We start from the raw sequence: 144,179 nt of genomic DNA on the forward strand, positions 1-144,179 counted from the left end.
CATATAAACGGCTTAAATAAAACGATAATTAAGTTTGAGTTGTCATATCGTTTATTAATATTGAAGACACTGATAAATGCTATTACTAAATTATATGCATAGGTACCTAAGTTATTTTGTGTAGTAGGTGTACACTGTACATAGGTCATAGAACTGCGTGTAAACACAATGCTACCCTATGGCTCTCCAATCATAAATTATTTGAGCTATTGTAATGGTAATAAGAAAATTGAAATGTTTTCCATTTATAATAAAACCATTAACCAATCCCACAAAACATAAGGCTCTGAAAACTACTCCAACTGTGAACCATTAAAAGTACGAGTCCATTTAACGGGTATACATTTAAATTTTATACTAGGTACACACCTATATCACATAATATATTATATACGATCTAGAGAAATTTTTTTTTCCGCAATAAAAATTATTATTATTATTGTTATTATACCAATATATTATACAACTAATACAACTAATATTATAACTTATAAGTTAAAAGTAATATAACCTGTACCGCTAATCATAAAATCCCATTGGCCACTAGATACCTTGTCTACACACTTCTTATTAAACTTATATATACCTACACTGGCTGGCCGTTGAAAAACGGTTCCTTTAGTGAGTGCACAATTAATATGAATCTTAACCTCCTCCCCGAACCGTCTTATAAATTAATAGTCAAGTAAGTATATAATATAATGTAGTCACTTCGTGAAACCGATCTTTTCATGAAAAGTTAACCATTTCATAAAATTAAATACTAAAATATTTGATGTCGCATTAAATCGTCACACTAATAATTATTCGACATCGTGTAATATTTTTTTCACAACATGGTCGTTCATTTTGTTTACTTACTTTGTACTGATAAAAAAATTACTGCACACATAAATTTCGATTATTATAAAATAATACTTTTAATTAGGTAGTTATAGGTAATATTTATCACTTATAATTTATAAACAATATCTAATTATTATTGTCTTGATGTATTTATCGAGTACCTATTATATACCTACTTATTTTATGGTATGATTATACCAATCAAGATTTTATTGACACAAGTTATTTACATAGTAATATTTATAGCTATTTAATTCATATTACATCTATAAAGTAAAAAAGGTGGACAAGTGGGCACCGCTCTTCACACTGTTGTACAGACGTACAGTAGTTGTGGAGTATGTCATTGTAATATTTTGTAATGCATGTGTTATATCTTATATATAGGTACTTTAGTACTTATATTTGAATTCAATTTTAATAGCAATTGCATACGAAAAATGATTCTGAGGGGAGGCGTTGTGTCATCCTAGCACACTTGTATAAATAATCAAATTTAATAAAATATTTCATGGCTATAAATAGCGTAACTTTCCAGTAAACTTTTTTTGATTGTTAAATGTATAGAAGAATTTGTAGGGAACCTTCTAATGTTAGCTATGAGTAAAAAAACTTTTATGAATCTGTAACTGAAAAATAGTTTGAAATTTTTCGATGCATATAACTTTAAATGCATACCTATACAAAAAAAAATCATGCCTATGTATCTTTTATATTTTTGAACTTACATTAATGAAACTTATAAGGAACTTTGTATTGAATTTCCAAGCTTTTTTACACAGTGAAAAAGTTTATATCAATAATAATTTTAAAAAAATTTACAAATGTCTAACAATTTCTCGAGGCTATAAGTTTATAACTAGCTCAAAAAGATTCAAAATATTTTTAAATTGTAACCATTCATTGAAAATGCTAATATAAATATTTGGTGAACATTTCATAAGTCTAAATAATTAATTTTTTGGTTACGCCAAAAAAAAAATCGAATTATTCAAAAATTTGTTTTTTATAAAAATTAACATTTTTTCTTGACGCTTTCTAAAATTATTTGAAATTTTCTATTTTGACCTCCCGAAAGTACCAACTAGATTCACTTTTCTATCAGAAAAGATGCTGATATCAAAAATCGGAACATTTTTACTATCCAAAATGTTGCTGACATGCAGAAAAAAGATACACACATCATTGAAAAATTAATACATTGTTTTACTCCGCTCAGAATCTAAAATGTACAAAATTCGAATAATTTCTGAAGGCTATACATTTTTCAAAAATAGTCAAAATTGAAAATATTCCGAAAATGCTACCCCATATAATATGATGTATGCCAGTACAAATATTTTGGTAAACATTTCAAGTGTGCGGTTATTATAATTAATAGTTTTTGAGTTCCACCAAAAAAATAAAATACATTTTTCTAAATTTTTGTTTGCTTAAAAATTACCTTTTATTATGGCTTTCCTGACTAGTATTATTAGTTACAATACATTCATTAGCTACACTTAGAGTCTAAAAATAGTTTTAATATTTAAAAAAAGAAAAAAATAAGTTTATATAAGTACTAGAGACCTGCAAGGGCCGGCCCGACCCGGCCCTCAAAAACCCCGGCTCCTAGTGACATTGGACCAGGCCGGACTTTTGAAATAAGATAAAGGGTTGGACCGGGCTTTTTAAGTCTTGGAATTTTATTCCAGACCGGGCCTGGGCTTTTTTTTTGTACAATTTTTCGGGCCGGGCCGGGCTGGACTTCGAATAATAAATCAAGGGTTGGACCGGGCTATTTAAGGACTTTTCTTCGACAGTAAATAATTATAATTTAAAATGATAAATAATAATGATAAAACCGTCTTTGGTACAGATGATAGATACATATAGAGTATACCACGGTTTAAGATATACGGGCCGGACTTGAGGATAAAATTGATGGACCGGACCGGGTTTTTTACGAGCTTAGCATTATTTTCGGACCGGGCCAGAGCTTTTTCTCACAATATTTTTTGGACCGGGCCTGAGGATAAAACTGATGGACCGGACTGGGCCGAAAATTTACTGCCCTTTCAGGTCTATAATAAGTACACAATAATTTGTTGTAGGTAATTTTTTTTATTTGATTATGAACAATTAAAATGTGTTGTGAAAACCGCTGTTAAAATTTTATGCTACCTTTATAACAAGCATATTTTTTAGTTTTACAAGTATAACCTACTACTTAGGAATCTCTGACCTTTCAGATTTCAGATACAACTTGGACAGTTTCACGCAATGTTAATTATTATCTGGTCGAATGTATAAGTTTCTACATGAGACCTAGGAGGTAAAAGAAATATGTTTGTTAGTTCCTACACGGTAGAAAAATTGAGATATGTAAGTTCTTACACTGTAAAAAAAGGTACTTATGTACCTATGTTAGTTCCTACCTAGCGGAAAAGGTGGTATGTATATGAACATACTTCCTGTATGTAAGTTCCCCCAAGGCCGAATAATATATTATTATAAGTTATTAAACTTATGATACTGCAGTCTTAAAAAAATTAAAAATCATAAAAGGTAGGTTGTAGGAAAATATAATTTTCATATACTTTATTATACTATGAGTTATCAAATTAATGATACCTACTATCTTAAAAAAATAAAAATATAATATAGGTAGGTAGGTACATTATATACATTTTATAATTCAATCGATTTCGTACTATTATATTCCAATAACAACAAATAAATTATCCGTGCAACTGTGTAAGATTAGGTAGTGTACGATTGGTATGTAAGAAGTAAGAACTAACGTAATTGTTTTGTCGCGTAGGAACTTACATATACCTGTAATATTTTTTTGGTGGATTTTTCTTGACCTACATAATATCCTAATACTTAATGTTCTTGATGTATATTTTCTTATTTGTTTTACACAAATCACAAACATCATTTGTGGATTCGATTTTACACATTTTGAAATATTTAATTAGATTTCCTTGTTCTAAATTTTTTTTTCATATTGTTTCTAAATTTATTTAAATTCTCTTTAGCTGTTAATTTTTCTAAAGCTTCTGTTGGTAAATAAGATATTGTTAATTCAATTTTAGAATCACAACCAAATAATGCTTTATAAATTTACCCATCGTTATTATTAGGTGAAGAATTTTTCGGGAAATAGATAAACTTCCATCACATGGACAAATTTTTGAATTTATTGTCTTTCATCCATACAGCACGAAGCGTATTTTAGACATCCTGGTTGCTATAGGAGCGATGCGCCAGCCAATGCTTCATTGATTCTGAAAATGTCTTGGTCTTCCATGTACAATAATGGATTCAGTCCAAAGTTCCTTGATTTCATTTTACTATGGAATTTACAAATTCTCTGCCATTGTCACTGTGATTGGTGAATTAAAAGTTAGAAATGCTACTTCAACTGCTCGTTTACATTCAAGAGGTAATAAAGATATAAGTACATTTTGTATGATGATCCTAGTAGTTCAAAATCCATTTATATTTTCCACCAGGAAATTACATGAATTCCTGAAATCAACCAAGGCAACTTGACCTCTCTCGTTGAAGACATCTTTGCTAACAATTGGTTTGATTACCAATTTACGATTCACACCTTTATTAATATTACAAGTTGTACCTATACAGGATGATTCATTAAGCGTAAAACACTCATTAACTCAAAAAGTATTAATGTTTTTGAAAACATTTTTTTTTCACATTTTCAAGTTGTTAAAAAACAACGTTTTTGCTAAAAAATCAATTTTTTTAATATTTTTTATTCTTATATTTATTTAAATTTTTACTTTTTTTATTCTTATATTTATTTAAATTTTTACTTTTTTGAATGACAACGTAGAGTTTTAATTTCATTTTCCAAAGCAGAATATTTAAGTATTTTCATACATAAAAATCGAATTTAGGACGAGTAGTTTATGAGTTTTATGTATTTTAAGTTTAGACAAGCGGAGTAGTGGACAAACATTTTGAGGGGTAACCCCTACCACTCCACTCCGCCCATCTAAACTTTAAATACTTATAACTCATTAACTACTCGCCATAAATTCCATTTTTATGTATCAAAATACTTAGAAAAATATTCTGCTGTGGAAAATGAAATTAAAACTCTGTTATTATTCAAAAAAATAAAAAACTTACAAATATAGGTAAGGATAAAAAATATTAAAAAATATAATTTTTTAATAAAAACATTGTTTTTAACAACTTGAAACTATGTAAAAAAATATTTTCATAAAAATTAATACTTTTTGAGATAATGAGTGTTTTACGCTCAATGAATCACCCTGCGTATATAACTAGAAAAGTTTCAATAGCAGCACCGAACGCATTTTCCCCATATCCGGCACACCCCCATATCTAGTACGTTTATGGTAATCACTTAGTCTTTCATACAAGTATTAGTATGCCTCGCAATATACCTAAAAACTAATATACCTAATCAACAATAATATATTATTATGTTATCTTAAATTTATTTTAGAGTACCTAATTTATATATTTTTTATATTTTGTTTTTTTAATGGAATTAAATACTTTTTCTCGGCCTCTGTTATTTGTTAATACCTACATCATATTTTTATAGAACATAGTAATCGTGTCTTTTCTTATCGCACCTGTTAAAAATGTATTATGAATTTATTAAATTTAAATATAAATAACAATATGTCATGTGTATAATATGGACATATAATATGGTGGCCTGTGGGTAAATATCCAGGTGGAACTTTGAGTCATCACATTTTCGATGTTAGGTATCTATTAATAGTTAATTAGTACCTAGGTAATTATATTAACTAAAAATATTTTGAATGTATGTACTAGCTATATTATGTATAGGTAATAGATGAAACTCGCACCATAAAAATTAAAAAAAAAAATCCATCATTAGCGCTCTTTGTATATTATGTAAATAATATATATTTGGAGCTTAGATTTCAAGAATAATTGGAATAATTGTAATTATTATGTTAACGTAAATTTTAAAAATAAAATTCGTACAATTAAGTTATTTGAACTTAACAACTACGAGAAATAACTAAAGGACACCTGTAGAATTTACCCGAAACCGGAAACAGTTTACTATAAAACTTTAGGGACTGTATAGAAACCTACTAGTTTTGAGAACAGAACACCCCCTTGTAAGAAAGGCGAATAACTTTATTCTTGAGTAAAGCGATAGCGATGGATCAAAGAGTTAAAACAAGCACTAATAAAATTGAAACTAATGTGACTGATTTGGGCCAACAATTCATGTCAGAATGTATTTACAACCACCAAATTAAATTTGAGAAAACTTAAGAAGTAATTCGAAAAACGTTAAACGTCGAAAAAATGGTACAGAATATCAGTGCAAAATATCTAACTTGATTTCGAATAGTTCCAAAATTTTGAGTTGGGGTTGCGTTATGGCTTTATACGATCTCCACTAAAGATTCCATGTAGTTCATTAAGGTCTGTAGTAGGTACAAACGATAAAATTCAAGCACAAACCAGCAAAAACAAAATGATTTGGCTTAAATCCAAAATTCAGTGTAGTGGGGGGGGGGGGGGGGGTGCTAGGGAAATATAACTACTTAGTAGGTAGGTACTTTTGTGTTTAATTTATCGTCAGTTATTTCTATAAAGATTGATTAGATTTTTTCAGCCGTTATGGGGGCTCTGGGTGCTCTGACAGGTTTATCTATATAAAATATTTTCTCATTTTTCTATAAAACTCACTTTTTGAATCAGCCATATTTTATAAAATATGTACTAACTACTAGGTTTATACTATGTATAGTTTGTAATCGTATATATACAGATAGTCACAATCCACAGATATACAGAAAGTGAAATGTTTCAATATAGAATAGAATATGTGATCCACATTCCAAACTGCCAACTGGAACTATACACTTGAAATGTATCATCAACATGATACCTACGGCATTTATCACAATTCACAACCAATAGAATATAATATAGTATCTACAATTATACACGTTTCAAATAGTTAGGTAATTGTACATAGAATCAGTGGCGTATTTACGGCGGGTGGAGGGGATAGATCCCCCTTGACCTTTTTTTTTGTAAGGTTCAGTTTTCTCATTTTCTGTATTTCTCAATATAATATTACTTTTAAGTATATCTGTTTTATAAATGTTCTAGCCGTGGTAATTGTACCACTCTGACTTACTTACTAATTGTCACTAATATTAGTATAACGACATCGTTCGCGGCATATACGACATCGGACAACAAAAATATTATATGCCTCTATGGTAATATGGTGTACTGTATTTTTACTTTTCTGCGAATTATTTTTCATGCATGACTGTGTATGAGTGTTTATAACAAACCCGATGTACCTGTCGGTAAATAAAACAAAATTACCACGAAGACCGTGGATTTACCACAGGGTTATTTTTAGTGAATGAAGACGTTGTTATAAGTGACTGAAAAAAAATTGTATTCACCTTTGGGTTAGATGTATATGTGATAAAGAGTTTTATCCAAACATTCATGAACTCTCCAAAATATTTTATACTTTGTCTGCAGTATCAACTGCTACACCTGAACGATGTTTTTCAAGTTTGAAGAGGATTAAGTCTTACCTAATAAATAGTATGACAGAAGTAAATATTTTATCAATTTTCCAATGCAAATATGTAATATCGAAATATAATAAATTATAAATTTTTATTTTGGTTTTTTTAAGTTTTTATTCGATTTGTTACAAAAAAGAGAACAATAAGAACAATCGATGGTAAATATAGGTTAAAATAAAAATAAAAAGGCTGATTAAACAGACTGTAGAGGCCTCCCAGCGGAAGTACTACGACATGAGTAAATTATAAATTAGTAATTATAATATACTTTGTTTATTAGAACAGACTTATTAATGTGTTGGCTTTATTGGCATGTCACCGGCCACGGGTCAATACAATAATCATGTCAGATGAGGTTATCGATGAACTGAGCATCAAAAAAAAATATAAAACTGGATTTTGTATTATAACTATTTTTTTTTTGTTTATCGTATTAAACACGGGATTCACGCTAGTATGAGTTTATAATAAATGGTAGTATAGAATTTGTGTTAATTCTTATTTCGCATTTATCCACACTATAACCTCAATAGATAACAAGTTAGGAGATTTTAAAAATGTGTATTATGTACGTATTTATGAGTGTATAATAATAATTTATTATATATTTCATCCCCTCCCCCCTAGAAAATTCAAAAATACACAACTGCATGGAATATAGATATTATTGTATAATTTGACGTGAACTTGTGGTCATAATCGAAGTTTATGTGAGCCGTGATAAATGTGTTATTTGAGTACACCAAGTGAACGACCACATTGTGAAACAAATTACACTATGTCAAATTAGTGTGACTATTTCATAAAATATTTTTGTATTTCACAAAGTGTGACAAAACTTAAAGCCGTTTCCATTTCATGAAAATATCGATTTCACAAATAGTGTCTACGACATATTTCATGTACAATGTAGGTAGATAATATTATTATACTTGACCGAAATAAGAATATTAATTATTATAACATCGATATTCTTTTTTTTTTTATAATTACTGCTAAAATTTGGTTTTCGAAGTAAACCCTCGCTTCTCCTCCCACCCTTTCATCAATCGTGCCCGACACCATATTTATTATTTTCAGAATATTATGATATTTTGCCGTACACACGCGCGATTCCCGCTGTCCGAACGCCTCCTCGAAATCATGGTAGTCGGCCACGGTGTGCGCGCGCGCGCAGCAAGTGATCGTTGACAATCGTTATGGAGGATAAATGCGCGTGGCGGCGGCTGGCGGCTTATACGCGCGGGAAGGGCCCTTGCGTCGGCTGCGAGTGTACGTTCGGTGTAAGGCGCGGGCGGTGTAGGCGGACGCGGAGTGGGTCGGAACAGGATGCGAGCGGATCTCCGCGGTGACGACGATGACGACGACTACACGGGTGCGTGCGTGTGCGAACTCGTCAAGTACCCATTCATGCGGAGTGTTACGGTCGGCCGGGGAGACGTCGTCGTTCGGCGGTCGGACAGCATCGATTCCCCGACGACTGTCTATATATCGCATTGTCATATTATACTGTACAGCGCTCACAATGTTGCATACATGATACACAATAATACTGTTATAGTGACGTGACAGCGGTCGGGCCGACGGGGAACGGTCGCGCGCGATGTCGGGCGCGCGCCGTTTGTGTCGTCGCCGCAGCAGCCGGACCGGCGCTTGGGGGCGACTGGCAAACGAGACCGAACGAACGTGGTCGTTGTCGAGTCGACGCCGGTGGCCGCGGCACTAGTAGTAGTCGCGCTCGTAATCGTCGTCGTCGTCGTCGTCGTCGTCGTCGTACGGTCGTACTGTCGTTGTACCGTAGTACCGGCGGTAGTGGCGGCCGTTTCGGTTGTGCTGCTGGTCGTGGTAGTGGCGGTGGTGGTTTGTTGTCGTTGCTGCAGTTCTCTCGTCATCGTCGTCGTGGCGATAATCTGCGCCGACCGCAGCAGCCGACTTTGCGCGCAGGTAAGTCGGACTTTTTGTGCGTCTCTACAATCCGTTTTTTCTCCATCCCCAAAGCACTCGTTCACGCTCGCCGCTCCATCGACGGCGTCCCGGTGCCGGACCGGTACAATAACATTATAACATAGTTACTGGCCGTGTCGATGTGTTGTTATTAATCATTTTGCCCGGGGTGGCCACGGCCACCAGTGGGCAAATTTAAATTTAAAAAAAATTGCGATCGCTACTCTAACGGTAATTTTTTCCCTTAAATTAGATATTTAAAAAGCTTATTTAAATAACAACTTTTAAAATTATAATTATATTTGTAACGCGTGTTGTGCTTGCAGTACATACAATACACATTATACAATGATAATACTAAAAAAAAATTCCTATAATTATTGAAGTTCTCGCATTTGTAACTTTATTTTATGTCATATATTTTATAGACAGTTCACAATATTGACATATTATATAACTATCCTTTCTGGTGGGTTTTCAAAAGTTTTGACGCTTGAAAATTCATAAAAGTTTTAAAATTAAAAAATATAGTAAGGATTCGGTTTTAAAGTAGGTAATTAAGAGAACGCTACACTCGCAATTGTTGTCTCCGTCTTACAAACGTAGGTAGCAAACATATAAATTAGTAAATTTGCGTTGAGAAGAATCCATTTTGTCTTGTTAGTTCAATAATAGAATGATTTGAGAGCTATTATCAAATTTAAAGGTCAGAATATTATCTAGGGTATTAATGTTAATATTAAACCGGCTTTTATTGATATTTTAATTTTAAAGCGGGTTAACTAAGTTTGATGTTAAAATTTTAAAACGCGGAGCTGACGTAAACCAACTTCTAACAGCAGAAAAACGCGCGCGCAAATCATTGTGTAGTACACTAATACCTACACCAATAACTATATAATTAATTAGTTATTTATAGAATACAATTGGTTTAGCTGTTAAATATACATATTTGATATTATTATATGTTTAAATTTGACATAATATACTAAAATCATACAAATTGTAGTGCGTCATATTATATAGTGTATTGTTGGTTGATTATAGTTTTCGGTTAAGTTACTGTATCAGTGCAGCAGTTATGAGGGTGGATTCAGGGTCTTATCGTTGTCTTTGATTACTTGTAATCATATCTCAAATTTAAAATAATTTAACATTAGTATATATAGATGCAAAACCAAAATAATTGAACTGGCTATACCTATATATGATGCGCTTTACCTATTTATATATATCATATAGTTTATCCTGCATGAATGATACAACTTCATTACGTCCGTTAATTTATTGAAACTCTAAAAAAAAAAAAAATAAAATGTCGGCTATTACCTACTAACGCGTTGAAGTTAAAATAAAATATGCATACGGTGTGCACCATGTACCGCGCATTATTATAGCATAATAAATTACAATGCTCAATACTGCAGAAACGAAAAAAACCGTAGGCTCCTCTATACGCGGTCACGTACATATAATAATATCGTGAACGATTTAAAACGGATTGCATTGAAATTTACGTTTATATACCTACCCACATTTGTGATCAACAAACAATGTTCTTGTTACACCGCAGCGCGTGTTTCGTCGCCGTGCAGGGTACACTGTGCACAGATAGGTATACAGTACCCATCATAGTGTATCTTTTTTTTCGCGTTAGAATTCGATTGATTTGCCGAGCGGAGATTTATATATTTATGTTAATGTTGTTGTTACGCATGTTTGGCCGTAGATGAATGATAATATTATGTGCATCGCGTGATAGCATCCACGACTTGTCGTAAAAGCCATGATAGCACGTCCCCTGCAGTTGTCATCGTGGTACGAAGTCGGCGGCCGTACTCATAAACCGTAGACCAGTTGCTTGCGTCACCTCACGCGATAAAGTGCTCTGGTGTACTGCCATCGCCCATTGAACGCATCAGCCGTTCTCAAATATATACGCTTGCGCCATCATGCGCCTATGAGCGATCAGTTTTGTGCCGTCATCTCCACATAATTATCATCTGGATGTTTGATTGATGCACCCGTCCGCCGATTCATCCAGCAACTCCGCCAGGTTATCTCTCCCATACCTGGTTACGCGAGTCGGCTATACGTCTGAATTACATTTTTGTTTTGTTTATTGTCAACATTAGTTGTCATATATTGTTATTATTACCACATTACTGTTACCATAATATTATACTACTAACACTAAAATATATAAGCGTTCTGTTTATCCTCGTTAAAGTGTTAGTATGAATTGAAAATATCAACTATTATTACCGCATACACGAGTGTCAGAATTTATTTTATGTATTTTTACTTCTCAGTCCTATCATAAGGTTCATCACACCATTATTATATATACGTAACGTGGCCAAAAACCTCTTTAATTTTATTGAGATTTGGTACGTAACACTTGGTCCTTCGAACCGGATGGTGATCCTTGTGAGGGTATAATTACCTACTTGTGATTTACTTAAGTTGTACTTTTTATGCAAAAACCATGAGAAGTTGGGTGTTTTTTTTTTTTTTGTTAATATTTCACTTACTCTGTATACTCCCATAATTCTTCCGCATCTTTTGGCCATAATATTTCGGTCTAAATGATAATATCGGCTTTGCGTTAAAATCAGGTGCAAAGTACAATCTTGCACCGATTCCTGAACGTAATGATTTTATCATTACGAGCCATAAAATAATTGGGCAAAATTCAGATTTAATTGCTTGTCTCGATAAAAAGACCGTTGCGTGTCGTCGTCGCCGCCGCCGCCGCCGCCGTCACAGTGCGAATATTTGGACTTTGGACTAACCATCGTTAACTTTTCGGTCATTACGCATGTGTGCAACTTTAATCGTCCATAATCGCTACCGGTCTTCATCTAATTAGTCGCGTATTTGTAACAAGTGTTATCGACGTCAACTACGGCAATCAATAATAATATAAGGTTCAGGTAACGGTCATTATTACTGATAACCTAACCTGTATAAAACAAAGCTCAACGCTAAAATATAAGAATGCGAACTACGCGTACAGTTCAGCATTATCGGTATATTAATGGCGTCAGACGTGCTCGTACAGTAGTGTATATTATGCGGTGTGTTGTGCGTGCACGTATAGCTCGTGCACAGTATATAATATTAATAAAATAATTTGGCCCGCGACGTTGTAATTTTTTTTCCGCGCCTTCCCTCCCCGCGGCGGACTCGCCCCCGCGCAATGCCGGAAAGCGACGACGGCAGAATTAACGAAAACGATCGCGTTTCTCGGAAGTGATTTGAATACCGCGGAATTCCTCATTTTTCCACCATTCTTTTTTTTTTCCACCGATTTTTTTATACCGCAAACGCGACGATGATACAATATACTACCGGTTCACAATAACGGGTAGGTATATACAATATAATATACGCTTTCGGTGTAAATGAATTTCGAATATTTCGTACGGTCAGCTGGTGTATTATACGTATAATTATTATTACACATAACACCTAAATGTGACATGTACGCACATGTAGGTACATCATGTCTACGGTACCTAATATAGCTTACATAATGGCGGCGCCAATAAGTGCTCCGTCCGATATCCATGTACCGACATTGTCGTGTACGAGAGATTTATCTTTATTTGTGTGTTTTCCCCTGCCCTATACTCACAGCACCACCGCGATAACATTAAAATCTCTCGAGCCTTTACCATCGTCTTGTAACGTCTATAGGCCTAGTATTTTTTCGCATTCGATGTTATTGCGTCATACGACTAAATTTAACCCATTCAAGACTTCGACAGTTATAATATATATATATACCTACACATAGTATTTACATTATAAAACCGTGTACAATAAAATATTATTTTTACATTTTTTTCCTGGCCATGATTTAAAAATAGGTAGGTTCTCCATTTTTCATATTAATAATGATATAGGTATGCCTAGTGGATTTAAATAAATATTTTTAAAAGTTAATTCATTTTATGCAAGTTGACTTCTAGAGTTCTGGGCAATAATATTAATTATGAAGTAGGTACATCTTGGTGTGGCCAATTGCTAGTGTTTTTATTTTAATTTACATTTTGAATACAAGTAGGTTTTTTTTAAAATACAAATTATCTCGTTTTGTAATGTCTGATATACATCCCGTCGGATTTATGTTACTAAATTATTTATAAAAAGTAAATTCTATTTGTGTAACCATATTTTATTTTATTTTTGTTTTTTTATTTTTTTTATTAATTAACCCGCGACAACTTAGGCCATTGGGGGTGGTTTTTAACTGTGGCGGAGGGTACTGTAGGTTTAAACACGTGTGTTTGTTAGTTTGGCAGATTTTTTAGTGGGCACATGTAGCCCGTAGGTATCTTCCTGGGGGATGGCGGCACTTCTCTACGGACACCGTGACTTGCCCGTAGAAAAATGCTGCCCGCCATCCGCGGCTGAGGTTTTGAACCGACGTCGGTGCGCGTCGCAACCGACGCCTTGGTCCGCTCGGCCACTTCGTCCCCCAATATATTATTATTTAATACACAATTTATTAGTTAAGTGTTTTTCAAAATCAGAGATAGAAAGTAATTAGTACGTGCAGACATCAAATCTTTAGAAGTTCAAGAAACACGCAAGAGTAAGCCTGTGTATTAGTCTAGATAAATAAACCCAAGTTAGATAAAGAAAAGCATAGAACTAATAAATTGTTTATGACTCTCGAAAATTTTAAATCTCGTTTATAAAAAATACGCAATTCATTTAAATTCTCATCTAATTGGTAAAACAGTTAAAACTCTACTTGTACCGGTATTTTTTAATTTTAATAGATTACCCAAACATTTAGTTAGAATACATTTAAACATATTTTAATCAACTGTACATAGGTAATTTAAACGTCTCAATTTTTGGTGGATGATTTCACAAGCAAATGAATGAGGAGCGACATTTTATGTTTGCCGTGGAAAATTTTATTGCAATCGGTTGTTATGATTTTTAACTTAAACGTGTTCTGAAAGTTTTTGAAAAGAAATATTACATTCCATAACATTTTACAAAAGTATAAGAAAAAAATAGTTTGATCAAATACTGTAGTTTTAGAGAAAATTTCAATTTAAGCGGGTGTAGATGGATGATAATAATAGTTAGTGTATCTCGACCGAAAAGTTTAGGCAAAATAGTTTTCAAAGTTCAACGTATCTGAGTGTTTTGATTTGATCAAATAAACCATGAGAAGTTATCTATTATACAAACAATGGTCAATGGCTGTATATTATATTCTGTATTGCTGCTTCATCAAATTGTTCTATGTATTGATACACAGTATATAGTTAGGTACATATTATATATTAGGGATATAATAAGAAACTTATGGTGGCCGGGTGTGGCGCGGTGGTTGTCCTCAGTCACAAAACGTGTTCTGAGTGCAAGCACCGGCCGGTGTCTTGATTTCTCAGATGGGTGACCACCCGGATCTAAGTGGAAAATCCTAGCCACATATATACGTGATTAAATCAACCGTACCCTCCCCAAAGTAAAAAAACCAACATAAAGTAACCTTTACCCTATGGCCCATGATACCGCGGGTTATATCTACTAATTATAGGTAGGACAGGTAGGTATTTTGTTTGTTGAAATCTGATTTCAAAAAATATGTAGAAATATGTATGATATTTTATTGAAATTTTGAATATATTAATTTAAAGATTGAACTACTTTTCACTGATTATTTAAATTAATTTTATCCTAAGAAGTTCACAATTTAATAGTGTTAAATGCAGGATATTTTGGAAAAAAGTTGAACAAATTAGTTATGATTGAATACATTTTTGATACTAAACAATTAATTGATTTTAAGAACGTTGGGTTTTCAAAAGTAGTTTAACGTCAAAGCTATGAGTAAAAAGTTAGAAGTCTGAAGTTTAGAAATAAATTACGACGCAAAACTTAAAAAGTAGGAATAGAACATTTTTTTTATAGAGAAATGTATTATTTATTCTTTGAGTAGCTAACCTATGAAAAAAATCAAATAAACTTGATTATGGACATCGTTACATTACTGAAATGTAAGATCCCATTCCCAAGAGATGAGAAAACGAGTCAATATAAAAATAAAAATGGGAAATTCTTGAACTTATAAATTTAAAACAATAAATTTTTATATATTAAGATTTTGAGATCTAAAATCAAACATTTATTTAGTTATTATTTATGAATGATTAGGTAATTATTTTTATTTAAAAAATCGGGTACTAATAATTATAATAAGTAATACTGCCACCAAGTTCTGGACGCACTATAATATTCTCTCGCATTGCTGATTCTGGCTTACACTTAAATTATATTATTTTTAATGAATATGAATTAGCATTTCAGCTTATTTATGAATTAAGCAAAAAGTTTTATTTAAAATGCTTGTTAAAAAAAATAAGACATTTATATTTTAAAGTTGACAAATATGTTGTAAAACATTATGTTTTTGTCTATTAATGTTAATGAAGTAAATATACTCGTATTACATTTTTTTTTATTTACGCTGAATAATAATCGTAAAAGTTAATTTTATTCCGAAAATTAAATCTTTAAGAATTCCAATTTAAATTTGATGAAGTTTAGTTTTGTGGTAATACTATCATGAAGTTTCTCACAAACAAATAATAATAATAATAATAATAATAATTTAAAATAAATATTTTTTAAGACAATGATGTTTACATGGCAAACGATTAAATATTTTATGTATAAAATAATTAAAAATTCAGTTATGTATAGAAGGTGTATAGGTATGTGGAATGTTATATGAGGTAATTATGTTAGAAGTGCCTTGTAATTTTATAATACAAATAAAGAAATTTTAATTTATAAACATAGGTGCCTATGTATACACTTATTTTTGAAAATCGTAAAAATCAAGATCAATATTATAAACTAGGTATTATAATATGAAAACTATTATATACAGTTATCAGGTAAAATATAATATTTACAGACATTTTATAAATGAAAAATAATAATTTTTAAGTGTTCATGAATAATATTGATGACTGATGGGTAAAGATTTTCAAAAATGATTTACTATAAACATATAATAAAACTATTTTTATACTTAATCCATATAGCTTAAATTATAGATTTATCAAAATAAATGCCAATAACATTATTAATGTAAATTAATAGCAAGGCAAAATAAAAACTCTTTATTAAAAAACCATTACATTAATCTCTTAACTATATTTACTGCGTTGCCTACAAAATATTATCGTCATATATTAATAGATGTGTCAGTAATGGGTCTATCATTATTTTTTAGAAATTAAATTGAGAATTGGCACTTACTATATGTATGTATTTTTGCACAATTTAATATTATTAATGCCATGGCATTTGAAAAAGTTTTCAAGTACGGATACATTTCAATATTTGTACCCAACAACTACTCATCCATCTGTAAATTACTACCATAAGCAATAGGTATATCCTTAAAAATTCTATAAATATGATTTTATTCATATCATTTATTATTTATACACACATTCACTCACCCCATCAAAAAACCCAGAGGCAACCGCTTCTCAAATATACTTCCTTCGCCGCGTCATTAGGTATAGTGTAGTGATGTAAAGGGGTGACATGAACTTTCCTCATTTTCAAAGTGAATGTGCAATTTTTTATAAGTATCTAGTTGGTTATTTATATAATATAGGTCTGGACCTTTTTATTCAACTTTTTGAAATATGAAATAGTAAATAACTGAAAATATTTTTAAAATAAATGTGCAGGTAGCCCCAATAGAAAAATTATTTATATTTTTTAACATGTCAAGAGAATCATCCGTACACCTTCGGATCCGTCTTCTTACTTATTTTCATCATGAGCAAGTACTTTCAACTATCTTTTATGTACCTATAAATATAAATAAATATAGTCTTTCGTGGATTTATAATATTAATTATTATACTTACGAAATGATACCAATTTTCATATTTATAAAAAAAATAAATTAAAAGTTTTATGAAACAAATAAGTACACAATTTAAATTGAAGTAATTTCACAAGTTTTATGATTTTTTAAATATGTAAACATTTAAAGTACATTATTAGAACTATCAATAGTTATTTTTAAAATAGGTAGGTTACCCATACTTGATATACTTTATGTTTTTATTTAAAACATTTTAACCATCATTATTAATTTAGTATATAATTTGTACGTTGTAAAAATATTAAGGATTTAGTTTTAAAATTGTGGATTTTTTTCCCAGATACTAACTATGGAAATATTTTTATTATTCTCGATTATTGTATATATATATATATATATATATTGATTCGTATTTTGAAACAAAAACAAAGGTTGCAGCACCACCATTGCCACCTCAGCCTTCCTGTACCCACTATTGTCTTACATTACCTTAGGTTTTTGAAAACTTAATTTTGTTAACTACCTATATGTTTTATATTATGTGCAAGATAATAAACTTCGATGAGGGGTCATCTCTATAAATTAAAGCAAGTACCTATATATCATTAAATTCAATGATTTAAATAAAAACAATTCATGTAGCCAGTAGTTTAGAAAAATAAGAGGCTTTAATAGTATCTACCTATATATATATATTTTTTTTTTATTTTTACAAGAAACTTACAAGCTATTCTTGACTAGAACAATAAGCAAATGTGAAAGAGTAATTACATGTGAACATTTTGAGGGAAGAAGCCGCCCATTAGTGACAGTAACCGCTATTATAAATTAATAATATAATATGATCGAAAGAATTTGGTATTTTTAAAATGTTATCACATTTATATTAAATAAACCATTGCGCAAGTTATTGAAATATATTTGAATATAATACCTAATTTATTTATTCAAGCGTGATCATTGTACAAAGCTGATATAAGTACGGTAATCTATGATTAAAACCTCTTATTTATACAATTTAAAATTACGACCCTCCCTGCAAGTACTTAGGATTCACAGTTATGAAAGTTTTTGCTACAATAAAAAAGAGAATTAAAAATGTATTGTTATAATATAAGTACCTAACTCTAAATAATAATAAAAATATATATACGGAGTGATTCACTAAGTATGCACCGCCCTTTTTTCAATAATGTAGTTATTCAAAATCTGATTTTTTAAATTTTGAAATATACTTAAAGATCATATTTTGAAATTCTTGAGATTTTTTGTACTACTTAAGAAGTGTTCTGTGGTGATACAAACTTCTGTTTTTCAAATGTGATCCCCCCTTTTCAACAATAAATTATTCGTTAACAATTCTAAAAATCAGAATTTGAATAGATTAATTATTAAAGGCGAGCATGCCTGGTGAATCACCCTGTATACATAATATTTATATAATATTTTTGCTAGTCATCTTTTTCTCTTTATGCCCTAATAGCGCGACTATATACCTACCCATAATTACAACAAAAGTCTTAAATAAAAACGTTATTATAAAATTATGAAATACAGTATAAAAAAATAAGGAAACAATAAGGCCAATAAGCTATAATTTTTTTTTTCAAGATTTGAGATTATTAATCACTAACTTTATAAAGTCAATTTTAATATCATAAAAAAACATTTAATATTTTCAATAACTATATATAATACTGCAGTTTTTAACTAAATAAAATAAATTGACTTTTCCAAAAACGAAGAGTTTTTTAATATAAATCCTCCGTCCATTGTACATACACTGTATAGGTATACTGTATAGTTTACCTATATTTTTATATACGGTGATTAACCAAATATATTCATTATTCACTCCCCTTTTATCCTTTAAATATGATTTTATTCAAATTCTGAATTTTGGAATAATTTTGAATTATCAAAGACCATATTTTCAAATACATAGGTTTTATATCTGTAATATACAAACAAAAAAATGTGATTTAATCGTAGAAAATACATTTTTTTTTTAATTTGCATAGGTACATAATATTTTATGTTGCACCTTTGCCACCTTTCATAATATAAAGGAAGCATTTGGAATCGTAGGTAATATTTTTATTATCTGTGCGCTTGATGTGTGAAAATTAATGTGAAATAGTGATCTATAATTTTCATGGCGTACCTTTTACCTCTTAAATTTGAATAATCTAAACTATATAAATAAATAATTATTTGTTAGTTGTAAATCAAAATGTTTTAGAAAAGTATTCTACCTATTTTAAGTTAAAACACTATTTGTATTTGCACTGTCAAATACGATTAAATATAATTTATTTGTCTGAACATTTATATTTATAAAATGTGGGTTTTCAATACATGAATTGACTAAGCAGATAATATTTCATTTGTATTTTGCATATATTTTTATGTTTACCAAGCTAATGGCGTGTACGAAAAATCTCTTCTCATTATCTACCTTAAAACATGTATTTAGTGCATTCCATTCTTTTCATGTGTATTCATTAAAAATTCCGTGTAAACCATTGTCGACCACTTTCAGAATACTTGGGAGTATTACTCCACGATGCCACTAAGGGTGGATAAAGGATCACTTTTGTTCGTTCCGTCGGTTTTTGTTATGCCGAAGAAGACTTTTATAGTTTTAAAAATTTAAAAATGGATCATAAATTTACACAAATTATTTTTATTTATTACGATTCCCGTGAATTCATTGATTGTACAATATTATTATTTATAGATAGACACTAATTTATAATTAAACTAAGATCATGTTAAATAATTTTTTTTTATTAAAGCATCATCAATATATGATGTACATTCTGTATGCTCCTTGAAATGTGCACTTATAATAACGTAATGAAATATTCCTGAGTGAATATGTGAGTGCCTAAATGTATAACATTTAAGGATTTTGTACCAAGTAATATTTTATTGATTTATGTATTTTATTATATTAACTTAGTAAAAGTTGAAGGACAGTTTAATAAGAAAGTATATAATGTAATAATAATTAATATGTATTGATTAATTTAATCTATTTAATAACATTAATTATTAGGATAAACTAAGGTAAACTGAGATTAACAATAATATAATATTTTGGATGAAATCATTCTATAACAAACTTTATTATGTAATATGAAACATCAAACATCTATAAAAAATAATACAATATAGGCATATAGCCATGTAAATACTAGATACTATAGATATAGTAGACAATAAACATTGATAAGTATATTTACATACTGAAATTGATTAATTGTATTTAAATTTTTTCAATAATTTTCTAATCTTTGAATAATAGTTAATAACATGTAAGTATTTTAAAATTCTTAAAAATTATTTTATAACTCCTATTATAATAGTATCAGATATTAATTTTTAAGTGTTAACTTAACTATAAAAAGTACTATTATAGTATGAAGGTTTATTTATTTATTTCATCCTACTTGATCTAATTGTTTCATGGTTGATAAAGCACACTTTCAAAGTTTAATTTGCCAACGTACAAATACATTTGGGTACACAATGTAAATACACATTTATATAATATATATATATTAGAGTTAGAAGAGATTTGGAGAGTAAACATTGGTCAAATATTAATGTATTTTAATCATATTGCATTTAGCTAGTATTAACAATCAGATGAGTGTGAAATTACTTTAGTATTTCTAGGATCTGCAGTTATAGTACTTCTTTAATAATAATAAAATTAACATTGAATAATTCAAAGAATATAACATTTAGCAACCTACTACCCAGGAAACAATTATTTAAGTACGATTATCATCGAAAATGTGTTACAATTTTAAAATCTAATACTGATGGCATAATAGTGGTGGATTTGAGATTCAATGGATATATCCTATATGACCATTGTCATCTAAAATATACGAACGGTATCGCACAGTGGCGGATACAAGGGGGGGGGGGTGTGGTGGCGAAGTGGCGTTCACCCCTCCCCGAAACTTGTCTTTTTAACGTTATTTTTTATTATAATATTTGGCTAAACAAAAAGATAATTTAATTTTTGAAAATTCGACTTCCCCTTGGGTGGCTTCTGGATCCGCTACTGGTATCGCGAAAAACTTATCCGCGAGCCGTGATGTGCAACATTTGTAGGTAACAAATTTTTACGAAATAGATCACTTTTTAATTTTTATACAACACTCTTATATTACACACATTTTCTGTAACCCGTCTAGAAATCAAAAAACACACTTTTACATAATATCTTCTAACCACAGGAAATAGGTACATATAAGATATAAATACTATTCGCGATTCGTTAGAAAACCGCTACATTGTATGTACAAATTAGTAACTGGTACATTTATTATATTATTATATTTCTATGGTTTGAAAGTTGTTTAAATATAATCGTTCATATAAATTATAATTATGTATGTTATATGTATGTCTATTGTGTGCGTTGATGACGGGACGTTGGTACTTGGTGCACGCATGCGTATTGCGTACGTCTCACTTATTGCGTACACGGAGATTTTCTTCTCAGTTCGTTATGGAGTTCAAACTTCGAACGAATTATAGTTGTATACTTGTGTGCACAGCGTAAAATGCTGGACACTGTTTTTCCTATGCATAGGTACTTTTGCCGCCTAGATACATCAGTCCACGCCCGTGACCTATACTCGAGGATGGCGTCGCAAGTCGAGCCCGAGTCGGGGGATATTTTCGGTTTTTTTTTCGTCCGAGCGCAGCGTGTGGTCACGGCGGATCACTTGTACAATCGTCATAGTTATGACATAGTTATGTATGCGTATAATTGTATTAATTTTATAATATTTATATTAATTGTATTAATCGCGGTACACAGACGTCCTCGTCGTTTTTCCACCCTAAGCCTGACCAAGCGTGAAGGGAAATTATGCGTGTAATAACGTGTGGCACGGAGTGAAAACGTCGTCACCAAAAATATTATACTGTACACCGCAGATGAGACGTATACGCATCTGCCCCGATGACGGATGACCGGTCGGCAGAGTTGTAGGAATTTCCATTATAACAATATTATTATCTCGGTATTGGCACGGAATGGCATTAGAATGCGGTATTGGTATAAGCGTATATTATAGCTGTTGCAGCGGTATATTGTTATAGTTTATGTAACCAATTATTAGCATATTACGACGGATAGATCACGACGCGTGACGCATCAGTGTAAACAAATATCATTTCAACGGTTGGACTGGTGACCGGTGGCGGATCCGGGGCTTAATTTTGGGAGGGGGGGGGGTGAAAATGCCCCCTTTGCCCACCCACTGGATCCGGCACTGCTAGTGACTGCGTATATAAACTATACTTTGTTATTACCAAGGTAATATTATTTTCTACTACTATAGGAGGTAGTAGTCCAATATATTAATGTATTAAAAACAATATGATTGACGTAAAAATCCACAAAAGCTACCTATAAAACGTATCTTACATAGGTATACCTATAAGATAAAAATACATTTTACTGCAATTTAGATGCCCTAGAACAAAATATATAGGTGATGGGGCCGCTTGGCGACCATCGACATTTCTCCATCAAAACGACTGTTAACCCGCGATGGTGATGGGTATCATTGATCATTGTAAAGTTATTTAATGTTTTTACGTAATATTAATTGTATGCAATTTGAACGTCGTCACTGATCAATATTGAAATAACGTTATAAACTAGTTTTGTTTTTTCGTAAGACCCGTGTAAGTGTAACTATAGTGTTTGTACACTTTAATGATATTATAAATTTACACCCACTGCAGTATATATTATACAGTCTAGAAAAAATACTCTAGGGGAATTGTAACTATTGTTGTTATACCTACGCACAACGTACATGAAAAGGGGGAAAAAATTGTTCAATTATCACATAAACAATTTTATTCGTTTCCGACATTTGTATGGCTGTATATAGGACTAAATGCTAAACATAGACGCGTACAATATGAAATAATGATCGCCGGATCAATGGCGTGTGGAGGTGCTCAACAGCTCAACGGGTTCGTGAACACAAAAGGGGTTGAAATGGACAATGCATTGTCATCAGTGTTCCATAATACCGAAGATTTGTCTCGACAATGCCATTGTGAGGTATTATTATTATTTATTTTTTTATTGTGTACGCTGAGCAATTTAGGTTCAATATTTTTTATGTGCTTAACACTTTGTTGAATGGCAGCCACGACTTCCCTAGGAACACGGAAACTTGCAAGTTTCGAATGCGAACAACAAACATAAGTGCATACAAAACAAAATGTAACATTCATATTAACGACCACAAACGGAATTATACTATTCAGTATAATTAACATAATCTTCAGATTATATATTATATATATATATGTTTATACAAGCAAAAAGGGTATATTATTTAGCCATTAACTATGGGATTATCAGTGAAATGTATATGAATTTGCATTTTTAATTAAAAAGCTTCAAAATATTCGTTTCATTATTTTTTTTTTTTCGTATTAAAAGATATAAACGAAATCAAATCCATAATAGGCACAATATTATACGTAATATATGGCATATCATTTTAATTTAGTTTTATAAGCCAGGTATACATTTTTTATGTATTTGAGATTAACATGATAAATAATATATGTATTATATACTAAGTGAAATTATATGTTATTTTTATCTACCGTATTTTTAATTTCAATTTTTCTTATTTAATAATTGCTATCAATAAGGAAGTTAATACAATTTAATTTATTTTGTCGATTGTTATTTTTAATCATATACCTACACATTTATATTCAGTACAGGTAGGTAATTCGTATAATATACTTGTACAATATATTTATGTAGTAGCCAGTAGGTATTAATAGAATAATAATTGTATAGTAAAATACCAAATATTTTACTACCTACAAAATATCCTGTCGTTTGTAATACATAAAAACCGGATTAAACCAGGAAATCCATTTATTTTGTGTATTTTACTCGAGCTTTCAGGACTAAAAGTCCAACAACTGTTGTACCTATACTAAAATGTAATTTTGAATTAATTTGCCTCTACAGGATGGTATTTAAAAACTCGGTGGATTAATTATATTTCAGGCGATACACAAAAATATTTTTGTCGGTTCTCTCGGGGCACTCATTATGTCCGCGAAAGGCAGGATTAAAAAAAAAAGGTGGATAAGTGGATGTCACTCTGCTGTACAGTAGGTTACAAGTGGGTCACTGTAATGGATGGTGTTAAATTTGAATTCAATGATATAATATCATTGTATAAGAAAAACGATTCTGAGCGAAAACGGCCAGTCAGCCTATGATATTACTAAGTAGTTGATGATATTATTGTGAGCAAAGTAGTTTATATAAAACACATAATATTTACATGGAACCTTGTTTTAAATTTTCATTCCTTAGCCATAAAAGTTAAACATTTTATACATTTTTAACTACGAAATAATTAATAAATTATAAATTTTATAAATGTTGTCAACATTTGAACTTTAAATGATTTAAAAAAAAAATTGTGCCTATGTATTTTTAATATTTTTCAACTGCTATTAGAACGATATATCAGGAGCATTATATTAAATTTTCACGCTTTTTTACCCAACAAAAAAAAATTTATTGATATTTATAGAAAAAAAAAAAATAAAAAATTGAAAACTGACAATGTCCGTAAACAGCTCAAAAAGAGTCAAAATATTTTGTAAATTTTATGGTGTATAGAAAATGCTAATATAAACATTCAGTGAAATTTTCAAGTATCTACAGTTATTCATTTTTTAATTACAATAAAATAAGAAAATTGTTACATAAGAAATCGAGTGAATATCAAATGTTAAAAAAATATAAATTTCAGACGCTCATAAAAATTTAATTTAAGTTTCTTGTAGACATTTTTTTTTTTGTTAAAGGTAGACAAACCTATGAGTAATCTTATATTACATTTTCAAATCTTAGATTTAAAAAGAAAAATTTTTATGAATTCTCAACTCAAAATAATTTGCTAATTTTCGTGATTTTTCCGTGTTTTGTCAAAATTTGAACTTTAAATGCTTATAAATAAAACTGTGACTAAGGATTTTTAATTTTTTTCATCTGCCTTTGAAACAATAATTTAGGAGCCATTTATTCAATTTTCAAGCTTTTTTACTCAACAGATAAAATTTTATTGATATTTATAGAAAAAAAAAACTAAACAAATTGAAAACTGACAATGTCCGTAAACAGCTCAAAAAGAGTCAAAATATTTTCAAAATTTTATGATGTATAGAAAATGCTATTATAAACATTTTGTCAAAATTTCATGTTCCTACGGTCATTTGTTGTAGAGTTACACCAAAAACCAAAATCGATTTTCTCGAAAACAGATTTTGTGTAAAAATTCCCGTTTTTCCTTAATTTTTCTTTTGTTTTTCACGTCGCGTTTGAAAATTACTGGGAAATTTTTACTTTTGACTCCCGCAAAGTACCAACTAGATTCACTTTCCTATCAGAAAAGTTACTGTTGAAGAAAATCCAAGCACTTTTACTGTCCTAAAAGGTGATGACACACAAAAATAAAAAAATAAAAAAAAATTTAAAAAAAACACACATCATTGTAAAATCAATACATTCATCGCTTCGCTCAGAATCTAAAATGATCAACTTTGGTCAGTGTGGTGCCAACACAATAGGGGTACATGGTTGAACGATTGTATAGTACTATACGCAGTGCGTTTAGCGTGCACGACGTAAAGTTAAACGTAGCTGGTAAATAAATTGTACAGTAGGTATACGCGTATTATGTTCAACATTCATTTAAGTCATCATAATGTGACGTTTACTAATTTCATGCTTTTTAAACATTGCGTTCGCTTATGTGATGGAGTTGGGACATCAAGTACGGCGCATAAAAGCATTTGATAAATTGATATTTTCGCTAGTCATTAATAAACTGAAACAATCGCGGCGCTCGCATTACCGTTAAAAGATAATATTATGGTTATCTAGTTATACGGGTGGCTCACAATTTGTGAAACTTAAGTATGTCCTTTGTCTTGGCAGTGACGTAGACGAAATCATCCTATAGGGTGGCCGAATAACTCACAGCTCTTATCAGAATATTTTATGGATGTTGTAATTTTTTTGATAGATTGTAAGTAAAAAAGTTTATTACATACCAAAAAAAGTCGTAATATAAAAAGTTTTTTGTCAGCATATTCATTATAATAGTTAATAATATTATATTAAGCTTCACCGAGGACGTAATGCACTTTTACTTAATTAAAACAACAAATGTATTTATTATGTCAGCGATTTAAATAATATTATTATATATCAATTGTTTTTTTTTTAGTGGCTCGTTCGTATAGATTTTACGTTCATCCGTTTTTAGCGAATTGTGAATATGTATAAATTTTAAACAACCTACTTTTTCGATCAAAATATAAAAGCTTACATCGTTCCATGAATAAACGATTGCAGTTTATAGCGCGATCGTGAGTAAATTAAATTGAATAACCAAATAACATTGTTGTGTTTATCGTCGAAACCAATTTCTGAGACAATAATAAAATATATGAGTTTATAATGTGTGTGATGCATGTAGATGATGATTGATGAACGAAGAATTTTAAAGCAGTTTTCGTACATAATTGATGACAGTTTGGCGTTATTGTTGTAATGAGATCGAATTCGTTATGTACATATTAAATCAGACGGTTTTAAGGGATTTTCGCGGTAACCCAATAATAAAGTTCACTCATACACTTTACCTAATTGTGTTTGAATGTTGTTCGTACAATCGTACCTATAGATATATCCACCCGACACACCAATAATACGGTTTTATACTATGCAGCATTTTTAATTTATTGATAATCGTCAATTCAAACAAACGTTTAAAAGCGTATAGGTATAGGGAGTTTGTGTAAATAATCAAAACGAACGCACGGAATATCAAACGCAATAGGAACCGGCAAGATATCTACGTTCTCGGAATTCCGTCCAATTTAACCCTTAAAAGCGATTGCGTATGTGTTGGTATGCAACCCTTAACGGTAAACGGCTTTTTAATACTACCCACGAATGCGGTTGTTGTATGTAATTCGAAACCGGGAAACAAAGAAGGCGGATCGCTCCCCAGAGAGATTTCAGCGGTTAAAAAATCATAAACGTTTGTATACCTTGACGCCACGATACAATGACTTTTTATCGTCGATGTATGCACATTATTGTTATTATTATTATGATTATTTTATAAAAATAATACGACCGAGTGCGTTTCTACATAATTATAATAAACGTGGCATTTATTCATCTTTCGTTTTTCCCGCTTTATTCTAAAACTTAACGAGCCGCGGCGGCTGCGGTTTCCATGATTGAATATTGTAAGCCGACTGTGAAATGTATAAAACATATTGCGTACATATTATAAGCTCTCGGGCATGAAATAATACGGAAAATCCTTAAAAAGCTACTTATAGTATATAATGAAAAATAGCTCAATGGAATCGTTCACCCCGAAATGTCTGAAAACTATTATACGCCAAACCACACCCAATTCATTTAGAGGTTGTGAAAATTGCAACTATATAATATTGTTCGGATTTAATCTGGAGGTGAAAACCGAAGTTTAGTTATTAATTAATAATCATTATAGTTACCTATATTAACGATACAATTACTGTGTTTTGTAAGTGTTATGCATATTTAGTGTACCTATATTCATTTTATATGCGTTTATATTCAATATTTGTATATGATACACCATAATATATTTTATTATATTCTACATGTGCTGGTCTGGTATACACACCTGCATTTATACATCTCGTAATCTGCAGTACAGTAGGTACGTTTGACTTTTTTGTACTGATATTCAGATAAGTGATAAATTATCATGTTAAATATTTTAATTAGCTATACTTAATCTAAGCTATTATGACGTTATAAACTATTTTAATAATTTTCTTTGAAACTTGTTTTAACTTATTTAACCAGAACAATCGTAAAACCAAATTGGTTCATTATTGAGATGTTGATCCAAATCAAAATATATACTAAGAAATGAATATATTTGTTTTTATTCAAAAAAATGTGTTCGTTGAGCTTGTACAGGATTCTCCGAGTATTTAAAATAAATATCAATATGAGTTCAAAGTTTAAACGAATTTAATATTGATTTCTATACAAATAATTACATGTGTAATATGTAGCTTTTTCAAGCTGAAATCGAAGATAAATAATTTATTATTAGCTAGGTACCTTGAACGACTAGTATCAAATATTCGTTATCACTTATCATCAATTAGGTTGGTACCTACCTATGTTGTATGTATTAGGTTTGTGCAGGTAATAACTAATAGGTAGGTATATCTTATATCTTAGGTCCACGTAGGTAATACCTATACACTCTACTGTCATGGCTAAACACACTTTTATGTTCTCAACTTGATCCTGTGCATCTATGCTACGCGTCACGCTGTCTACTTGTTGATACCGTCCAGTACAAAGAGCAGTCAGGCTTAGGTACGTCATAATTAATCATAGTAATAATAAAAACATGTTTAACATATTTTGTCTAAGTTGAGATCATACCAGAGTATTTAGCCCAGGGGCGTCAATTGGGGGAGGGTGTGCATTCGCACTATTGTGCATTATGATTGTTCAACTCCTTTTGGGTTTAACTCACAGCAGTAAGTGCAAATCACGCATACTATTAAGCAGACAATGTACGAAAATTGGATAGCACGCATGCTTGATCTGCCTGATTAACTAATGGCTACCAATATACAAATTAAATACTAATTTATACTACTTATTATTTCTCCTATAATCAATAGCAACTATTTATAAACAAATATGTCTATCGTAAATTTCAAAATCTCTGTTTAAGCACTTCCTCGGTTGGAACCTATCGGTGTAACAGGCGATTTTTACCCCCCCCCCCCCCCCATTGGTAAAAATACCTTAGTATAGTTATACCACGGGTAAAAAAAACCTAGGATATATTTTTTTGGGAGTAAAATAACCTAGGATATTTATACCCCTGGTAAAATTTTAAGGGGGGTAAAATTATCCTAGGTTGAATTTACCCCCGGCAAAAATATAATAGGATATAGTTACGCCCCGGTAAAAATATAGTGTTATAGGAGGGGTATAAAATATATCCTAGGATATAGTTACCCCCCGGTAAAAATGTCGTGTTGGGGGTAGGGGGGAGGGTATCCCTCAGGGGATGTAAAAATATCCTAGTATATATTTACCCTTGGTAACTATACCCTAGGATATATTTACCGGGGGAGGTAAAAATTATTGAGCGTAGTAGAGCTCTATCCACCACAACGGGTCCAATTGTTAATCTAAATCATTTAGGGAACCACTCAAACACACACAATACATTTCATCAAAATCGGTCCAGCCGTTTAGGAATGCTTAAAGGACATACAGACAAACAATCATTTTTATATATAGGTATAATACTTAGTTATTCATTTTGACCACCCAATTAATTTTCCCAAAACAAATTGTATATTAAAACCTTCTCCGTGACTCAACTGGTGTATTAGTAAAACCCGTATTAAAACCAGTTGAATACTTTTCGAGATATGCGCGTACATACAAAAAAAGGGGTATACTAGGGTATACTTATATTGGGTTATATTGGGTATTATTGAAGTTTTAGTAAGGATATACATTTTTTTTCTAGTAATAAATATAGCCTATGTTACTCAGGGATAATGTAGCATTCTGATGGTGAAAGAATTTTTGAAATCGGTCCAGTAGTTTTTGAGTTTATTCGTTACAAACATACAAAAATACAAATCTTTCCTCTTTATAATATTATAGTATAGACGAGGAGGGGTGATTTAGAGGTAGTGAGGTGGCTATGGAAATGCGGTTAGATAGAATAGAGAATGATAAGAAAATAGCTGGAGTGAATAAAGGAGAGGTGGGGAAGAGCACTGTGGATGTGTATAGGACAATAGCAATGGCGGTCGACCACATTCGGCAGAGAAGGCAAAGAACGAGACAGAGGACGTATTTTATGCCCCCATGCCACCCTGAAAAAAGCGGCCCATGATTGTGGCCTGGCAATGACTTTAAATGGCCTGCGAAAATGTTGGTACCTAACCTAACCTAACAATAAAAAAACTGAAATGACGCCCCTGATTTAGCCATGGCTGCATGGCATGCATGTATTTTCTAGACAAACGCATATAATTATTTTTTATATGTATGTCATATGCAGTCACCGTGGGAAAATAAACAATAATAGCCCAAATTGTAGATGGAATAATTTCATCATACGCACAATTATTAGTAGAATGTGCAACGATAATTTTTACAAGTGGGACGGGGGTATATATAATTGGTTTAATTTGACGAAGCTTAGGAACGTTCTTCACAGTACCTACCTACCGTTGTGTTATCACTTGTCTTAATGTTTTTACATGCGATACGTGTAATAATATCCAAACGTGAACAAGACGAGTAAGCGACACCGAGAAAATATAGAGAGTCAATCACAACGGATTTGTGTACCTACCTATTACAAATACCTAATATTATTATATTGTGTCTGTGTCGGCGTGATACTCAAACCTTTTCCCGTGAAAGCGCATAGATATGATTTATGTCTAGCCACGGCGCGTATATTACACGAGATATTGTATGGTTAAGTTCCCCCAAGACGATTTTCCTTCGCTCGCCCGTTTTAAACGACTATATAATAATACCCGGGGCCGCAACCGTACACCCGTCGACACCGCAAGCGCGTAGCTTCCGGTCGGGGTAAGCGAGGATAACGGAAAAAGTAATAATAATAATAATAATAGAGCCCGTAAAACGGGGTTTTTCGCCGTCGGTTATTCGTGCTGCAAGATGCCTTTTGTGTGATTTACGTGCTTCGTCCCGAGAGCGAAGATACTACCAAACGTCGACTGACGTATTTCCTACCTACCTATATAGGCTGGTGAACAATCGCAGCAGTAGTTAATATACCAGGTATACGGCAGTTCTAGAATTCTAAAGCCACTCTTCGCGACTACAGTTATATAAGTGACAGGACTTTTCGACACTGTTATTGCCTACGTGGCGTGAGGGGCTCTGCTAAAATTATTAGATTATTCGGCTGTCGGAAACATCTAATTAATCTAGTAAAAATAAAACTTTTGATTTTTGAAAGCGGTTAATATTTTACGGTTTTTAAACTACGTTAAATTATAATACGGGTTGACAGGTTTTTGTACAGTCTCAAAAAGTAGATTAAAAATTAATAATTTCTCAAAACCCACAATATATTATAATATCTAGGACTTGATGTACCATCGAACGTGCCCACGCCTTCAGCGAACCCCTCTGCGTTTTGGTGCTTCATCGTTCATATACTTCATAGCCTCGTTTACTGCGTGCGTACACGCTCGTATCATAGGCTGTGTACAGCACACAGCGGTTTTGTAACGTTATCATTTTTTTGCTAGTAATTAAATTGTATATAATACTATAGACATTATACACGTATAATATTGCTATTGTTTATGTGTATAACAACAGTAGGAAACCTTGTTCGCTGTGGCTATAGAGGGAAATCGACGTTACATTATTATTATCATCGTTATTATCAATATACGCCGTCCGACTAGGATGATGGTGATAATAATAATAATAATAACAATAATAATGATATCGTCACAGGGGACTTCCGGGAAATTAGGTTATATATATATTATATATTTATGTGTACAGTATGGGGCACACGATATTATGATGTGTTTGCAGTTTGTAATTATTGTTTTCACTCTGCCGGAGACGGAGACCTACCCCGCGGGGCGGCAACGGCATTTGTTTTACACTCGCGGAAAAAATGACGAGTTCGAAAATCGCAAGAGACGGTGCCGGGACCAACGGACATCATCAATCTCCGGGCGATGGGGTTTTTTCCTTGTCGGTGTTCGCCGACGGGACGACTTATACTTAGACACGTGTACTCGTTTGTTATTTCATTTGTCTTCGGCGGTCAATCCACGACACCGGCCACCACCCCATCTGCCCGGCACTGTTGTGTGCACGCGTATATTATTATATGGGCTTAACTTCCGTCCGGAAGAGCTCTATTTTTCTTTCTCCGTCGCGCACAGCAACAGCCGCGGTCTCATTACTTACCGTCGCGAACCGCACCCTCACACACACACACACACACACGCACACACCCACACACACACACACACACACGAGTATATTATATTATTATTTAATATTTTGTGTACAATAATAAACGCGAAGTCGCCGCCGCGACGTTACCGATCTCATATTGTGTAGGTACTCTATATATTACGATTTGCAGATTTCCATCATATTTCGTATATTGTTTTCCCTCTCAAACTTTCTTCTGGCTTTCTTCTTCTCCAAATATGTTTAATAGTGCAGTACTACCGAGCGTTGTAGCTCTTGGGAGTCTTGGCTATATGTACCCACGTTATATAATATATATATATAAATTATGTAAACAGAGTGAATATTACAACAGTGAAACGATAATATTATCTCGAAAAAGTTTTTACATACTTATTTGAAAATATTTTTTTCACATAATTTGAATTTATTACGATCTAAAAATTATATCGATTGCAAAAATGAAATTTTTTTTTTTTAAATGTTGTTTCATATTATCTAATTTCAAATTAAGTAAAAAAAAATGTAAAAATTATGAGTGTTTGTTGTTAAAAGAATCACTAAGTATTAATAATTATACATCAATAATGCTAAAAATCTGCGCGTACACCAAGTGTATCGATTTAAACCATGAGTGTATACTGCAGTCTGTATACATATATTTTTATAAGAATATAAAAAATTTCGAATTTTAAAAAATGTTGTAAGCTATTACTTTTGGAACGATCCTTGTATAATATTTAATCCATACAAAATATATATCTATAAAATATTTCAAACTCAATCAAATTCAAATGATATATTATTAATGATGTTTATTTTTTTTATATTATTCTGTGCTTATTTGCGAATATTGCGATTATTAATTGATATTGGCCCCGGGCGGTAATGAAACAAATAACAAACAAAACCCACTGATACTTGTGTCAGATGGTATTTTTTTTTTTCATTTATAACTTTCTACCGTCCCATTTGTTAAATCGTTTTATTCGACCAACTCCGTATGATATAAAAAGTCGTAACATACAGTAACAATACTACAGACAAATATTTTTACCTGCTTTTGGCGCGCGCTCAGGATATTGTGTTAAACGATGTGAGAAATGTAAATCCATGACTATGGCGTCGGTTCTGTTCAATCGTACAAAATGAATATGGGTAAAAACAACTTTCATATCCATCGACATTTTTCATGTCGAACATTTTCATCATTTCCCGGGAATTATCGATCCGTATTTTAAGTGGACAGTACTAAAAAAATCCGGGGAAACCATTCTGCTCTACAGTAGGTGTCCAGTAAATATTGTCATATTGAGTAGACCTTTGTGATAGATGAGTTAAATTATAAATCAATGTATACGATGGAAAACGATTCTGAGCGATGACGGCCTGTGAGCCTATATTTCTAAGGATATTTCATTATATTGCTTATTAGTAGTTTGTTTTTTTTATTAGTTATGCGGTAGGTTGAATTTATTTTGGTAAAAGACGAATCGCATAATATAATAATGATAATCATGTATATAAATAAAAATAAATCTTTCAGTTTGTAATATATTATGATCTCGGGAACCATTGAACTTGAAATTCAATATAGATATTCCTTTCAACATAGGCGCAACTAGGGTTAAAATTCTGGGGTGGCTAACAAAACTATTTATTTAAAATAACCTATAGGAGGCTTATATCTAAATCAACAAGGGATATTTGTTCCTAAATTTGGATATTTGGGGCTAAATTTTAGACAGGGGGCTAAGCCCACCCCCTAGTTGCGCCAATGCCTTTCAACCCCATGACGTTTCAGTGAAATTTTCAATCCATTTTTTTGGTTCACCAAAATGTACTGAAGCAATTCTTGTGGTTATTTTCAGATTTCATGATGTAATCGTTTTAAATCGTTTATTCATATGAGGATACCTAACCAGGCTGTACAGCAAAGCGGTTACCTACTTAAAAAAAAATATTTTACGACATATGTGAGCACATTACGCAGAAAAACCTCTAGGAAAAATACATCTGTTCGACCAACACATAGGTACATTGCTTCACTCAAAATTTAAAATTTAAAATTAAATTGTAGCAGTTCAAAAAAATTGAACAATTAATGAAATACGAATGACACGACGATGATACTAAACTATATTTTGTCGTTATTTTATAGTTTAACAATAAGTAAAAGGCATAATAACGAATATTTTCAAAACGAACATTTGGCAAATAGCCATTATGTAATGAAATTGTATAATATTATTCAAACATTAATTCTTTAATGGTTTTCAAATGTTGATAAGCTTTTGTTTTGTTTCATATTAGGTATAAGTGATATTTATTATATTATGATATATTATTTATTTGTGTATATACTGTCATGTAATAATGCATTTACATAGATTCAATGTACATATAATATTAAACTCCATCAGTAGATATTAGATTAATTTAGTTTTTATAATAGTATGCATAATATATAGTATAATATATACACTAAACATTTAAGTTGAAGACTAATAAATGAAGAGTGTAGGATTCAATAATATTTTAAAAAATAATAAATAATTGAGTTATTAAGTAATAGTGTCTAATATAATATTTTAAATCTAATTTTTAGTATTAATGTAAATATATAAGCCATTATTTATTTATGCATTGTTTGGTATGAAATATATTATTATAAAGTGTAATAATAAAATAAAATAAACAATTCAAATAAAATCAGATTCTTAAAACGTTTCATAATTTATAGGTACTCTATTATATTAGTGGCTTTTTATTTTTGTAGCAAGTCATGCAACTTTATACTTTTCTATTCGATTTATAGAAAGCTGACATGGGTTAAAAATTTATAAATATGCCCATTTCAATGAGTGGTGGATTTTTAAATCAGTTTTCTTTTACTTATTTACTAATCGTGAAAACTTTAAAGGAACTTTTGATGTTCATATTTTAAGCTGATGACATTATGAGTTGTATAAAACCACTTTTAATCAAGTACCTATAGCTTATATAATATATTATACTGTTATTAAATATTGGTTTTATATGTTTTAAGGCACATTTTTCATTTGATATTTGACATTTGTTCAAATTATAAATGAAATCAGATATTTTTGTTAAATATTGCCAACAATTTTCTGATTCAAAATAATTAAATATTTCGTATCATGTTCTTTGTTCATCATCATATTGTTTGCTGTCAGGTAGTATTTTTTTTTTAATAAAACATAAAAAAAAACCGTAACTAACAAAAATGTTTATATCGACTGAAATAAGGCATTCAGAGGAAATTACTTTTGGGATATAATGCAGTGTAGTTTTATTTATCGCCCCTAGTGTGTTGAAACATAATAACATTTTTCGAATGTACTTTTCACGATAACAGTTTTTACCTACATCGTTTTCCGTCCAAAATAGTTTGGTGTGTTCAAATTTTAAAAATTAAAGACTAGTGTAAGTTTTATTGATGTATTTTAAATTGAAAAATAAAATATGTTCTATAGAATCGTTTTTATAATGTCCAACGTTCGTGGTAAAATACTGCGTAATATATTTTAAATATATGACTTGCAGTTTATCTTCATTAAAAATATACCTAATGTGGTTTAAACATTTGTTCCGAAATGACTAAAAATTATATTATATATATAGTATACCTATATTTTTGTTTTCAAAGTACCTACACAGATACATCAAAAGAAAAAACTATGTTCAGTTGACTTCCTGGAAATATTTAATTACACGTTCAACTAAGTACCTGCCTATGAACATGTAATGATGAGACTGGATGAGATAAGTTTTATTAAAATTATTTTTCTATGTTTTCCGTGTTTAACAGTAATTGCAAAGTATTATAAATTAATAGTTGTGTATTTCATACACAAATATATCATGTTTATTCAAAAGAGTCACGGGAGTGTATACCAATTAGTGTTATTGCAGTAATATTATGTATAAGGGAGCAGGAGTCACGCATGGCGTTTAATGCCATTAAACGGGGATCCGCCAAGTAATCTGATCAGACAGATGTTACGGCCGACTAATGTAATTATCGAATTCACACCGTATGCTGGTTCACGATACAACAGTAAATCAAATGGCCAAATTACAGACTATCTTTCAAATGAAATAGCTTTATACGAGCAATATATATATATTTTTACTTAACTAGGAATTTAAAACAAAAATCGTATGATATGGTTAAGGACGTTAAGGTTTAAAACAAGACGCCATACACTTTATAAACGTCTACGTTACATAATAGTTATTTGTCATACACTGGTGTTGGACAAAATATTTAATTGAAATAAATGTTACCGAAATCCAAGTTTAATATGCGGATATAATAGTCTTTACTATTTTATTACATTTGTAAAACTCGCAAGCTGCGAGTATGCCCGGAAACCTTACCCAAACAATGTATGTTTGAAATTTTTGTTTTAAATCATTCGCTTTATTGTTTGTATATTTAAACTATCAAAATCTGTCGATTTCATAATTAAAATTGTTAGTTGTTTTAAAGTTTTATGATAACTTTTTTGTTTTAATATTTATGTTGTTTTTTAAAAGGCAAAGTAAAATTGTTATTAAATATTATAACGAGAACTAAAATCTAATAAAAACAACACTGATGCAGTATCTAAAGTTTTTAAATTATATAACACATATATATATATTACAATATAGATTATGATATTATTTAGATGTACATAATATAGCTTATAACCTACCTGTGAAATAAATTGATAATTCGATACTATAAGAAGTATTCAGGTATAATATACAAAGATTCAAAATCATGGTTATTAATATTAATATATAATTATAATTTTAAAATAAAAACTATGGTCACGTCTTCATTTGGTAAATATTGGTTACTACACAATTTGCGTGTTATCTATTTTAATGTGCTATTATTATCAGCATTAAAACAAACTTATTTCGTCCAACTCTTAATTAACCGAATAAATTATCTGATAAAATGTTTTTAATTTAATAATATACATAAATTAATATTACATCCCCTCTTATTAAAAATAATAACAATAATAATTAGAAAATAATTTAATGTTGTATATTTATGAGGGTGCCCAAACACTGGAACGTGACCTATCATTTTTTTATACTTTATAATACTTTTGAAAGGTTTTTAATTATTTAACGAATATGACTTTTTACGTATAAAACTTTTTCCTCGTTAGTTTTTAGAGAAGTAAATTTGTGTAGTAAAATCGCATGATGTTTTTTTATCAACGAGCTTTATATTATACGTAACTATATTTTCTACAACTATAATACATGAATAGCGTATACAACTATATACTTGTTTATTATGGTCCTGTTCACTCGAAGTGACACGTGCATGTGTATTGTGTCCAGGAAGTTTTTAAACGATCGGCACCACTTCAATTAGTCATGCTAAAATAAACTGCCTAATACTCGATACCACGTTGTACTCGTAGTATTGATAGTTAACCAACGAATGCGAATCGTCCCTCTTATTCCTACTCATGTGCAAAAAACAAAACTAAAAATAATAATTCTATTTTTTTTTTTTTTTTTATTAAAAGGTAGGTATGCCCTTTTTTTTACAAAAATGAATAATTTGTTGTGCATACAAATACCCATAAAATGGCTTCTTAAAGCTTAATCCGAAATTGTCGAATGTCATTACTAAGCACGTTCGTAACAGTTCACCAAATATGCTTATCAATTGTGTACATAATATACAGTCGTGACAAAATGTAGCAGTTCCTGCTGAGTAAGTAATCCCCGTGTGGCCGTATTGCAGTCATAATTATCATACATTAGGCTATATCCACGAGAATTAGTTACTCTGTGCAAACAATAAGTGTAAAATCGTGTTTTAATCAACAATAATGCCACAGTTTAATCAATAAATGGTACGACGTGAACACATTTATTAATAATTATGTTTAAGCACTTTTTTATTCTTACTCCATGAAAGAATTTAAAAACAATCATTTTTCGATACGTAAAAAGATGATTTGTTTAAAAAATTACTTGAAAAACAAACTGTATAGGTACTTGAAGTACTTGATATATTATTTATGATTAATAAGTGTATATATTATAATACTATAGTATCTATAAAGTGAATAAATAATTTACATACATTATACAATTTATAGGTGTATAGTGTAAGTGAATAATATTAGGAACCTAAACAAAATAATGGTAATATTAAAACTAAGGGTTTCATTAAATATTTTAATTTTGAGTTTGCCGTATACGACATAATATTGTATAAAGTTAAATTATTCATGTGTACCTAATTAACCTACAACCATATAGGCTTTATACCGATTAATAATATTAGAAAATCAAACGGAAAAACAACGAAAATAAATGGTAACTAGCTAGTAATTAAAAACAACAATTTTCTTGTTGTGTAATTTTTAAATATCATTAAAACGATATTGTTTGATTGCATTTTTTCCATCGAACGTAATTTCCAAAAAAATTAATACAATATTTAAAAGCTCTAAATAATATCATTTTATCTGATGCATAATGAACACTCTTAGAAGTACGAATATAGAAATCTTTTTTACACGTATAAAAATCACTAGCATAATAATATATAATAAAAATCATACCATGTTCCTATATTGATGGTATTTATCAATTTTCATTATTATGTAAAATTCTTTTTTTTTTTACACGAGTATATGAAATTATGATTATCAGTACCTACATATATTATTATGATATAAGTCATCTTGCTGAAACGTCTAGTAATAAAAAAGTAAGCAAGTAACATTTATTTTCATTAAATGCGTAACTGTACATACATGTAAGTGCAATTTATACGTTTTTGTAATATCAATATATATTTAAAGGACATATTATAGGCAAGGACGATGATATACATTTTACTAGATTTATTGCAAAACTGCCAGTGTTTTTTTACAAAAATAGGATGATTATAAATAATCGTGCGTAAAAACGTGGCTTTAGATAAATTATGTGTTTATAATTTTTATTTTTGTTGTTTTAAAATGAAATGGTTATAATGACTAAGATTTTTGGTTTTAAAAATTCTTTTTTAAATAAATATTTTATTCATTATTTAAAACTTTTAAATAATTGCATTTCTCACTAACCACTAACCAATCGTTTAATACTATTAAAACATATAATTAATAGTGATAATAAAGTCATGGAGAGACCTTAAACAACAATAACAAACTCATTTAAAGTTATAAAAGACAATGGGTTTTCATAAAAAAGTAAGTATTTTCAGACAAAATGTGATATCATTAACTCAATTTTACGTTTCGTTTATTCCAGTGAAACTAACTAAAGTTTTTACATTTTAATTATAATTGGTTTTCATACTAAATATGTCAGCATAAACGTTATACATATACATTATATATGAATATATGATTATAATATATTACTTAGATATGACGGGAACAATATTGTAAAGAATATTTTAATGGAATAAATTCGTCATGAGCGGCTAACTTTTTGAAACAGTTTCTTATCAAATTATAGTTTAATCAAATAAATAAAAAATGTAATTATTTTTTTTTTATATATTTATTATCTAATAAAGTTTTTTTCCCCAAGAATTAACAAATAAAATCCGTCGAAATGGAAACGGAATATATTTTTTACAATACAATTATTGTTTGTGTGTTAAAATTAATTGCATGCGCCACTGTGTATCACTTATTTAAGAAATATTGATGGAAAAACTGTATTTATAATTTATTAATTATTATTACATTAATGGTGCTAGTATAATATAATATGATAAATGTATTAGGTATACGTTTATAATTGAACGGATAATAATTAGTTAAATGTTGTAGTCCAATATGATTACATATTTACAAATAATTTTGTGGTAAATACTAAATAATAAAGTACATATTATAAGTTGTTGAGGCTGACAACATAAATCGACAAATATATTTACTACTGTCTTGAACCTAATGAATAAATTTATACAATAAAATCACCGAAAAGAAGCTGATTGTATATTTAAAATAGGTATTGAGATTCCAAAACTTTGCCAAAAAGTCATCCAAAAACTCCGTGATTGTTTTTAGTTTTTTATCCTTCTTTTTCCCGCCACCTTCATCTATCTCTCTTTTACTTGTCAGCCTTATACACAGTTTTGTACGTACACGCAACATTTTTAAAACTTATTTATTCCTATCTCTCGTTCAGGAATATCCTAAATTCTCGATCAATATTACCATTTGGCTCGTAAAACCAACGCAATTCTCTCGGTTGAATACTGGCTGGCCAAACTTTTAAACTTTCAGGTAAAAGTAAAAAAAAAAACAATTTGAAGTTTATGACTGTTTTTACGACCTGATGTGTTCTTTCTCTTTTTTAATACGTATACAAAACAAATTTATTTAGCACTAGAAATTAAAATCCGTCCAAAACATGCACAATTATATTGGACATTAATTTAATATATTTGTACGACCAAATTGGACCCTAAGTTTATAGATTTCATTGAATTTAACCATTATTAACTTGGACCATTAGATTATAATTTATAAGTATCATGCAGTTTTAGATATAAGTTTAAATTATAGGTTTTACAATTATGTTTATTTTTTTTATTCTGTAAACAAAATTTCTACCAGAAGGAGTGGATTCGATTTCAACATATAGTATCTTATCTTCTAGAAAATTGTATCGATATGGTACTTTAAAGAGGCCATTTTTCAATTTCCTCAATAATTTTTTAATGCCTCGGGAAGAACCACCAACATTTATTTTTCTAAATATCTAGATATATATTTTGATTCTTCTTTATAATATTGTATATATTATGCACTTATCCTAAACAAAGCATCTACAATAGGTTTCAACTTTCAATAGGTTATGTTTTATAATTATTTTGATGACCCTAAAGCATTATAATCTTTTTACTGTTCTTTTGTTTACTCAGTACTTGATTAAAATTCTGTTATTTGATCTCCATATATATCAGGTCCGGTTGGTACCATTCAAGGAAATCAAAATCGTTATTAAGGTTTTTTGCTTTGATGCTGTGTCCAACGTCAACAACACTCATCCTGCTCACGTCCTATTATCAATATCAAAGAAATTTAGAAACGCTATAAGTCAAAAGTACTATATCAGATAGTTGTATTACTTTTAAAATATTTAATAGTATTATCCAGTAACAATCGCTCAAAGTTATTAGTTAAATTTAACTTTCTAGTACCTGGTTGTCAAACTAGGCAATCAAATACGTTTTATGTACCATTCCGGCAGTATTTAATATTATTGATACCTCACCTTTGATTTGATCAAATAAATAGTAGCTGAATTGTTTTTAAAATACCTCGTATGAATTGGCAGTATACTTTTTTTTTGATAACATGGATGTTGTTTTAGTGTCGTTTCCATAAAAATTAAGAATTTATTAATTGTTGGCTACAATATTTAATATCCATTATAAACCTATCTATATACATCATATTGGTACTAAATTATTATTGTGTAATAATAATGTTATGTGTGAAATGTTCCTCTCCTTGGTGGTTCAAAAATAAATTAAATATAATATTTCAAGCTGATTTTATAAGATTTAAAAATATACCTATATAAATAAATGCATTATTGTACAGCAGAAAAAGAAGAAAATAAAAAAAAATTATGAAAAGTGTTTATTTGTTACCAGTTGTATTTAAATACTGTATAAGGTATACTATGTCAAGTCAGTTATTTAATTTTATTGGTACTTAGACTAGTTATCATTTTGGGGCACAATTATTAAAAAGTTCAGAAAGTGCTCAGAGTTCAGACTGTTGCGGTAAAAAGTTGTTAGTAAATCTTAATTACCTACTTAACATTGTATCAAATAAATTATAAGTGTAGATTACAATCAGTGTGCGGATTAGATAAGTAGTTTTTTATCTGGATAAAGATAAAGATAATGCGATTCTAATGTATCTAGATAGAGATAAAAGATAACTTAACTCATATTTATCTAGATAAAAAAAAATACAATTTTTTTTTAAATGGGTTTTAAATTTAGATATATTTTAGTTGGGCACTAGGAACATAATAATAATAATAATGATGAAATAAATAAAAATAATTACGTTATTTATAAACCATAAACTTGGTTTGAGAATCCGTATAAATATTTAAATGCATTTGTACAATTTTGCGATTTTTATCAATAAAAAATGTATCTAGATGAATTCATTTAGATGAGTAAAAAAATTATCTATGATGAACGTTTAGATACCTTGTAACTATTTATCTAGATAAGATAAAAGATGAACAAATAATTATCTAGATATTCATCTAGATAAATTTATCTAGATAAGTCCGAACACTGATTACAATAGATTTTTATTTACCTATCGTGATATATTGTGTAAACCAATTTAATTTTCATTTTAAATTCTGAGCGGATCGAAGAAGTTAGTGGTTTTACAATTATGTATATTTTTTTTATCCTGTAAACCAAATTTCTACCAGAAAGAGTGATTCGATTTCAACATATCTTATCTTTTAGAAAATTGTATCAATATGGTACTTTAAAGAAGCCATTTTTTGATTTCCTCAATATTTTTTTAACGCCTCGGGATTAAGTAATAACCACCAACATTTATTTTTCTAACCTATTTTTTTTCTAACGCTTTGCTTATCATCATAGAATCGAATACAATTTAAAAACACCTAATGGTATATTATATACAATTAATGGTTACTTATTAATACATATTTATGATTCCTACATTTTCTTTCGTCCGCTCAGAGTCGTTTATTATCGAATGCGCAATCATTGCAATCAAATCGAATACTGTAATAACACACTATCCTGTCCGAGAACCAAAGGGACGATGAACAAACTTCACCTCCGCTTACCTACTCCACCCCGCTACACTTACCCGTTTTCCAATAATTTCAATATTTTTATAGAAAAAAACATATATATATATATATATATATAAATCTAAGAAAATGTTAAATTATTCATAACAAAATGTTACCGGTCTTTACTCCATATATTATATATAATAATATGATTTATATCAGGGGTCGGCAACCTTTTTGATGTCAAGGGCCACAAATTTTAAAAAAAATTTTCAAATTTACACCTTATTTTATTTACATTTTACAGTTTAAATCATAAATTTTAAACAAATTATTTAATTTAATTTATTTAAGTTTAATCGCTGTTTATTATATTAATTTATTATTAAAATTATCAACTGACATAATGTGAAATATTCCATATTTTTATACCAATTATAAATTGTAATCGCGGGTCTCATAAAATCACTACACGGGCAGCGGGGGCAACCCCTGGTTTATATGATTGATCTTGAGTCTACATCTAATTTTAAAAATCTTTGTAAGAGTATATTATGATACTTCAAAAATATAATAAAAGAAACGGCCAATCAGGATTTCGTGTGGAATAAGTTACATTTTGTTGGTCAGTAGTGTACGTTTTTTTTCTTTGACCATGCACTTACTAGGGTGGGTAATAAAAAGGTTCCGGATCATATTCCTACTATATAATATATATATTATAATATACAACAAAAACGTTTAAAAAAATAGTTGAAGATCGAATTTCAATTGTTGAAAAATGCGAAAAACCAATTGAAATATAATAATGGTCTATGGGTCTACAATATAAATTATAATAATATAGCTGTTACAGACGAACCAATTATCGTGAATACAATTTATTGTTGTATAGCTATTTGTTGTTATTCAATAAACCATTTTATTCTAGAGTCTAAAAAGTTAAAATGAATAAGGTATTCGTTTTTGTTGAAAAGATACAAAGACTTTTTATTATTTTCCACGAATATACTATTTGTATTGAAAGTAAAATGTTATACTTGTACAGTTATACTTTAAATGCAAGACTGAATTTTTACAATTATTGTTGTGTCAAGCTAGTAGATTTTTTCTTCATTCCATATTTTTGGAGCTGTTTAGAACTTTGAAATTTACCTTGGAGGTTATTTATCATGTCGTCATATCTAATTTTAACGTTGTATATGAATATTAGTATATTACGCAATAATGTTATATCGTATTATGATATTATATAATTTTCTTAACGTAAGTAGTTTTCCACAAGTTAAACAAAAATATTACTCGGGCAAATTTTATATTTGTAATTAACTGTTATATACCCCATTTTAGATTCTTAGTGGAGCGATGTGTGTATCGATTTTACAATTATGTGTGTATTTTTTTGTGTCTGTCATCATCTTTTGGGGTAGTAAAAATGTTTCGTTTTTCTGCATCAGCATCTTTTCTGGTAGGAAAAAGAACCTAGTTGATACTTTGAGTAGTTTATATTGTAACCAAAAAATCAAAACAACTTATAAACACAGTTTTTTTATTATGGATATTTTAAGTTTAAATTGCGACGAAATTAAATATTTAAACGAGTAATAATGACTTTTGTTATTTTTTCGTAATTTAAAAATACTATTCGTGGGTATTTGAAACTTTAAAGTATATTACTATATTTTACACATACAATGACATTTAAAAATAATAAAATTAATTTCTTTGATAGGTAACAATAATATCAGAAAATAAGTGTAATATTATAAGGCATAAGCTAACACACGCCGTATTCGCTCAGAATAATTGTTATTAGTATATAATGGTTTTATATTATTGAATTAAAATTTAATCCATCCGTTACAGTGATCCCCTCTAGACGCCTACTGTTTCAGCAGAACGGCATCCACATTGTTTTTTATCCATGTAGGTACGTTTAAATATTCTAATTAAATTGTTAAATTTAGTAATAAAAAGAAGAAAACACACGGACCTTCCCAACTCGCTCTGCTGTATAATAGGTTTTGACTGTACATCTCTATATGCACATCGTTATTGAGTAGAAGTGTAGAACCAAGAGATGATTGGTGATAACTGATAAGCTTTTGGCGAGGGAAATATCCATATAAGTGGCGCGCAACAATCTTATTTTAGAGAAAAAAATGTTCTTCGATACTTATATAATTATGCACGATATTAAATTACGCATTTGGTTTTCGACTATGAAGTAACAGCATAACTTCAATTAAAACTTTGCCCGGAAAAAAATGTTAATTAATTAACTCCTTTTAGGTGTTATTTACTGTAGCCGCTGTGCGTATCGAAGAAAAATCATATTATATTTTAATTTTTAGCCATCTCGCGTGGAGTTGCCCGTGAGTCTCACTTATGGTTATGCGAACAGTATATTATCTGTATAGGTAAGCAATATACCTGCGTTAGATTACAGACACAGTGAAGTTGAAGATTAGGCAAATGAATTAGTCAGGGCATCAGTCTATCAATTTTGGCGACACTCGAATTGCCTCCCAAATTTAGGTAGGTGACCTTTTTTTACTCCAAACGGTCTACTCGAATATTGCCTCCCATGACATACCTGGAATATGAACTAATATATCGATAGTTGTACGTGTACTATCGATTATTATATTATTCCGTAATGGTCAAAAATAAAATGTGTAAGGCAGTGTTTCGCAGACAAATTAATTTTTCGAATGCAATAATCTTATCCGCGATTAGTGATTATCAGTTAATGATTAGTCTATCATGACCAGTTCAACACAGTCAGTTTCGTTTTCGCAACCACGATAAATAACATGTTATTATAATAAAGTATACATATACGTACATATATTTTTATAAAAATGAACGTGATCAGCGAGATCAGCGAAAAGGGTAAAACCATTATAATATGTGATGGTTTTAAGTTTGGATACCAAAAATAATTAGTTAATGACATTAAACAGTGGACATGTACGAAAAAAATATGTACAGCTAATTTTTTATTTATTAAAACTATTATTTATTAAAACATTTATTTTAAGTTTTAACAGAATGATATTTCGTCATTATTATTTTTTATATTATTAATTATTACTGATGTGTCAGTCTATTTATTACAACATTTATTTTATACAAACTTAAGTTTTTGACTGTATAACAGAAATCAGAATGATATTTAATCTAAATTATGTTTAATATATATATTTTTTTTTTAATCGATTAATTATAGCTATCTCAGACGATTCCAGTACAAGAGTAGGTAGTGACCCTCTTAGGAGGCAATTCGGGTAATCTTTTGAAAAAAAAATTCACGGGAGGCAATTCGTGAGCGCCCTCAATTTTTTCCATGTTTACCTTTTTTAACCCCCGTAAGGTTGAATTTTTAAAAATCATTTGCATATATATTAATTTGTTAAAATGTAAAGTTTCTAGGAATTGCAACATAAACAAAATCGGTTTTGTTTAAAACTAGTGGTTGAGTAAATATAACCGTTGTTCCTTAATTTTTATTAAGTTTTTCTAGATTATATTTTAGAAAAGTGTTGTGAATTAATTACTTTTGACTCCAAAGTTTTAACTAGATCAAATTTTTACCAGAAATCCCCTTTTATTTTGAAGATTAAAAACATGTTCTGCACTTCTGCTCCAAAGCATCATGTAAGACTCAAAATAACATAGAAATCGTTGTAAAACCAATACGTTATTCTTCGCTCCGCTCAGATTCTTAAACGAATTCTAAAAATAATAAATTTTAAGATAAATCAAACGGTTATACATATATTTTTAAATTTATATACATAGATATCTTAAACAATTACCAATATACATGTTTACATTGAAACTAATTTATTTGATACATAGATAAGTATAAAGTAAGATTATATTGTATTAGGTTTTTATAATGTCATTTCAACTATTAAGATACAATTTAAATGACCCAATATATACAAAAATTGAACACGATTTTACATAGCTTGAAACACAAGATTATCAATGTTGAGCCAAAAACACATTGTGTTCTCGGTAGTCATTTGGAGTGGTGCCCAACATGATCTAATATGCATTTATAGCTCGGAAGTTTAAGATTTCTATCTATTTTGCTGTGTTAGGTCATTATGTAATGCCTATTCATTTAAAATCACGTTTACCTTGTAAAATATTGGAGAATGAGTAAGTGCAATTTACAATATAAACCGTACAGACGTGTATAGTGTGCTGCAGATGTAATGCGTCATTATTCTTCATGTTATACGGATGTTGTGTGAGACAAGATTGATGTCTTTTCGATTAATTTATTTCCTACGGTAAAATAAAACGTAAATGTTCGCCGAATACGCGAACGTCCTATACAATATGTACAACATTCCATCTTGTAAATCCAATCTCGTATTTCAAACGTGTCCAATCATGTCAGCTTTGTTTATACGAAAATAGTATACTCTTATTCTAATATATAATATGTTAGGAAAATAATAATCACAAAACAGGTACATTAATTTATTTAATTTATCCTATACATACAATAGGTAACAAAAAAAAAAAAAAAAAATGGGCAAGTAGGTAACGCTATGGCAGCTATGATGTACATTAGGCGTGTCTAGAGAAGTCGACCACTGTAATGGATATGTTAATTAATGTGAATTCAATGATGTAGAATCATTGTATACGAAAAACGATTCTGAGCGATTGTGGTCTGTCAGCCTATGAATTATTCAATTATGATATATTACCAAGTACGTTCGATGATATTATTGTGAATAAAGTTATTTACTTATTAAGGCATTAGCACTACAGTAGTTTGAATTATTTTTTTCTGAAAAAATTTCATTTGAAAATGCCATTGTGTACATATAATGTACAATTTATTTTAAAAATTTCAAATGCCAATGAATAATATTTTTAAACTTCAAAAAAATAAGTAAAACCATTATTTTTTGTTTAAATATCTAATTTCAATATTTTATCCAAATTTATAGATAAATAACTAAAAATATTGAAAATTTCAAATGTCTGCAAGTAGCCCTTAACGAGTTAAATAATTTTGAGAATGTTGTTACCTACTTATTATGTATAGAAAATAATAAAATAAACATTTTGTGTAAATTTCAAGAATCTATTTGGTTATAGTTTTTGAATTACAACAAAATAAGAAAATTGTTCCATAAAATTTCAGGTGAATACCGTAAAATATAATATCGTAATAAAAATTTAATTTGACTTTGCGGAAGACATTCTGTTTGTAAAAGGTGGAAAAACTTCTGAGGAATCTCGTATTAAATTTTCGAATCTTGTATGTAAAAAAACTCAAAATATTTGAAAATGTTCGTGATTTTGACGAATTTTGTCAAAGTGTTAACTTCAGATGCTCTTGTAAGATTATTGTAGATTTACGCTTAACTTTTTTTTTAAATTTTCACCAACAAAATCTTACAATAATCCCTGTATTAATTTTTTGACTAGCAAACATTTTTTTATCAACATTAATTTTAAAAAAACTAAACCAGATTGAAAATTTCTTATGTCTATAAATAGTTTTTGTCGAAAACTAATTTTGCTAAAAATTAACGTTTTTTCTTAATTTATGTTTTGTTTTTCCCTGCGCTTATGAAAACTACTGGGGATATTAAATGTTGACCTTTCCAATGCACCAACTAGAGTCACTTTCCCATCGAACTACTAGATACTGTTGAAGAAAATCGAAGTAATATTTTAACTATTTATTGTATCTCATTATTATCATAATTATTATCACTATTTGTGTATCACAAAAAAAAAACACACATCATTGTAAAATAAATACATTCATCGCTCCGTTCAAAATCTAAAACGTTTAGACATTTTTTTTCAAGTTATTTAAAAACCGCAAAGCATAAATTCACTGAGAAAAACAACTTTTAAGTGATAAAAAACGGTCATACTGTATAATACTCTGTAGGTACCTATTTGAATACATCACATACAAATATGCATATTATTATATTGTATTATCACAGTTTCTGGACGATTATATGATTATAATAATAATTATTTCTATATTCGTTTTCAAAATATTGTTCGTGACGTTATTAATCTCGAAAAACACAAAAGTTGACTGGTCTGCTGTCGAATAACAATAATATTAATAATACTAATAATAACATTTTCTATAGTCGGTATTTATGAGACAACGGCGCGCGCCGCTACCTTTGTACAAACAGTGCGCGTTTCTCGTATTATATAGGTAATTAAAATATAGTGATGTACACGCGTTTTGATTTCCCACCTTCTGCGGGCTCAACGGTGCATTTGAGAGGACCGTGTCGCAGGCGATAGTATTATTACCATCATTACCGCAATAATAATAATATATCGTACACACTAAGTCACGCGTCAAGTGCGCGATCGCGGCGACCATATAACAATATTATGGTCGATTGGGCCAAAAGACTTGGTCAAATTTTTCTTTCCTTACACGTACCTACTCGGGCCTCGTGCAGGCCGTATTAATATAATTATGTCCGTACGGAGTGAACCACGCGGTGAACCGAGTATTCCCGATCTCCCCGTAAGGCAAACGCATCGAAACAAGAACACTCCGGGGACCGTTCTGTGTATAATAGAATGTGCATATAAGCACGATCCGTCACCTCTGCGTATTATAATACGCAACTGCTGCTGCTGCTGTTGTGTACAAATAATAATAATATTTTAATTGGCGCGGTAGGCACTGCAGTGAGGACGGGAGTTTTTTTTTTCCCCCCATCGTCACTCGTCGTCGTTTGTTTCCTTCATTATTATTATTTATTTTTTTCTTGTTTTTGTTTTTTTTTCCGCCATCGTCTATTAGGCGGCCGTCAGCTCCACTGCACTCGGTGGCAGCGAGCGGCGGCGTCGGCAGTGGCTGCGGTGGCGGTAGAAACTGCGGGGCGGCGTGGCGGTGCACGCTGCATTATTACGCGAAGACTCCTCCGGCGGCGCGCGGCGTTGCGTTGTGTTTATACGTCACCGCGGGGTGAGAGGGTGAACTGAAAAATAAAAAAAATCGAACAAACGTATAAATAAATGAACGAGCCGTGCGCATGTATAATAATGATCGGTGGGCCCGGCGGCCTATTCCGATGCGGGTCGGTTGAAGGGGGGGGGGGGGGGGTGGTGCGGAAGCGGGTGGTGCGTAGTGATGAGGGGGGGGGGGGGGGGGTGGCAGTGGGATGGCGGGCTCGGATGCTGCGTGACAACCACCGCCGGCGCCGCCGACCGTCCCTATTCCAAAGCTATAAGAATCAACCGAGAGTACCCGCGCTAGCTGGCTGCGACGGACTTTTCCCACTTACGCGTCGCAGATAACCTTTCATCCATAAATATTATATAATATAATATCTATAATATATTATATGAGAATGTGTGTGTAGACTGCAGACTCTCGTATATATAATAAAACACGTGCACACGGAACTGTTCAGACCACGGCCATATTGTGACTGTAATTCAAATAATATTACAAACGAATTGTGATACACAGGAGTTATATAAATTATAATAATTCACGTGCAACGTTTTTACAAGAAATTATTGTATATTATATTTTCCGTGCATTTTTTTTTTACTACGTATTTTCTGTGAGTTTTCATGTCACATAATCTCACTCCAGTGTAAAAAATCGTACAGCAACGGCTGCGCCGAAAGGGCATCACATGTCACAACGGCATGCATCACTATCGTATATATATTTCAGCAAAAACTCTATGGTCGACGACGACGCTTCCGTTTCAAAATCATCTCACCGACGACCACCGGACGTCGGATATGCATCTCGCGTATTTTTTGTTCCCTGTCCCTGGCAGCGGTGTGTGAGTGCGCAACGAATAGACATAATATATATATATATATATATTAAACTTTGCTGGTTATTTCCATCCGTCTCTGAATGAGGACGCATCCCACCCCCTACCGAAATCAGGCTATTCGAAAGGTTTTCATTTCCGGTCTCGCTATAATATATACCCGGCCGACGACGACAGAATAATCGTCACGTCGTCGTCGCAGTCGTGCCGTTATATACATATATATTATATCCACAACCGCGGCACACTATTATATTATAGCAGGGCGCCAGTGATTTTCTTATCTCGTCCTACGCCTCTCACAATAGTATATATTGTATATATAATATAAAATATACAATCGGTAAACTTTGTTATAACTTATTTAATAATTATTATTATAATAATGCGACCACGGTGCGAGACGATATTACAGCCTCTGCAGTGGTTGAAGTTTCTCCCGGAACTGACATACAGCGAGTGCACGTATAATATAATTCCGGTGCATTTACGGTGCTCCACGAGTAACTTATATATATATACATTAAATATGTGTGTGTGTGTGTGTGTGATATATCATAATATTATATAACGCATTTTGACGGCGAGTGTAGACGAGCGATAACACGAAACAACGACTAATCGTCTAGCAAGATTACCTAGGCTCTCGGGTGTATTTCACCCCAACCCCTTCTTGTCATCACCCTAAACAAGTTTTGAATTCCAAACCAGAACAAACTGAAGGCTGGCGTATACTAGTGTGGTCACTGGTCCTCCACGTTGGCTCATGGAATAACTTTGAATACCTATAAACAATATGTATATAACCTGCAGCTAACCTCTGGCCTATATTGGTCTTCCCGGGTGCTAAACTAAAATACGTAATAATTGGAACTGATTTTTAGGATTTTGGAATAGCTAATGATTACTAAAGACACTGTATTTAAAATCTTTAATTGAATTCAATAATATTCAAATGTACGATTTAAAATTTAAAGAAACCGACATCTACAGTATCCAGTGGAACACTTGGAACGTTTTTGTATAAATAAATGTGTACCGATTGAATATAAACAATATATAACATAAACAACTCTAATATTACACCAAAATATGTAACGGTCAATGGAAAATTTCTTAAAACTTCGATGTAAATCTATTCTGTATTCAATAAAAAAACATGGCGATATATCTTTAGTACTTACCTACTTATACTACTTTATACACAATAATATGAAATATTGCTCGATTTCACGTATATTATATAACTTATATTATAGTTGTAATAATGTAAGTTTTTTTGAATTTCATGCTATGTGACAAGCGAATCTTATATATAAGTATAATAATTATTTATTATATTTTGTCATTACAGAGGAATCGTAAACATGAATATCATAAGACGAAAAACATAATATAGATCTTTATTTTTTACTGCCTAGATACTTATTATTTTATGACTTGAGTCATATAAGGCACTATTTTAAAATGAAAGTCTCTACTTTACATGCATAAATACCGTCGACAGTAAGTTAATTATTTTGAACAAGTTTGTTCTTCTACGCAGAAATGTACCATTATTGCCTATACAATACGCCGTGTAACAAAAATAACGGCATTGTCCTGTGTGGAGAACTCACATTGTTTCGCTCCCCTAGACAGATGATAAAACGGTTGGAAATAAGACCATTAAGGAGCATAATATTATGACATGCTTATATAATTATTTATGATACATTTTGGTGCCGTAAATAAGACTTAACCTGAAGCAGAATACCACGTTATGTTATTTGAGATTATATTTTATTTGTATATGCGTATATTTATATTTTATTCATCGATGTTCCGAACGAATGTTCCACACTTTAAAGTTTAAAATATATTCACTGTTCACCGAGCTTTTACACCCACCAATCACCAATAACGTTCACGCGTACAGTGTACACACAATATTATGTGGATATATCCTTCAGCGAGCGCATTCATTTTAATAAGATATAGTGGCACACTGGCACTTCCGCACTGGCAACTTTAAGCCTCGACCATGTCTTAGTATAACAAAAGGTGGGTGTGCGACGCCTTCGATCTGTAACTATAAAAGTCGCGTGTATAACTTTTGCGTCTTAGACATTTGTATTGCTGACTACACTTTGTTGTTCACACAACAAAGAAAAACAACGTTTCGATGATATGACAACTCAAACTAAAACTTTACTGCCAACAAATACGTGTTACTATTACTAACTCTTATTATTTTGAATATTATATAATATTAAATAACAAATCAAATTTATATTCAATATTACTTTGCTGTGCTATATATACTGTTGTCCGATCTAGTAGTTGCTCATACAACCATAAGTGAACTTGTATCCAACAGTTGTGTAAAATAAACTAGAAAATTTATCTTTATATACCAACTGGCGACCGAGCAACGAATGATTGAATTCGAATAAAATAAACTGTATACAATATTTTCTTTGAGGAATTTTTTATGCAAATCTGTAACTGCGAGGATCTATTTATTTTTAAACGAAGGTCGTAGACCGAAGACCTACAAACCACCCACAGTAATAGTCATTCAATAACCAAACCAGCGTAGATTGATTCTAAGAATATTAATTATACGAGCACACAATGACCCGTGGTAACTGGAAAACCTCTCGCTATACGCGTCAGCAGTGATGCAAATAAATATTAATTTGATGGTTTTAAAAATCATGAAAATATGCTAACATTTGAAAATTTAATACAAGATCCCTCGTAAGAAATGACGGCTTGTGGTTGACGTTGGTGGGGATACGACTTTAGTATAATATCTATTTATTCGTAGCTATTGCAAATTGAATATAACAAAATAATACATTATACATGTATTATACGGCTTTTAAAGTTTAAATTATATTAATTGCGAAGGTATCGCAGGCCGGAGTAGAAAAGAAAGCCATAGTATCTCATGAGGTGTATCGTAGTATACTGTTATAATACTATGAATACTATATAAATACTAATATTTTACCATATGGACGACGCTGCAAGTTGTCCAAAATGCGTATATCATATTAAGATCGCAGTTTAAACGTACCCGCACGCACACGATTATGCACATCGACTTTTAATGTAGGTATAGGTACGTATTCAGAACAACTCTGAACTCGAGACTACCTACGATATTTTTCGTTCAAACACTGCATGTGTTTGCATGCGTATCCATTCTGATTCCTGGATTCATTCCTTGTCCACACAGAATAAATTTCAAAATTTATTATAAATAATATGCTACTATTCAAAAATAGCGGTTTTAATAAAAATTATTTTTCAATAAATATAACTATATAAATATAAAATTAATTTTCTTCTCTCCTTTAGTTTTAGTAAGGGGTGTGATCGTTCCGTCGTCACCACTCCAGCCATAAGTTGTTTCACCAATAGGCAATAACCAAAAAAAAATTAAATTAAATGTTTATGAGCGTTTGAAGTTTACATTTTTACGACATTGGATATTCCCATTTATTTTTGACGATTTTTCATCGAATCTCGTTATCTTATTTGGCTGTAATTCTAAAAGAATAATCGTTGATACATGAAATTTTCACCAAATGTTTATTTTATCATTTTCTATACGCGATAAAATTATCAAAATATTTGGATGAAATTAGGCATTTAAACGATGAATAATGATTTTAGTTACCTTGATGAAATTTAAAAATATTAATCTGGTACTTGACATTTTTAAAGTATATTATTATATTTTATACTCGCATTTTTTTGAAAAAAAATTAATCTAACCTATTTTATTACCAATGTCTAATATTAATATAAATTATTTTGATAGAAATATAATATCATAAAATATACTTAGTAGTTAGTAATACAGGCTGACGTGTCGTCTTCACGTGTCGAACCGTTTTTCGTTTACAATGACCAACTTTTTAAATTACCATACCGCATATGAATACAATTTAACAGAAAAAAAATGTAATATTACAATATGTACGGTTCATAAAGCAGGTAATCAAATAGATGTAGCTATTAAATAAATAACGTCAACACTTTATGAGTGTAACTGTTGCAGATTTCCACACAAATTAAAACAAGTCAAATTATAATTATTTTTTTCATTCTAATTTTTATCTACCCCAACGCCCATTGTATCCATCATTACTCATAAAGGAGGGGATTTATGAGCGCCGTGATTACGGGGAATGAGATTATTATCATATTTCAGATTTAGCTTTTTTTTTGTCAATTGATTTCTCATAATTTATTGTTAAAATAAAAATTCATGTTTTCAATATATTTCTTTGTATGGTTTTTAATTGTTCATATAAATTAAGTTGATCGATAAACAATAAAATATTTCAAAGTAATGAAGCATAATATTTAGCGCCATCGTGGGATGATTTACACCATGAGATTATACTAATATATTTTATAACATACATTATATACAAATTTCTGACGCGATCATTTGATGTATTATTGTAATTAACTTACACCTAAAGTTAAAGGCAGAATTTTATATGTACAATATATTTTTTTTTCCTATTACGTGTTCTGAAAATAGTCAAAATTGCATCCCTCACCTTTCAAAATAGCTGAGCATGACACTGGATTGATCGATACATTATCAATTGATTTTAGTAATTGTATTTTTTTTTTATGAATTAACAACATTTAATTTATATTCATACACTTGCACATGTATGTTTTAACGCTAATCATTAAAAATATAAAATAACATAAAACCTAAAATATTATTTTCCTAAAAGTAAACAATAATATACACAAAAGTTTTAATGAAATAAATAAATTGAATAAAACTGTTATACATAAAATCATAAATTTAATTTAATGAATATACCAAAAAGGCTATAATAAGTATAACTAGGTATCTATACACAATTATATGAAAGGATCCATGCATCCATGTATATTGCAGTATTGTATACATTATTATTATTAATTATTATACCTACCAGCCATTATATTATTACGTCGACATAAATTCAATGCATCTATTTGGGAATACACGGGAAACCACTCAAATTAAGCTAGCAAAGGTTATCTCATGTGTTTTCCCAATACAACTACATGTTTTATGAAAAGGATATTAATTTAATTTAAACCGTTTTGCGGTTTTTTTTTTCATATAAATTTTAAAAAATATATATATATATATTATTTTATTTCCGACCAATTATTATACACAATGCACTGAATATAATAAAAGCTTAATAACCATTATGATTGCCAGTAAGCAAATATATATTTTACATATTGAAAATTTAAATCAGTATTTTGCACTAAGCAAGAAATGTATTTATTATTTAATCATATCGTATAGGTACGCCTTTCATACAGGTAGACGCGACAATACAATAATTATTAGTCTCAGATAATAATCCAAGACCAAATTACATATATGTGTTACAGGTTTATATTTTAAGTACCTAGATGGCTAGATATAACAAATAACTTGAAAGTTGAACTAATCTGTTAGATGTTTTGAATATAGTTTAAAATTAATGTTAAGATAAAACCAAAGTAACTTGAAATCTCACAACATTCAATTGTATTATCCTTAGTAAATTTCCTTATTAATGTCATTCAAATTATTTTCAAGGTTTTCTGTGAGTTTCGATTTTGAAGTATTTATTTTAGTTTAATTAGCTTAAATACTTTCAACTTTCAAGTAACCTACGTGTTTAAATATAATGTTATGTATAACAATAAATATACTCATATCATATTAAAGTTTTTAAAATCAATTACGCCGTTGTCCCACCTTATTAATTAATATCAAAACCAGAATTGTAGAATTGAATACGTTTTGTAAACAAAAACACATTTTGTTTTAATTCTTGTCTAATTGATCGTCGATGAACATACGCGATACGTACCGAATTCCGGGGAGAGGAAAATTATAATCGTTTTCGATATAATGGAACGCCATAACATTATATTAAATTGTTTCCACCTAATCCGGACATCGAAACGATTCTCAATCCCGCGGCGGGAGGTGACCATGGCGCGTTGTGGCTTTAATAGCTGGGTACCCACTCTATAACTCTCGCAAGAACCGTCCAAACCGGAGATCTCCGAAAACAAACCACATCGATAAATCAGTGTACTTTGCAAATAAATAGCGCCGTGTCATTTTAGTTTTTTTTTTTTTTTTTATTTTCAATAGAAACGTTAAAAGACCTGCGAGTTGTCGTCCCGAAAAAAATGTCATATTTTTCAATACTCGTAGACTATTAGGCGGCACCTGCAGCCCACAACGACGATGTGCATATTTTATACGGCAGACACGAGTACATTATTAACAGCGACATCCGCGGTGCATAATATTATGTATATATTCTCAGTCTTATCACGCGTATAGTACGTGGAAAATCGTTTAGCTCTCAGAGTTCGGTGCAGTGTTTGACACCCGTCGTATAGGACACGGACCCTTTGGTCGCCCTTAGCCGTAAGCGACAGACTCCATGTACGGTGTGTTCGCTACGCTCCGATAGTTCGTAAAAGACAACACGCCTGGATTTCCGTTATGGAACATTGCGCGTCTGTCGGAGTCAAACTGTCAAAGGTTGAAAAAATCAAAAATCAAAAATAATTACATTTCCGCGTGATTTTGTTCCTTGGCAGTGTCTATTAAATTTTTTTTATATTTATGTGATATCCCGTAACATGCATTATTCATATGCCCCCCCCTTCGGTCCCTCCCCTCGAGCGCTGACATGTATGTTTATGCACCGAGTGACTCTAAAAATGTCATTCCTACCGAAACAGGATTTGTTTTCTATACGATAAAAATAAAATTATGTCGTACACAAGTCTTAAGCTATTGCACGTCGTAAACATGAACCTAATATCATATAAATCGACTGTAGCCCACAGCGTTGTTTAGTAACGTGTAGTATATACGGTCTACTATAAATTATAATTTGTACGGTACTTTATCTGATGGTGTTTAAAAAAAGAAAAATTGCGCATTATAGAATTTGAAAATTCGTTTCAATATATTATCATTAGCCGTATATAAAGCAATAACTAATAATATAACGTAATACGATATAATTAATATATTTGAATGCTTATAATTATTGTATATAATGCAATACAATAACAATTAAGTATATAATCGATAGTTTTCGATTTTAAGTTTTTAGATATAATGAACATGTAAAAACAGAAAATGGGTCTCAGAGTGTGGTGATCGAGTGAATCGATTACACCACTGGACATCCGAGTGTAATAAAGTGCTTATAATATTACTATTCGTTTGTTCATTTGTGTACGTCCGTGATCGGCGTATACGACAAATATTAGATACGAAAACGGTTTCGCGACAAATATATTCGTTTCAGCCAGTTATATGTATGATGGTTAAACATTTTTGTTTGCAGTTGTTGTTGTGACCGATATTCTGGTTGTGTGGATTTCTCGGATGCATTTATTGTGCACCATTCGTATACATACCTAGTTACACATAGGTGGTATAGCACTATAGCCGGTATAAGTACCCGACATCGGAGTATGTAGATAATATACATCTTAAAATCATCGCTTGTGATAGCGAAGTGTGAATCTACGAACTGCTTATACTTAACTTATATTCTGAAGTAGGGAAGTAAAGTGATTGCATTAAAATGATATATAAACATTGAAATTATAAATTTAAAAATTAAATTAACTTATAAAATAAAAAATAAAATAAAATGTATATGATCTAAATAAAATATATATTAAAAAGAAATTAAATACATATAATGATTTCTTACATGATTGCATTGCAAAAGTTATTTTTAATTTTTTCGAAGTCTATACCAATCCCATTTGTTATAGCACAACAAATAATCAAATAATCTAAACTGTACTGTGGTTAGTATTCCGGCTAAACTGTATAAAGGTTAATATGAACAAAAAATTGTATTAAAAAAACACACATAGAGTAGATTATTTGAAAAATCTAAAATACCTTATTAAAAGTGTCAAACAATTTTTATTTGTTTTATAACAATTAATTTTTATTTTATAAATTTGTGCGTATGTTAATGTATTTTAAACCAATTCATTAAATTAAATTTGTAACTAAAGTAATATTATATTGATGTTTGAAACTGGTCAACAGGAACTAAACATAATGTATATTATATATTAGTAGTTGTAAGTTTGTAACTTGTATTTAATAGAATAATTTTACAATAATGTGTTTCTTTTTTAGTTTTTGAGAAACATTTTATAGTTTAAAAAAGGTGGGCAAGTGGATGTCGCTCTGCTGTACTGTAGGTTACAAGTGGGTCACTGTATAATGGATGGTATTAAATTTGAATTCAATGATATATCATTGTATAAGAAAAACGATTCTGAGTGGAGACGATATGTCAGTCTAGGTATAAGACATATTATACACTTATCTATGGTATTAAAAAAAAAAATTGACCTATAATAAATTCCAAATTAATCATATCACAATATCCATTAGGTACATATAACGCGTTATACATCAACAACAAACCGTGATACTATCATCATAATATATCGATGAAAATATTACAAATTAGAAGTTTCAAGTGCCCACGAATAATATTATACAATCACAACAAAATAACTAAAATAGTTATTCTAGGTTTTTATGTAATTTCGTCCAAATTTGAACTTAAAATGACTATACAAATAAACTGTGCTTGTGTATTTTTTAGATTTTTTGGTAACCGAATTATCTATTTACATGGAATCTTGTTTTAAATTTTCAATCCTTAGCTATAAAAACTGAACATTTTATAATTTATTAATTACAATGGTTGATAATTTTCGAGATTTTGATAAATTCTGTCCAAATTTGATCTTTAAATGCTTATAAAAAAAAACTGTGCCTATGTATTTTCAATATTTTTCAACTGCTATTGTAAAAATATATCAGGAGTCTTGTATTAAATTTTTACACTTTTTGGCCCAACAGATAAAACTTTATTGATATTTATAGAAAAAAAAACTAAAAAAATTGAAAACTGAAAATGCCCGTAAACAGCTCAAAAAGTGTCAAAATATTTTCAAAATTGTATGGTGTATAGGAAATGCTAATATAAACATTCAGTGAAATTTTCATGTATCTACAGTTATTCGTTTTTGAATTACAAGAAAATAAGGAAATCGGTACATGAGAAATCGAGTGAATATCTAATGTTGTAAAAATATGAATTTAAAACGCTCATAAAAATTTAATTTGACTTTCTTGTAGAAATTTTTTTTTTAATAAAGTTAGACAAACTTATGAGGAATCTTGTATTAGATTTTAAAATCTTAGATTTAAAAAGAAAATTTTTTTATGAATTTCTAACTCAAAATAATTTGCAAATTTTCGTGATTTTTCCGTATTTTTTCAAGATTTGAACTTTAAACGTGTATAAAAAAAAACTGTGACTAAGGATTTTTAATTTTTTTCATCTGCCTTTGAAACAATAACCTAGGAGCCTTCTATTAAATTTTCAAGCTTTTTTACCCAACAAATAAAATTTTATTGATATTTATAGAAAAAAAATTTAAAAAAACTGAAAACTGACAATGTCCGTAAACAGTTCAAAAAAAGTCAAATTATTTTCAAAATTGTATTGTGTATAGAAAATGCAAATATAAACAACCAGTGAAAATTTCATGCATCTACGGTCATTTGTTTTAGAGTTACACCAATAACCAAAATCGATTTTGTTAAAAATCGATTTTGCGTAAAAATTCCCGTTTTTCCTTAATTTTTCTTTTGTTTTTCACATCGCTTTTGAAAACTACTGGGAAATTAAAATTTTGACCTCCCCAATGCACCAACGATATTCACTTTCCCATCGAACAAGATACTGAAGTCGAAAATCGAAGCATTATTTCGACTACTTATCGTGTACACAGACACAAAAATAAAAATAAAAATAAAAAAAAAAATAAAAAAAAAAACACACATCATTGTAAAATCAATACATTCATCGTTTCACTCAGAATCTAAAAATACTTTGATCTTTAATTCTGAAAGGTGGTAAATTATGTAAAATTGAATCTAGTTGGTACTTGATAGCTGATAAAAAATAAATATCCAACCAAAAAAAAACAAAAAAATTTTACCGGAAAGTTACGATATTTATAGCCATGAGTATTTTTTTTTAACTATTAAATTTTATTAATTATACTTGTATGTTTTATAACGTATTTTGATTACTTTCAAATATTTCATAAAATAATCCCACAATAAAATATCAAACATAAGTAGGTAATAATAGCAGTAGTTAAACTAGGGAGGGATGATAGAAGGGGGGGAGTTAGCACCCCCCAAAAAAATATTCCTTATTAATTTAGGTATAAGCCGCCTATGGGTTATTTTAAATGAATACCTAGTTTTGTTAGTTGAGCTGTAGCCTCCCCCCACCAGAATTTCAACCCCAGTTGTGTCTATGTGAATAGTACCATTAAATACGATTTCAAATATTTTCAAACTTAAAATGTTGTGTGTATAGATATATTAATATATGCATTCAATTTCATTCAATCAAATATATTTATAAGTACTTGTCAAATATAATAATCTAATAAAATAAACGATTTAGGTATTAATCTTGAAAAACATATTCGGTAATTATATCGTTAACCCAACTTTGTGGTTTATAAAAGTGATGACAAATATCATGCAACTTAATTATGTCTCTTAGGTATAGCGCAGCTAAAATATATGAACATTTAACTAGATTCTTTACAGTGAAAAAGGACTTTTTTATCGTTGATTTATAACTACTATCCCCCCCCTCCCCCCTACAACAATACAAACTGGTCAGGGGACTGCCACAAGATACTCGCTTTAACCACAGAAATGCAAAATAGGAACTTCCCACCGTTAACCATTTACACTTTTTCCGGTACATTCTTGTCAAATTCGTTTTAATTGAGCACCAAATGGGCAACACCCTTGACATTTGAATCCAAGTCTATGGCTTTCTATACACAGACTAGTCTGAGACTCAGAGTTATAGTGCGTTCACCATATTTGATAAAATATGCTCTGGGCCGATTTCCGTTTGGCCAATGAACATAAAGATGAGTTCCTTTTCAGTCACGGTGTCCGGAGAGAGAGGCCGCTATCCTCCACCCGGGTTTGGCAGATACCTACGGGTGCCAACTTAAAAATTCTGCCAAAACAAACACACACGTGTTCAAAACCTACAGTACCCTCCCCCACAGTTCCACGGGCTAATGACCTCAGTGTTATCGAAGCCTCAACCCCCCCCCCCCCCAAAAAAAAAAACTTCAAAATACAACAAATTTAATTCCATGAAAATAAAACAATCATTAGATTATAATTAAATCTAAAACTTCATATTAAATTTCAAAGTTAATTTTAACTTCTGTTATTTAAAATGATTAATGAATAATTATTAATCTCAAACAGTGATAGGGGAGAGTGGGTGAATGGCAGTCACCTAAGGGAAAACTCTTATATCTTACCAAATATAACTCCGAAATTTAGTCAATTCTCAATATTGATTTATAAACTTATAAGTTACAACATATTCAAATTTGAGAATTTTTAAAGTATTTTTATATTTAGTTTTAATTTTTTTTTTAACTGCAAATTACCTATATTACCCTACCTGGAGGGTAATACCGCTCTTATTTGAAATACATGTAAATAGATAGGAAAAAGAATTTTTTTTTTAAAAGTCTTGTTAAAATTTGGAAAAATTCATTTTGTTCTCAAATAGTCAAATTATTATAAATATTATTAAATAAATAAAATATTTTAAAACTAATAAGACATTTTATTTCAGAAATAACAAAATAATAAAATATACACCTTTAAACCTGTAATTTTAAATCGATGGTTCAAACCGGTCAAATATATAATTTTAAGTGATCGGTATTGCGAGATCAGTTTTTATCGATATAGGCCGATTATAAATAATTTTTAATTACCTTGCATCTCAATAGACAATAAATAAATTAAGCAAGCCTTTTATAACTGCAAGCATCTTAAACTACATACCATTCAGCATAAAATAGGTTAATAACTAACTAAATAACTAACTTAATAAGATGAAATAAACACTTATCATAATTTTTTTTCTTATAGCAAATGCAACAACGCAAACTTTGGAAAAAGGAAAACAAAAAATTCTGTTATCAATTGTCAACATAATATGGCGGGGACAATAATTTTAGGGTTTCATACAATAATAAATTAGCTACATGATAAAACGGATTTTTATCAATCTTAGTATCTGAGATCACCTGTATGACAGGTTTTTACCTCTGACCGGCATTCACCCACTCTCCACTAATACATCCAATATTAGTAATATTACAATCTAAACAAAATCAGTGTTAAACAAATATAAAATACAAGTAAAATTTTAGAAATTTTAGTTATAAACTAATTTGAACTTTTCACAGGATTCCTAGTTGATTTAAATGTAACGTTTATCATTTCAATGTTTTTACTGTAAAAAGAATATTTAGCCATCAATTTCTTAATGTAATATTATTCTTCATAATATAATATTACCTATACATATTTTACGCAGTTACGCAGACTTAGTTTCCACTTCCATATAGTTATTGTTCAAAGGCCATTGATTTTATGCGCTGGAATAATTATACGCATATTTTTTATACGATCACTGTGAATGTATTAATTTTACCCTTCCGTTATTCTTATTCAATACACCCGAAATTATAAATTACCAACTGATAGATATACTTTTTAAATTTATTATTATTATACATTTTATACATTTTTTTAAATCCCGTGACCAAAATACCAAATAATATGAAATGTAAATTAATATAAAATATTATTAAACTATACGATGTTGTTCCCTATATAATATTCTACAAGAATTATACAACATTTTATGACTCATCAGACTAATTTTGATTCTGTAATCTGTTTGTTTGTGAGAATTGTTTTAATTAATTTATAATTGCGGTTTGTCAAAGCAATAAAAAAAAGTACGCCATTTTTAATGCCGTATAGTATTAAGCGTGATCAAATAAGTTAACCCTTAACTTGGTGTTGTATCTTTTTGGATACACAAAGTTTGTGAATTTTTGTACGGAATCCGATGTACAATATTTTTATTTTTATTATTTGTACACTCTGATAAATGTCATATCTCCCACGTGAGTACACTCTGATAACGTTTCTATGATGATTGGGATTGATAATAACTGTTTTTTGTTATCATTTTTTGAAAATTTAAATTGGATCAAACTCGTTGACTTCAACTGCTAAGTTCATCAAATTGTAATGTGTTGCTAGAGTCTACTTCACATAAACTCAGTTAAGGTAAGTATAACTATCATTTTTATGTAAAATATCTAATAATATATGCAATAATGCTTATTTTATATCAATTCTAAAAGTATGTATCCAAAAAGATACATTGCTAGAATTATCTTTTAATATGATTATTGTATATGGATCCAAAAAGATACATTGCTTGATTTCTTTATTATGCTAGTAATTTAGAAATTACATATTCAATTTATACAATAAGTATTATAGAATACATATTTATATATTATTCAACTTATACAATAAATATTATAGAATACATATTTATATATTAATCAACTTATGCAATAAGTATTATATAATACATATTTTTTTAGATCCAAAAAAATGCAACGCCGTAGAGCAGAAAAAATTTTAACCATGCTTCCACCAGCTGGTAAATATAGTAGTGAAAGTTCTGATGATGATATAGAAAATCATTTAATTGGAGAAATATGTAATTCACCGTTACCTGCAGAGGCAATTGAAAACGATATAGATGAACTTCTTAGAGAGATAGAGTTAAATCCATTAGATGAGGTTATTTTATTTACATTGTAATACAGTACCAAATACTATAGCTAGATTTACATTTTATATTTAGTTTTTAGGAGATTTTGAAGATGTACATTCTATCACATGTCATGATGTTGTTGCTGATATAGTGGAAATAGAAACACCAGTAAATTATGAGCCACATACTTCTACTATGTCTAACATATCTCCACAAGTTAGTAGGAAAACAGTTGCATCACCTGGATCTGCAAGAAGGTCTAAACGTTTGTTGAGAAATTTAAAAACACCTCCAATTCCATTACCAAGTATGTCACCTGATATTGAGGATGTTAGTATAACTCCTAACCAAAAGAAAAAAAATAGAAAAGTTGAACATATGAAATTTAAATGGGTAGATGGGAAAAAAATGAACTTTGAAGTTAATGTTCCTGAGTATGAATTTTATACACAACAAGAGCATGTACTGACTCCTGTTGAATATTTTAAACGGTTTTTTTCTGATGATTTATTTGAAGTTATTGTAGAACAAACAAATCTCTATTCAGTAACAAAAAATGATAGGTCAATTAATTTAACTGTTAGTGAACTTCAAGATTTTTTAAGTATAGAATTGTGGATGGGGGTGGCTAAGTTACCAGCCTATACTGACTACTGGTCTCATCTAATGAGTTATGAAAAAGTTTCAAACATAATGCCACTCAAAAAATATCAAAAAATACTTAAAAATTTACATTTCAATAATAACGACGAGTATAATGAAGAAGATAAATTTTATAAGGTAAAACCTATCATTGACATTATTCGTAGAAATTGTTTGAACCAAGAACAAGGCAATCGTTTCTCAATAGATGAAATGATGGTACCTTATAAAGGGAAAAAAGCTGGTTCTCGACGGCAATATATTAAATCAAAACCGAAGAAATGGGGATTTAAATTTTTTGTTCGCTCTGGTATTAACGGTATAGTTTATGATTTTTTTCCTTATTGTGGAGAAAATACATTTAATGATTACCATTTTAGTGAATATGAAAACAAGTTTTTTGGACTTGGACCAAAAGTTATCCTTGCACTAGTTTCAACAATACCAGACAAAATATTAAGTGTTGTTTATTTTGACAATTTTTTTAGCTCTCCTGAATTGATCTATTATTTGAGAGAAAAATATGGCATATTGAGTCTAGGAACTGTTCAACAAAATCGACTTCGAGAATGTCCATTATTGAATGAAAAAGAATTAAAAAAACAAGGAAGAGGCAGTTTTAGCTACAAGTGTGACAGAAAAAAAAAAGTTCTAACTCTAAAATGGTTAGATAACAAACCAGTATGTTTGATAAGTTCTTATATATCTGCTGACCCTATTAAGACCATAAAAAGATATTCTAAAGAAAAGAAAAATAGAGTTGATGTACCAATGCCAAAAATAGTTGAAGAATATAATACCCACATGGGCGGTGTTGACTTATCTGACATGTTGGTAGCGTTATATAGAACAGGACTAAAAACACATAAATGGTATATGGCTGTATTTTCCCAATTACTTGACATTTGTGTCAATAATGCCTGGTTGACATATCGAAGAGATTGTAATCAATTAAAAGAAAAAAAGATTATGCGCTTAAAAGAGTTTCGAATACATGTGGCCATAGCACTATCTGCAAAAGAAAAACCTAAAGTGGGTAGAAAATCTAACAAAAATAATCATATGGAACATATCCAAAAGATCAGACGAACTGTGATTCCTAGACCTATTAGTGATGTAAAATTCGATAGATTTGATCATTTTCCAACGCGTGTATCAAAAGGTCGATGTCGCCATTGTAAAAAAGGCCAAACAGTCTACATCTGTACAAAATGTGATACACGTTTATGTACACTGAAAAAAAGAGACTGTTTTAATGATTTTCATACTAAAAAATAAATTTGTGTTCCTATGTATAAGACTGAAAAGTAAAATTACTTGTCATTACTTTTTAATTGTTATTTTATTTTAATTGTTAATTAGGCAAAAAGAAATTGCTATAGAAATTGGTTATTTTATCTATATTATGTTAATAACTTTAATTTTGATTTGTTGAATTTTTATTGTAACTGAATAATATCTGTTATTTTTTTAATTTTTATATGATTTTTATTGTTAACTTGGCAAGAAGAACTTGATGTAGTAATTTGTTATATCTACATACTGGTAATTTTAATTTTAATTTTTAAATATTCCTATGTTAGTATTAATTAAAAACAAATTCCTGTGATAATTAATACTGTTCTTAATAAGACAAGTCTGAATTGTTATATTAAAAGTTTAAGTTTTAAGTTACTGAAATTTTACATAATAAAAGGTACTTTTTTGTTAAAATTACATCATTTTATACTTGGTTTTTTGTACATGATTTCTGGCAATGTATCCTTTTAGATACATGAATATTAGTATTAGTTTATGGCTATGTATCTTTTTAGATACAATTCATAACTTTGAACTTTTAAGTCCAATATTTTTTTTGACAACATTTTTGAATTCAGCGACCTTAAATTAGTTTGAAAATATCTACTTTAAAATTTTCATTCTAATATTTTAATGCTTGCCAAGTTAAGGGTTAAATATAATATTTATTAGATAGAACATAGTTGAGCAACATTGCCTTTATCACAGTGAAATTTATTTTACTCGTATATATTATCCTCTTATTTATCTCTGTGTAATGTAATAATAATATTTGTTCAGTTACCACAACATAGTTATCTCATTTCCGTGAAATAATAAGCCATATAATACTTTTTTATTCTGTAGCTGGTGGTTAAGACTAACATTTTAAGCAAACTTTACATATTATAATTTATATTTTATGAGTTATTAATATTACATTGAAATTAGTGAAACTATTAGCTTAAAATTATAAGTAATATTACCTGTATGAACGTGAAATGATTTGAATAAAATTTATAATACAGCAAATTAAAAATATATTAGCGTCATGCATATGAAATAATTATTGTATAATATGTTTTATGCGTACATATTATAATAATATTGAAAAATCTTCTAATATAAATTAAATATTATTTTAATTTTATTTATATTCTTCCATACACTATTAGACAGGATATTAGTTGTATTTAAAACGTAACTCAGTGTTTGGAAAAACTTTCACGTTCATATTTAGTGAACGATACGTGAACGTCACTCGGTTTTTTTCAAATAGAACGTGAACGCGAACGACGTTTTATTTAATGAATTTGAACGATTTTTAAGAAGTTTAAATTTATTTATTATTTAATAAATATTGATTGATAATGATATTATGATATATAATATATTACAAATTATAAAAATAAAATACATGAAATTCCAGTGGACATAAAACAACAATAATATCATGATTTGTATTCGTATTTAAACGATACATAAAAAAAAAAATTAATTAATTGAGCGACCAAATTTACGCATTCATATTTTCAAAGAAAGTAAACGTGAACGTGTTCATTCGAAAAAAAAATATGAATTTGTACGTTATCGAGTTCCTTTATTAAACACTGAACGTGAACGAATTCATTTTTTTAGTGAACACTGAATTTTAATTGTATATTTATGTGAATTGTCTTTTTTTAATAATTATAATTTTACTTATTTTACTTTATTTAGTTAATTAAAGGAATACCACATTCTATGTGTTCTATAGAAATAAATCATTATAAATTAGGTCAAACAATATTATAAATATACTTCCCGTTTGAATAAAGACCACTGATTGTTCATTCTTAGTTTATAAATAATTTAAAAAAAAAAATGAAATATTGATAATTAACGAAATTGTTTATTTTATTAGGTAGTTAATTTGTGTTAATGAATACACATGACGTTTTAAGTCATAACAATAATCAATATGATGTTTAATTTAAATAGATTTTAAATTAAAAAAAATATTGCATCTCTATATTGATCTAATAAAAGAAATATATTATATTTATTAAATCTAAATTAAACTATAATATTATAATAATGATAACCAGATAATTTTTAGTTTTATTATGAGCAACCCGCAAATGTAGTATCTATCAAATCTACCTCTATCTTTAAAATTTAAATGATAAACATAAATTACATTAATCATTGATACTTATATAATTGTTGTAATACGTCTGTTCATATTTTAATATAGATAAAATTAATTTAAATATTTCATTTTGTACAATTAAACAGTTTGTATTTCAATTGTATTCATATTGGTATTATTTTTTTATATGTAATAACGCATAATTCATTTTAGATTAAAAGTTTCAGAAATTTTATATATCCGTGTTATATGAATCCAATTAAAAATTACTTTCCCCTAATATTTTGAACAAAAAACAAGAAAAGATTTATCAAATAATTTAAAGTTTAGTGACTTTGGTACTAATTATCTTTTTATTTAATTGTCGAGGCTCAAGAGTCTTAATTAAAACATTTTGTACGTATTATATAAAAATATAATATGCAACTATATTATTCAAATATTATGATTTTATTTCTTTAATTATTATTATTTTTAGTTCCAAAATATTTATAACTAATTATAAGTCTACCTATTATCTATATTATGAATACCTAAATAATATTGGCCTCATATAAATTGTATATAATGTAATTACAAATCATTAGACGTACAAATCAGATATATTAGAAAAGTAAAAAAGTTAACTATATAGAAATTATAATTATCACACAATAGTTATTACTCACTTAAAATTTGTCCATAGTTAATGTGTATGATAAGCTGATATAAATAAATTCAGTGAAACTTGCAAAATCACTTTTTTAAAGATTTTATTTAATTTTTTTTTTTAGCAATAATAATGTAACGAATTATTAACCAATTGTGCGCCTAAATTAATAAATTATATCTACTTTAAATTACGTACCATAAAATTCTCAAAATAAAATTAGCTTTTAAAATTTACTAACTTTTTATTATCGAGTAAAATATATGTTTTAAAAATAATTACTAAATAAAACAATTAGGACCATATACTATATACCCATGAATAAATATCGATATTTGATTCCAATCCAATTTAAGTCCAATGTACTGCAATGTACGTAGAATGTGTTAAAACCTTGCGTAGTTTACTATATGAGGATACGCTTTTAAATTACCTACTATGAATTTTAACAATGTTTACGTTTCAGAATGGATTGATAATGAAGACTGTGTGCCAACATGTCAGTTACTATATCTTCGCCATTATTTTTTCATGTAAGTAGTCTGTCACAGTATAATCTATACAAATGATTATTTCCATACTAATGAGACCCAAACTGAACGGGATAACTAGACTATCCTAAACGTTAATTGCTTTAAACATTAATCAATATTCTGCGGTAGGATTTCCACGGTTGAAGTTTTGTCGACAGGAAATTACCCGCTGTCAATTTCCTTGGGATGTCAGCAACGTCTGAACATCCTTTTTCAATACATAAGCCATTTTCTGTCCACCATAATAGTACAAGAAATTAAAGAAACACCATAAATCACTAATGGTTTTAGCGATCAACAAATATTAGGCCAATTTAGCATCTTACACTTATAATATTTGTATTACATTTAACATCAAAGTTATGCTCTTTATTTAAAATTAATGTGTTTACAGTGTGTCAAGCAAATAACGAACTAATAGGGCCAGCATTTCGTCTAGTACCACCATTCAACGTCCAGTTTTCAAACGATACCGGTGCAAAAATCGATTGTACTGCATTTGGGAACCCTACGCCACAAGTGCAATGGTACCTAGGTATGATTGTGTCATATTCAATCAATATTATTTATTAAAATAATATAATTAAATTAAATTCTTAGAGGATGGAACGAGGGTGATGACAATACCAAAAATTAGAGTGGTACATCAGAACGGTAGCTTGATATTTCTTAGTTTTGGCCCAAGTTCTTACATGCATGATGTACATAGCGCACAATACAGATGCAAGGCTAGTAATGCAGTTGGTCAAATTATTAGTGGAGCAGTTCATATTAACGCTGGTATGATTATTAGTTTACTTAAAGTTTTTTTTTTCTATTCATTATAATGCCTCTGAATAAGATATTAATCACATTTTCAATATTATGTATAGTACCTATGTTATTTTTTAAATAAAATAAAACTTAATTTCCAGTCATGAATCAAAACTATGACGTCCAGGTTTATGCCGAGTATGTCAGTATCGGAAATACAGCGTTATTACGATGCCATGTTTCTGCTCATGCTTCTAGTTACGTAATGGTAACGTCGTGGACACAGGATGATATAATTCACTTTTATCCTAATGTTGATTCTGGTGGAAAATATCTTGTACTAGGAAATGGTGATTTATACATTAACGATGTTGATTCTAGCGATGGATTTAAAAGTTATACTTGTAGAACTGTACATAAGTTAACTGGTGAAACCAAGGCTAGTTCTTTTCCTGGTCATATCACAGTAAACGGTAATTTCATTACTCTTAGAATACTTTTTTGATACTCATAAAAAAATAATTTCAGACCCTACTGGAAGTCAACGACCAAGAGTTGTTGTGGAAACCGATAGTAGAAAACAGGTTAAAGTGGGAGACGACCTTACACTATCTTGTTTATCTCAAGGATTTCCTATACCAACTTATAGATGGTATAGGGAAAATGGAGACGTACTTAAAGCCTTAGCGCATGATCCCCGTTTATCAGTACCCATTCCTGGCCTTCTTAAAATCGAAAAAATTCGTTTAGACGATGATGGGAAATATGTTTGCATATCAAATAATAGCGTGGGTGAAGAAACAGTTCATCATAGCGTGTTTGTCACTGGTAAATAAAATCTTTTTTTCATGAATTATACTAAAATAATTAATTTAAATTTATCCATTTAAGAGCCCCTTTCAGTTAACATACTACCTCAAAAAGTAGTTGGTTCTTCACTCTTAGATCCTGCAAAGTCTGTTCAGTTTGTATGTACAGTCAATGGCCATCCAATCAATAGAATTATGTGGTATAAAAATGGACAACCCTTAATGCAACTAAATGGGAGAGTACGTTTGACATCATCACTTCATAAGCAAACATTGATGTTATCTCCCTTGAATAAGGATGATCAAGGAATGTACCAATGTTTCGGAACTAATGATTGGGATATGGCTCATGATAACACTCAATTGCTTCTTGGAGGTATATAAAATAAATTAGATAAAATATAGTAAAGTTTAATTTCATTTTAACCACGAATTAACAGATATTGGACCTGAACTTGTTTATTGGTTTACCGAGCAAACTTTACAACCGGGGCCATCCTTATCATTAAAATGTGTAGCATCAGGGAATCCTCTTCCACAGTTTACTTGGACTTTAGATGGATTTCCTATACCAGAATCGAATAGAATTTTGGTGGGCCAATACGTGACTGCACATGATGATGTTATCGCTCATGCCAATATATCTTCATTGAAAGTCGAAGATGGTGGAGAGTACACGTGTACAGCACATAATGAAATTGCACATGTTTCACATTCTTCTAGAATAAATGTTTATGGAGTTCCTTTCGTTAGGGAAATGCCTAGTGTTCATGTTGTAGCCGGAAAACAACTTATAGTTAAGTGTCCTGTAGCAGGTTATCCGATTGAATCAATTAATTGGGAACGGGGTAAGGTATATAATTTTAAATTGGCAATTCATATTTTTATTTTAACACTTATTTTTAGATGGATTAACATTACCAGTTAATCTTCGTCAAAAAGTCCACAGTAATGGAACTCTTACAATAGAACAAGTTCAACGACAGACAGATGCTGGTACTTATACTTGTCAAGCAAAAAATCATCATGGTCATTCTTCTAGAAGAGATGTGGAAATTCAAGTCTTAAGTATCTATTATATCAAATAGTTCAATTTTATATAAACTTACTGTTTTCATGATTACATTTTTAGTTCGACCGAAAATTTTACCAATTCCTCCCATGACAAACCTTTTAGCTGAAGGTATGCGTGCAGCAATTTCATGTCAGATTGTAGAAGGGGACCTTCCTGTAATGTTTACTTGGACAAAAGACAGTGATGGTGTAAACAATGGATTAGGAGTGGGAACAGTTACAAGAAATCATGATGAGTATTCGTCATCGTTAATTATAGAGCGTATCACTGCTGAACATGCAGGAAACTATACGTGTATAGCAACAAATTCAGCAGGAGAAGAGAAATTTACTGTACCACTAACAGTAAACGGTGAGAAATATAAATATAAATTGTATTTTATATTTTATTTATAATATAAAACAATTAATGATTTTAGTTCCTCCAAAATGGATCGTTGAACCTGAAGACACAAATGTGGTTATGGGCTATACGTGCATGTTACACTGTCAGGCAGAAGGTTATCCTACACCGACGGTGATTTGGAGGAAATCATTTGGTATTTTACATTATTTAAGTATTATAATTAATTTTGATTTATCATGGTTAGTGAATATTATATTTTATTATAAGAATATCAAATTCTCAATTATTATTTTTGGGATTTCGTAAGAAATTTGATTCAATGGTAGGTACCTATCTAGTTAAATTATGTATAGTATGATATTTCAACAATAATTATCCAATGGCTAAGTGTGTTAAATTATCAATATATTAACCTGAAGACCTGTGAAATATAGCATAGTCTATATATTATATTTTCGTAAAGTACCTAATTAGAAATTGAGAATAATATTTTTACAATTGAACATTTGTCCACTATACAATATAAGATAATTATCATTGAAATAAATTTAGCATTCTACCAAAAGAGCAACAAAATATATTTTTTCGATATTTTACCATATATACCTGTACTTATGTATATCAGTATGGTTAGGTATTCACTTTTGAATCTACCATGCATTGTATAAACTAATTATAAAATATCAAGAATATTATGAAATAAAATACCAGAACATTATTTTTAACAACATAGAAATAGGTTTTAGCAATTAAATAAATTATTAATTGCTAAAATACTTGTACCAAAATTGAGTCTTTTAAATCATACACCAACATTTTTGGAAGCGGGAGTAAGTAAAACAAGTGTTGATTCATATAGGATGAGGTCTGTTGACAAATACCAGCTTAAGTGTGAATATAGCTATATGGTAAAAATATCTGGCTAATCTAATTATGTTTCATAGAATATTTCTTCGTACGTTTAACGATGTAATCGAATAAAATAGATATTTATTTTATTTTTTAGGCGATTCCATAGGAGAATATAAGGACTTTTTATATGAGCCCAATGTAAATTTCTTTAGAAACGGAACTTTGGAGTTTTTACATACTAGTAAAGCTAATGAGGGGAAATATATGTGCGAGGCCAAAAACGACATTAGTCCTGGATTGAGCAAAGTCATACAATTAAAAATAAATGGTAAAATCATATTTTTTGCTTTAATAATGTATATGATACAACTATACGAGTATATAGTTCTGTGTTATAATGATATTTTACAAGTGCTTGTTGTTTATTTCTTTTTTTTATATATATAGCTCCGGTGAAGTTTATACAAAAAACTAAACAAATTCGGGTTAAGCTTAATGATGATGCTCATATACAGTGTATTGCTGTAGGAGATAAACCATTACAAATATCTTGGAAGGGATCTACTAATATGCAAATCTTAAAGGATATAGATCGAAGGTAAGGAAATATGAATGTTATTGATTTTATCGTTAAATCAAACATTTTAATATACAATTTACATCAAGATTGATTTTTCAATGAAATCTCTAAAGAAATGACTGTAATTTTGTTTTTTATAACCAAACTGCTAAAAATAATACATACATAATACTAAAATAAGAGGAATAAAAACTGTAAAGCCAAACCGTAACATTTCTTTACTTGTAGCATGTAGACACCCAAAACCCTCACAAATCGTTTCTGTTACAAATCATACTTAATATATTATTCTTATATAATCAAAGACATAAGCTAATATTGATTATGTCAAATGTAATTATTACTAAGACATAATTAAGATTAACTTAACTATTTAGAATCATAAATATAGTGCTATACGTCTTGATATAGATAGTCATTAGTCAATATACAACTTTGCCTATGTTATAAATCTGTATCTACGTGGCATAATTAATTCTGAACTTTAAAAAAAAATCATGGTTTGATTTAATTTTTATTACATAACTCAATAAGTACCTATAAAACATTTATTTTTTCTACTACTTACTGTATAAAAAAATAGTCTATATATTTTATTTGTACTAAGGTTTATTTATTTGGGATGTCTCCAGGTTTACTATAAGAGAACAATCTAAAGACAATGGAATAATGTCAGAGCTTGGAATATCGCCTGTATATAGACATGATACAGGTTTTTTTAAATGTACCGGGAGTAATAATTTCGGAGAAGATGAGAATTCGGTTGAACTGATAGTGCAAGGTATGTGATACATATAAATCGTAAATAAACATAGTTTTGTGTATTTTATCAGGTGATTATTTAAACAGAGACACCAGAAAGTCCAAAAGATATTAGAATTTTGAATCAACAAAGCCGGTCAATGGAAATAACATGGAATCAACCATACGACGGAAACAGTGTTATATTAAATTATATAGTCCAATACAAATTAGTTGCATGTATGTTTAGCATTATTTGATTAAGAATATTTTTTACATTGAAAGTCATTATTTCAATAGCTTTATGGATAACTGACCCGGCAAAAGTAATTGTTGCTGGGACTCAAACCGTTACAACCGTCGAGGGATTAACGCCGGCAACGTCTTACCATATTCGAGTCATTGCAGAAAATGCCATGGGATTTAGTGAACCCAGTGATGAAGCACAAGCTTTTACACAAGAAGAAGGTAACCTTATCATTAATATTTTTAAAGATCACGTAATTTGACATGTCTTACAACCCTTAAATATTGACATCAGTAGCCATGACCATAGTTGTCTATCAATATAAATTAAATATACGTAAGTATATACTTTATATCCCTATGTTTTGAAATTAATAAATGTGGTATTAAACCCGTATACAGGATTCTCTTCTATCTATGTCGTCAGATTTACGACGAATTTAACATTTAAAATCTATATGATAGTATATCTAATTTTAAGATATTTAAATTGTTCGTGATATCAGCATAAAATGTATTTTATTTATTAGTATGACTTTACAATGGGTGGTAGCGCTAAATATTTTTTTATTAGATAAGAGGTTAAATGAAATCATTGTTATTATTATTAATACTATTATTATTATTATAACTAATATAGATACACATTTTAAGGTATTAACAGAGAAAAACAGAACAAATATAACAATAAGTATCACATTAAATTAAGTTATATTAAATTAGTTTAGATATCTACACTCATAGAATCTAACCAGGCCACTCGGAGGTCACTTTGATAAATTCCTCCAGATCACAACCGTATCTTCTTAATTGACAATCCAGAATTAAATGTCACATTCCGGACTCTCTCTTAACTTCTAAGAGAGCATCTACCTTATCCTGTGTGTATTATGTTGAGTCTAACCCAGATTCTCCCAGGGAGGTCCGTGCCTAAAACTGGAGTGCGCGCGTTATCTACTTGGATCCTCCTGGTTTCTCTCTCTGCTATTTAGCCTGCCACGCATCGGGGGTGTTTTCCCTCGCCTCGGTGATGATCCGAGCTCTTAGCAAGAATTGTTTTTAACACTTAAGTCTCGAGTTTACAATCCCGTCTTTGCTTATTAGCAACTACTGGTGTTTATAGTCTTATAGATGTTGTCCTTTTTTTACCACACTGTTTTGTCTCCTAATATGAGGGGGTTCTATGCTGGCCAGGTAGGGCAGCCATTGTTTGTTTGTGCTCAAGACTGCGCCTGATGTTGTGCGCATGACCTTCCTTTGTTTGATGTCCACCATCTCTGTGTGAGCGCTTCTTGCCAATACTGGGACGCAGTACTCTGCAACTGAGTAGACCAGGGCTAAGGAAGAAGTCCGAAGGACGCTTGTTGTAGCTCCCCATGTGGTATCAGCTAATTTTTATTGATAAGGCCAATTTTTTATTCTAGTTGTAAGTTTTGCTAATCTTCATGCAGATGTGTTTAAGGTTAACGTCCGGTCCAATGTAATGCCAAGATACACGGGTGCCTTTTCGTTTTTAATTTGTTCGCCGCATAATAGACTGATATTTTTTTGTTGGCTTCCCTGTTCATTAAATGAAGAAGAATTGTTCCAACCTTGATAGGTCTAATGTCAGGTTCTCTCAATATTTTTTAGCTTCTTGTCCTGCGCTATTATGCAGATGTCGTTTGCATAAAAGAACATTTTAAAGTCTATACATGGTATGTCGTGACTTGTGAGTATATACGTTAAAAAGAATTGGGGCTAGGGGAGATCCTTGAGGTATGACATTGTTTAGTATGCGTGTTCTGCTTTTCCGGTTACCAAGATAAACTCGAAAATTCCTATTTTCTAGGCTGGCTCTATTGCATTGTACCAAGCGTGGGCATAGTATAATATTTGATAGATTCCATAGTAAGCTGTATTTACAAAACGTATCGTATGCTACCGAAGACCTAGACTTAATTTTGTCATTATAGCATTTCTCGACATGAGACGATAAGACCAGGACCTCTTCGCAGCAACTTCTGTTAGGTCAAAAACCTGCCTGATGAATTGGAATATGTGGTTCTATGAAAAGGGCTATCTTTTTTAGAATAATTCTCTCCATGAGTTTTGATAATACACTTAGTAAGGCTACGAGGCAAAATGTATTGAAATCGACTATCAATAAGTATCAATAATCTTATTTTAAATTAAAATATATATTTTTTAGTTTGTATGCTCAACACAAATTAATAATACTGATATAGGCCACGGTAAACTTTCACTAACTATTTAATATTAGTTACCTTAAAACATTAATTAATTACAAATCTTTACAAAAATTAGTAGCTAGGTCGTATAAGGTATACCACTATACTGCTTAAATTATTCAAATTAAAAAGAGAAACCTCATTATATTGTAATTTTATAAGATGATATATGTAATTTTAAAAGAAAATGAAAGTTTCTTCATTATACATGCTTTAACATAAAATATGTAGGTGTATATAAACAAATTTAAAAATACTTAAAATCTATTTATCTATATAAGAGAAAAGTAAAGATATTATGTTAATGTATCTCTTAAATATTAAATGGCAACATACGAAATCAATATAGGTTAGGTTAGGTGATGCTGATCTCATATTTTTTTTTTTATTTAATATAAAAGTATATTACATCAATTGAGTAAAATAAACTGGAAATAATAATAATAAGAAAATATGATAAGGAAAATATATGCCTAAATTTGTAAATTCTATTAAACTAACATCCTCGAATCGCATTTATTTATTTATTATTGAAATCGCTAATTAGTTCCCAGTATGGCACCTCAAAATATTCGTGCTGAAGCTAAAAGCAAAACAGAACTTTTGATAATGTGGGAACCACCTCCGTCAGACTCTTGTAATGGTATTTTAATTGGATATCACATTGGATACTTGCCGACGGATGATACACAAAATCCTACGACACCAACGGTACCGCACAGCCGTTACATTATAAAAACTATTAACATAAATTCTCAATATGGCGAAGACTTTGTCATTAGTGGTCTAATACCGTACACGACGTATTCGATTGTAGTACAAGCTTTTAACAGCAGAGGAACTGGGCCGTTTTCGAAGCCTATTACAGTGCAGACTGACGAAGGAAGTGAGTATTAAAATACCAAATAAATGTTAGGTACACAATATAATAAAAGGAGGTAATCACTAATATTTAATAATATCTACATAATATTCAATTAGTACCAACAATGCCACCAGAAAAACTGACGTGTAGATCTTTAACATCACAAAGCATTCAAGTATCGTGGGATTTACCTCTGCCGACGGGGCGCAATGGTAAAATACAAGGTTTCAAAGTATCGTATCAACCAGCGGAAGACTGGTATGGTAAGTGTATATAATTATCAAAACAACTATATATATTAAATAAGTTCATACAGTTATTAAACTATTATACGTGGTATTGTTTTCAGAAAAAAATGAATTTGAAACGAAAATTACTACTATACAATACACAACAATCCAAGCTTTATTGAAATACACAAACTATAGCATATCAGTATTTGCATTTACGAGTAAAGGAGATGGGGTTCAAAGTGATCCAATTTACTGCAAAACTGAAGAAGATAGTAATGCAATTGTTTTTTCCTTATCGGTTTACACGCAAAGCTCATTGTGTTATGTTTGTATTTTAGCCCCTTCAGTACCAGCAGATATCAAAGCAGTCATAAGCTCTATAAAAACCATTGTTGTATCTTGGCTCCCACCAATTCGTCCAAATGGGAGGCTGACTGGTTATATTTTATACATATCAATTTTAAGCGGTCATAAAGATGTAAGTCTTATATTATACTAATTTTCTAAATAATTGTTTTAATAACTTAAATGTGTTTTTCTAGTCGAAACCAATAAAAAAAATACTCAGCCCATCTATTGAGGTTTTTGAAGCATCAAGAATCATTGATAGTGCAAAATACCAGTTTTGGGTCAAAGCATTAACTAAAGTTGGGGAAGGCGAGAGCACTAGAACAATAACTGTAATCCCAACGATTAAAATCTCCGCTCAAATAGTATCATTCAGTCAAGTTTTGATTATGCGATGGAAGAAAAATGTAACATTAAGCTGTAAAAGAGTAGGTATACCGTATCCTCAACCAATATGGACAAAAGGTGGACGATCAATCATTTCGAGTGGGAGATATCAGGTTACACAACACACATTGTATTATGAATTATTTTGATATTAATATTAGGGTACTTTATAATGCTCACATTTAAGATATGTTCGGTTCGATTAAATAACTAATATTCTGCAAACATAAAAATAAATTAAATATATTGTATGCTAAAACTTATAGTACCTATATGCATGACGAAATAACAAGGTATGATCACAATTTTGTGATATGCATTACAAAAAAAAATTGTACATCTCTATTATCAGAAATAGGAGTGAGAGTCTTTCTCGGCTCTTCATTGGTCCTTCAGGTCCTTGATATTATTATATCATTATATATATATTATTAACTCATAATATGTGCGTTAAATATAAGCCAATCAAATGACGAGGATGACTTGTGATCATACCTTGTTACTTCGTTATGCCTACATGTATATAATAATTTTTTCTATACTTAAAACATATTGCTTATACTCTATAAAGCAATGATGATAGATTAAAACGACTAATTATTTTATTTTTAAACCAAGCTTTATTACTGTCTCATTGCATTAGAAAATTGTACCCCGCAATACATAGACTAAGATAGGACCGGACTAAGATATATTATAAATACTCGTAACTTGCTAAAATTAAAATCCGAAAAAAACCTATGAGGTTCTCTAAATAATAATCTTATCTTTAAATTTTATAAGAAGTCAATTCACTCGATTTTTAAACTGTCAGAGCTAATCGTGATCTGCTGAGCGTACAATATGCTATACTATGCGTTTGTAAGACAGAGAGCACGAATACTGGTGAAGCACCATCTTAACGACGAATTTCCTGACTATGTCTCAAAAATCGGGTTGTTAGTTATTTAGGGCGACAATTTTCCATAGGTCTATACAAGTGGAAAACATGTAAATACACCCATGTACAAATAATACATAGTAATGTGTATATATATATATATTTGTATAACTATCCCGATTTTATAATTACCCCCTTCACCTCAGATAAACAAAGATGGGTCGTTGATTATACACGATATACAACACTCAGACAGAGGAAACTATACGTGTGCTGTGGAGAATACACACGGGAAAGATGAAATTTCATACGCAGTTAACGTTAGAGGTAATAAATAATTAAAGGTAATTAAATATTTATTGGTGAAAATTATAATCATTTATATATAAATTATAGTACCGCCATCACCTCCAAAGTTAACTGTCTATTTAGAAGAAACCGATAGTTTACAACTGAAGTGGGCGGATACAGCTGAACCAGATATACCAATATTAGGTAAGTTAATGTATTAGTTATTTCACTTATTTGCTAAATACAATTTTTTTTAATTATTATTAATTAATGAAATTGTAGGTTACATAATCAATTTTAAACGTGAACATGGTGATTGGGAAGAAATCCATATTGATGCAAAGACACATTTTCATATATTACAAAAATTACTTTGTGGCACAAGGTATCAATTGTATATAACTGCTTACAACAAAATTGGAACGGGTCTACCATGTGACATTTTAACATCATATACTAAAGGCTCGGGTATTTATTTATTCATATATTTTACGCAAAATAACTACTAAAAAAATTAGATATTTTGACAATTATATCATTGAAATACTTTTAAATTACTTTCCAAACAAACGTTTTTTTACTAATTCTAATGATGTTTTTATGCATTTTTTCTTAACATTTATTGAATTATAAACAATCATTAATAGTATTTACAATAAGCATATATGTGAAAAAAATATATATTTACAAGACGTGGAGACGTGAAGAAAGAAGTCACCCAGCAGTAACATTCATATTAATAAAATATAAATCTTCAACTGTTCACCAATACTTTAGTTACACTAGTCCAATTCAATATTAAAAAAAAAAAAAAAAAAAAACAATAAATATAAAGAAAAATATTTAGAATACTATACTAACAACTAGACAACTTTTTTTGCATATAAACAGTTATAACAAATATTACCAAATAATAAATTTCAATATGCAATAACAATAGGTACATACATTTATAATTCCACAGTGCCTATTCCACCCGAATCACCAACTGAAGCAATAACATATAATAGCTCAACAGTGAGTGCTTGGTTTGATCTGTGGGGAAGTGGAGGATGTGATATATTATATTATACAATTGAATGGAAACAACCAAAATCTGATGAGTGGATTTTAAGTGATGGCGGTAAACCTGTAGCTCCAATAGAGCGTATGTATACTGTTGAAGGTCTTGAGCCGGCAACTAAATATCAATTGAAAGTTATTGCACACAATAATATTGGGTCATCGTATGCATTGTATAACTTCACCACGCTCACTATTGATGGAGGTATTTTTGAATATCTTATTAACTAACTAAAAAGGATAAATAAATAATAATTTTTTTTTTTATGTATTTTTACACAGCGACTGTTATACCGTTTGATTTATATACTGAAATAGCAACTGAAGAAGCTTCAGTGTTTACATCTATCACAACTGCCATTTCCTTGATAATAGCTTTAGTTGTTGTATCATCAATCGCAGCATTTACATACTATTATAAAGTAATGAGTAAGTATTTGTGAGACTTAGTATTACATGACCAAAATTGTTGAAATCTAATTTTATACCAGAACGCTCAGATGAAGAATCGGTTAGAGATCAAAGCCAACGGAGCCGTGATCAACGATATTCAGTCAGGGGGCAATCGCAACAAACCTTAAGTTGCGATTCTGTAACATTTAAAACCGATTCAACTGGTATTTTTATCATCATATAACATTACAGGGCCATTAATCTATATACAACATTTTAACTATTTATTTTAAAGAATATATGGATGAAATTTGTCCGTATGCAACGTTTGAACTTGCCAAACAACCACAAGGTGAAAGTACGTTTAGTGGTAATATTTACAGTGGTCCATACCATTCAGTTAGAGGTTCATTTGTATATCATCAACCAAAAGCATCAACTTCCGAACCCTATAATTTTGTTCAAGTAAATAAAATATCATATTTTATCAACTATATTATAACTATATAATTCATTAATGTAGGTTGCTTTAGTTTATCTCATAGCCCAGGTGCTAAAAGTGTTTTTTTTTCTTGTGGTACGCTGCCACTAGTGGTTTGACCCATTTCGGTTTTAACGGAGAGGACAACCCTCCCTTTCAATAAAAGCGTTCACATTACAACAAAATTTTAAAAATGGAAGTTTTATACTTGCAATGGTCGTGATTCAAGAATTTTCTCTATGGCTCATCCACTATCAATCTATCTACAAAAAGTGAATGTTAACTTAGCATCTGCAATGCAGACTACTAATAATTTAAGTGTTCTGATAAAGGAAGTGCGTAACAATATACGGTCAAAATGTCATGATTTATTTAGCACAGCTGAACAACTTGCTAAAAAAATTGAAGAGAAAATCAAAATTTCAAGGGTGACACAATTTCAACAATACAGAGAAAATTACGAACCAACTTCAGCAGAAAATTACTATCGGGTATTCATCGCGTTTATTGACCATTTCATCTCGCAATTAGAACTTAGTTTTACTAAACACAAAAATACACTCTCGATTATTCAGAACTTTATACCAAACAAACTAATACAATTATCCGAAAATGAAATCGAGACGAGTACTGTAGTGATGTCAAAACAGTGGCCAATCGTTGTAAGCTCATGTGACAATATTTTAAACAAAGTAGTTCTACCGTGGAAACAAAGATGGATATAGCCGCAGATTAACTCCCTTGCACTTTTATCGACACAATAAGTTATTGTGATGAGTTATTGTTACATAAAGACGTATACCAATATTTGAAAATTAGCGCTACGTTGCCTGTTACAGTTAACAGTGTAAAACGGAGCTTTTCAACATTAAAACGTTTGAAGTCATATTTGAGGAATTGTACAGTGGAAAATCGTATAAATATATTGGCTCATCTATAAGTATCAATAGAAAAATAGAAAGTTAATGTTTTAAAAATTTTTTTTTTTATTTATGGTAGTAATTACTTCTTAAGTTAAGTTAATTTCAGACTTCAATACACATTATGTTATAACATGTAAATTAAAAATAATAACACGAATACAAATTAATAATCTATTAAAGTTTACCATATGTTGTGTTATGTTCAGGTCATCCAATTTGTTAATTTAAAAATTAACATCCCCCCCCCCCCACCAAAAAGTCTAAGTACGTCACTGAGTTGACCTTACCAATTTTAGCTCACTTATATTTTTATAATTTATTATTGGTATAAAAAATTAACCGATTTAGCGCATCTACCACCAACGCCAAATGATTTTAGGTTGTTTGAAGGTGTTGTAAAAAATCAGCAGACAAAAATTCGGACCCAAACATATAAGTAAAAATTTAAAAACTTTTAAAAAAAATTATATTATTAACATTTTTTTTATAATATATTTGAGTTAGAATTTTTGTCTGCTGATTTTTATAATATAATATGAAAATATTGTTTTAGAGAAAAGAGCCAGAGTATACAAAAGTCCGTCAAAAAGGAAGAAAACTTAGAGATCCTCATTCGGAAAGTCAAGGTGATAAATATTAAAAAATATAATGTACCTAAATAAGATTTTTAGTTCATTGTACATATTTGATGTGTGTAAGTGTGTGTTATACACTATTTGAGCAATTTCTATTCATTGGGTACTATTTAAGATGACATTTTAACAAAATGACTATAGTAGTTTAATGAGGATTAAAAAATAAACATTAAGAACTGGTCTGTTTCAGAATCAGACAATTTAGGTAGTACAGATTCTGAGGTAAAGCGGATTCTAACTCTTCACCTACCTATTTCAGAGTATGACACTCATGGTAGTGACTCTGACAATGGTGAAGCACGACGAAATCAATCAGCAAGCCAAGAACTTGTTTCCTTTAGACACCGAATGAGTAGAGGTATATTATTTAAATAAAAGTTAAATATTATACAAAAAATACTACACAGTTATAATAAGTTTATTTTATAGAAGTGAGCAATGAAGGCACCAGCTCTTCGTCAGAGACCTCAATAGCCGAAGTTAGAAAACCATCTGTAATTCCTCCTCTACGGAAGCCTAAATCAAAAAGCCAAATATTTACAAAAAGGTCACTGAAGAATAACAGTGGGTTTTCAAGTCATAATGATGAAATTAATTTTAGGTACAGGTTTTAATAGTTTTTCATCAATTTTAAATGGAATATAATACACGTTTTGGGTTTTAGTGAGCGTTTAAATCCTCCGGCTAGGTTTTCAGACTCTAGACCAATGCGACAAAACGAGGGAAATGAATATGAACGCCGCCCAAAAATATCATCTCATCAACGAAGATCGCCTAGAAGACTTACACAAGAGACTTCATTCCAAATAGATGTCTAGTCAATTTAGTTATAAATACAACGCAACATTAATTTATTTGTATTTGACTAAAACAATTTTTTCAATTCCTACATTTTGTACTTTTATTTATTATTGTAAGACTCAAAATATAATATTTTTTACTTTAATACCCAATAAGTTTTATACCTCTTATTAAACAAATCAAAATTGAAGTTTAATAAATTTCACAAACATTTTGATCTGTAAGTTTATCGATAAAATTAATTATTTATATAACCTATTACATTTCTATAAATAATTTTATAGTTAAAAAGTAAATATATAATTTTTAATTAATTATAAATCTATTAACATCTCCATAAGTTGCTCAAAATAATTGAATATACAATATAAGTTTCTATTCTTAGAATCGACTACAACATAATATTTTTGAGTTCTTCTTTACTGTTAAAAATTTTTAAATGTTAATTCTAGAATATTATTTAAACTAAAAATTTCCTAGTATAAATAGTAAATGCCTTATACAGGGTGTATCTTATGTCATTGTACTCGTGGTTTTTTTAAATAATTATATGGATCGATGACATAGAATTTCGTTAAAACGAAAATAGACGTGTTCCTTTATTTTTAACAGGCAATTTTTTTATAACAATTTTTAAATTTTAAACACGCAGGTGTACCAATAGCAAAATCAACTTTATTGAACGTTAATAAACTAGCGAACCAAAATTGATGATTTGACTATAAAAATTTTCAGAAAACAAAGCTTTAACAGAATCCATTAAAAAATACAGTAGTTACCCTTTGAAAAAATAAAGTTAATTTTGCTATTGGTGCAAGTGCGTGTTGAAAAATTTCGAAATTGTTATAAAAAAAATTGCCCGTTAAAAATAAAGAAATACGTATTTTTTCATTTTAACGAAATTCTATGTCATCGATCCATAATCGTTAAAAACCCCCGCGTACAATGACATATAAGATACATACTGTGTATTTAAAGGACAGAGGTATATATTATGTAAACAGAATCATAATATTTTCCACCAAAACATTTTGTTTATTAGTTTTATCGACGTTAAAAAGGCAACAAAAAATCATTTGTAAAGGTAAATAAATCCTATACATTGTCTTAGGTATATTCTAAGGATGTTTTTCAATCATGTGTTACGGTCTTAATAGAATATCAACCGGAAAGTTTAAGCTTAAAATTGTACTACCGTAATTGTCTACCACACACTATATACATACAATTAAATACATAATATTTGTATATTTAGTACCTAATTCATGTGTTAAACTAGTCATAAATGATAAATAATAATAACGATTAATGATAGATATTAAAATGTCAAATTTGGATTATTCACTTTAAAATTTCCGTAATGCATGTAAGCATGTTGTGTAAGAGATTTCGTGTAGGGACAATATAATATGAAGTAGGTACGATATATGTTTTTGTTTTTTTTTTTATAATATTCTTTAATTATTAAAATATGTATTATGGTTATGCTGTTGTTATTTAAGCAAACAGAAAATAGTTTTAGACAAGGCTGGGCATTAACGAGTTAAAAAGTTAATTTAATTTTTAATTTTTAACTTAACATGTTACTTTTGGCTTTTCATTAACTTAACTGTTAACTTACTAAATTTATTTTTTAGCTAACGTGAAATTAACGAATTAATTTTTCATTTTAAAAAGTAAGTTAAGTTAATTTATTTTGTTTTTAATTTAATTATATTTCACTATTTCAGTCTATTTCGTTTTCACGTCAAAAAATAATGATAAAATTGCCCAGCCTTGGTTTTAGAGGTAGAAAACTAAATTAAAGAGTTAACTGTTAATTGGTTCTGTCATAAAAAACAGCGAAGTGCACAGTAATAATATGAATTATATTACAACTGCAGTATTCGTATATTAAATTATATCATAAGAAATTCAATAAATATGTGTATTTTATGATTATTTTAACGTAACTTACGTAACTGGTACCTTATACACATTATTATATTGTTGTAGTGTTTACAAATATGGTATGAATGTTATTTGGATCAAACAGTTTTTATACCTATAGGCTATAAAGTATAAATATTATTTAGTAGGTATGTTTATACACTATGATATAATATATAATAAATCATTTACTTATATTGTACAAGTTTAGTACTTAGATAAATATAAATTCCATTAATATTATTTCCAGTTAAAAATTATAATATTATTAAAATGTTAATTATGTATATTCTGTTGTGATTTTTTATTTTATAACGACGTTTGTATTGATAGAAAAATGGTTTATGTAGAAGACTTTAATAAAAGGATTTTTTTTTATCATTTTTTGTATATAATAAAGTTGGTTATACATTTTAAAATGGAATTTTTCATCTGAGATCAACTTACATGTAAAATTGTTCAACAATACACGGGTTATACCTTATATTACCATTTAACCATGTAGGCATATAATATGGGATTCCAATATCCAAAAATACACTAATACAGTTATGAGACGTTGTTGGACTTTTGTTAGACATCGACTAAACTTGTTATTTATTTATGACGTATATCATTTCGTTTGACAAATAATTATTGAGAATAGAAAATCCATGTGACCGTTTACCGTAGGCAGTACTTATCCATAGAATAATATAATCCAAAAAAGTGATTTATTTCACGTGGCACGCGACAATGCGACATGTTTTATCTGGTCGTAGGTAGTCCCGGCAAATATCTACAAATTGATTGTTTTTGATTTTATTTTAGTCCTTGTTCCTACAAGCTATTAGCTAAATAATAATTATTTCACTTTGAACCTTTAAACAGTTTAAACGTTTAAGTCTTCAAGGTAATACGTCATACGATATTACGACAACAGGACGACTTACGGTAAATATAAAATAATTTAAAATCTAATATTTTATGCTTGGACTTAAACTAAATACAGTTTACCTATTTTCAATAATTATAATATATTACAAAATACGAAAATACTAAATGAAATATATATACTTTGATAATATGATACGTATAACTTAATAAATTACCATTGGTTATAAATACTAGTAAAAATAGTATTGGTGTAATATAATTATAATGTTCTGTTAATTTCTGTGAATATTCAATATAATAACTATTATTACAAACTATTATTTATTAGGTAATCAATATAATATTTAATATTGTGGATTGTTATTAATTTTTTTTTTTTAAATTCATTTTTACAAAATGTAATATATTTTGATCTGTGGTTTAGGAATAAAATTAACTTAACGTGACAATAAAATAAAGTAACTCATAAGACATAAGTTACTAAATAACATGGAAAAAAATGTAACTATCTTTATTTAAGTTAGTTAAAAGTAACAAAAGTTCTTTGAAAAAGTTTAAAAAAATAATATAATTTTAATTCTTATATCTATTTTTATAGTGTTATTTATTATACTCCTATATTATGTATATTGTATGTCATTGACAATATTGATTCCATTTTTTTGTAATTAATAAGAATTAATTTGCCTAACTCATAAATTATTTGTAATTATTTATGTGTTGTGAGTTTTGATGGTATTATTAGATATAGGTAATGTTTTCTATAATATTTAATACCTACTGAAAAGTTTTTTATTAGCTCGTAATATGTTGATTTTGATAGTCAGCGTGGATTTTTTGTTTTTATGTCGCCCAGTGATAATTTCTTAAAATATCCACTGGTCATTACTCAAAAAAATTAACAACTCACTAATATTGGTCTGCTGTTGGAGATAAATCGCGACCGCATTCATTCCAGTATACTGTTTGTTTATTGTGCGTGTTTGGTAAGTTAGGCATTTAGTTTTTGTATTATTGTTAGTTTATAGTCTAGGTAAAGATGTTAAAAATGTTAAAAGTTGAACCATTGTTCCCTATCGGTTGCGTAGTTGAATCCCTATAAAAAAAAATGTTAAAGTAATTAATTTAATTTTGAAAACGGTACCGAATAACACTACTGTCATCACAAAATGTTGGTGCTATAGCTGATTTTGGTGCCGATGTTGAACCCGTTACGTGAAGTCGTGGAGAAGGGTAAACCACTTTGTAACTTTTTACCGGGTATATAGCACTCATTTCGAAAACGCTACGGCTGAATAGCACTGATTGAGCACTTTATTTAATGGTATTATAGCGGAAATCAGTGCTCGAATTTTTTCGCTAACATCACACACCTGCGACCATCTCGTTGAAAAGGCATTTTTTGATAGTTTTTAGTGCATTTAAATTCGCACCTTATCCTCATCTTTGATAGGGCTCATAATATCTAATAAATAAATACTATCGTTTTGGTGAGTTATTTTAAGAAATCGTATTATCTATCAAGCGTTCGCAGCGATTCGGATGTCTCAACAATAAATATTAATCTTTCTACTCATATCGACATATCGTACACGATACAATATTACAATGTGATGATATTATTTTATTACATATTTTATAATATAGTGAACCGTTTTTACCAGTTGACGATAATTTATTTATGAATCAAGAGAATGTTGCATCGCGCGGTCGTTGATATATTTACGGTCCGAGAGCGACGACGACGACGACGACACGACGACGAAGCTGGCTGCTAGCTGTACCGGCGCGGACAACGACGCCGTCCCGAAGGTACCACTGACGGTGACTACTGCAGCGTGAACTGCACGAAGACGACTCGCGACGGTGGCGACGGAAACCGCAGAGCACACGTCGGGTGAGTGATGGACGGACTATAATTATTATTGTATGGTGGCTAGGAACGCGGACATCAGCAGTGCCAGATCCGCGGGAACGAAAAGTTTCAGGATTTGGCGGTGCGCGACTCCACGGCGAGGACTTCGGATGCGGCTGCAGACACGGCGCCGACGGGATGCCAGGCTAGGTCGAAAACTTCGGAGAGTTTCCAGGACAGGCGGTGCTGTCCGCCTAGATCCTCTCCCTTTTTCGCCCATTGGTCTGAGTGGTCCCGCCGGCCGAGTCGCAACGCGTACCGAGTCGCCGCCGGTTCCGCAGCACCCATATAATAATATTATAGTCTTCGTCGCTAGCTCCGATGAGCTTAGGTCACCGTCGTCGCCGTCGCCATCGTCGTCTTCGGCACCTGTGCAGTACCGTCTAGCGCACAACATCGCGCCCTATAGCCAATCGTCGCCAACCGTCATCGTTGCTCTCGCAACCGTCGTGGTCGGGTTCCGCCCGCTTCCACGGTCGTCTTCGCGTCCCCGGGCAAACGCGCCCGCGACTCTCGTCTCCCCGCAGGACCGGCCGCAAGAACGATGTAGAGGTGACCAGTGGCCATACACTGTTCAACCATTAACATCTGCACCACCACACACTCGCCATCACGTATCCCCCACTTCGCCTCGTCTTGACTGATGCCTTTTTTTTTTTTACAATTATATTGTTTATACATTCATTGTAATTTATTCTGCCACTTAGAGCACTTTTTTTTTTGTTTAAATTATTATTTCTGTTTTTTTTTCCAACATTGAGCAATTATCTTTTGTGTTACTTATTTATTTTTCGGCATAAATGTTTCAAAATTGTAAAGCACTCGTTAAGTATAATATATATCATTTATGATATTATTGAATTATCATTCATCTCACACCTCTTGTGTTTTTGGGTCATTTTTTTTCAAAATTATAAACCACGGTGTTTGACAATGATATTATTTTTATACTTGATATTATTTATTACATGTATTCAAATTATTATTATAATTTATATAATAAAATTGTTATTATATTATAATTTATTATTGCTATATATTATAATATATTCAGTGATAAAATTATTATTTTTATACAGTAAAATGTTATTTCTTATTTTTTGTATTAAACAATAGGTACGATTTTATTTATTACAACAGAATAAAGATCGTTGAACATGATCGTGGTCAATGGTCATGTGGGATCTATGAAGAATATTAACCAACAACTTTTTTGATACGAACCAAACCTCAATAAAATATTATATTGAAGGTTTTGGCCTCGTGAAAGTATAGTTAGTGCAAAATATTGTCATGCACCATGCACATTGCACACATAATTGTAAAATCAATTGTTGCTACGCTCAGAATCTAAAACAATAATAATAAAAACTATTGTTTTCGTTGTTGTTGAAAGAACACTTGCAGTACAGTAGTACACCCACATTATATTTACGTAAAATTAGGTAGGTACTGCGTTGATCCGTCCATCGATCCACAAGAGGTCTGACGCTGTCGATTATGTTGATGATGACGACGATTCCTGTTGTGTACACAATAATAAGTTAAAAAATTCAGAACTATATATAAACTAATATACTGATACATTTTTAAACATATTATAAACAAATAAAAATTGCAATTAAAAAAAAACACATTTCTACACACCTAGTTACATATTTTGTTGAAGAGGTGAATTGATCGATAAGTGAAAAAAAACAATATTTTAGGTGTGTACTGAATATTTATATCGCCGAAGATACGTAGACCAGTGGTTCTTAAGCTGTGGTCAGCGGCGGTTCTATCTAAAATTAAAATACTACATTTTTATGAAAAATTATGTATAAGAAAAACAATTATAAATATGAAGGTATGCACTTACTTGATAATTAATTTGTAATAAAAATAAGTATTAAAATATTAGTTATGATAACATGAGATATTTCGTAAAAAAAGGTAGGTATAGGTATTCGAAAGAAAATTGGTAGGAGGTCCGCGATTTTTAAAAGTCTTCCATCGAGGGTCCATGTTGACCAAAAGTTTAAGAACCGCTTTCGTGGTCGTAGAAGATTTACCGAGTACCTACCTATGTGTAATATAATATCTGATAATTCTGTAAGAGTTGATAAATTAATAAAGCCAAAGTAAGGTAAAATGTTAATGACCATAGAGTATTTACCAACAATATTATATACACAGAATTAATTATTGTAAAATTATCCACATTATCAGAAATTTACTTGGAATTATTGCGCAATAATTAGAAAAAGTTACCATAAGTATTTTTTTTAGATTTAATTATCATATACTTATTTGTCATTGTCATATTTTGTCTCCGTCATAACGTCACGCTCCAATCCTATCATATGAAAAACACACAACTTAGGTGTAAAATGAATCATGTAGTGCTATAGCGAAAATTATGGATTAAATAATTTTAAAAATTGTTGGAGTATTTTTTCTTCTTCTACAATGTGTAAACAAGTTTGTTGGACCACGTTTTAAAGTTGTTGGACACCAGAACTCAATAAAACGACACTTAAACATTTTTCAACATGAATAATAGGTGAAAAAACGAAAAATTTGGTGCTAGAAGAAAATGGTGATTTGAAAACTTAGGAAAGTTGTTGGTGTAATTTTTCTTGTTCTATGATGTCTAAAAAAGTTTGTTGGACCACATTTTAAAGCTGTTGGACAGTAGAACTCAATATAACGACGGTTACAAATTTTTAATATGAATATTATGTGAAAAAAACGAAAAATGTAGTGCTAGAACTGCTAGAAGAAAATGGTGATTTAAAAATGTAGGAAAGTTGTTGGAGTATTTTTTCTTCTTCTACGATGTGTTAACAAGTTTGTCGGACTATGTTTTTATGTTGTTGGGCACCAGATCTCAATATTAACGATAATAACGATAGTTAAAAATTTTTAATTGGGATATCATTTTTTATATGAACCAAACTTTACTACTTAACACTGTTTAAATTCAGAAAATTTTTTTTGTCGATGTCTAACAAAAGTCCAACAACGTCTCAAAACTGTATTAGTATATTTTTGGATCTGTTTTTAGCGTTTTATTTTCATTTGTAGTGCTGGTTGTGAAGTTGGCACTACAAACTTTGAACATGAATAACTTTTGAAATACGTTCCAACAAATTCCAACAATGTTATATGAGTATTGTCGGTAGAGTTTTAATGTTTTTTTTTTTTTGTATATGTAGTGCTGGTCATGTAGTTGGCACTACAAACTTTGAAATTGCATAACTTTTAATGTAGCTTCCAACAAATTCCAACAAGTCCGAGTATAGAGTTTGTTTTGTTGGAATGGTTTTAGATTATTGAGCCAACTTTGTAGTGCCAGTTTCACGTAGGTGGTGTATGGTCTTCAAAATTCATCTTAACTTTTCCTTTGCCCGGAATAAAAATTCTGATTCGCAGCAGTATATTAACGGGTAGGCAATATACCGCAGGTAGATCGCGGACCTCATGCTGTCTGTACATTTTTTTGATAAGCTTTTAAAGTTCAAATGTTGACAAAATTTATCAAATTTAATAATTATTTTGTAGCTAAAAATGTATAAAATGTTCAACTTTTATAGCTAAGGATTGATAATTTAAAACAAGGTTCCATTTAAATATTATGTTTTATATAAACTACTTTGCTCACAATAATATTATCAACTACTTAGTAATATCATAGGCTGACTGACCGTCTTCGCTCGGAATCGTTTTTCTTATACAATGATATTATATTGAGTTCAAATTTTACACCATCCATTACAATGATCCACTTGTAACCTACTGTAGGTACAGCAGAGCGACACCCACTTGCTCACCTTTTTTTTTTTATTCTTGTGTTGTTTGGCGATTTTGTAATATTTACCTACTTCACTATTGGTTGTTTAAAAAGGAAACTCTTAGAAAAATCAAGTTAGAGCAGTATTTTTAATATGGACGTTGGTTTTATTTATCCATTATGTAACTCCGTTATAGAGTAATAAAAAATAACCAATAAGTAATACATTATGGGTACTCTGCAGTCTGCAGTACAAATAAATTACAAATATAAAAAGAAAAATAGTCAAAAATATGCAATCGTTTTATGTTTTCTCAAATATAAAAAGGTAAAAAGTGCAAGTTTCAGGTAAAAATCGAGTTGCACCGGTTCGAAGCATGGTGCGTCCGTGGTTTGAACTACCCGTCTACCCTACTTAAAAGTAATCAATTTGGACTTTAAGGTATATTATAAATCGTAGCAGTCGTTTCTGGAGGACCTCGAGTCGAGGTAGTTGTATTCTATCTGTTCCGTGGTTGTAGCAACCACAACAAACAAATAACAATAATAATAATATTGTTATCTACTTTTGATAAGTGATAACCTAGTTATCAACTTATGTGGTTCTGGACCTCAGTCTGTCGACCGGTAAAAATTCTGTTGTGTTTACAAAATACAAACCAATTTGATCGGTTGTCGAAGTTTCCGTGTTTTAGTTATTCATTTCAATTTCAGTAGTTTCACTAATGTAAATTTCAAAAACTTTCAAAATGGATTTGAAATGTGTATCGAATATAAAATGTGACCAAGGAGCAATACGCTCTGTCAGATTTAATGGTAAAGTAAATTATTTATTAATTATTATTGAAACTATGTGCTAGATTTTGTGTAACTGACTGTCGTTTTGTATTTATAGTGGATGGTGAATATTGCCTTACTTGTGGTAGTGACAAGAAAATTAAACTCTGGAATCCATTCAAGGAATTATGTTTGAAAACCTACGCTGGCCATGGAGACTGTGTAATGGATGCATGTGGTTCATGTGATAGCAGGTACGTAAATTTATATATCATTTCGATAAATATGTTTGTGCTCATTTACGAAACCAAATACATATTATAAACTTTTTTTTCCAAGTGAATTGGCATCATGTGGAGCTGACAAATCAGTTGTATTATGGGATGTGTCAGATGGGAGAGTAAAACGCAGATTACGACAGCATGCTGCTGCTGTGAATTGTGTTGAGTATAATGAAGATTCATCAGTCGTGGTGTCGGGATCAAATGACAACACCGTTTGTTGTTGGGATACTAGAAGTCGTAACAATAGCCCAATACAAGTAATATATATATAACCAGTTGTCTTTATTTTATTATTTTTTTGCTGTTAATTGTATGTTATTTTTTAAACTGTTAACTTTTTTATTACACATTTACACCTGAAGTAGGTAATTAAATTAATAGCTTATTATTTTAATCTAATAAAAAAAATTGATAAAATTGTTTTATAAATCAGTTATTTTATTTAGGTATAATTTTAAAAATTACATCAAAAACCAACATAATAAGAACTAACATTAATTTCAACAAATCTATTTCCAATTTCTACAAAATTATAAGAAAATATTTGTTGTATTTGTACATAACATTAAAATAGTACAAATTAAAAATATATAATGCATTATATTCAGTAATTGAATATAAAATTAGAAAATAAAATAAATAAAGTATTAAAAATTGTTAAAAAGTCCATATTTTAACTATTGTACATTTGTTTATATACAATTATAGGTTTTGAAAGAAGCTAAAGACAGTATTACTAAAGTTTTAGTGATAGGCCATCAAATTCTAACGGGTTCATTAGATTGTTTTTTAAGAACTTACGACATAAGAATGGGAAATTTGGATGCTGATTTTATTGGAAGTAAGTAATTAATATTATCTTTATAATTTATATTACAAATTGTAACCATGCATATTAAATCGTCATTATGCTTGTAGAGCCAATTTCATGTATCAGTTCAACACAAGACAATATGTGCACTTTAGTTAGCTGTACAGACAGTACATTAAAGTTAATGGACAGACAAAAAGGAGAATTATTGAATGAGTATGACATTTTGTTCTAGATTTTAACTGTTTTCTGCAACATTTTCACATGATATTATTAGTATGTATTTCAATTTATGTTTAACAGGTACACAGGTCATACAGTCGGTGATTATTTTATTGAAAACTGTGTATTTCATAACGATAGCATAATAATAAGTGGATCAACTTGTGGACATCTTTGGTGTTGGGATTTTGTCAGTGCAAAAGTTTTAGAGAAGTTAAAACCTAATGACAATGTTTCATACACACAGTCCATCAATTCGATTAGTACACACCCCAGTAAAAAAGTACTAGTAGCATCATGTGGGCCTTGTATTAGTCTTTGGTCTGAATAATTATTGTTCAATTCATATGTAATTGAAACACGGCTCAGAATATTCAAAAAGTCGATCATTCGTGCTCTTCCGACCAGTAATATCTTTTGGTGTATCGCCTGTACCGTTTGGTAGTTTTATGTTAGACTGAATACCAGGTTGAGACAATAATAGTTCAATGAGACTATGCGAATCAGCCAACTCTGCTACTAAATGTAGAGGTGTTATTCCTATAAAAATATAATGTAATAAAAAATAGATTTGTATAAATTCATATTTTAATATTTGTAATTAAACATTTACCGCCATTAGTTAAAGCATTTATGTCAGTCCCGGCTTCTATTAATTTTTCAGCACATTCCACATTATTCCATTTACAAGCAGAATGCAATGGTGTCCATTGATCAGCTGTCCGAGCATTTGGATTTGCGTGATTCTCTAATAAAAACTATATGTATAGGTAAATAAAGTGAGTTTGATAAATTTAACAGATTTATCTTAAGTATACCTCAACAATTGATAGATGATTACTATAACATGCTCTGTGTAAAGCTGTATAACCATCTCTATCATGGATATGAACCAAGTGAGAATGTTTTGACACCAAAGATTTCACCAAATCCAATTCACCTTGTTCAGCAGCCCATAAAATTTCCCTTTCTGGGCTAGCTAATTATATATAAACGTAAATAGTTATATTATAGCATAAAAGTAATAATATAAATTTAATAAATATATTAACTTATTTGATTTGACACATAATATGATTTATTTTTAATACTGCTTTCGTGGCACTAAATAAGTTTTAGTTCAAATTGTATAATTTACATTTCATTTGACATCACAATTAAGTAAACAGCAAACATTTACAAAAGAAAAATTAATCATCTATTGCAATAAAGAATCGTACAAGTGTGAATATGTATACACCTACCATTTTTCAAATTAATATACAGACTCAAGACTCATCACATCAAACATTATTGTCAATATTCTTACCATGGGGGTCTGGATCTTCATCAACATCGTATATATCTTGTTCCCAAGCACTTGGTGTATGCGGTATAGTTTCAAAATTGTCAGTTAACAAACTTTGTTCTTCTTCAAAACGATCATTTTCTTCATCAGACATTTTAGGACTAAAATTGAAACAAGATCACTTTTTTTTTTTATAAATTGAGCACTTTTAAAGTATATAACACGAGTTTATATATTTCATGTTTATGACTTACACTAAGTTAAAAGTGGTAGTACTCTGAAAAAAACAAAATGTTCAAGTTGTTGACTGCAGGTTCGGAATGATTTTGTGTAAAATCATGTTCAATAATCGCGGTTCAGTGGTTGAAAGTAAATTGTGTTATCTTATTTCACGGTTATTATCAATGTAATCTCTTTGAAGCCGTTAAGTTTGATTTGGTGGTCGGATCCGATAAGGCCGTGGATAAGGTAAGTCCTAAAAATATATAAGGTTATGTTTTTATTTCAAATTAAAAGTAGATAACTCAGATACTCAATTTAATAATTTATACTCAGGAGTTAAAATGTACAGATTTTAATTTTTTTTAATATGTAACACCAATATTACCATAACCATTACAATGTTATTTATATATAAGACACGATCTGAATGATAATTTTTACTTTTTAGTAACAATTTATTTTGTTCCTGATATAATTACATTTTTGTAACGTGAACCAGTCAGGAGCTCAAGTTATTGTTAGAATTATTTTTACTACCGACTATTTTTGGTGCATTTCAAAGAAAACAATTTTGAACAGCAAAAAATCAAATATTAGTACATAATGAGTGATTCTTCAAATAGCTCGGAATCTAGAACAAGGAAGAGGATTCAAGAGGCTAAGAATAAAGCTAGACCAGGTATTGAGGATTTGAGAATTAACTATAATTATATATGTGTTGTTATTATTTGGAAAATGTATTATAGCCTTATTATAAAAAGTTTCAGTTTAACACTTCACTGCTATTTTTTTTGTAAACAAATTTATATTTTCAAGAAATTATCAACTATGTATAATATGATAAAACATTGGTATCTAATACAAATTTATCTTTTTTTAACTACAATATTGCTTGTTCATTTCAAATTTATTTAGTTTGAATTAGTTCTCTCAAATAACTATTATTTTATTATTTTTACTTGTTGGTGAATAAACTCATCACTTTTTTGTCTTGAAATAATAATAATAATTTTAGTTGTTTTTTTATTAACCAATAAATACTATCAAAGTTTAAAATTAAAATGAACCTATTGTATTTGTTTGAATTCAATTACGTAATCAACCAAAATTTTAAAACAGCAAAAGAAAACCGCTGTTTATCAAATCAATGGGAACATTGATAGTTAAATCAAAGTCTTAGATTAACAATGATATTAACGATTTGCAATATATTTTTTTAGAACTGAGTGATAAATATGCATGGCATGCCCATGGTTATGCTGACAATTTTAAGCCTTTTACAAAAGTACATGATAATGTAGATCGCATTGATGTGGAAATTGTGAGTCCCGAAGTATTTGTGGAAAAATACGAGCGACCCTATAAACCAGTTGTGATAAGAGGACTACAAAATAATTGGAGAGCTTCTTATAAATGGACAATAGAAGTATTTTATAATATTGGATTTGTTTTTAGTGCAATAGTTTTAATTTTTTTTTTTTTTTTTCAATTAGAGAATAGGAAAAAAATACCGTAACCAAAGATTTAAATGTGGAGAAGACAATCAAGGATATAGTGTTAAGATGAAAATGAAATATTTTGTTCATTACATGAATAATAATAAAGATGATAGCCCTTTGTATATATTTGACAGTAGTTATGGTGATGTAAGTTCTTTAGTTTAATTATGTTTTCGATTAACATAACTGTATAGTAAATTTGATAGTTCAAGGAAAATACACTTATTATAATTGTGTTCGTAAAGAAAATGATAAAAACCAGTCTCGTCCTTACCAACAAATACTATACTCTATTCAGAATAAGCTTGCCCGCTTTCTCAACTGAGGTCTGAGTAACTGATGGGTCCGACCCCCCTGACGAGAGTCAGATGCTCTGTGATTGGTCGTCAGTGGTCGCTGACTTTCACCAGGGGGTCAGACCCTTCCAGTGGCACAGTTGAAAACGCGAAAGGGGGCAAGGTTATTCTGAATAGAGTATACCACTTTAATATGTTCTTTATAATTATGGGAAAAAACAGTTGTCACAATTGTCTTCTGTTAAAAGACCTTAAAATAAACATCTAAACAAATCTAATATTCTAGCAAAATTATTATAAAGTATAAAAATCAACTATCTGACAATTATTTTAACCGAGACACATTGAATTTGTTAATTTGTCATTTACCTATCATTATTCAATAAAACTTAATATTTGTATTTACATTTTGAATACAGCATCATCGAAGAAAAAAATTGTTGGATGATTATGACATACCCTTATACTTTCAAGATGACTTATTTAAATATGCAGGTGAAAAGAAAAGGCCTCCATATAGATGGTTTGTCATGGGTCCTTCTAGATCAGGGACCGGAATTCACATAGATCCATTAGGTACCAGTGCCTGGAATTCATTAATTACTGGACACAAAAGGTAAAGTTTGTTGAATTATTTTTATTTTTATAATTAGCATGTTAATTATGGAATGTTCAATTAGATGGTGTCTGTTTCCTACTCATACTCCTAAAGAACTGCTCAAAGTCACTTCGGCTGAGGGTGGTAAACAACGTGATGAAGCTATCACTTGGTTTAAAATCATCTATCCTCGTACCCAGTTGCCGACTTGGCCTAAGGATTGCTCACCAGTTAGTTTTAATTCTTTAATCTTAACATTGATATCTACATTTAACAAACAATAACCTATTTTAAAAATATATTTATAATTTGTTAGTACATATTTGTGTACCTGAAATATTAAAAATATTTTTTTGTTGTATCAAAACAATTTTTTTTTATTTTTAGATAGAGATACTTCAAGGCCCCGGTGAAACTGTGTATGTACCTGGTGGATGGTGGCACGTAGTACTCAACTTGGATACTACTATTGCAGTAACTCAAAATTTTTGTAGCCGTACTAATTTTCCTGTAGTATGGCACAAAACAGTTAGAGGTCGACCAAAATTATCACGTAAGTGGTATAAAGTGTTGAAAAACAAAGAACCTGATTTAGCAATAGTAGCAGACTCTGTTGACTTAAAGAACAATACGGGTCTTGCATCGGATAGTTCAAGTTGTTCAAGTAGTTCTAGTAGTTCAAGCAGTTCTAGTGATGGAAATTCTAGTGAAGAAGATAGTGGACAAGAATCTCTGCATGCACATAAAAAAAGGTACCTTGTCAATTGTTCTATTTAAATTTTTACTGCCGATAAATTGTTTAACTATAAAATGCAGTACATTTCATACAATCAATTTTCATAAAAAAATTCATAAACCTGCAGTTGAATTATTTTATAATTATTAATTTTTTTATGGAAGTAAAAAAATGTATATTTATTTTATGAAAGAAGTCAGATATAAACTAAGAAATAATTTGTTTCTTTTTTGTGTGTGTGAAAGGTTTCATTTTTAAACAACTATTAGCGTCTTCGATAATTTTTGGCGTGGTGAATATAGTTTTATGACGCCTTGGTGAAATGGTGGAAAATTTTTTTTTTTGGGGGGGGGGTACATTATGGTAACCAATAACATAAAACTAAAACTAAAATATTTATAGTCACATAATAATTATAATACAGTAGAAATCGCTTACGAGTTTCAAGGGCCAGCTAGTTCTTCTCCCTGTAACCGGTAGCTTCTTATAAATATAACCGGTCAATCATCACAGTAACAGACTGAGGGATGGCCAAAGGTTAGTGAGCCAATCAGAACATAATTCAGTAATAACTGCTCATGTCTCACCTGAGATTTTGCCAATACCTGTTGTGCTTTAAAATGTATATATCAACAAATAAATAAAATATAACGAGCAGATAGCTTCTTATATTCGTTATAACCGGTCAATCATCACTATAACCGCCTTTGAGGGATGGCCAAAGGTTAGTGAGCCAATCATAACACAATTCAGTATTAACTGCTGATGGCTCACCTGAGATTTTTCCAATACCTGTTGTGCTTTAAAATATATATATCAACAAATAAATAAATAAAATATAACGAGCAGGTTGACCTAAATATGTATATAATAGGAAAAAAATAACGACCGGCCACCAAACATTTATTTATAATTCAATGTATTTAACTCGTTATAGCCGATAACCCGTAATAACCATACTCGTTGAAAACGTATATTTTATCATGCAATCATATGGGCTCATGCCGGGACCTAATGTTTTGCTTGTTGTAAGCAGAATCTCATTCTAAGCAATGCTCATTAAAGTGATTCCTACTGTATATACTATATATTATTTCAAGAGGATAAAGAGTAGGTAGGTACTAAATTATATGTTGTGCATCATGGTTTATAAATGTTCACCACGCCACTGTTAACAATTATATTTAATTACTTGAGACTTGTAACGTTTGTTTAACTATCGAAAGTCACCAACCCAAGAACAGAGAATGGAATAATGGATCTGGTATTTAAGTTACATAACACCAGTACCAGAATGTCAACTCCATCAAAACATTTAATTAAACAATATATACATATAATTAATTATATGGCTGGTAAAATTGTACTATTTGTATTTATGATATTTTATAGTTATTTTCACTATTATAAAATGTCAATAAATTCATAATGAATATTGTTTATTGACGTTGAGAAACTTCTAGTTGTAATATTATACAGTACTATGTGTTAAAATTATTCTATTTGTTTTCAGATGTAAATTATCTTCACCGAATTAAGTTTTAAGAATATTTAAGTTTCGAGGCCAAGAAACTGTATTGCAAGAATTTATATTCCAAATAGGGTTGTTAATTGTGAACAAAGTATTCTATTCCTTACATATTTTTTTATTTAATTTTATGTTTACTAACCTTATGTGCAGACTATTTCTTAAGTTATGAAATAAATTATGACTATGATAATAACAATTAATTTTCATAACAACATAAACTATCAATATAAAAAAAACTGTATTTTAAATAAATTATTTTGACAATATTGTGTATGTTTATTTATAATCTTCCATAATATATTATATTCCTTTATAAACTTTTTTTTTAAAATACAATTTTCACAAGAAATATTTTACTTTCTCTTTTATTTTTATTTTTGGATAGAAGAAAACTAATTGTTGACAGGATCAGCTAGATACAGATGAATTTTCCAGTGGTAGGAGTTTTGGACCATAAAGAAGAACATACGCACAATGCCAATCACCTGTCAAAAGTATATATTAAAATATTAGTGTTAAAAATATTACTAAAATAGATATATTTCATTACCTCCCCCCGAAAGTTTAAGGATATCTTCAGTTGTAACTGGTGTTACTGTATCATCATCACATTTGATCCATCTTTCAGATGTTGGGGACTGTCGTACCCATCCAACATAATGGCCACTAGAGCTCGATCTACCTTTGTGTGTTAAGACGGCCTGAAGGGAGTAGTAACCAGAGTTATTTGAACCATAATCTATACAAAAAAATTAAAGCAACAGTTAAGGAACATTGTCATCAATTATTATTAATTAGTTTATCTTAATACCGTTTTCAAACCAATATGGAGCTGTGGGTTTTTCTTCTAGTTTTGATTCTGCCAACTGTTTTGCGTTAGGCTTTACACCTTCATGAGCCAATTTGTCTTCTAACTCCTTTATTATAAGCAATGCAATAATAATATTAATTAAATTACGTTTTAGTTTAGTTAATAACAGTCAACAACTATCAAAAACAATAAACATTAAGTGGTTAGTAGCAGCGATTAACATGGTTGTTGCTACAGTACAAGCAATGTTGCACAATACTAAAGCGCTATACTCATAGACTTATAGAAATAGACAGAACATTTTTACCGAGGATTAGGAGGCGTGGTCATGGCAAATGGAGAGATAGCATGAGTTTTATCATAATAGTGAGAGAAATGGCATTGTTTCAGGGACAGCCAATACATAGCCACCACCAGATCCTCATAACAGCTCTATTCGCACACGTTATCATACCTTTTTTTGAATCAAGTGCTGATGTAATTTCGCCCCGACTCATTATTATACCTAATGTTCTGTCTATTTTCTATAAAATCAGTCCATGGCTATTACAATTATCAATCTGTTTGAAGATAATAAAAATGTGTTGACTGATTAAATACACTTCTAAATTTCACAATGTTCGGAATTGTGTAACTAGAAACTGCAGTTTTCACAATGCAACTATGCGAGATGATGCATAATACAACACTTGATAATTATTATATGGAATTATGATGATGTGTATTCTTTGGTCATAATCATCACAACAAAGGAAATCTAGATTTCAACTAATCTGTGTAATAACCTGTAAGACTATTAAATATTTATATTTTATTATCACTATTTGATTTAAGAAAAAAAAAGTAGCACACTTTATTTTTAAAGCTTGAAATTAGCAAGCTACAATTTAAAAAAAGTGGTAATAGCAAGCTACTTTTTATTATTAATTGAAATGACTATCTTGCTAATAACTGCGTTAGTGCTACACAAAAAAACAGAGCCCCGACCACTGCTAAACAATTCAAAGAGAAATGCACTAGTTTTACCTTGAATTTGCTTCTAACTGGCACAAGTTTCTCTTGTAGTTCTGGAGTACACAATTCAAATGCATCAAATTCGATTGGAAATTTAATATCTTTTAAGATTTTTGCATTAATCTTATCTTTTTCTTTGTAAAAGAATCGCACAAATTGAATGGTCAGGTATGCTGGCAGTCTATTGATTTTTGACTAAATTGAAGTAAACTGATATTAAGTACTGAAATATGCAATAGTAATTAATATTGTTTAAACTTACTGTCTTTGTAAAAACAGCATCTTTACCAAGGATAGGAGAGTGTTTGGTGATGTGTTCTTGCATTCTCTATAACAGGGATTACGTAATAATAAATTTGTATAATTTTGATTTTTATGTTAAGAAAAAATATAATTTTAATAATTTCCATAATAATATTTACATTTTTCAAACCAGAATGCATATACTTGACATCTTGAGATATAAAACAACTTAATTGTAGAAATGACTCAGTAGTTTTAGTTACTTCTTCGGCATCACTTTCTACACATTTCCATTCAACATCAAACGAACCACCAAAAAATTGATCTATTGTAGATCTAAAAACATTGAAATTATTGTATTTAATAATGTATTTTAGTTTTAAAGAATAAATAACTTTACTTGTAATTAGTGATGGACTTATCGTTGTTTTTATTTTTCAACGCTGGTAACTTTTGTTGTAGCATACGAATTAGTTCTACCCAACATTCATTAGCATCCTAAATATTTGAAAAATTATATTAAATATTTATATTTTATCAACCTAGTTGAATAAGAAATTCAAATAATTGATTAAGAATCAAGATGATGCAACAGTATGAATAATTTATTTACCTGTTGCATATAATGTCCCTCTACTTTGTCTGCAAATCTGGGGAATGCTTGATGTAATACTTGTACAAGTACAAGAGGTGGAATCGTTTGATTAGATTCCATCGTACGATATAAATCACTCATTGCAATTGTGATTTTCTCAGCCGGTTCAAAATTAGATAGAGTTGAAGATGCTGAAATAGATTAGGTACATGTGTAAAAATAAATATAAGATTATTTTTCCATATACTTACATGCTGCATTGAAATCGGTCAGGGCTTGTCGTAATTCAGGTACAATCTTAAGGCACTGAACAGTAGCATTCAAATAACAAGTGTTGCCCAAATTGGTAAGACCCGCCGGCATATTGGTCTAAAGGTAAATTAAGTTAAACAGTCTATATTATTGAAATTTTATAATATATTATATTGAAACATTTCAAAATTATATATATATTATGTTGAAACATTTAAAAGAGTAATGACTTACAACTGTAGCCAATTGTGTCTCGGTCATGTCTTCAACAAACACTGGCTTAACAGTGGGTTCTATGGGTACGTCCTCGTCCTTGCTACCCATCATCAGTATATTCTGGCCTTCAATTATCTGAATGTTGCCCCATACATCGTCTTTAAGGGTGCCACCTTTCATCATTACTTTCTGGCGGTTGGGATTGACACCAGTTAGGGCAAACAGTTGAGCCTTGAAAACAAGTGGCGGCTCATCCGTGTTTATCTCCACGTCTGGGTATACTTCTTTTCCCCATTTTACCTTCACTGAACCCGAAAAAAATATATATATTTCATTAAACAACATGAACTTCAGACCCGATGAGTCGTTTTACTCACCTGTGAATATAGGCATATCGCTCGGCGAGAAGTTACTGTTGTTGTGTTTACGGAATTAATTATCACCGTCGTAGTTCGACAATCGTACTACGTTCTCATGAAGCACAACTCCAACGGTTCACTCCGTCAACTATTGTAAATTGGCGATGTTTACTACTGAACGTGACGACGTTCGAAACTTTGGGTATTAATTTTAGAAATGTGAGCAGAAGTACGGCAGGACTTCAAAATGTGCTCGTCACCCGTCGACCGTCACAACAAATCTATTGTTGATAACGGCCGAACGAAATTATCGCTGGTCACTATTGCACAGTGCGGCCACTACTGGCTTTCGGAATATCGTATACCGGCCGTGGATGTTCCCTTCCAACTAATATATTATATACCTGATAAGTAAAATTATAATTGATATACCTAAATCTCATAGACCTATTAACTAAATAAGTTAAATAATAGGTCTATGCTACATCTCATAGTCTTCCTGTTTAAGCTATTCTACTTATAAATCAGCCACAGTTAAAAAATACTAAACTGAATAGAAATTTATCTTCTATAGTTATAACTTATGAATTTTTAGAAAAATAAAAAGCTGTACCTAACCACATAATTACTATTAAACACTAGCAATATTATTTAAATAATATTAAATAATAACATAACGTTATAATAGTAATACGTCGTCCGATGACCGATCGTCGTATTGAATGTAATTAATATTCGAAGATAACCTTTATTTTTTTATTGGAAAAACGTGCGTCTGTATATAGTTAAATTTATTGCAAGACGTAAAATGTTATGTATATGAAGATCACCTAAAAGTATAAATTGGGTAGAGAATACAAATCGTAATAACCAGAAATCCTCGTTATAATATTATAAGTAGATATATATGAATAATAATAATTGTCTTTAGAAAAATATACGGGACCGAAAAAATTTTGCTTCTGACCGATGAGAACAGCCGCGGTTTCCGAATTCGTCGATCTATTATTGTAGAGGGTATGTACCATTAGCAATTCTCAATTCTATCTACCTAATTTTTATCTATACTGTAATACTTTATTTGTTGGTTTAAAATTCGAGTCTTAATGTAAAATAGCAGTGAGTTATATACGGATAATATATATAATAGATGAGTTTATACGGTTTTATAACAAGTAATTGGACACCGGACTCCCATCACCGTAAAAGCGTTCGTACTGCACTTTTTTTGGAGTAATATAAGTTCAATTAAACTTCGCACGTTATCACATATTTTGTATCCGGCCGGACACCTGTTGTGTTCACCCCGGACGTTCGGACAATCTATATCCGTCTGAATTCGTATACGTCCGCCGTAATGCTCGTTTGTCCTAAGTAAATGTTGCTTGTTTTGTATCCAGCTGGAAACTGTGATAATATCGTCGTTTTCGCCGGCGCCCGGACGAACCGTTTGCGTCCGCCATGTCGAGCGTTTGTACCGAGTTAGGGCAGGTTTGCCGCGCTTATTTAATTATATGTACCGTGTACGACGGTCGGCTCTTCGCCGCCAGTCTTGTCGATGGTCTTCGCGCATTTACCCCGCATCAGTCGTATAATATTCACTCGGCTTTTTCGCCGCAATGATGTAGGTACTCAACCTCGCTATATCACTCCGCTCCGGTCGACGTCGCTCCGTAGTCTGTGTCATCGATCCGCTGTGGTAACTGGTAACAACTGATGTAGGTATATTAGCGGTTACTGCTGCCCTTCGCTGGCACCTTTTACTGGAGTAATATAAGTTCAATTAAACTTCGCACGTTATCACATATTTTGTATCCGGCCGGACACCTGTTGTGTTCGCCCCGGACGTTCGGACAATCTATATCCGTCTGAATTCGTATACGTCCGCCGTAATGCTCGTTTGTCCTAAGTAAATGTTGCTCGTTTTGTATCCAGCTGGAAACTCTAATAATATCGTCGTTTTCGCCGGCGCCCGGACGAACCGTCTGCATTCGTTTGCGTCCGCCATGTCGAGCGTTTGTACCGAGTTAGGGCAGGTTTGCCGCGCGTATTTAATTATATGTACCGTGTACGACGGTCGGCTCTTCGCCGTCAGTCTTGTCGATGGTCTTCGCGCATTTACCCCGCGTCAGTCGTATAATATTCACTCGGCTTTTTCGCCGAAATGATGTAGGTACTCGACCTCGCTATATCACTCCGCTCCGGTCGACGTCGCTCCGTAGTCTGTGTCATCCATCCGCTGTGGTAATAACCGATGTAGGTATATTAGGGGTTACTGCTGCCCTTCGCTGGTACCTTTTATTGGAGTAATATAAGTTCAATTAAACTTCGCACGTTATCACATATTTTGTATCCGGCCGGACACCTGTTGTGTTCACCCCGGACGTTCGGACAATCTATATCCGTCTGAATTCGTATACGTCCGCCGTAATGCTCGTTTGTCCTAAGTAAATGTTGCTCGTTTTGTATCCAGCTGGAAACTCTAATAATATCGTCGTTTTCGCCGGCGCCCGTACGAACCGTCTGCATTCGTTTGCGTCCGCCATGTCGAGCGTTTGTACCGAGTTAGGGCAGGTTTGCCGCGCGTATTTAATTATATGTACCGTGTACGACGGTCGGCTCTTCGCCGCCAGTCTTGTCGATGGTCTTCGCGCATCCACCCCGCATCAGTTGTATAATATTCACTCGGCTTTTTCGCAATTATGTACTCAACCTCGCTATATCACTCCGCTCCGGTCGACGTCGCTCCGTAGTCTGTGTCATCGATCCGCTGTGGTAATAACCGCGATGTAGGTATATTAGCGGTTACTGCTGCCCTCCGCTGGCACCTTTTTCACCTATAACGACGCGAGTTGAAGTCAGTGCAATCTAATTCCAACCCCGAACAGGGGGAATGTCTTGTAAAAAATGTATACCCCATCTAAATGATGTTAGAAATTATGGCTATGCTGCTGTAATAATATGTATATGTAAATTGTATATTATTATGTAAACGAACTTGAAATTGTGAAATTTTGTGTTTAGTGTTATGTACTTGTGTCATATAATATTTGGTTTTCATTTGACAATATTATTAATAAATATGTCAACTGGCTTGTGTAAAATTAACTAATGCGGCTTGTGGAAATTTTACGTATTTTGTCCAGGTATACTTACGGTTTTTTTTTTTTAACTAGTATATTATGTAAAATCTCACGAGGAACTTTGTATTAAATTGTCAAGCTTTATACAAATAAAATATCTTTATAACTAGTTCAATGTGACAATGCGATATTAAATTTTAAATTTTAACGTAAGACACTAACTATTTCAAAAACTTTTAAAGTTCTTGCAAATATTATTTCTACATAACTTTAGGTCGTTAAAAACAACCTTTTTCTAAAAATGTAAATATTTATAAATTATAGTGCCTAGTCTGCCACGGAGGTAGTTCTTAGTTTAGCCGCTAGATCGCCATGCCATATAAGACTTCATTTAATTTAATCGGATCTAAGCATATTAAGTTGTATAACTCTTTGCGGCACAGTGGGACATAATAATATGATGACCTACCGCACACACGGGGGAAAACAATTACTATAATATTATAGTCAAACAAATTATAGTAAATATAACTATCTAATAGGTAAAATAACTAAAATGATTTACTTATTATTATTACATAAATATAGTTAATAGTTATGGTATTGTTTACTATATTTTATAGTTAATGCAGTTTTTAATGTCAGAATTAACTAAGACATATAGGTAGTTAAAATAGCATATTTCAGTTCGAACAACTATAATAACTTGACTGTAATATTTTAATAAATCCGATTGACCTTATAGCTATCCCTATAGCAATTATAATGTACAATCAATCCTACTATTTTTTTTTAGTACAGACAACTGTTTTGTTTTTTCCGTGAACACCTCAAGCAATCACCATTTAAAAATAACACCCTATACAGAATATACCTAATTGAAACTACGGAGTTGAATATCAACGATTACAAAAAAACCGCGTCCTCTTATAAGCGCCCTCTTCTATCTACAATGAGATCTGAAAAAATAACTTTTTCCCCCAAAACATGTACACATTAATTATATTTCATTCAATCATTTTATTTACTTACATGCAAACTACAAACGTTCTAAACATTGTAGGTTGTAATATAGTTGCGTATTAAACAAATCATTGCTTCATGGTACCCATACACATAATATGACGTATTATATACGTTTTGCAGTATTCATATTTTAAGAAACTATAGTGCGAACCATCTCTCTTTCTTCTGACGTATTCGATATAATATGATATATGACAAGACTGTATCTATACGTAATATTGTATAGGTAGGTATTTATATTTATCAAATTAAAATTTATGGAAATTTTACACCTGACCAACCAAAATTGGAATATGGCCGCGTATGTTGTCACAAGTTATGATGAAATCCACATTGTACGCTACCTATAATATTATATACCAGCTATATACCGACTGTCAATAGTAGTTATATTCACAAAATTAGTTAAATCCTATCCATTATAGTGTCTTCAAAATGTTGTGTAGGTGCCTAATTATATACGAGTACAACGTTGTTCATCTCGATTTTACTTTGACAGTAATATAATAAGCAAACCATAATATTTAAATATGATTATATTTTGAATATAAGGTGGCGGGGAAACAGTGTCACAACTACTACAAGTAGGTACATTTATCGGTTGGATGCAAGCACATTTTATGCGACTAGGTCAAAATATAATTTAGAAATTATCAGTTCGGTATAGGGATCAAAAACACGCTTTAACACCGTTGGATCATGTATAGGCACAATATGTCAGTAGATTATATCATAATAATATAGAAGTATTAAATTTAAAATCAAACCGGTTGGCCCAGCAATAAGACTTATAACGGGCCTATAATCGGAGATGCATAACACCCTCCTTTAGGCCTTTAGTTACAACTTACAACACTATGGTATTAAATCCGCGCATTCAATAGTTAAGATAATATAATCTGCAGACAGCAATACCATAAGGTTTTTTAATTTAATATCGAATTTATATTGGAAATATATAGTGATTTTGTATAACCAAAACCCTAAAATTAAGCGCGATTGCAGACTAGGTCCCGATATTTTTTAGGTAAAAATTATTGATATGTAAAGTAAACCATAGACTAATATTACTTCCATGATGTACACTCAGCTCGAATAAAATAAAACATGCCCTAATCTAGATAATTATTACTTATTAGTGTTTACCTTATAATATTTTTGAGAACCATTAAGCATTAACCATCAGAGGACAGAAGGCGATTCTCGTAATCCTCCAAAAATTATTTTGTTATATTTTAATTTTCATATTATTATCGTAAATAAAATATGTATGAAAATTTGTTATAACAGCATACAATTATATAAAATTGAATGTGTATAAAGTAATATAAGTAGAAAGCGACGTGTTCATTTACTGATATTTCTTTATTTGTATGCTTTTGAACCGTGATTTTTAACGCATTTATTGATACATATATTAATCACATATTAATAATTTGTGATGTTATAATATAAAATTGTTGTATCAAGTAATACGCGTATAAGGGCTAAAGTTAATTATTTAATGCAAAACTAAACATAAATTGAAATTATTAAATAAAATCTCATTCTCACATTGTCGTTTTTGTGAATCCGCTATAATAATATCATTCACGCGTGTACCCACTGTACCCATAATATAGCTATTTCATTTATTATTAATGCTATATCATTTTTTAACTGTTTGAACCGACGACGGCGCCGGGGGAACTAGTTTCCAATCACTTGCCCGTACATTTTCAATCTACATCAACATGCCTAGCATAAATAAAACCAAATGGTAAAGTAATTGATTAAAATGCATTATTAGGTGTTTAAAAAAATAAATAATGCAAATTATTTGCATTTTAATCGTACAAAAAAGGAACAAATCACATATTAAAATTAAAACATCAAAATGCCCCGAAGCAATTATTCAGTCACTTTCAAAATTTATAGTATTTTCTTACAACGTATATTAAGTATCATAATTCGTAAATTATAATGCACAATAATAGCCATCATTTATAGTGCCGGAAAAAAATTACGAAAACAAATTTTCCTTAGTACCTATCCAAATTATAATTAAAAATGTATTAAACTAGCCACGGAAGTCAGGGAGGGGTGAAAGAAAAATGATTAAAATTATTCCATGTACTCGTGCAGCACTTCGATTAAACATTTAATATTTCGATTATCGATATTCACTTATTGTATTAAGTCGTCATGGACGAATTTCCAGTCGGGGAACGGATTAAAATATTAAATTTACTAATGTTTTTTTTTTATATATATATACATATAGGCACCTACATAGTGTTAAGAGAGTGCACACGGAGTGGGGATGATGGGTTCAGCGAGATTTAACTTGACATTCTATAACATTGAACATATATTATTATACGGCATACGCGATTGTATTCACTAAACCATCGCATATGCCTATAATATTATGCGTTTATAATAACTCGTAGCACTTATATACCGACACCGTGCTGCAAGCACGTGACGGACACACTTTTGTATGTTCCGTATAGATAAGCGCGTATAATATATTAAGCGAGGAGAGATGGAGACGCTGTGAAGGAAATCCTCGTAACATAATGGAGCGCGTATACACGCGTGTTACAATACAATAATTGTTCAATTATAAAAAATAAAAAGTGAAAGAATCATAATATTATCATGTCTAATAAGTCATAATAGTATAATAACAAAATAATAATTACGTATTATACCACGTATAATAGCGCTTGGCCAGCGTTGAAATAAGACTTAGGCATACCCACAGCTAAAATAAACACGTGCCATATTATCATCTGCCTGTATAATACCTATATAGGTATCTTGTTGTATAGACACCTTGTTGTACCTATCATTTTAACGTTCTAATAAATAATAGTTACAGCTCGCTTGAATAATTAATTAAACATTCAACGTCTTAACGAAGCCAAGTATACCTATCGTAATAATATTTTCTATAATAATTCAACACAATATAATCCATGTATTTATATTATATAAAAATGGGCCCTAATCCTTTGCCATGGCATCACTCGAGAACGCATTCACCGATTTGGCTGATTTTTTTTTTTCTGTTGTGTTCATAATTGTCGGGACAAGATTTATACGAAAGACAATTTTAAGAAAATCCACTGGAAAAACAGGAAATCTGGATGTCAAAAATACAACAGTGGCGCCAGCCGTCAAGCAAAAAAATAAACTAAATAATAATATAGGTATTTTTGTTTATTGTAAGGTTGCTATTGGCTATGATTGAATATAATATTTTAGACCTATATAAATTATTGTATTTTGTCAGAACCGTATAACTCGGTAAAAATGGTATTCCTAAAGCCAATTTTTCGACTGTTGTCCCGGAAACCTACGCATGCACATCATACACAACGTGGTATTAGAATATTTGTAATTACGTAACAAGCGCGTGTCTCATGGTCGGGATGGCTATAATAATATAAAATATTCGAACGTTTCGCTGACTGATCGACGTAGAGCCTAAATAATGATAGCTATTGAGGCTCGCAACTTTCATGGTACCTTCGTACCACCATGCAAGTGTGCACTAAGAAGGCGTCTTCCAAAATTCATATTTTATAAAGTGGTGCTTGCATAATAAGTATTTTGAGATTCAAGATGATCGATGAAAATGTTTAAGTTTTGAACACTATATACACACCGAATATTAAATAACGAATTGAATAAGGTTTGAGTCATACATAGAGTTGGTACATTTAATGGGCAACGAAGTGCACGGGATCAGCTATAGTAGATAGGTGTATATATATATATATATATTAGGTACAAATTGTTTTTTGTAAAATGAAACAAATTATACTTACCGGACGGCGGGGCTTATTATTGTTATATGACCGAAGTTTGTTACACGCCGTGGAAGGTACTACTGGTACTAGGTAGGTGGTACCTAGTTAATTTATTTACCAATACCAAACACAATAAATAATGATTACAAAAAAATGGCAGAAATCATTTTTTTTCCCGAAGAAAAAACCTTCACAGAGTTTCCAAGTTTGTTTTCATCTCTTGAGCCCGCTATTTATCGCAAGAGCGGAAGAACTTTTTTTTTCGTTTATACCCCAGTATTCAATTTTCGTCTTTGGAAAAAGAGACAATTATCGCTAACAGAAATACATAAATTGATAAAAATTTTCATATCATAAACGACAGACATCGAATCCTATAATTAATACCCATAATATGATCTTTTATGTGCAGAAAATCCTAGTGTACTCTTCACAGCATCGTTATTTTAGATAAACACCTCACCCATTCGGCGTGCTGACTGCTGATAATCCTCGTGTTCTTCGGCGTCTTCGTTTTCGTTGAGCATCGTATAGCTCACAATGTTATGAGGTTCATTAGAATTATGTATAGATATTATATATATTTTGTTGTACCCATAGATAATATAAGAATGGATAGGACATTCCTATACCGGTTCCATATGGGGCTGTGTGCTTTTTTGGGGAAGAGAGAACGTAAAGAGAGAAAGACGATATGGGGCTTTTTAAGGTTATGTGCAAAACTATTTTATTAAATAATAATGATAACATTATAGTCAGTTATATTTAGATATTTGTCAGTTTATTTTGATTGTTGTGCCACTTGTGCCTGGAAAATTACTCTAAACTTTGTTAAATATTTAAAATATTGAAAATATTTATTATTATTTATCAATTACATCATATCAATATTTGCCCCATATCATTTTAAAAATAGTATCACTAAAGTTTCATGTGATAAGTTCTTATGTCCTATCCCTTCTTATATTATCTATATGGTTGTACCGCCTCTGCTGTCGAGTTGATGGACGACTGCTACTGCAGTAGTTACAAACGTTGGCCACCAAACAATCGGTTACGAGTTTATGTGCAAACATAATACACAATATAATCACACATGCTTATAGACTATGATATATATATGTACGACCATACACTGAAGCTGAACCCGCTGAGGATACCCGTGTGTATCTATATTTTTATATTTGACGTGCTGTAGCCGAGCTGTAAAAGGGCTATGACGAGTGTAATAATAATTGTGTACAACGTACGGAGAGCAATGAAAAAAAAAATGTCTGTTACAGTGTCATATCGATAATAATATGATTAGTTGTACCAATTACTATATTTTACACTCGTTCGTTTAAGTCTACCGAGACAAATGATGACAATGTTTTATGCTCGGAAATAATACGATTTCATACGTATGGGTACCGTAACAATTTTTTTAATCGAAACCGCAACGTTTTATTTCATTTGTTCTTATAAAATAAAAATAACTATTATACAGCGGGTTAATCGAACGTCGATTAATTGTTTGATTTCAAATCCGCCGCGGCTATGCTCAATCAGATGTATGCAGATGGCTAACAATACATATAATAATATTATAGATCTATTTAGGGAGGTAACTCATTGTTACTGTACACCGGCGGACAGCAGTTTTAATTCAAGGCTGGGCATTAACGAGTTAAAAAGTTAAAGTTAAGTTAAAAAGTTAATTTTATTTTAACTTTTTAACTAGCTTAACTAGTTACTTTTGGCTTTTCATTAACTTAACTGTTAACTTATTAAATTTCTTTCTTAATTAACGTGAAATTAACGAGTTAATTTTTCATTTTAAGAAGTAAGTTAAGTTAATTTATTTTGTTTTTAATTTTATAATATTTCACTATTTCAATCTATTTCGTTTTCATGTCAAAAAATATGTATTGTAAATTGTTTAAAGTTAAAAATGTATATCATTCGAATCTTACTTATATGGAAATCTGTATGAAGTATTAACAATATATCCTATAATTTAGTTTTGGGTTGGAAAAAAATTAAGTACGTTAGCGTTGTATAAACAAATTAACTTTTTTTTAACTTAATAAAAAGTTAACAAAAAATGTGTATTAACTTTTAACTCAACTGAGTTAACCCATAGTTAAATTAACTTTTAACTTTTAACTTTTTGTTATCGGTGCATATTAACTTAACTTAACTGAGTTAAAAAAAATCATTAACTTGCCCAGCCTTGAGTTTTATACATAATATCATATGAATATATAGCATATTATTGTACAGGAACCTATACCGACTACCGTGTACCGGTATACATCCCGCCAAAAGTGATTGTGCGTGCAGTACGCACAACGTATAACATTATACAGGTATATTGTCGTTCCGCCCAATTCACACCTCCGTATAAATTAAATAAAAATTCGTATCTCTATTAAGTCGTTAACTATATTATACATACACACTTCAAGTCGTTTTGAATCACGAAGCCGCATAATATGAACTAGTTTGAACTATACAGTATGCCTATATGATAATATGTAGTACCTATTATATTTATGTAGGTATTATAGTATGCGGAAACGTTCACGTGAAAAAAATTAGCAAACGGGTCGACGACGGCTATTGATTGGAAATTCTCAAAACCTCCTATTTCCAAGTGTAATAAATTAAACGTCGTCCGCCGACGTGCTATAAGATTACATTTTCCAACTGCCGTTTTATTATTAAAATATATTCTGTGGGTTTGTTGCTGCATTGCGCGTTTAATATATTTTCTAGCTATAGTATAAATTATTGTATTGCGCGTCATTGATCTTATTATTGTGTCCTGCTCGATATAATATATTGTGAGCTTCCAGATCGATGACCCTATATGATGTTGTTTTTGTCGTTAACGGGTTAATGATAAATGTGTGTGTTTTGATTCGGTTGTATGGTGTTATTGCTTATTATTTAGTACGAGTAAACGAGTTTCCGATTGAATTGTTCAACAATCCCATGCCAACGGACTTCGTTTGTGTTTTTAACGGCCACTTAAAAAATATTCGAGTAAATATGTTCATAAAATGTGTTTCGTATTTTGTCTTTGGATCTATAGTTGGACTTTCCAGGCAGCATAATAGTAATATCACATAAATAATATCTAATAAATATATTAGTTACCTATACAATTTGATTTCATAGTAAATCGGTTATCGTTAGACTGTTATATAGTTATAACTCATGATTATTGATAAGTAATACATTTATACATACAAAAAAAAACCGCATTTAGCAATATTATAAGTTATAACTATAGCTTTTATTGATACGAGTAATTTAAACCGAAATAAATAAAACATGCAATAACTAAATCATTATAAGGTGGTGGCACATAATATCTAAAGTGCTATCAACTGTAATAAATACCTGCTACCATTAAAATCGAATTTATGATATAATTTAATATATATATAACCCCCTTACTCACTACATATTTTCTAATAGTATATTATACCGGATACCTATGTTTCAATTTTTTTTTTCAACTATATAAATACGTTTGTAAATTATCGCTAAAATCACAGTCGGGAATATAATATGTATATCTATGGTATATCATTCACGGGAGGGCATTTAGATGATTATTATGATAATCAAAACCAGTATGCGATTTCAAATGCAGTAATATAAAATAAAAATATGAATCCGCGAAATCGACTTGGAGCAGGTTACCTTCTTCGTACAAGTTCGTAGCTCTGCGATGAAACTGTATAATCGGATTTCCACAATTATATTATTATCAGGCGATGATTAATTACCGATACCATGGACATTATATAATCCTTGCTGAAATTAATTAGACATACGTCATAATATAATTATAATAATACCTTTTTGAAATTGTTCGTTGATAATAGCTTAGATCACCAATTACCTATACCGAAGTATGTTTATCAATAATTTTCAAGAAAAAAATTGGAGTTTATTTCATAGAGTATATTACTCTATGATGGTTTATCTATATTTATAAGGTCAATAACGAGCGTTTAAGAATAAGTCACGTGTGCGATATACCTGATAACGTATACCTAGGTTTATGGTCGTATCGATCAGTATCGGACCTTTCGGTACGTAGAAAATCTTGATCGACTTTTAGACATTTTGTTGTTTTCATCAGTACAGATAGATATTATATATAACTATAACGACATAATATGTTTATAAATCGAAAATATATCATAAGATACATATACATAGTACATGAATGTCAATTATGTCATATAAAGTATAGGTACAAACACACACGTATAATACTGAAAAAAACATATTATAAATTATAAGTTGTTAATTATATCGAAATGATCCCACGCCTGTGAATAGTTCAAAAAGATATAAAATATTTTTAGCATTGTATGGTGTATTTTTTACACGCCATACAATTTTAATGTTTTGATTTAAATGGTAATATATACGTTTTCAATGAAAATTTCATGTATCTATGGGTTTATTTTTTTTTTTTAAGTTACACAAATAATCAAAATTGATTTTGTTAAAAACTGGCTTTGCGTAAAAATCTCCGTTTTCCTTATTTTATTTCCCCCGATGCTTTTGAAAACTATATTGGTAATTTACAAGCTCCTGACTAAATGACAAGTATTGGAATTGTATCAGAGTTTTGTTAAGACGTTATTCGAGATTATGATTTATAAATATTTATTAATATTAAAAATATCCCGGAACAAGTAATATTAATATGTTAATGCATTATTGAATTATTCTCGTTGGTGGATACGATATATCTACCAACGATATCTCGTATGATAATTAATAACCACTGTATCTTTTAATACGAGAGTGATTCAAGTTCCATGCATATGTGGAGGTTATAGGTTAACCTAACCTAACCTTTGACAGTAAACAGTTATTATCTCAAAAAGTTGTAACATTTTTGAAAATATTTTTATTTATATTTTTTTTACATAATCTGGTCATTACAAAACAAGATGTTTGAAAATAAACTATATTTTTAATATTTTTCGCGAAATTATTTCTTGTGTTTTACTTTTTTGATTGACAACTTAGGTGCATTTTTAATATAAAAAACCTAAAAATATTAATTACGCTTCCTGTTACATCAGTTTAAGCTGAGAAATCGTTTTCCATTCTGAAAAGGGTAAAAAAATCGTTAAAGAAACTCAACATCAGAATCAGGGAATCAATGGACTAGCTTCTCTAAATATTCATTTGGACGTCAGTATATCATCTGAAGCAATTATAAATACGTTATAAATTCAAAACGTCGTTTAGATTTTTTATTATGAATTAGTTTACTTTTGTGTTGTAATTACATACAAATATATCAATATAAGTACATGGATTTTCTGATGCATTAATTCTAAAATATTATTATTAATCATTGATATATATTTTCATGAAAAATGTAATAGTACTACGCTTGTATGTGGCTTAGGTACTAGATTTTTTTCTTTAATTGAAATATATCTATGTTCTAACAAGTATGGACCCCCTCCCCTTGTACAAATTATAGTTGCGCCACTGAATCTCCGCTCACGATAACTTAAAATTATACTAAGTTATAACTAGGTAATAATTAACAACTCGTTTGAAATTCCTTTTTTATATTCATCCAAATTCTCAGAAAAATGTTCTGCTCTAGAATATAAATGTTTTTAAATAATAACGATACAAATTGTAAAAATATAATTACTTTCGTAAAATATTTTGTTTCATAAGACGATTTCAAATTTTGTAAAAAAAAATATTTTCAAAAACGCTAATACTCTTTGAGATACCGATTGGTTACGAATTACCCAGTATGTATAATGCATATTCAATGTAGTAATTGGGTTGGATACTAATTATAATATTTACTTATAATTTATAACATGTAAATTGCATACCTACATGCGACTTAAACATCAATCGACCGCACCTACGATATTTATATTATTTTATGTATCTACTTTATGCATTATACTGGTCGCTGGAGTACTGCTGCAGTGGAGTGTATATACATAGTATATTTGTGCACGATATATACTATGCATGCAATTGGTGGCAATAATAATTGGACGCGTTGTAAAAAAAGTGTATTTTAATAAATATACGAAAAGAAAAACTATTTAAGGTTATTCGGGTAGGGACGGATACAGAGAGAAGATCCGTAGGGTATTCATTTGAATGCACACCTCGTATACATTTCAAAATATGATCCAATAGTATCAAATCCACTATACATGCTATTTTTTGTTAAATAATCATTTTTAGATATTATATAATCAAATGATTAGATTATAATGTTGTTTAAGAAAAAAAAAAAAAAATGTAAAACTGTGTATGTGCGTCTCTGAGGGTGAAGGGTTCGACCTCCGGCCCCCTGCATTCCCAGTCCCTGCAGGTTTCGGGTAATTACAAAAATTATGTTTCTGGTCATTAATACATAACGTATTTTGATTTATGATACACATATCTATAAAATAACTATCTAACAGTATATTATTACGAATTATCGGTGGCTGCATTTTTGACCTACTCAACGCACGCAATGTATTGTAAAAACAAGGATTACGCAATGATTTTGATTTAAACAAAAACACACCACGAATTAATTTGACACGCAATGTACCTCCGCAGCCTGGCATCAATACACACGGAGATCATGTAGGTAGTATTAAAAATTATATATATTCTATGCATAATCTTAGGGACCTGCAGGCAATGGCAAGTTATCAGGCCTCGTGTCAGTGTTCAGTTTGATTTTAACGGTTCATAAGTATAGAGTACTAGAGTATACTGCAGAGTATAGTATCGATAATACATAGGTAAAGTAAGGTAGGTGACGCGTGGCAAGTCAATACGAATGATTGATATAATATTTGTGATTATTAATTATAAACATTGCATTGGTTTTTTTTTTTTTTTTTATCAGACGCGGTTCACAGCAACAGAATAAAGTCTATTAGTTCATAGTTGTATTATTATAGGCGTAGTTATAAATATACATAGAACAAAATAAAACAAAAGCCAAAATCACAAAGGAAGCAATCCATCATCGCTCCGCCCCCCCCTCAAAAAAAGACGCCACCTAATGACATAGCAGCCTTTCAAAATTGAAAACGATTTATTATTTTGTTTTTAATATTCGTTCATATATTGCGTAGGTATATGTAGCTAATTGTTTGTCTGATTCGGATTTCTTGTTTCTATTACCAGTGTTTTTCATTTGAATAAAAAAAAACTACCACTTAGAGCTTATCATTAAAACATTAATGATTAGGTCACGAAAAATGTATCAATTGAATTGCGTTTTTATTAATAAATTTTGGTTTTTTTTTACTGGGAGTTGGTCCGTAATTAGCATGCACGGGACCGAAGGAAATGTACACCCTAAAAATTCAGTGTCATGCTGGTGTATACCGCGTTATAGGTATTCGGATTTCTGAGTGTCGGCGATATTGTTTGAGTACGCAGAGTTGTTTGGTTCTTGACACGCCGTGCAAATAAGTGCGGTGCATTACAAACGACCTATACATAATAATCAATATTCTCGTCCTATATTATACGTCCAACTTTTTATCGACGATGTAGACAGGCGGTGCAGCGGAATCGAATCCGCAGCGGATAATATAATTTAGCGATATAGGTACATAAATGGGTTTGGACACACGATTGTTATTATATTATTGTCTTGTACGATCGGCGGCATCGTGATAATTATTATGATATTATATTATTATCTTGGACACGCGACTGCGCTACCTAATGCCCATCACACAAACCTATATCGTCTGTACGACTGAAGTATGCACACGTGTTGTTATTATATCCTGCAGATGTATTTTTATACGTGGACAATAACACGCCGTAGCGGTACCGTCTGTGCTCACGTGACTATAACGCAAGTGCCGAGACAACTGTAACAGGTATAATATTAATATATAAGTAATAAATATAATACGCCGGCGAAGAAAACGACGTTTATAATAATAATATTATCGTTATAGAGGAATAGACGGCCGAACCGGACGCAGACGCAAAAGCAGCTCCGGCGACGGTCTTCTTCTTCTTCTTCTTCTTCTCGGCCGTCTCTAATCTTGACCGCGCGCGCCGTCGTCCGCGGGTGACCTGCAGAGTTCAGACCCGGAGGCTGCACGCATAATGATAATATGTTGGTTTAACTGCCGCCGCGCATCGGCTCGCGTTCATCGCGGGGCCGACGGCGTGTGCTCGCAATTTTTTTCCCCGCTCCCGTATAATATATACGCATATGTATAATTGCACCTATATTAGGCGACTGCACAGCACCTCGGCTGTCGGCCGCCGCGAATACCTGCTATAATAATATTATAGCAATGACAAAATGTACGGAGGAGTGGGTCACTCCAAGGACGCGGCCCCAATGTTCCGGTTGCCCGTACGCGCGTCAGAGACGAGCACGTCGTGCGGTCCACGACACGGTATGTACCTATATATCATACGAAAACTAATACCATTGCCGATCGACTGTGAAGGCACAGTACGGGGTGTCGTGGGATAATATATGAAATGAACAATTTAAGATATCGTAGCGACGACGGTCATCGTATGTGTACATTGATCGTATAATGCGTTATCACATGTGTCGAACTGTCGCCGAAGAATATGTTCTTACGTCGAATAGAGCTGCGTATCGCCGTCTTATCAATTGACATTTACCATGGTCAACAAGACAAAGATAATGAACGGTTTAAAACAATTAGTTATTGTCGTGTATACGCGACGCGAAGGCTATAACAGATATATTTCGGTTTCCGATTTTAAAACCGTCAAACGAGTAAATTATCGACACCTGCTGTATGAGCTTATTTAAATTCTCCTTTTGGTGACCACGATAACAAGTAATGCACAAAAGGATAATTAAACAGAGGTCCAATAGGATTTACACTATATAACTCTAAGGTTACTTTACTCTCGAACAGCTGACCACGATAACAAGTACTGGATAAGAAAGTAAGTATAACAATGTCCTCGACTACCTTTAAAAGTGTTTTTCACCACAAACGTCTCTGTATGAACACTACGTGATATAAAATTCTTTAAAATAGGAGTAAAGAATAACAAGTAACACTTAGTAAAAATAATTTAAACATAATAAAAGATATCAAAAAAGAAATGTAAAAATACTGTTCGCTAGCAACGGCACTTTGCGAATGAATCGAACAGCCCCGCTCCCGTCGCAGACGTCGCCTTATGTAGTCGTTGAAATGTTGATGACTCGGCTTCATTGTCTTCTGCTTCTTATGAAGGTAATCGTTATTTAATTTTTTATAATTTTTTTTTAATTATGTACATAATCAACAGTTATAATGCATAAAATTAAAAATACCATAACATTACTACTATATTAATTGTTATAATATTATGACTGTTAAATTAAAAGCATGCTTTAAAGTTTAAACCTAACAACATTTCTTGAGATAAATATTTTTAATGATTTATAATTTTTCTCTAAGAATTCTAAAAATTTATAAAAAAAATACATGAACTAAAATATTTGTAATTACCAGGTTGTTTCCCATTCTTTAGAATTTTTACAATAGGACACGTCATGTGCTGCAAATTTAAACTATTAGCCCCCCACCCCTAATTGTTTTCTGTTAATTTATATTTTAATAGGCATTACCATCCATAACCATAAGATAATATGGAACAAAAATAGAGGGGCTTCAGCACCCCCAGTTTTTTCATTGAAATTGCGCCCCTGTAGTTTTAATAAATTGGAAGTTATGCAGTTTTATACAATTTTCCAAAACTTCCTCTGTCGAACATTCACCTATTTAACAAAAGGCTATTCAAATCACGTTTAAAAACAACAAGAAACCAGCAAGTTTTAACTTGAATGACATTTAATTTATAGTTGAGAATTCAACAATCAACATATTACAATAATAACAGTCGAATAATAGTAGCTTAGCTGTAGTTCAGATTTTAATTTAGAATATAACTCAAAAATCACGAATTTTTCCGATTATGAGACCTTGATCAATAAATTCCTTTTATCAAAAGACCCCTAGTTACGAAATGTTGACAAAATTCGTGGGTTCATTTTTGAGAAAATATTTACAGACATGAAATGGTTGCGTAGTATAGGATAATAATTGCTTACTATGTCATTGTATGAATTTTTAATATTTTGAGATATGATTTTAAAATTTGAAAACAAAAGTTCCAGTTATTGTATGATATTATAACTTACCATGCAAATATTTTATTTAACGTCTTATCGATGTCGAAGTACAAACGTAGGTAATATTAAATTTGTTTTAAAAAAAAAAAAAGGCCGTTTTTCCAAAAGCAAGAAAATAATACTTTCTTAAACATAATAGGTACCTATTATAACTATTCTGCAGTTTCGCTTTCCCAATGAAAGGTTAGCGTAAGCGGTGATCTCGTCTTGGTCATCATAACATATCGGCTAGGTACCTAGGTAATTTAAAGACGTGAAATACTGATGAAACAATATTTGAAGATTTTCAAGAATATACGTTTATATTTGTATATCTATGCACGCATAATAGTAACCAGTAGTGGGTAGATATATCTATATGTAACATCCAGACACAAAATGTATTTACTAAGAGTTATAGTTTAATAGGTATATAGAAAATTATTGCTAGCATTATGATACACAATTTTTACCCATTAAAGAAAACCGAACAAATAATAATGTATAAATTACTATAAATTTGATTACGATTATTAAGATAATATTATGCTTATCGATTGATTGTTCTTAAAATAATTTATATAAGCTATCAAGAACAATATATTACTATAAGTTGTATTTTTAAAGTTTTTGTAAAAGCTAAAATAATAATTTTATATTTGAATGGATTAAAAAATTAATTTTAAGGCTTAATAATTGTTATGTTTTTTATGATGTATATAATAGTATTACAGATTTTATAATTGTCTACGTCTTAACATTTTTTATAAAATATTTAGCCTTTTGAGTACCTATTCAAGTAAAAACCGTTTCTAACAAGTTATTTGATAAATAAAAAATTACACTTTCATTTGGCCGTATATAGAGTATCGACACATAGTTATGAGAAATATAACATAATATCTAATACAGTTATATTATTGATCATTGGACAAATCATGAGTTTATGTCGTTATTTGTCCGATCTCTCTATAAAATAATAAATAACACTTATACCTCGGTGAAATCGTTGGAAATTTCATCTTTTATCTGAATTCATTAAAATTGATCAGTAAAATATAGTATATTTTAGATGTTGATAAATTACTTTAAAAAATGTCTTAAATATTCTAAATTTTAATGAATTCAGATAAAAGATGAAATTTCCAACGATTTCATCGAGGTATAAGTGTTATTTATTATTTAATATGAAATATGATAAGGATAACCAAGGGGTAAAGGGGTATCAATCACTTAATCCAAAATTTCTTTTTTTTATAGATATAATAATAATTATTTACTGTTATATGTCATTCGGTATCGTGATCCGGCCCCGTATCGTGCGTATACATTAGGTAGATACCTATCTAAAGGTATATAATTACGAACATGCGCAGTACTCTTTTGTAGCTTTATCATATACCTAAATAGAAATTTTTAAATCCCTTAATATTTTCAAAGGTAGTTAAATATAACGATATGCAATAGCTTAATTTATAGTTTAATTGAACGTATTATCATTAACTGTAAGTGTGTATTTTTATTGCACCACAAGTGACCCCTAACCGTAGGTTTTCCAAACTTTCTAGACACACTACACGGGTATACCTGAATCCTATTATGTTACAATTTGTATGCAAATTATATTCCACACAATAGTTTATTTATATTTCTAGTGCAACAGTAGGTACTGTTATTTTTATCGAAAATTGTCGAATAGTATCGTATGACATCCGCGTAACTGTCACAAATCAGTTTTTCTTTTCTTTTAAATTTATATTTCCTTGATATTGGAAAACCGTTTAAGGTCATTGACAGTAAAAACCAACTACATTTACGTATATAAAAAAATACAAGTATGTACCTAAAAAAACAATATAATATCATAATATATGAGATTCGTATATTTAAGATGAATTATATATGTGCAGTAGCCAGGAATATGAATCTATGATTCGGTAATAAATCAGTAATAAACTAGTGAAGTATAACTTTGTAAAATTAACTAGTTCCAAAAACTCTACATTCGTAGTCTTCTACAACATTAGATTTTTTTTAGAGTTTTTGGTTTAGTGTTTCAGATTTTCAGAATAAAATATTTCTTACGTAGGTAAAAATTTAATATATAACATTTGTTCTAATTTTCTGCACAGTTTTCTACTATGTTTTTAAGATTACATGTAATTTTTAATAAACAGAGTTGTAGTTATTGGAGATTATTATCTTTGATTATTGAAAGCTCTCTGTATAAAAATAAAAACAAATACTTCCTGAAAAAGAATAACCAATAATACGTATATGGTACATATTATTATAAATAATAGTATATTAGTATAATATAATAACCATAATTTATTTAAAGTCATGTGGATAACTTGAAAACAAATGTGGTTTATATCGAAGATTTTCAGTAAAATAAATGTAAGAGCGTTTGCGAGCATATAGAATTATATTAATAATATATTCTTATATTGATAAATTCATAATGACCAGAAACTATGTATCATACCTACCTAGGTTTACATGGACATTTTTATGCACAAACATTTTAATAATATAGAAGCTATGAATAATGATAATATCGTCTTAAAATTATGGGTTTACATACAAAATCATTTTATAACTTAAAATTTTAACTATACTGGTAAAAATATAAGTACGTACAATATTATACTGAGTGACTCACCATGCGTGCTCACTGCTGATCGCTCATCCTTATTTTATCAGTTTTCTGTGAATTTATTTAAATTCAAGTTTTTTTAATATTCAAGTATCTATACCTACTAATAAGGACCATATTTTCAAATAACTACTTAGATTTTCTATGATGCCATTTAAGAAGTATTCTGCATTCGTGTGTTGATGAACAGATATAATTTGATCATATGAGAACCTCGCTTTTTACTGTAAATTTATATATGATTTTTTAACAATTTTGATGTTTTGAGTTAGTAAATTGTATTAAATATTAATTAAGGACAATATCTATCACTTATCAATAATAATAGGTGTATATGGTGTAGGGGTTATAGTTATATAATGTGTCTACACATTAAATATAAAGTAGATATAGGTAATATACTTAGCAACTAGCAAGTCTTGCACTCAAAAGTCAAATTAACCAGAGTCCAGAACCCATAACATTCGTGTTATGTGGCCGAGCGGACTAAGGCGTCGGCTGCGACGCAGCCGACCCGAGTTCGATACCTCGGCCGCGGGCGGCATTTTTCTTCGGGCAAGTCACGGCGTCCGGAGAAGAAGTGCCGCCATCCCCCCACCCGGGGCATGGCAGAAACCTATACGGGTGCCCCATTAGAAATTCTGCCAAAACACAACACACACGTGTACCAACCTACCCAATTTAAAAACCTACAGTGCCCTCCCCCACACCCAATGGCCCATGTTGCCGCGGGTTACCCAATGAAAAAAAAAAAAAATAAAATAATAATTATAATAATAATAATAATAATAGTAATAGTAATAATAATAGTAATATGATTTTATATTATGACGACGACGAAGACAGTGTCGTTGATCGGTGGAGAAAAATCGGCGGCACGGAAGGGGCGTGTTCACGCGAGACCGGAGAGTGGCACTATAATATACACCAGCGAGCGATAGTGCGGCCGCGGCGAATTAACAGTCGGCCGGAGAACACGATAATATAACGTCGATAACGGACAGTCGGTCGGGACGTGCATGTGTGTTGACCACAACAGAATATCGCGCCGTTTATTTTTGTTCCTCCGACGTTCTCGTCGGTCTTCCGTCGGCCCACCGTCTCGAATTTACCGCTCGCGCCAGGAACATTATAATATGCCGCACGATCCGATGCATACTTGATATACGTCTTGTGACCGCCGGCGTAACGAAACCATACATCGTAATAACAAAGGGCACCCGTGGTCCGGGATACCCGACGACGACCGTCGACCACAACATCCAGTGGCACTGCAGGCCGCCACTGGACCTGGGCAGCAACTACCACCGAAGGGGGGGACGTGTGTCGTCGCCTCGCCGAACGTCTACGTTTGGGTAAGTGCCGATACGATGGCGTTACGTTGATAATGACATTGTAGCAATCGAAACGAATACTTTTTCGACTTTGCAAACGATAACATATAATATGTAGGTAGGTAGGTAGGTCATTCGTTTTCGTTAAAAATAATTTATTCCGACCAATTGTTTTATGTTATATCAACTTATTTTTTATTTACAATCGATTATGTAATAGCTATCAGAAACAAAATGATTGATAAATCAATAAAAAAAAAAAAAATTACCCAACGGATGCATACTATGTCTAAGGTTAAGCTTAGCCATCTGATACCAGTATACTACAATTTTTTTATTCACAACAATAATTTATTGGTCACAATTTCCATATATTTTGATTAAACACAAAAAGTTCGACTCATCACTGGTATTGATTGTAAAAACAGTTGAGATACGTTATCTATTTGGTCGTCATAATTTTAGATTATATTATTTTATTTGTCATTACGCATTTCTGAAGATAAAATCTACATACCTAACCTAACCTAACCTAACCTACATACGCATTGAGTATACATACACTAGGCATGCTCATTGCTCACCCCATTTTCGATTTACTAATGAATCTATTCAAATCCTGATTTTTGTAATTTTTAAGTATACCTACTATTATATTATAATGACCTTAATTTCAAATAATAATAAAAAAAAATACTCAGGTTTTGTATACTATTTAAGGAATATCCTGTGGCGATACAAATTGAAAAAAAGAAGTTTGTACCACCACAGGACACTTCTTATTGGCTTTAAAGGTAAAAAAATCTAAGTATATGAAAATATGGTAATTATCAAGTAGGTACTTATACTTAAAAATACATACGTATATTATAATAAATACATTATTAAATGAATAAATGAAGGTGAGCATACTTGGTGAATCACCCCGTGTATCATAAAATAACGTTTATTTTTGGTTAAGTAAATTAAAACCCGCCTGTATTGAACAATTTTCTTACATAATACAATACAATTTTAAAAACCAGGTAATATATTATTTTTGAAAAGGACAAAAAGCGAACATTTTTAAATTTTAACAAAACAATACAGGTGCTATTAAACGCTGCGGAAATTAAAACGATTTCTAAGACATATTTAATATCCATGAAGTTATATTTTATAGTATATTATATGGATTATTCAGTTTAACTATAACTAATAATAATATGTGTCAACAACATTTATGTATTGATTGTAAGTAATTTATTAAATCCATTTACTATGACGATTACCTATCGATCAATAATACCTATTTATAGAGTTATTTGGATAAAACTTTTATCGTATTTTTCGTCTATTAATTAATTGACACTAGCTGTTATTATAGAGTAATAATAATTTTAAAAAAAATTATATGACTATAAAGTTGGGGATATGATGATTATTATTAAATTAATTTTGTTTGACACATCGTGTCATCTTAATACTCAACAAATTTATTTTGTACGTGACTTAAATTTTTTTTTGAAACCTAGGACCCAATCATAATACATTATTTTAATTTATAATTGTATACACGTATAAAATGTCAATAATGAATTAATATACAATATAATGATGATAAGATAACAGACTCGCGTTAATAAATTTAACGATTTGCTATAAATGTGATAATATTAAATAATAAAACTTTTTTTTTATTGAACAAAAATGTATATATTTACAATCGTCAATCTGTAGTTACATGTTATACGATAAGTAAATTTAATGAGATTTGATTGACGGGAGGGGAAGGCACGCCGTGGAAAAGTAGTAATACTATAGGTATTTAGAATGAACACTTAATCGTTTTGACCATTCTATAATATTAATTTAAAGAAAAATGTCATATTATAATAAAAATGTTATTAAAGACGTTCAATTCGAAAATAGAGTTATTCTCATCTAATTGAGTTGATAGATAGTAATAGGCACTGTAATATTATTCATCAACTTACAAATAATGGATTTTTTAACTAATCAGTAAAGACAATAAACAAAAATTTGAAATTAAATTAATGTTTAAACTAGTGATCACGTATTGTTATTTAAAACAATCGCACACTTTCACTAAGATCGACGTGAATACAAATAAAGTAAAAAGAGTGCTCACGTTTTGGTTCGAGTTTCAATTAATTTCATACAATATTTTGTGTTTTTACTCATAATATTATAATAATATCTGAAATAATATAATAATTATATTTTATATGAGAATTTTTCACATGGTATTGTGCAATACGAAACGTTGGATTGCCGTAATGAATACACAAGTAACTAAGAAAATAATGATAATGTGTTAAGTATGAACATTAAAAAAAAAAAATAATAATAATACCAAACAATGACCTTATGTAATCCCACAACACCTACCGTTACATTTAAATGGGCTTATGAAAAGCGAATACACATTAGGTCACTATGGTTGAATATATTATAATATACTGGATAGTGTGCCTAGAAAGTTTGGAAATCCTCGATTTGTATAGGTACCTCCTGAATATCGCGTATTCGCATATATTGTGACATGCAACTGTTCATGATTAATTAAATTTAATCAATTTAATGCAATGTATACTTACTAATTTCAATTCTTGGTAATCTCTGATCACTGCATATTATATTATTATATATTTGATCTCCACTGCAAGGGTTTCAAATTTTCTAGAAATACTGCATAATGGTACAGTAGCAATGGTTAATATGATCAGCCCAGTATAGCGTATCTAAGATTTTCAAGGGGGAGCTATACAATTTTTAATAGACATTCAGTATACACATATTATATTTATATCATTATATCTATACATGTTGTATTTTGTACACAATTTGGTCTCCGGTGGGTGGGGGGTGACTCCCCTTACCCGTAGATACGCCACTGGAGCAGCCTATAGACTAACATTTGAGGAATTGATAACATTTAAATTTAGTTTTTAAGATATGAGAGGTCATAAACTCATAACTCTAAAGATATAGTTTAACCATACGAAGTATCTAATATCAATAATCTAAATTACAAAAAAGTATTGTATCATACCTAACGATTAAAGACTAATGGTGAATGATAAAAAGTAGTGATAGTGTAGATATAATTATTTTTGGTATATAAAATATATTAGTTTTTACACACATTACATATGCATACAATTATTATTCGTTCATATACAGTGAAACTTCCGTACATCGATCTTCCATTTAACGAAATATCTTAGGAAACTACGATCAAATAAGAACCAAATTTACGTAAGTCTATTTAACAAATTTCTCTATAATGAGAACTTTTTTTCGTTGCTAGTTGAGACTTGCTAATATGAAAGTGTTACTGTATACGTATAATACACGTATATTGTACACGTATAATTATTTGATTAAATATAATATTATAATGGACTAAAGTAAACTTCAAATAAATTCTTATTTTAAATTATAATTACTATAAATTAATGTGATAATGTATACAACTAGATTGTGGACCCGGTTACGTTAGTGTCATGCGATTCCCATGTCTACGTATCATTTGGTATATATAATTTATATGATAATACCTAATGGAATATAGATCTTCCTAATTATAATCTCCATGGAAGACATTAATCCGTAATACTATTTGATATGCAGTATACATAAGAATACCGAATCGCCGAATAGAGAGTAATGAATACAAATGTTTTTTTATCGTTAAATACTTAACCGTTTATTCACTAATTTAGGAAAATATCAAAATACTTATGAACTAATGATTTGTGTTGGACAATCATATTACACCTAATATTCTGGCAGAAGTGCTCGCCGATGAGTAGATGACGTGATTAACACGGTGCATAATATAGGTACAAGTTGAAAAATACCCAACGACTACAGGTCGACAAAGAGAAACGTTTCATTTGGTTTTTGCCTCTCGACAAAACGAAGTATATATATATATACACTAGGCAGGTATTATTCTTAAAATTGTGTTCCAATTAGTATATGCGCTACATACGAGGAAAAAAATCATTTGAACTACAACATAACGGATACATATATTATACAAAACAAATATGGGTTGTCGTGAGAAGCGGCGGCATTGATATTTCGCCAAAAACCGAATACTTCTGTATAATACTATATCCTCAGACATCTCGGCTATTATATATTATATATAGTACGGTGTCGCAATGACAATATAATACATTAGACAGCCGCGATAATATTATATACCTGCGGTTTATTCCGTTCCTCGTGATGATAATAATATTGTAATCTGTTGAAAATCTGGTGACGAAAAAAAAAAAAAAAAAAATTAAAGTAAACAATATCACGTATTATTACGGTGCTGTAATATGTACCTAAATAATATGTGTGTGTGTGTGTGTTTATGTACCGAACGATATATGGGAATATTGTATTATATTGTTACACATTATTATATATTATAACGATGATGCGTCTCGCGAAGACCCGACGGAAAATGTTACGTGGCGGACGATGATCGTCTTCGATATTGTCCGGCGCGTATAACGGTGAAAGCATTTCGACTGCAATTTGCCCGAAAAATACCACCGTCGATAATTTAAATATGTACGTTTACCTACATATAATAACGAATACAATACCGAAAAAATAAGTGCAACCAATTGATATTTGCCGAAGATATAATATATCTTTGCGGTTGTTTTTTACATTATTATTATCATTATTCATCACATATACACAACATAATTTTATTATTTTTGCTTATTACGGCAGCTACATATTATTATAATATATACACCGTAAATATCATACACATTATTGTCCCGTTGGTCTGCATGTATGCGTACGCGCCGGAACACTCGGTGGTACCCTGTGTAGTTACATGCGCCGGTTTCAAAATTTCTGCCTATAGAGTGGTCGCCGTCGTTGGCCATAACAAAACCATTTTGCTTCGGGTCGTAATCGCGTTAAAACGCCAAATGATAACCGGCCGATTATTATTTTATTACGATATATATTGTTGTGTTACCATGATGCAGGAGGTGCCACAGTATATTATTTGTACAATATCAGTCAATATACACTTACAGCCGGTATCCTACATATTATTATTATACATTATGCAGCCCGCTGTTGCGCGTTATAATAATGGTGTTACTCGTTATTGTGTGTTCGTATAACGTATAATGGATATGGACTATAAATAAATATAATATTGCGTGAGAACATAATAATATACAAATCGATTGTTCTAGATTCTGGATTTTGGGTCATTCATTGTAATGTAGGCACTATGTATACAATATACAGTTTATAATTTACATGGTAAAGTAGGTACCTGCAGCAGTCAAAATATTGTCGTCGATGATATAATTAATACGAATGTATTTTATTATATAAGGATATATAAAAACAAAAACCGAGCACCCACAACCTATACTAAATCTAGATACAAATCGAATGCAGTACATTTGACAGTTGATAATGACATACCGTCTTTATTATAATATAATATAATAGCTACGCCGTATAGCATGTTGGTGAAGAAAAACGACGTGTGCTGTAACAATTAACGGAAAAAATAAAAATGGTAACAGTTGTGTCTTGACAGTAAAGTACGTAGGTACATCGATATTAGGCCTATTAGGGTGGTTCTAATCACGTGCTTAAATATTTATAACTATTGATGTTTATTTGTTTTTTATTTTTATAATTAATTCTATAAGGTATTTACCATGTGTTCTGACTTTTGATGGAGGTGCCATCCTACCTATACTTATTTTAAATTGTTTTTTAGTGAATTATTAGTGTTATAGGCTAACCATTAAGAAGATTGTGACACCATTTGCTATCAAAGCGGTCTAGGAGGATTTACCGGAATGGAAAAGGACGATAATTTTTTTTTAGAAGAAGGTTAGGATGGTGGTTGTGAAATCGTTTATAGAAAAATTTAGCTTTATCGTGTTCTGGCATGATTCTTATTTTAGATTTTATGGAGCGTTTCGGTTAGAAATTTAGAGATGGTTTTGAGTCAATTTTCTGAGGGTAATATTTTGAAATATTTTAATTTTATTATCATTGAATTATTAAGCACATGTTTATTACAATAAAATTAGTAGTAATAAAAATCAGGGCGTCATCGGTATTGTGCCAACGGTTCACCCCCCATGTGGCGATACACCGGGAAAAACATATTATGTGAATCGATAAAACCGATTTATTTCGTAATAATGAAACGTTACTTTAAAAATAAGATAATTACAATAATCCACATTGGGCATCATCACACGCATGATACTGATTATCAAGAATAAATTATCTGGAAAGTAATGACATGTAAAAAACACAAACACGCATAAGATAAGTAATCAAAACGGACGATAATAAATAAAGAGGTTTAACTGTATAAGACAGCATAGTTATATAATATTATGCTATAAATATATATATATATATAGATTATAGAATAAATTAGAGCTCTATTATTTATAGGTTTTGAGATAAATTTTGATCATCCTTGCTCGGCAGTATAGGCAATGGTCGGTCGTCTGCATCTGTACGATAATAATTGTACGAGCACCAAACAGAGTAGTTTAACAAAATTATACGACATCACTAAATAGATAATGTTGTATCTTCTATAAACTATAAGATCGAAATTAAATAACTGGTGGGGCGGGAAATTGTTTTGGGAGTTTAATATAGTATACCTACTCTTTGTTTTATAAAACAACGTCGTAAATCACATCATTAAAGAACATAATATATTATATTATTATTGTCTGATTCTGATAACAAACATAATATTATACGTATGTAGGCTACGTTAATGTTACGTTGTACCCTTAACGTTAAATTGATGTAGTTAACAAAATAAAATTATGATAAATGATAATTGTAAATTTATATGTGTTGAATGATGATGACTATGATTAATACTCGTGTCTTCAGGTGAGATGTAACTAAAATATAGCTCTTATATTACACTATATACATTATATTGTTGTACATTAGCAATTCTGACATAGTATTGTATACTATTGCAATGTAGGTACCTACGTCTTATTCACATAATGCTTTTAACGGTAATAGTAAATTATTATTAACAAATTCACTAAAATCAAATATTAATTTACTGCCAAAAAATGCAAATTGTATAGGTACCAGCTACTGTGGTTTTTGTTTGAACAATACCAAAAGCGTGGAAATTGAACTGATTCAATCCAATAATATTATCATTATTAATTTTGATAAAAAGTAGTTAACTTGTATTCATAAATATAATACGCGTGTAAATATTATGTAATATCATAATATATGTATATATGCACCGGACAGGAGTCCTGTCACAGGACCCATTTGGACTTAATAGATACCAACTATTAAATATACACCCTATTTGAATCAATAATATTGCGTGACATTTGTCCAGTTATAATCGAAACTGTTAGAACCAAAATTATAATATTTCAAACCATCATCAGTATTGAGTATCACTAATTCAGTGCATGTATATTGTATAGTCTATAACACATTATTATTTCTTAGGCATAACGAGTACCTAATACCTACCTAAACAATATTTTTAAAATGTTCAATTGAATATTATGGGCTTAAATCCTATTTCATAATATTCATGCTTTTTAATATATTAATAATTATTATAATACCTGTAGCATTTGCGCTGTAATCGTAGGTATATAGGTACTAAGGTACTTAAATATCCTTTTATGTTCTTCTAAATATTGACCAAGTTCAATCCCATAACGGTTAAAACGGGTTTAACCTAATATTTATAATATAATTTTCCAGACATGATATAATTTTGAAAATATTTTATCTCTTTTTAATGTATTTATATTGTACCTATATAGTCATTATAGGCATTTTAAATCTAAGATAATTATAGTTTTATCTTCAAGTAAATTTTAGTTTAATTTATATTTTCAATAATATTTTAGAAATATAGCTTGAAACCTATTTAGAAGGTTCCTCATAAGTTGTTAATTAGAAATAAAAAAATATTGAAATACGAAATGGTCAGCATTTTTTTAAAACTTAGTTGGTATTATAGTTCAGACGTATTTGGATATTTAAGCGAAAAATAACGATTTTCGTTTTTAATTTAAAAAATTTTAATCATAGGGACCCGAAACTTTTTGCTATTAAGCAGGTATAATATATTATTTCCTATACACAATACGATATTTTCAAAATATTAAGATTAATCATAAGCCATTTTTACTACGAGCCTATATATTCTCGTCGTTTACGTATTGACTTCTTTGTTGATAATAATTATGCCTAATATAAAAATATCATTAAAATAATATTATAAGGTATGCAATTTTTAAGAAAAAAATTTGTTTAATTTTTCCAAATTACTAATAGTAATATAATTATATTATAAACTAGGTAGGTATCCTTTATTTCATGTACACCTATATTGTGAGCTTCCTCCTCACAGTAAATACACGACATTGGTCTTAGGATGATGTTTTAATTAAATTAATTATTATAATTACGACAAAATGTTAATATATAGAGAATATATATTTTACGTCTATAATAAAATATGGTATGGACAAAATATTGAGATATAATTAATATAATATTACATTTCAAAATATAACAAATATTTTTTTAAAAAATCCGTTAGTTATATAATATGCCAACAAATAATTTTGCATATCTCATAAATTATAATAATATAATATTATTAATATATATAATGATAATTGTATAGATAGTTTATACTATCGCATTAAGTATTTATATATAAATCAGTTATTGACTTATCAAAATAAGATAGAAACAAAAATAAATGTGCACAGTAGTTGCACTCACGTTTATGACAATTTAACAATATAATTTTCAATAGGCAACTGTGGTTTGTCAAGTTTAGAAAAGCCAGGCAAGTTCCCACATACAGAGTATTCGCGGAATCCCGACTATAGCAATCGTTTTAAAATTATAAATATAAAAATGAATAATATACTTATGTGTGTTTATATTTTATAGATATAGGTACTTAAACGCGTGTACAACAAATGCCGCACTAGTTTTCATAGAACAATATGACGTGTGCATTGCCTCTTAAAATACTAAGAACGAAAGTCACGTGGATACAAAAATAAAACCTGCAATACCTTTCCAGTATCTATTGACTTCGATGATTGGTAGTTCCCTTCGAAACGTTTAATTAGCACAAGCCAAACCCACTTTCCCTCCAAAAAGCTGGTTAATTGATCGGTAACCTACTCTCTTATATTTTAAACTTATTGTTACTCGGCGATATTCGAGTGCTTGAAAATATTAATCATTAATCATCATAATTATGGACATTTTAGCGAATTATTATGATACAATATGGCTAAATAGACGCCTATATATTATACATTGTAAAATTGAAGCGAATAATACGTCGGCCGGTACACTTTTGAAGATGGATTAATTTGAAATATTTACCGTAATTTATAGATAACAGTTAAAAAATATTTTAAGGGCTTACAGTCATATTGGAATAAAAATAAATACCACCTTACATATTATTATGATGATACGCAATATACGTAATTTAATTAACGATTTAAGCGTTATATATTATATTATTTTAATGATAGTGAAAAACTAGTTGACCAGTATTTTTTGTTTTATTGCATTGTCAAACCAGTTTTATTTTAAAAATGAATAAGAAAAACGTAGTGGCGAATTATCTTTATGTCTTTATACCTTATTTTATTCTGTATTTTCTTAAGTAGCTTAAAAAATTAGTGGCTCAATACGTTATATAGCTATCGGGTAAACAGTTAATTTTTATCATCTAGCGGCAAATCGTGTATTATATTTAAGCAATAAGCCAATAAAATATATTACGCATAAGACATAAAAAACATTTTAGAACTCCACCAGTTAAGCCAAGATCTACTTAAGTGTTTTACATATGTAGCCAGAATGAATCTTCGTGAATTCGCTAAACTAAACATGAAACAGACAAATTTTATAATTGTTGAAAATATATTATTGTCACAAGTGTATAGAAATTTGAAATGCAATTTGAATGAATCAAGGTTTTGAAAACTACCTACTACCTAGATATATATAAATTACTCTTAATGAATATTTACACGAAGACAAGTACATTTAATTGTAATAAACATAACAAGTGAGTTAAAATATTGTTTAAGAATATCAATCAATACATAGATTTTTTTAGCAAAAATATAACTTGTCTTCTATATTTTATATTCTTAAAAATTTGGATTAAATATATGTTTATAAGTAATTAAAATTACCTGAATCAACAAGAACTTTTATTTAATAAAATCGTCTTATTTCTTCAAAAACATTTTCTTTTTTAGATTCTGAATGGAGTTATATATATTGTATATATCGGTTTTACAATATAATTATGTGTGTTTTTTAGTGTGATCTAACTTTTTATGGTAGAAAAGATGTTGTTTGGAGCATATTATGCAACCAATGACAACCATTTATACCACTACACGAAAATCCTATTGATAAAAGCTCTTAAGTTTTTCTCGGATTTTCCAACTTACCGAGCAACTTTCCAATTTCTCTGTCCATTTTTTATTAATTTAATTATTTTTTTTTGGCATTTGAAATGTTCGAATTTTGATCAAGATTTCTCATACGTTGTTCTTATAGCAATTAAAAACCATCGATAACGCATATGCACGATTTTTTTTATAGATATTTCAAGTTCAAATTTCGACACTATTTTAGATTTAAACGAAAAATAACAATTTTATTTATTAGGTAGAAATTCAAAAAATATTACTATCGTTTTTTTTTTTAGTTATTACTTATTATAGTTATTACTCTGCTTTATGACGTGCTCTACGGTAAAACAGCTAATAAAATAATTTATATGATGATAATATTAGTTATGACTACAGACTAAATAATTTACCTGTATTATATTATGTTACATGCAGGTGGATGCTCGATCACTAGCTAAACGTAAGTTTCATTACTAATTTAGTAATATGAAAACTAGGATTTACGAATTAAATTCAGTCAGACACTCAGAAAGAATTATAAACATTTATTTTTGGGGGATTTTAATAAGAGTGTTTTAGTAATTCCTTGGACGGCGTAAAATCTTTGCGAAGTGTAATATTATCTTGTTAGTAAGTATGTACATGGTTAGTAAAAAGGCTTATTATTACTATTATTACTTTAGGAAGGTAAACAAATTTCTCTGAAGTTATAATTTAAAAATGTTACTAATTTATAATTAAATTTGAGTTTTAACAAATCTGTTTAACTACCTACAACAAACGAATTAGGAACATTATTCTTGTAAAGTTTGACTGAATATGCACTTGAACCTATAGATAATAAATGCTTACTCCATTTTGAAATAATCTATCAACATATAATAAAATAATATGTTTAATGTTTATGTATATTATATTATAAGGTATACTATGTAGTGACTTATTTATTACGGTCTAGGAAAGTAATTATATAGGATAAAAAAATTCTGTGTATATTGTTCTACTGTAATCTTCAGTAAATATGTATTTTATACATTCTGAGAACGAAAAAATAAAAAAAAGCTCTAGGTATAAACTATTGGGCGTCCTGTACATAATAATATAATATAGGTAATATATGAAGTCCTCATAGCAAATCATTAAACTACGCTCAGAAAAGGTACTAGACAAACTATATATACGACCTGACATCCTAACAAATAGCTAGTGTATATTAAGTATGGTGCATTGACACACTACCGGCAGTATTTTTCGAAAAACCGACAAAATGATTAAATACAATAAAATATTAAATAATAAATAAAAATATAATTATTGATTACTGACACACAGCGTTCGACAATTTCGAAACCATCTATTATTGGGTTCATTTTTTAATCCAGGTCGATCATATTTACGTTATTCAAATATAAAATTACGCCACAATATAAAATTACTTTCGATAAAAATCCAAAGTAAATTGTTCAAAATAAAAAAAGAATTCTTAGATTTAAAATGAAAAATTTTTAAGAAATTTCTAACTCAAAATAATTCGCAAATTTTCGTGATTTTTACGCCTTTTGTCAAAATTTGAACTTTATAAAAAAAAAGTTGTGGCTATGAATTTTTCATATTATGTCATTGTAACAATCGATTAGGAGCACTTGTATTAAATTTTCAAGATTTTACCAGACAAATAAAATTTTATTGACACTCATTGAAAAAAAACTAAAAAAATTTGAAACTGAAAATGTCCGTAAACAGGTAAAAAAAAAAATCAATATTTTTTTTAAATTTTATTGTACTAACAACCAGTAAAAATTCCATGTATATATATGGTTATTTGTTTTAGAGTTATACCAAAAACCAAAATCGATTTTTCGAAAACCGATTTTGCGTAAAAATTCCCGGTTTTACTTGATTTTTTTTTTTTTTGATTTTTCCCGGTACTTTGAAAATTACTGGGAATTTGAATTGTTGACCTCCCCAGAGCACCGCAACTATATTCACTTTACCATCAAACAAGATACTGAAGTTGAAAATCGAAGTATTATTTCGACTATACTTATCGTGTTCACTGCAGACACGAATAAAAAAAAAATAATGAATAAATATTGGCACGCAAGACAATTCCATATCGTGTGTGCATATTATTACCTATACCTATTTTTTTTTTTTTCAAACAGAGTAATCTGAGATTTGTGACTGACCAAGCAGAAAAATAAATTAATAGCCTAAAACCCGTATAATTTATGATTAGAGCATATTATACGATGACTGCAGGTAGCAGCATACATGCATGTATATATATATTTGTATCTTTATTCGTGTGACGAAGGTATAAATTATTATATTATACATATGGCTTCATCAAAATTTAACGTACTCGGCGCATAAATGATAAAAAAAAAAATAATTGATTCTTGTGGAATCCGCAGGACCTTAGGCTGAGACTGGCGTACCGTGTATACCGTTCGTCGGACGTTTAAATAATAAACACATAATATTTTAATGTTGGTAGATGAAATTTGTTATTTCCCGTCTTTGTGAATTGAACCCGGTATTTACGAGTGCATTTAATAATGGTCCAGAACATTTCGCTCTCCGGAGGTCTCGTGTCCAGAACAAATTATTATGAGTTTCGGGTATTTTGTGATGTTATTTTTTTTTTTTTTCTGGGCCTCCGAATAAATTAATTTTATCGTCAAGACACCGATATGGCAATAATACCAATATATATAATAGCAATTACATAATGCGTTCCATATTAACATAATTTACCAAATGTTTGTAATACATTTTTGTTGTGAATCCACCGTTTTTGTTCCGTATGCTAATATGCTAATCGTAGTTTTGGTATTTCATACTAAACGCATTTATATTATATATATATATCATACCTACAGTACGGATGTAGTATTGTTTAAATACACATAAGTGAAATGTATGAAAAACATGATAAAATATACAAGCCGAGAAGAAATAATGTGTAAATTCGGAAATTTTCGTTTGTTCCAACCCGAAGGCTGAGTATAGTATATATCCGTGTAGGTACAAGTCTTATTAATATAATTTGTACCAATGTGCCAACGTCTCGACTGCGCATCTTTATTGGACGTATATTTAGTGTCGGTTTGGTTTAGATTTTCAATAGGTTTTGTACTACATAAATGGCTGCGTATTAATATGAACAATTAACGCAGTATAATATAATGTAAAAAATGTATCTATACCTACCTCCTGTATGCATATAACAGTATCTTTAATCAATTAAATGAAAATTTCCTATCGTGTCGAACAATTTTCTTTTAATGTTTTTACAGTAAATATAGGTCTTGACAGCGTGTACTGCGAATATTACCAGTTACAGAAAATTTGATCGCACACAATTATATAGTAGTAGCCGTACAGTAGTTAACCATACGATGAACACGCGCGGTAAACCGTAATTATTATTTTGTAGTTTATTTTTTCAAATTATTATTACCTTCTCGTACAATTTAATACGTCCTTAAACACACACACTAGCTAGTACTGCAACCATACACGATAAATATATATTATGATGTACCGTGTGCGTATATATAGTAATATGTTGATGATTTTCTTTGTTACATTTCAACTTGTTTTATTCTGATAGTGCAGCCGGGGAAAGGGAAATGTAATAATAATGTTATGCCGAAGAAATCCTTGCAACATTGATTTTATTGAATTTCTGATAGGATTTATTTTTTGAATGCAACAATTGTTTCTTTCAAGAGTGATTTGTTATAATGACAAACACAACTGTATTCTGCACCAAGGTAAGTAAGACAAGACGAGTTCCCAAGATATTTTGATATTTTGTATAACATGTTGTGTTGAATTTTAAATCGTCTTTCTCTCAAGGCGAGAACACCCCAAGTATATATGTATATCAGAATCCCCGGAGGCCGGAACATTTAAGTACAATCTGACAATTGGTGCAAGACGGTATAATGTCGAAATTTTCTTAGTATAATGAAAGAGTAGACTCTCTGCAAAATGGTCACTATATCTATTATCTATATAAAAAAAGTGTACATTTTGAATACATTTTATAACTCAAGATCCACCGAACCGATTTCGATAAAAATTTCAGGGCATATTAACATTGATATGTAGATGGTTTCTGTGAAGTTTGTACGCCGTGGGATAAGCGGTTCCGAAGTTATGGTCTCTTAAGTGCACACCTGGCGACATGGCCAAAAACAACAACAACGTCTATACAATTATTTTTATCTATATATATAACCCATAGCAACCATTAAAAAACAAAAATTTGTATCGTAAATCTCAAAATTCCTGTTTGAGCACCTACCGGGGGTGATCACTTACCATTTTAAATTAGCCTATGACACTCACAAAGAATGTGGCTTTGTATTGGTGAAAGAATTTTCGAAATCGGTTCAGTAGTTTCGGAGTTTATCCCGAACATATAAACAAACGCTATAATTTTATATATTAGTATAGATAAAAATGAATGTTTGTGTGTGGATTAGACCTCTGCGAAGAAGATAGGCTAAATTAAAAAGTGTTAAATTTGTTTTTTTTTATTCATCGGATTTTAGTACGGTTTCGTTAGGCTTTTGTAATAATTGATTATATTAATCCTCCGAAGGTGGACTTAAGTAAAAACGACAAACTTTGTACAATTTTGATACTTTAGAGTTAAATCATACACTTGCGTACAAACAGCACGGGGTCCGCGATCTACCGCATGTAGATTGCCTACCTGATAATATACTGCTGCGAATCAGAATTTTTATTCCGGGCAACAGAAAAGTTAAGACAAATTTTGAACACCATACACCATACACCGAATATTAAATAACGAATTGAACAACGTTTGAGTCATATAGAATTGGTACATTTAACGGGCGACGAAGTGCCAGCGGGATCAGCTATAGTATATCGAGTGACACGATTCAAAGCTCATTATTGATTTTAAAACTATAGTAATCTCTATTTCCCTGGTGCCCGAAAAATCCTTGTGGCGAGTTTGCGACAGACATGACTCGTGTAGGTATATAGTCGGGTATAAGCTAATTAAGCGATTTCGATTAAAACCATTTTGTTTGTATTATATCAATAGGAATTCAATAACGTACTCGAAGTGAAATTATTGGCATTAAATGTTAGAAACATTCTATTCTATTATTATATCCGTCAATAGTTGAAGTGAATAAGTGCGAAACGGAACCATTTACAACTAGTTTAGTCTGTGATGGTAATAGGCATACAATAATACAATTGATGTAATTGAGTGTCCAGCAAAATGGTAACGGTATAAATTTTCGATTATAGTAATAATTATACTACGCTATGAATTTGTTAAATCTACACATCAAATTATTTAGAAAAATTTGTGAAACTCGATGTATGAATTCATTATGAAAATTAAAAATTAGAGCTAACAGCTTCATCTATTTTCACTCTCGCTTTTGTCTGTGACATTTTTATCGCCATTATTTAATATTATTATGAAGGCACAATAAGGTGGATGTTTTGAGATATATATATATATATATATATATACCATTAATATCTGTTCTAGAACACGGTCAACGTACCGTTTGACTAAGAGTATACTATAAATTATTTTGTCTGATTTCTAATATTCGCTGTAATCAACGGATTATAGATTAGGTAGGTACACTATAAACGATTAAATAAAAGGAATTATCCTTGTTACAATGTAGATACATTATTCAATGAAAACTACTCAACAAAACACGATAATTGTATAGGTACTTTAAAAATCAATTGATTCTATGGCTTTCCCCGCGAATACAATAGTCTTATTTATTTTCCGCAATAGTGCAATCGAATATGAAATATCGAATGACCACTGTAATTTGTGCATAATATTGCAAGTAATAATATGAACGATATAATATAATATATGTTTTACCGAATCTATCACATATCATATAACTATATAAGCTACAGGTACATATTTTTCACTTTTTCAAAAATCGTAATCGTGTTTTTCGCTGGATAATAAAGAAATTCCAGCAAAGCACAACATCATAACTACAAGTTCAAATATCAGGTTATTCTCTATTTCTCTATCGATTTCTGTTTGTATACAAACACGCGATTAAAAATAGTATATCTATTCTATTAATGATAATATACTCACTAAGAACTAACTAACAAACACGTTTGCTTAAATCATATAGCCATATAGGTACGTACCTATATCATCGAAGCACGTTTGATAACTCTGTAAAAAAAAAAGTCCATATGGGGGAGGGGGGGGGATTAGACCACCACATCACCGATCACCCTTCTGGCCTTCTATGCACCCTTGA

General features: G+C 30.2%; 6 protein-coding genes across 10 annotated transcripts; 4 read left to right on the forward strand and 2 right to left on the reverse strand.

The window, feature by feature from the left end:
- The first annotated feature begins 9,150 nt into the window (after positions 1-9,150).
- On the forward strand, positions 9,151-87,369 carry LOC132948461 (cell adhesion molecule Dscam2). 4 transcript variants are annotated; one of them, XM_061018916.1, is made up of 32 exons: positions 9,151-9,383; positions 70,032-70,098; positions 70,493-70,633; positions 70,699-70,878; positions 71,013-71,324; positions 71,380-71,679; positions 71,743-72,036; positions 72,101-72,508; positions 72,567-72,728; positions 72,793-73,086; positions 73,154-73,273; positions 74,087-74,260; positions 74,380-74,530; positions 75,145-75,293; positions 75,362-75,493; positions 75,554-75,721; positions 78,278-78,616; positions 78,712-78,858; positions 78,945-79,100; positions 79,167-79,306; positions 79,371-79,676; positions 80,650-80,770; positions 80,840-80,938; positions 81,017-81,202; positions 81,699-82,001; positions 82,079-82,225; positions 82,288-82,413; positions 82,485-82,654; positions 84,147-84,219; positions 84,488-84,586; positions 84,658-84,829; positions 84,893-87,369. In XM_061018916.1, exons 2-32 carry the CDS (start codon positions 70,044-70,046, stop codon positions 85,044-85,046), a joined length of 5,778 nt encoding a protein of 1,925 aa, XP_060874899.1. In that variant the 5' UTR covers positions 9,151-9,383; positions 70,032-70,043; the 3' UTR covers positions 85,047-87,369. The 4 variants fall into 4 exon arrangements, with proteins under 4 accessions (XP_060874899.1, XP_060874896.1, XP_060874897.1 ...); XM_061018913.1 differs by having other exon boundaries at positions 9,162-9,383; positions 84,419-84,586; positions 84,893-87,368; XM_061018914.1 differs by lacking the exon at positions 9,151-9,383 and adding an exon at positions 34,319-34,445 and having other exon boundaries at positions 84,419-84,586; positions 84,893-87,368.
- On the forward strand, positions 64,140-67,018 carry LOC132949042 (piggyBac transposable element-derived protein 3-like). The gene is made up of 3 exons (XM_061019794.1): positions 64,140-64,363; positions 64,690-64,891; positions 64,956-67,018. The coding sequence occupies exons 2-3, from the start codon at positions 64,700-64,702 to the stop codon at positions 66,783-66,785; spliced, it is 2,022 nt and encodes a 673-aa protein (XP_060875777.1). The 5' UTR covers positions 64,140-64,363; positions 64,690-64,699; the 3' UTR covers positions 66,786-67,018.
- Positions 87,370-94,117: 6,748 nt separating the features above from the next.
- LOC132948334 (WD repeat domain-containing protein 83) lies at positions 94,118-95,949 on the forward strand. Its single transcript, XM_061018758.1, has 6 exons — positions 94,118-94,340; positions 94,420-94,555; positions 94,641-94,842; positions 95,294-95,426; positions 95,504-95,612; positions 95,700-95,949. The coding sequence occupies exons 1-6, from the start codon at positions 94,274-94,276 to the stop codon at positions 95,947-95,949; spliced, it is 897 nt and encodes a 298-aa protein (XP_060874741.1). The 5' UTR covers positions 94,118-94,273.
- LOC132948335 (ankyrin repeat domain-containing protein 49-like) lies at positions 95,712-97,275 on the reverse strand. Of its 2 annotated transcripts, none has more exons than XM_061018759.1 (5): positions 97,161-97,275; positions 96,928-97,067; positions 96,437-96,597; positions 96,232-96,376; positions 95,712-96,158 (listed from the first exon to the last, which is right to left on the reverse strand). In XM_061018759.1, exons 2-5 carry the CDS (start codon positions 97,058-97,060, stop codon positions 95,962-95,964), a joined length of 636 nt encoding a protein of 211 aa, XP_060874742.1. In that variant the 5' UTR covers positions 97,061-97,067; positions 97,161-97,275; the 3' UTR covers positions 95,712-95,961. The 2 variants fall into 2 exon arrangements, with proteins under 2 accessions (XP_060874742.1, XP_060874743.1); XM_061018760.1 differs by having other exon boundaries at positions 96,928-97,087; positions 97,161-97,263.
- LOC132948333 (bifunctional arginine demethylase and lysyl-hydroxylase PSR) lies at positions 97,237-102,054 on the forward strand. The gene is made up of 8 exons (XM_061018757.1): positions 97,237-97,374; positions 97,577-97,807; positions 98,349-98,554; positions 98,622-98,774; positions 99,343-99,539; positions 99,604-99,751; positions 99,909-100,273; positions 101,771-102,054. The coding sequence occupies exons 2-8, from the start codon at positions 97,732-97,734 to the stop codon at positions 101,793-101,795; spliced, it is 1,170 nt and encodes a 389-aa protein (XP_060874740.1). The 5' UTR covers positions 97,237-97,374; positions 97,577-97,731; the 3' UTR covers positions 101,796-102,054.
- On the reverse strand, positions 102,008-105,568 carry LOC132948332 (ubiquitin carboxyl-terminal hydrolase 14). The gene is made up of 11 exons (XM_061018756.1): positions 105,297-105,568; positions 104,938-105,224; positions 104,703-104,820; positions 104,470-104,642; positions 104,257-104,354; positions 104,036-104,192; positions 103,876-103,941; positions 103,626-103,808; positions 102,600-102,705; positions 102,339-102,527; positions 102,008-102,273 (listed from the first exon to the last, which is right to left on the reverse strand). The coding sequence occupies exons 1-11, from the start codon at positions 105,310-105,312 to the stop codon at positions 102,197-102,199; spliced, it is 1,470 nt and encodes a 489-aa protein (XP_060874739.1). The 5' UTR covers positions 105,313-105,568; the 3' UTR covers positions 102,008-102,196.
- Between the last annotated feature and the right edge of the window lie 38,611 nt (positions 105,569-144,179).

This window comes from Metopolophium dirhodum, chromosome 7 (assembly GCF_019925205.1).
Source record: "Metopolophium dirhodum isolate CAU chromosome 7, ASM1992520v1, whole genome shotgun sequence".
In the NCBI taxonomy this organism is placed as follows: Eukaryota; Metazoa; Arthropoda; class Insecta; order Hemiptera; family Aphididae; genus Metopolophium; species Metopolophium dirhodum.

Excerpts from the sequence above, each read along its gene's own strand:
- LOC132948335 (XM_061018759.1), bottom strand. The coding sequence starts at position 97,060 with ATGTCTGATGAAGAAAATGATCGTTTTGAAGAAGAACAAAGTTTGTTA. Across the intron at positions 96,598-96,927 it reads TGAAGATCCAGACCCCCATG|CTAGCCCAGAAAGGGAAATT; the intron begins GTAAGAATATTG and ends ATATATAATTAG. Across the intron at positions 96,377-96,436 it reads ATCATCTATCAATTGTTGAG|TTTTTATTAGAGAATCACGC; the intron begins GTATACTTAAGA and ends CTATACATATAG.
- LOC132948333 (XM_061018757.1), top strand. The coding sequence starts at position 97,732 with ATGAGTGATTCTTCAAATAGCTCGGAATCTAGAACAAGGAAGAGGATT. Across the intron at positions 99,540-99,603 it reads TTAATTACTGGACACAAAAG|ATGGTGTCTGTTTCCTACTC; the intron begins GTAAAGTTTGTT and ends ATGTTCAATTAG. Across the intron at positions 100,274-101,770 it reads CTGCATGCACATAAAAAAAG|ATGTAAATTATCTTCACCGA; the intron begins GTACCTTGTCAA and ends ATTTGTTTTCAG.
- LOC132948461 (XM_061018912.1), top strand. The coding sequence starts at position 70,017 with ATGTTTACGTTTCAGAATGGATTGATAATGAAGACTGTGTGCCAACAT. Across the intron at positions 70,879-71,012 it reads AGCAGTTCATATTAACGCTG|TCATGAATCAAAACTATGAC; the intron begins GTATGATTATTA and ends CTTAATTTCCAG. Across the intron at positions 72,509-72,566 it reads ATCAATTAATTGGGAACGGG|ATGGATTAACATTACCAGTT; the intron begins GTAAGGTATATA and ends ACTTATTTTTAG.
- LOC132948334 (XM_061018758.1), top strand. The coding sequence starts at position 94,274 with ATGGATTTGAAATGTGTATCGAATATAAAATGTGACCAAGGAGCAATA. Across the intron at positions 94,556-94,640 it reads TGTGGTTCATGTGATAGCAG|TGAATTGGCATCATGTGGAG; the intron begins GTACGTAAATTT and ends TTTTTTTCCAAG. Across the intron at positions 94,843-95,293 it reads GTAACAATAGCCCAATACAA|GTTTTGAAAGAAGCTAAAGA; the intron begins GTAATATATATA and ends ATACAATTATAG.
- LOC132948332 (XM_061018756.1), bottom strand. Across the intron at positions 104,643-104,702 it reads GACCGATTTCAATGCAGCAT|CATCTTCAACTCTATCTAAT; the intron begins GTAAGTATATGG and ends AATCTATTTCAG. Across the intron at positions 103,942-104,035 it reads TGCATTCTGGTTTGAAAAAT|AGAATGCAAGAACACATCAC; the intron begins GTAAATATTATT and ends TCCCTGTTATAG.
- LOC132949042 (XM_061019794.1), top strand. The coding sequence starts at position 64,700 with ATGCAACGCCGTAGAGCAGAAAAAATTTTAACCATGCTTCCACCAGCT. Across the intron at positions 64,892-64,955 it reads AGTTAAATCCATTAGATGAG|TTTTTAGGAGATTTTGAAGA; the intron begins GTTATTTTATTT and ends TTTTATATTTAG.